Below are 108,328 nucleotides of genomic sequence, written 5' to 3'. Positions count from 1 at the left end.
ATATTGCATAACTTGCGTATCATGCATGATTTAATTGGGGAAGCGCCTTGATTACACAAGACGGTCACAAGCTAACACACGTGTCTGAGCAAGGCTATGTGAGCTGACAGGAAAGGCTGCCAGTGAAACAATGCTGCAAAGGCTGCCACGAGACAATGCTTGAATAATTCACAGCAGTAGACCTTCGAACAGTTCCAAGAAGCTGTATCAGTTTGCCTCGTTTATATTCTAAAATGTGTTGCATTAATTTTCCATAAGCATCATATTCAAAGCCCAAACGGAAGCCTCACGGTTCTGCTGGAGGAAACCTTGAAACAAGGCCGCATCCACAGCACCGTGACACAAGAGATGATGTCAGATAGACTGGACAGATAAAGGGAAAAGCGTTAAGGTGCCTGCTTACACTAAATGAGATGCTATCGTGTGGTTCTGGAGTATACAGGTGACCAACATGAGCCTTAACCAAGATTGTGCCTACATGTGAGTTTACAAGCTTAGGCCTAAACAGAACCACACAAAGAAGGATATATACAATAATTTGGTTGAAAAAGCCCCACACAGACCGCATGTCTTGAATGTGTCCTTGAAACCAGGTCTTGAGCAGAAGAGGACTTTAAAGGAGCCGTACTTGGCATTGCCAGAAGCAAGCCACCAACAGCCTCTACACAGTGACTCAGCAACCGCCTGCCATGATGCTGCTCTTTGTAGTGTACAGAAGCTCTGTAGGATCACACACACTTGAAAATAACCACAGAATCAGCTGAGGGAGAGGGCTATTTTTATCACTGGGAGCACAGAACAGATCACTTATAAAAAGCATCAACAAAAAAGAATATACCTCTGGAATGTCATCTTCGATTTACTGCATCACTTCATGTTTCTGAAGTACACAGCCTTTGGCTTTGCCCAAGAGAAAACTCCCAACTTAATTATAACCTACACTGGTACCTTAATTGAGTCAACATGCTATTACAACTGAGCCTCTTGGAAAGGACTTGGAAAGGAAAAGCCAAGAGTTGTTTCTTCTTCTCTGTAGGCTAGTCTGCACTGCACACTCGCCAAACTGCCACACAGCTCCTAGTGTGCTGTGCCAAGTGTCTGAACCCTCAGTGATGCAGTGAACAGCTGGGCAGCACACACACACACACACACACACACACAAAGATACACACACACACATGCAGCTGGGCAACCAACACTCTTACCCATTAATAGGAGGAAAATTTAAATACAGGGACTGGCAGCATTTAGTTGCCTGAACTGAAAGAAGGGGCAGGACAGGGCGATACAGGCTGTGCATTGATGGCCTAATTCCTACGTTCTGTGAGGAAAATACAAGTACCAGCAAGAAGAGCGCATGGGAAGAACAGCCCATAGTACAGTATTTGGTGCTCGATGCTCTGTTAAGTCTTCTACTGTTAATCATGAGGTAGATTCTGTATCAGCATGGTTTTAAGATCGGATCTCAGAACAGTATGGGATGAATGCTCAGTGGGGAATGTTTGTGTATGTGTGAGTGTGTGTGCGTGTGTGTGTGCGTGGTGCTCCGCTCACTGTATAATGCACTATACCAATCAACTCTGCACGCATTTGGCTGTAAACAACCATACATGTACACACATAGGTGCATAGGTTACAGGTTACAGATAAATAAATGAATACAGAAACAAACCAAAAAATAAACCGACAAGCTTCGTAGGTGACTGTATTTGTCTGAAGAACATGCTGCTGTTTGAGGTCAGACTGTTGTACCATGACCCCAAAATGTCACCTCATCTCAGCACGGACCCATGGTGAGGAACTAATTCATTTACTGTCACAATTAGGGCAATTAAACACGCATGGATAGTTGACAAAGCAGCCAGCTAATTGAGACAAACACAGTTATTGGCAGGTGGTTTGAGGTGGTTGGTGTTTGAAAAACACAGTGATCTTGGTCTTTTGTCTGCTGAAGAGACCAAAGCGCATGTTTTTATAGCTAAATAAACAGATTTCTATTTTTCTACTACAAGAGAGCGTTGCACCTTTCTCTCTCAGCATGCTATTTTGAATTTAAGGTTGGGCATGGATTTGAACAGTGAAAATCACATTGAGCCACAGATCAATCGCTAGAATGATGATGATCATGAGAATGAGTATAATGCTGCCAACAATAATAGTGAAGTGGTGATTAGGGGAAGAAATGAATATTAAATTACTAAAGCTTTGGCCTTAGCTTAGGTGAAAAGCAAAAAGGACAAGGAAAGAGAAACAAAAGAGAGACAGAGAGATAGAGAGAGAAGGAGAGAGAGACAGACAGATAGAGATGTCATGGTAGAATCAGTAAAGGTTGGCGAAACAGAGAGCTAATGGGTACTGAAACACTACTGGAGATGTTGGTGGAACGGGAGAGAGAGACAAGCCCCTCCAGGGTATTTAAAGCCACTGGTAATAGCCTTCAATGGACAGACAGACACAGTACATCTCATCTATGACCCCACCCTTCTCTCTCTGTCTCACCATGAAGCACATTGCACTGAACCCTTTGTGTGGCTTGACGTCGGCTTCATGAGGTTTAATGGATAGCGTGATCATCCCCGCGGTTCCATTTACAACAATAAGCAGCGTTAATAGAAACACAGCAAATGAAACAAAATTAGGGCTCAGCTAAGGCCAGATCATGACTCTGAAAAGACCTGGCTGCTTATTTTCAATAATTAAGCAGGCGTGGTCTTAATAGTTCAAGGCTAATCTTAGGTAATGACAAGCAGAGCTCAGTGCGACAGACAGCAGCCGGGCAGGGAGAGAGAGAGAGAGAGAGAGAGAGAGAGAGAGAGAGAGAGAGAGAGAGAGAGAAAGAGAGAGAGAGAGAGATGACTTGGGGCTGACATTACAGTAGGCAACAATTGACAAAGGGCTTGAAGACTGAGCAGCGCTGCCACCTGTCCCCAGAAACACGAGTGTGTCACACTCGGCTGGCCGCTCATTGTTGGGCCTGTCGGTGTAACTAAGCACTGACACCCCCCGCGGAGGGACACCTTCAAATATCAGGTCACAACTGCGTAAATGTCAAGTGCTTAGCCCACCTAAATGAGAGTGCCCCAGGACAGTGTTCCCTCCCTAATCTCACTTTCCCAGTCACTCGCCTCACTCTTTCTGGAGTGGGTGACTCATTCTCATAATAAAGCCTAATCTCATTGCCAATAAAAACTGATTACAGAAACAGGGTCTGGATGTTTAAGACATTTGCGGTCATTAAAAGAGATGAATACACTATGTGTCTAGCTGATAAGAGACATGCAAGTAGATTGGGTGACTTGCCTAAATATAGTCATGTACTCTTGATGAATAATTAGCTTAAATAAAGAATGTATGAATCATTATCCCGTTTCCTCACACACAAAAAAAAAGTTACATTACCCGCTGCCATCTCCCATGAAATATATGACTGTAAAAAAAAAAAGGCACGGTTTCATTACAGTCTGACAACATTCAAGAATTAATGCAGTGGGAAGTTCATTTATTCATTACATGAAAAATCCCAGCCTAATGAGATTCTATTTCCGCTCATCAGGCCTTGATGTGTCTTTTTAGCCTACACTGGGTCTAATGAATAGCTGCCTTGTACATGCACTAAGCTAAATTTGCATTTGGCCAAATTGAGAAGTTAACAAATCCTACAAGTCTGTAGTCATAGGATAAATAGAGGGAGTGATATTATGTTCTTATTACCTCTCATTAATCAGTCAAACAATATGGCTGGGAGGATGAAGTGGTTGTTTGTGTTTTTTAATACCCTCCCTGTTCTCTAAGAGCTGATCTGGTGGTGCATGTCCCTGCTGTAACCTTGTTCATGGATTTCCATCTATAACATTAGACTCAGTGGGAATCCACATGGCCATGTTTTAGTAGATGATGCACCAGAAAGGGTCGCCTGTCTTGTGGCTTGCTTTGTTTGTCCTGTCTCGGTTTCTCCATCCATTTTCAGGCTTGGACCACCGCCAGCAATCATGTAAAAAGGATTGTGACAAGAGAGGGATTATGACTGCTGATTGCCGATCTGATGCTCCTTCATAAAATCAAACTAAGGTCTCTTTCATCCCTATAATCGTATAAAAAGAGATGGAACAAGGTAGAGAGACTGTGCAGAAGACAGACAAAACTAAAGAAATAGGAGTAACCCATTTAGTCAGGCTGGATGTTGGTAAAATCTTCTAAGAGACCAAATACAAATGAGATCACCACAGCTCTACTTTAGTATGTTTTTGGTCATAAGCTCTGCAGGCCAATCTCTATCTACACACAGACGGCCCAGTGTATCTAAAGAGACTTGGTTACAACACCTGCAGAATAAGATGGCAGAAGATACATCTTTATTTTTTTTTATTTGAGGCTGTTGTTCTCCAGTTCAGTAGCACATTTTTGTTTTACTTGCTTACTTTTTAACTTTTGCTTACAGTTCCTCCCTTAAGGGCAGCCGCAGTAGGGGGATTTTATAGTGGCCCCTCCTGCCATTTTTCAAATGATGCAATATACAATTAAGTTGGGTCAGGTTTTGATACATTACACAGAGGACAAGACTTGTGTTTTGCATTTGTCTGTTGCATTTACTGCAGCACTTTCCCTTCTATATCCCTGTCAAACTAGCCAAACCACACCGCCATGGGGCCGATGACATCAGCATGACATAAATATCAGTGCTTGAATATGGCAAATTTTAAGAAGTCTCATTTTATGCACATTACGACAAAGATGATATAATCGTGTGCTCATAATTGATACATTTTTCATATATTTCAGTTTTTAAAGTTTGAAATTTTTATTCTAAAATCGAGTGTTTCTGTGATTTCTGTGATTCTGAGGTTTAGAGAAAATTGAGAATCTGCTGCCAAATTGATTGCAAGCAACCTAGTTACATAATAGTTTACATTAGATAAAATTGGTGTGGGATACAGACTTCAACATGTGTGACAGTGCACTAGGCTACACTATAAACTACAGTAGATTAAGTTATGTTCTTTAAAAAAAAAACAGCTCAGACACAATGAGCCCAACCATTTTATCGCATTTATATACTTTATGATGAGCTAAATAAAGCCTGCTACAATGAATTCAAATACATATAAATCCCGCAAATAAGATAAAATGTGATTTAGCCTTAGCTCCTTTCCCATGACTACTGATCCCAGGGCTGAAACAGAGTTAACCTGATAATGCCTGTCTGCAGACAGCACTTTGCTGATGTCTGGGATTGAATCATAGCAAATACCATTCTCTGGTCTAGTTTACTCACCCAGACCCAGGGCTCTCATATATAGAGAAAGCAAACAGGCAAAAACCCTGAACTGAAACAGTGTCCCTTAGCATAGTGAAATATTTGGGCATTTGCAGGCTGACAGACATTACAATCTTGTTAGCAGCAGCGTTTGCAGCATATGAATAAGGACAAAAAGGGTGTTTCTGTCTCCATCCACAGTTACAGTGTCTAGATGAAGCCAAAATATGACAGAATGATTTGCCTGGTGTGAGCAAGAGTATCCTCATTTTCCAAGTGGAAGAGACAGCGCTTCTGAGCTAAAGGCAAGCTGTCTGGGTCTCAGTGTAGCACTGCAGAGATGACAAAACAAATTAAACATGCGCACAGAAACACACACACACACACACACACACACACACACATGCACACTGCATGGATATGAACTGAAATCCCACTGAACTGTTCAATACCGACATATGGAGCATTTTATAAGAACCGCCCCACCTTTCATTTCATCAGAATCAGGTTACTAGAGCAAGCATAGGCTAGGTTTCAGCCAAACAGCTGTGAAACACACAAACGCACACAAATACACACATAGACACACACACACACGCACATACACACATACATTATACACACAAACACACATGCAGTCCTAAGTGTGTGGAGAAACCTGAGATACCAATTACAGAACCCTCTAATGATATCATTTCCTATATTTGCCAGACTCCTTATTGCAAAAAAAGTCATTTAATGGTTGTGTAGTTTGGGGGAAAAAAGGGGGAGAGAAGAAAGGGTCTTTTGGTAATAATGCTAGCTAACTACAACCCAACACATGGTTCTGTTTTCAGCTGAGCCCCTTGCGTGACTGGCTCTTTTCAGTTGGCAGGGGCTGCGTACGCTGAGTGCAGTCGAACAATCAAGACACGACTGTGTTGACATTTGGTTTATCGGGGAAGCTTTTAAGATGGGAAAGATTCCATTGTTTTTATCAGTTGAGTTCAATTAGAACAAGTTGTCTGAGAGCAAAAAGGCAAGCAGCCCCCCCACAGAGCAGGACTAGATTGGTTTTATGGGAGCCCATTTATCATAAACCTACATCAGTTGATTTCCGATGCACTCACTGGTCACATTTACATCAAGCACTGACACTAAGGTCAGAGAATAAATTAAATCAATGATAAAGTGTAGGATATAAATAGAAATCAAGTTTGCACACAACTCCCAATCTGTCCCATTACCTAATAGGTCAACAACAGTCAAGAACACCACAAAGCTTTAGAGAGTTGGCCTTCAGTGTGGCCTAGAATGAGCATGAGAATGGAGACCTGACTGGGACAGGGGGAGAGCAAGAAAGAGAGGGGAGCAGGATAAGGAGGAGGGGGAGGGAGCAGTAAGTGAAAGGCCGATTGGGAAAGAGGAAGAGAGATAACGGAGGAAGAAAGAGGGAATCTGAGTAAAGGGTATAGTTAGCTACAACTCAAAACCTACTAAAGAAACCTTTATTTTCAAAGCATCTTCAGAGATTCCCACTATTGCAGTCTGGAGAAGTATAACTGAGTTGAGGAGACTCAAGTTCATAAAAGCACCCCCAACACACACACACACACACACACACACACACACACACACACACACACTCCTTCACTCTCCACAGCCCTGATTTTCTTCGAAAGACAGGAAGGCAAAAGCTTGTAACCAGAGAGGCCCAGAGGACTGTGTCACTCGGCACCCTCCTCTGCTCTGCCTCAGTCCTCCCAGCACAGGCCAGTCTCATGCTTACAGTCCTAGGAGAACAAACACTGTTCACTGATTTAGGTTAGGCCCACTTGGGGGGAGGGGGGAGGGCTGTTTTCTAATAGGCCTAAAAGTCAATATGGGAGAAGAAAAAAGGGAATTATCTGTGCAAGGCCAAGTCTGGGATGAACTTATTGTTAGGTTTCTTAGTGGTGCGCCAGGACTTGAAAGGTCCAACAGGATGATTTAGCCTGGAGTAGCTCAAAAGAGGTCGGGCTGAACTGCACCATCTGCTCTGATAAATATATAAATAATCAGCAGCAGTTCATTGGAGCAAACAGTGATTTGTGCTCAGCACAATATGGCCTCAGTGTTGCCTTCTGCCAAATCGTGAACTTTACGTTGCACATTTCAAGTTCACAACACTGATAGGCTGTCTTCACAACTCACTCTAAGTGCACATAAAGCAATTTCTTTGTGATGAAAGAAACTTAGATCAATAAGTTGCACTGTTTAAAAGGCTGAGGCTTGAGTCCCAGCAAGATCTCCCAACCCCACAAGTACAAGTCGGATCACACTAAGCCCGTAGCAAAGAGATAATTGAGTTCTCAGTTATCCAGGTTTGATTACAGACACACACACAATGATTTTTTCAAGAGTAGTTTACATTTAGTGATACTCTTATAACAACACACAGAGATCAGAAGCTCTCGCAAATAACTGACGGCAGGTCAAGTCTACTAGCTTACACAAATTTCTGCTAAGCAAATTGAACAACACCCAAATTAATTCACCAAGGCAAAGCTATACCTGAACTATTGGAGATTTTATAAACTGAGGACAAATGTGAGAATGGATGTGGAGCAAGAACAAACTTGATGCTAGCCCAAATCAAACAGGCTACCTCTCTTATATCCTTCAAACACTCTAAGCAATGGATCATACAATCCTGACAAGCAAATAGGCCTAAATACCTACTGGCTAAAAATTATTATAAAAGCCCAATAATTGTAGGCAAAGAAACAGTGTGGTTAATTGATTGATGTATTATTAAATCATAATAGGGTTACTAGTGATAATGTTTGGCAAAAGACCACCAGTGAGCTGCTGCAGTCCTTGATTAATCAGGATCACTGTCGTTCACTTTTTAAGCCCAACAACAATATTTATGGTAAATTTGGACACTTGCAGGACGCTGAAGCTGCAGTGGAAAATTGCCTTGGTAAAAACTAGAAAAAAAGGGCACACAAAATCACTAACAGATGTGCATTCACAGGCCCACACTGTGGCACCTTCACATTACAACCTACTAGTATGATGCAGGTAATAGCAGACAAATGGAAAACATTAGGTATATGAGGCTAAACCAATCCATAGAGTTTCAGACTATACCAGCCTTAACTTTCATATGTCAACATGATATCGGAAAAGATTATGATGGACACTGATCATCAAGTGCAAGAATAAAGACAAAGTTAAAAAGCTGTTTTCAAAATCGGTGCCCACTATCATTGACCTACCCTTGACCAGCAGACCAGCTTCCACTGTACTCAACAGAGCCAAATAATGCTGGCTTGAAAGGGACAGGCCAGTAGGCAGCCTATATAGACAGGGTCAGCCACCGGCTGCTCTCCAATAGATCTTTTTGGTCATGCTGCAGGCCTGGCGAGTGCAGCAGCACCCGGTGTTTGGCTTTTGATAGGTTCTGCCCATTGATCTGCAACTGGCCCCTAGCTCTAATGAATAATGAATGGCCATATTGTCATCCCACACAGATCACATTTCACATGGCAACGGACTGGACTGGTAATTAGCCAGGACTTCGCTGGCCTACGGCTTGCTGAGTGGCCTTGCCAGCCGCTGTGATGCAGAGACTGAGAGCTGGGCTTTCACTGAGATAAAAATTGCAAGGGCACTTTATATCAAGTATAAAGTTTAAAAATGTATACTATATATTTTCAAAGGATCTTTCACTCTCTTAAGGGTATAGATGTGGAACTTAAAAAAAAAATGGGGGAATGTAAGAAAGAAGGAAATTATATTGTTGGATCTGGAGGAACGATTATACCTGGGTCACCATGCTCTATTTGACCTACAAAACTATAAAGTGTTCCTTTCTGAGTCTGGAGGAGCAAAGGCTGTGGGGCTGGTGACTCCACTGCAGAAACAGAGCATGGAAACAGAGCTGTCATCACGCTCATGAAATGCAGTGAACTGTGTAGCGATGGGTAAGAATGAGGAGCACCTCCTGTCATATATGATAACTAAGGCTAACCGAACAAATTCCCAGGTCAGGGCAAGCAGAATATCATTTATTAGGCTTGTCTAGGATAACTTGGCTTTACCAACTAATTACATCTTTAGCTATTAGGTACTACAGTTATTGAAATTGTAGTCTTGTGCAGCAAGCAGGGGCAATTGCATCCAGGATAAGCCATATTTGGCAGGTTTAGGGGAATAAAACAGTGACTATCTTACAGACTAGTCTAAGGCTCAGTGTATTTAATAACAATGTAAACAATCTAAAGAATTGGTCCCACTCTTTGCTGATATTTTATTTCACATTGTAGGATGATGAATGGATCTTTTTATAGCCTTTAGATCTTTAGCTAATAGGATCTGGGATTTACATTGTGTAGTCATGGGTAAGCTCATTTCTTTGATACATCAGTCTATAACTAGATTTCTTCAAAAAGAAGAAAAGTAACTTTGTGTCTAATACATATGATTTTCTGACTCGTTAAAAGTGCAGCCAGTAGTCTTAAGGGTTTAGGAGATGTTTCGGTATGATTTCATCATCAGCGCTTTTTAAGGGATAGGCCAAATTAAAGCTACAGTGCTGATGATTCGACCCCTGAATGTTTCAGCAGGAAGGACTGAAAATGGCCCGATGAATCTGACAAGAGCAGCTGTCAGCTAATGAGACAAAGGGCAACTTCCACTCAGCCCAGCTTGTTACTAACACTCCTGGCTGTGACTAAGGAATATACTGTAATCCCTTTGTGAATGTTACTGTCAATGTTAATGTCTTGTCACTGCTCCTCAAGGCACAAGCACACAGCCAAGTGTGACCTATTCAACTGGAAAACATTCAGCATAATAAGAGATACACATTTATACAACAATCTGCTGTCACAATAACGGGGTAGAAGTGAATGAGCATGCATGTTTTGTTTTCTTTCATTCAGTAAGGAAGAAACATAAGCCTAGGCAAACCACCAGGCTGCACTCAAAGGATTCAGCAACAAGCTGTTGACATGGACATGGACGCATTCTAAAATGCATCTAACTTTGTAAAAGGCCTGATTGTCCCTTAGGGCAGGATAATAAGATATCCTGTAAGAAACACAAGGCTCATCCCTACTCTATCACTTTTCAGGGTCAGGCAGCAAAAAATGTTTAGCCCAAATTTAGAGCACTAGAGACAAAATAGGCTAATTCAGACCAGCATGGAGCTGTCTGAAGTCAGTCCAAGCCATGGCTGATAGATTTATGCTCAAGAGATGCAGTGGTGTGCAGTCTGCCACAGGGGAACTGTCTAAGAAACGCTCAGCTAAGTGTTACATTTGAGCTTACTGCGACCATCAAAAGCGTGAGGACATATCCCCAACATTCATATTCCTGCAATAGATGTGACCATGTTTACAAAACCAGCGTCTCAACCATGGCTGAAGCTTGTTTCCGGCAAGAGATAAAAGAACTCTGATAAATCCCTTGTGCAAATCCACAAAAGCAATTGAAGTATCCCTATCAAATAAAGAAAGTTTCAGACTAGCACAGTGGTGAGCGATATACCGGTAGAAGCAATACACCGGTAGAAATCTGCCCATATCGTCTCTACCGGATGAGCCAGAAAGGCTGCAGGCGAAGAATCTTTGGCTGAACATTAGCCAAGCGGACGTATTTATGTTCTACAGACTTAACGTCAAGAGGTTTGTCATTAGCTTCAAAGTGTCTGAAAACACGTGGGTATTATGAGTGAAAGTAAAAGTGAAACGAGCGCAAGTGAAAGAAAGATGAAGAGACTGTCTAAGACAAGGGGGCATCCTACATCGTGAGTTTGGTAAAAGAAAACTATCATGTGCAAGCTTTGTCGCTCCACTGTCATTGCCGTGTAAGTATTAAGTATTCCAAATTTTGTAAGTATTCCAAATTAAAAAAAAAAAAATCATTATGATACCTGCCCTTAAATTAACAAAATGTTAAAGTAACTTTACTGCAGGCAACACAGGCAAAAAAAGGCATTCCGACAGGGTTCTCGTATGTAACATTTTTCAAATGGCATTATCATTAAAACTATTATACCGTGATATACAGTATACTGTCACCATTCAAAAAACTCAGGGCATATCGCCCACCACTAGGCTATCGCATCCTAGGTTTAAGCTCATCATCTTGGGGGACTCCTTAAATGCAATCCGGTTAGCAAACACAAGGCTAGTCAATCATGACGGGCATCCACAGACACATCTGGAGAAACAACGCATCTGGAGAAAAATCCCAAGTGCAGCGCAGGAGGGCATGTTCCCCATGGGGCTCCCTGGATGTCTAGCAAGTTAAACGAGCAATACAGTAGTTAAAGCACAACTCGACTGACACAGAGAGATTGGCAACTTCTGGAAGCTTAACAATTTCAAGCAGTCGACGTGAGGCATTTGGGATTGCCAATTTTTGGTGTGAGCAAACAAATGGTTAATCTTTTCATGCTTAATCTCCATTCAAATAGTGTGTTCAGTGATGCAATAAGCAAAGGCTGAACGGATTTATAGTTTCACTGAAAAGGCAACAACATAAGTCTTGCCCTAAAGAGCATAGCTGACAGAGTGAGGAATGTGGATGATGCCTGTCTCTAGACTCTGGGGAATGAGATAAGAAGACTCCGCAAACTAATGGACACGACTGATGTGTCAAATGTAAAAGAACAGCCTGATGGGATGAGTTGTCTAATAAAGGTCTCCGTCAGTGCAAAGACTTGGTTTCTCTTTCTTGTGACTAAAATGTTAGTGCCTCACAAATGCAGGATGGGTAAACTGAAGAAAGTCAGTAGCCCACTTGAGTGACTAATCTGTCAATAGGCATTACCAATGCTCAGGCAGATCATTGGTCATCAAATGAAAGAAGCGAGGTGTGACCATGCGAGTTAAAGATGAACTAATTCCTGATTTCCTGCGGCAAGGCTTTCACCCTGGCATTTGGTGCATAATCCTATTACCCTGTAATATCATGAGTTTTTGGCCGCTCTTAAAACGGGTTCTTTTCACTGGACAATGTGTAGGGGGAGGGGTGTTGATGGGATCATGTCATTATCTGTGAAAGTAAGCCTGGGGAAAACACCCATTAAATGGATGGACTTCGATCTTTTCTCTCTCTCTCATTGCAGGAAATTGGTTTAACTCGGGAGTCAACACAGAAATACAGCCACTTCACTTCTTTATGTGAAGATCCAGAATCAAACATTCTCTCTGTCAGGTGTCCATATTATGAATACCACAGATCTGTTCACATACAAATCAGGACATTAGGCCTAAGTCATTTATGGAATGGTGAAATACTGGGAAAAGACTAGGAATAGGCCTTTTTCATGCCAAATTACGCATTAAACTATAGGCTAATCAAAACAAACATGTTCAGGTTACACTATTACGCTAGGCCTATACACCATCTATCATGTCTTTTCTTCTAATCCGGCAATGACAAGCTTTAAGTGAAGATTTTTTGGTAACTGGTTCTAGGCTTCAGTCACTCTGATTTCTCTCTGTTCACAGGAATCCTAAAATATGATCGGTGGGCTGATCATAAAAAAATCATTCTTTTTTGACAGCACACGAAAAACTAATCCATCAAGTCTAGGACCTTGATTTGGCCCAGCATGGATCTTGGATGACGCAATACACACGACCACACACACCACAGAAAATACGTTCACATAGCATTCATGTTCACATTCAATGCTGTTAAATTATTCTTATTATTACTAGTATTATTATTAATTAATAACTACCATAAAAATGCAGTAACTGCATAATTGAGTTGTGTAATGTGGGCCTTTCCTTTATAGGCATATTCAATACTTTCATAGTACATACAATGCAATACATTCCACAGCATTAGAGACCTGTTGATTTACCACCTGTTATCACATACTGTATTGTGGACTACTGAAATGAAATAATAGATATATTCATGGGTAGTTTTTCCATCAAATTGATCCCCTCAAGTATTGTTGAGTTGAGTTTATCACCTCAAAAGTGTAACTTGAAGTGGAGAGTGTATTGCTTGTCTATGCTCCTCAAAACCAATTGAATGGTAACAGACACAGACATTGATCTGTGTCTGTCGCGTAACAGAAAGTACAAATTGGTAGAACACGTTGTTGTGAGTCCGTGACAGGTGTTCTCTTACCTGCAACAGGTGAGCCGGCTGCGATCACTGTTACCAACACCGTCATCCCCAGAAACACCACACACGGGCCACGAGCGTGCAACAGAGCCCTGGGCATCACCACCGAACCCACAGATGAGACTAAACCTGCCATCGTATGGGTGGGGGGGGGGTCAAGGCATTTTATCCACTTATGAAGAAAAGATTCATTCCGATGGGGAAAATAAAAGCTTGGGGTATCTGGGTGGGTTTCTTGCTTGTGATCTCCTTTAGTCTATGGTCCCTTCTTCCACATCATGTGCTGTCGGTGAGGGAGGACTGCTGAAAACAAAAGAGCAATGGTGTTGATATGACGACATGTGACGCTCAGAACAAAGCTGTCTGAGTCTACTGTTCATCATGAGGACTGCTCCATTCACAGGATATAAACTGGAAACAATCAGAATCAGAATCAGAATCAGCTTTATTGGCCAAGTATGTACACATACAAGGAATTTGACTCCGCACTCAAGCACTGTTAATCAAACTCAGGCACATGTATGCATTTGCACGCACTCTTTATTCAAATTAATTCAAAGAGCTTTGATGACAATAACAACAGTGATGATAATAGAAAGCTCATCTAAATAATAAGTCAATCTGAACAAGATATGTTTGATTATATTGATAATGAATAGTTCAAAGGAAATCAGGCTATTTCTATTTTCCATTGTGTTGTCAGGCCATGAAATGAGGTCACAAACTACAATTTTCTTAATGCACATGGCATTTCAAAATAGATTTTTGGTGCATTTATTTTGGATTCTAACATTCCATATATTTGGTTTGATTTGGGAGAATATATTTTACTGTGCTGATATGTCTGACTCTCTCTGTGCCTTTCACATCCACTGTCTCTCTCTTACTCACACACACACACACACACACACACACACACACACACACACACACACACACGCACGCACACACTAGATATACCAAACCGCAAAAGTCGTAGGATATTTCTAAGGGAAAAACTTTCCATTCCATGTAAACCTTAGAAATAACATGACTCGGGGTTGCAGACAGGTCTGTCTCTATTTAACTACGAAAGACACCTGAATTATGAAAGGCATGCACATGTCCAAACAGGTCAGTGTAAAGTGACGTTAATAACATTAGGCAAATGCAATGCAAATCAGGGATTATTAGCCCAGCGAGTAAATTGCAACAAACAATTTAAACTGCATAGGTGGATAAACGTATAACGTGGCAGGACCGCACAAAAGACCCAGCACAGACCTCCGTCCCCGGCTGAATGGCTAGCTAGCTTAGTCGCTCAGATAACGGGTCTCATCATCATACAGTAGTCTCTTGTCCTACATCCCGTCCCGTTACTTGCAAGCTTAACGGTCATGTGGCTTTAAATGTTGCTTGATAAAGCAGGTTGCATCCCTCTTTTGAGTGTCGCAGCAATATCTTAAAAATGGGTTAGCTAATGTACTTTGAAAATGTTTCCCACAGCTAGTTTTTGAGTGCAGAGATAACACAGATTTTTGTTTTTTTTCCCCCAGCCATCCCAGTCAGTCAGTTCATAGCTGCGTATTCAGACTTACCAAAAAAGGGAGCTCCACGCTCTATGAATTCCTTTGTCTGGGTCACAAGAAATGTCCTTGGATATCACAAAATACTGTCTGAGGCGTCGGCATAAACCTGAAAACACCCACCTGCCTACGTCTAATGTTATTTCAATGTAAATTCATTTTGCACTAGCTGGTAACTGGCTTTCATCTGACACTCTTCTGGTAATAGTTACCTTCTCTCTGTGACCACTCGTCCTGGGGATTGGGTTAGGCCCGCCCCTTAGCTGATCTGATTGGTTCTTAGTTTGCTGAACCCCGCTCTCGTTGGCTCCGGGTCTTTTCTGTCAAGATATGGGTTGAAATTAGGTTGGTCCGCCTCGACTGGCGTCTGCGGCTTCCACGGCAACGTTGCCTCATATGCGATGCACTACAACCAGGGATGGAGGTAAACCCTAAACCCAGTATATCCACCTATTACTAGAGGAACAGAGTTGACCTACTTTTTTAGGCTGACATAAACCTTTATGTTACGAAATTCTTAGTATATAACATAGTAAGTAGTATCAAACTGATGTAAGTTAAATGAGGATAGGATATTTTAAGGGGAAAAGCAAATGCATAAATCAATAGGCCTAATTGATTTTTGTTTATATTGATGGTTGTATGCCTGCTAATGATCATCGAGTGGAGCTCATGGTATACCTTTTTATTTTCCACTACATCACCGATTTGACAAGTCTGTTTAGCCGGAGTGTTCAGACTTTCTGACGAGACAGTTGCAGTTTACAATGATGCACACACAACTGTAAGAAACTATGTCGTTTTCTCTCAACGTCTGATTCTATTGTAATGCATTATATTTGAAGTCAGAAAAACTACATACTATTATATCATGCATAGGAAGATATTGCAGTTGAAAATAGATGGAGGTGAGCAGCATGACCTAGTCACGTCGATGTTAGTGTGTGTACACCAGAATTTTGGTGCACACCTCCACCTAGTGGTAGTACACTACTAACTGAACTGATGCTGGATCGGGCTGGCCTGGATGGAACTCTTAACAGGGTCATTTCATGTGCCATGAAGATATGGAAAAGGGCATCATGACCAGGGGTGGAAAAAGAACCTACCTCAAGTACAACCATTGTTACTTTGCTGAAATGTTTCGTAAGTAGAGCTAAAATTACTGGTATAAAAATCTTTTTAAGTAAAAGTAAAAAAGTTACTAAGTAAAAGTTACCAAATTACTTTTAATAAAGGAGAACATTGTTAGATGTGATCTTTTCAATGCAATTCTAAAAAGCTGAGAGGACAGAGTTTAACTGAAAAAAAAAAAAAAAAAATACAAAACAAAGTATATTACTCTTTTCTTCTTGGCTGAGTTCACTGTGAATGGCTCCACATTTGGCCAGTGTACGACTTTCTAATGAAATGCTCATGGAGAGCCTGCAAAATTTGTACTGTGTAATAGATGTGATTAAAAATGTAGCAAAGTACAAAACCTCAGTCAAAACAAGCTTAAGTAAAGGCAACATTACTGACCATTACTGACAAATACTCAAAAAAGTATAATTACACTAAACAGCTACTCAATTACAGTAACAACAGTAATTATAATTAGTTACTTTGACCCTTGATCATATATCTATTTTCAAAACCCTACTTAATAGTCTCAAATTGATGTATTGATCCCCATAGAAAGATTCTCTTTTGGCTTGCCCCCCTCCACAGGGAGGTCAGAGGTCAGGCTCTGCTACAGAGCAGCAGCCTGCAGCTGGTAGGGATTCAGTGGGTACATTCCATTTGGCCAAAATGCGTCCTCTCCTCCGTCCTCGCGGCCTCGTCTCCTCGCTGACTCGGCATCCAAAAATCCATCATGAAGGACGTTCCAATTGGTCAAAAAACGCATGAAGGATCCTTCATGTCTCCTCGGGTGCATTGCCTTGTGTCTCCTCCTCCGTCCGCGCGACCTCGTCTCCTCGCTGACCCGGCATCCAAAAATGAGCCGCCATCATTAAGGATGTTCCAATTGGTTAAAAGACGCATGAAGGATCCTTCAAGTCTCCTCGCCTCCGTCCTCCAATAAGGCATGGTCGGAGGATACTCAGGTGTATCCTCATGCGGAAATAATGAGTGAAGTCAATTAACCATTGGCACGTGCGGATATAAGCCCACCTCCATACCATCAGAAAACGTGCGGACATTGGCAGAAAAAAAAATCCACAGGTGTAAGTAGCCCCAACTTGTTATATATTCTTCAAACAGAAATAGCATAGGTTTTAAATGTTAGTCGAACATTTGTTAATGAAGGGTTATACGTTAAATGTTCATATACTGACAGATCTGTTGTAGTTGTAGGATGTCAAACTTTTCCCAAATAGGCATCAGTAAATGATCTTAAGGCTTGAATGTGATTATAGGGACAGAGGAGACGCGCCAGCTGATCCTCCAGCGCATAGAGAGGGTGAGTGGGGGGCAAGTAACGTGAATGTTATATGGAGTTATTTTATTGGATTTATCATTAATATGAATGACATTCCATGATCTAATAAGCCTGAATGAAATCCGTTCATTAGGACATAGACATAGCCTATAAATGCACACATGCGACTCTTTTACCATGCGCGTCTCTTTCTAATAGGACCCCAAGTCACCAGCGCCGGGCACTGGGACTGAGGATGGGGAGCAAACGGCTGCGGCCTGGCGCCGGTTCTCCCTCATGGATGAGACTACCGGCGGGAGGCCATCGGCGCTCCCTCCCGCTTTAATAGACTCATGTGTGGAGGACCAGCAGCCGGAGTCAGCCGCTGTGCGCTCCCCATCCAGCCCCGATCCCAGTCCCCCTGATGAGCAACCGGGGCATCACATACTGCTGTCCGCTCCCATGTGTGACCTCCGCGGCTTCCTCGGGTCCCCCGGCAGCCAAGAGGCGAAGAGGAGAGGGAGCGCTGCTGGGGTTTCTCCGGGAAGAGGCGGCCGAGGACGCACGGGCTGAGCAGCAGACGGAGCGATTTTCAACTATATTAGAGACAATTTTATTATTATTATTATCATTTTTTTAAATAAAAAATAAATAAAATGCAAATTTCTCTGCCTTTTAGGCGTAGCCTACCTCTGTTTCCATTCTCACCATATTCATAACCTTGGTCACGGTGCGTAATGACCGTTGCCATGACAGGACATATTTTCATCATAAAGGCCGGTATGTTTGTCTTTTGCTGGAATCACTTTTGTGTCTTCTCTGGATCACCAGTTGGTTTGCTGCGTTTGTTTGATGTGTTTGTCATTCAGTATTCATCATGCTTGTGAATTGTGTTTGTGTGTGTTGCCATGGAATTTCTCTTCAGGAGAATAAATTCTTACTAAACCTCATTAACAGCATTTCATTGTTGTAAATCGCACATTTTGCTCTTACAGCTAGATCTATGGTTATTTGGGAATTTATTTATTTATTTAGGAATAAAAAGAAAGCACTTTGGTTCATTGCCAGTGAGATGTCAAACAGCCCACATGATCGTTGTCTAATCCAAGTCGCATAAAGGATAAAAGTTGGACAATTTGTATAGCACCTTTCTTATCAGTGCTACAAAGTGCTTCACAAAATTAAAATGTAGCATACAGCAAACAGAATAACAAAAAAAAAAAAACCTGAAAAAAACAGAAATCAGGAAACGGGATTTTTTTTTTAAGTGTTCTACCTTCATGAGGTAGACAAGGCTCATTAGAGGCTGGCATAATTTAGATGAATTAAACATGAATCTGAACTTTGTTAAACGTTTTTATGTGGATAAAACATGAGCCTTAGAATAATTTAGACAGCTGTCATCCTGCGCGGGAGGAACCTCAACGCAACGCTTCACACGTCAGTTCAACATGGCGCGTGAGGACGTTCCAATTGACAAGCCGGGTTCACTCGCCTCCTCGCATCTCCTCGTTTCCTCCGTGACCTTTGACCGAGGAGTCGAGGAAGAGACGCGAGGCGAGGAGACGAGGAGAAATCGTTACCAAATGGAATGCACCCAGTGTCTTGTTCAAACACACTTCAGCAGAGTGGATGCTTGCCGACATTGGGCTTCAGTTGAAGGATGGTTATGATATCTATAGAATCTATAGAATGAGAGGATTTCTACCATCGCTATAGTTAGATGAAATAAATCCCATTTGGTCCAGAAGTACATTCTACTGTACACTGGAGCAGAAGTTTCTTGAGTGCTCTTTCATGGGGCCAAAGTTGGTTTGACATTCTTGTGTAATAGTGTGTAAATAGTGGGTAGTATCTTTGTTGTGTATTGTATATTTCTATATTCTCTCTGATGTGTTACAAGAGATATAAAACTCTGCTCAGACACACACAATTAACCGCAAACACACACATATACCACAGTAGAAGACAGGAGACTGGTGCCGTGACTTAACAGTTTAATGTAAATCCAAGACAAAGTGTGATTACATTTCTACACATATACAATATGCATATGTGAGCATACAAATTCTCATTAATAACTCGATTCACCTCGGAGACCGAAAAAATGATCAAAAGTAACAGTGAATAACAAGCTATAACATAGTTCACCACAACGCGAGCCCCTTCTCACCCTACAGTTAGTAAAGAGGACAATTAAAATAACTATATTCTTCTATTTGACGAAGTTGTTTGTCTGTTAAAATCCTCCTGTAAATTTACAATGCTATCATTAGTTTTTTCGAAGCCTAATATAAATTCACTCCATTTTTCTACAACGAAAATGATTAAGAGAAGCACACAACATCATAATGGTAACACAAGCGCTTAGTAGCAAGTACTCAACTTGTTAGGAGGTTTAATTAATCATTCTTCTTATTGTCATTATTATATTTATTTAAACATTCTATAAAGCCAGTAAAATATCCATTCTCATAACATACTTAATAATATTAGGCTAAGGAATAGGGTATACATAGAACGCTACATCAACAGATTGAAATAATGAGACATCACACCCCAATAAACAAAAGTAAATGAGAAGGACAATTAACAGAGAAGTATACTAGGAAATACTGCAGCACACATTAGCTTTATCGACAAAGAATGAGATTTTACACCATTGAGAAACCATACAGCAATGGACACAAAAGGGGGTCAGGGTTTGATGCACTCTTAGGTCTTGAGACAATGTAAATAAACTGTTAATTCACTTAAATGTTGCTGTGCAAGTACCTAAAAAGAAACTCGAGTACATACAAGCCACAGTAGTTTACTGTTGTCATTTTGAGATGTACCAAAAGGGCTTATGTAATTTACGTAATTAATCCAAAACATATCCTCAAATGGGGCTCTATTCACTGGTACAGAATGTGGCTTTTCAAATCTGGCTTTGACATGTGCTCTAGCTTTAGAAAAATATTTTTTTGCAGTGTAAACAGGCAAAATCTGGCTTTGAATGGAGCTTTGGTCTACCACCTCCAGATTCCATCTAGGAACACTACAGAAATATCTTTCTTTGGCTAGAGCTCTCTGAAAAAGCTACGTTTTCATTGACGTAAATAGGACCAAAGACAAATTGGGAAAATCAGCTGGTGGTACTCCAGCCATATTGCATGGCCTGGTTTAATACAGATTTTTAAAAAAGGAAGGGGGTGGGAAAACAATCACATTTGAATCAATTTTGGTTCTGAAATTCATATGCTGTATTTTAACATCTGACGCCCTCGATCAGTGACGGCATCAAACCTTGACCACCTCACCCTGAATTCCCCCAAGGAATAGCCAGCAAAGGAGCAGATCTCCTTAACAAAAAGGTTCAAATAAAAACAAAACATACACTCTCATCCAAAAGGGCTTTAAGAATGCTTGTGTGACTAGATGATGAATTCTCGGTGAAAGAAAGTACATCAGCACATGATTAATCCACCTAACACCTGCTCCTAACCCCCCTTTTTTTTGAGTTTGGGAGGAAGCCCACTGATTGCAAAATTACATGGCAGCGGGTGGGTTGATGTTGTGGGTCGTCTGATTCTCCTTATTCACTTCCCGCTAAGCTTCAAGTCACTTCAGAGGAGTTTGTTTGGCCGAAGAAGACTAATGTAGCACTGTGTGCCGCGCCTTCAGGAATGTTTCTCAATGTTTCCAAAGTTCCAGGAGGAGTTCGTATTCACAATCGCGCTGTGGGGAAAAAAACACACTTGGAAGTTTGACATGTCTCGTGTAGTTTGAGTATATTTAAAAGGATAACAAAGCTGTAAAAACTCGCCAGGCTTCGGAGAGAGCGAGAGACTTGCCTTTCGTAGCTTTCTCTAATTAAAACCACACCTTAAAGCTCTGAAGGTCTTGTTGGTTATTTGGAAGGCAGGACTCTAACAGTGAAATTGCTGGCTGGGGAGGCTATGCTCAACTCAACAACACAAAACACCTTCACACTCTACTTAAGCACATTTTGGTAATTGTAAGGTCACTCGATCTACATTAATGCTCACATTTCTGATTCCTCTTTTTTCATAAAACACAAAACATTGGTTATGTGAAACAGGGCGATAGACAAAAGGTATCATACACATCCAAAGTTATTTTCCATTGAAAAAAAAATGCTGAGTGTATAGGGCTTCTCTTAATTTGTTGTTTGATTTGAGAAAATAGTGAATTTTTTTTTTTAGAACCCCCAAATCAGGATAGTGATACTTTTTCATTAGTTCTCTTGTATTATATGTGAATGCTGGAGATCATTTGTATAATTATTGCGTCATGCATGGCCACAAATGATCTAGAAATCAAATTCATGTTCCAACTAAATGGTCACCCACTGAGAAAGATCTAAAGCATTTCAGATGTTGCAGGTCACATATTACATTCATTTTGTGCAGGTGACCACGATTTTTAAAGGTATTGTTGGTATATTTTTGATTAATTTACTTTACAGGTCATTCCATTCCATGGCACACTAACTTAAAACATACTTTTTTGTACAAATCCATTTTCTTACAACATTGATAAAGCTACAACATCAACAACGTAAAAAACAACTTACATATAAAACAATTTGGAGAGAAGTTAGGTATTTAGTGAACAAATAAAATGATCGCTCGATCTATTTAGGGGCAAAGTGTGACGAATAATGCGAGTAAAACACAAAAACAAAGGAGGCTTGAAAAAAGACTGCAGCTGTTCTTATAGCTTGAATGTCCAGGAACACCGTGGCAACTCTAAAGAAATGGATGACTGCGTTGTGTGCGTTGTGTATGGTAAACCCTCCCTGTACCTGCACATCATATGCACACATGCATTTGCTGGGGGCGGGGGGGGGGGGGGGGTAAAATAACAGCCTTTAAAGCACTTGTAAAGCACTTTAAAGAGGAGATTTTTAAACCGGAACTTATTGCCTGCTTGTCTGCTTTAGCAACACCATGGAGGATTGCTTGTACTGGACTGTGCTGTGTGCTGTACACCGTCAATTTGCTGAATTCTTTGGTGGGAGGAGAGAAAAGTCTTGAGTATGACAACGCCGTCCCCCGCGGTGACAGAGAGAGGGGGGGGGGGGGGACGGGGGACGGGACGGGACAGCAGTGTAGGATGGACAACGCCAGATTCCCTCAAACAGTGGAATGTTTCAGTAGTCTGCCTCATAACAGAGGAGCCAAAAAGTTTCAATGGAAAAAAAGCATCTCCCTTATCTGTGTGTGCTTAGGCCCCACTGACCTCAAGGAAATAAAGCAAAAAAAACAAAAAAAAAACAACAATATACAAAGACAGAACAGAGAAGAATGATGTAACCAGCAACGTACTATGTAATATCACATCTTTGACTGCCAGGACCCCAAGGTTTGCATGCTGGAGCTGATGGGAGTGTAGAGTATTGGTGAAGCGAGTACCAGGATAGAGAAACCACACTGGGGCCCATCAGGAGTCTTCTTTAAGGTTAGGGGATTATTGTTGGGTCTTCAAACCTGGGTGTGGCACACTCAAGCCTATAAACTATAAGGGCCCCATTGGATTATCATCAACTCAACACTGTTACTATCATCGACAGTGTTGCAACACTTTACACAGGTGCACCCACCCCCGAGGAATACTAAATATTACTGTACATCAACCCCCAGGTTACAAATCAAAACAGAAATGAGCCTGACATATAATAATAAAAACACACACACTGATAAAACATCCACAAGAATTATTGCAACAATCTCTAAAAAGAAACACAACATGTACTACAGCCATGTCAAAAGTTCAATATAATGTAAAGGAAAAAAAAAAATAATAATAATAATAAATCACTTCAAATGCAAGTACTATGGCATTACCATGAAGGGGGAAGGGAAGGCTTTCACTAAACCACCAGCAGTTCTGATGTGCCCAAAAAATAAACAAGAGGAGATTATTCGTATCGTTGGCTACAGGAAAATTATGTCTGTTAAATCAAGCAGCAAACACACAAAGCGACAGCCCTATCGGTTCTCTACGTGTTTTTCAGGTATATATCCCTTTCAGCTGGCGTGGCGGTGTCTGCGGTCTAACCTGCTTCGAAGACAAATGGACAGTGGCGACAAAACCGAGCCCGTTTTTTTGTTTTTTTTTCCAGAAGATGCCCTTCCAGGTGTATGCTGTAGCGTTTCCCTTCTGTCCTGCTCTTGCTCACCTCGGCTCCGAGACGCTGGCCAGGCCTCAAAGGAGCGCCGTACAAGACAAATAACTTCCATTTATCTTTGCCGGGGAAAACAACGACGACGACGACGACGACAGTGACAACAACAACAAAAGGACTCGTGTCAGAGTTATAGGTGTGCGTTCATGCAGTGCCCCTGCGGCTCCTATACCAAACCACCCGGGCTCATTGTTACTATCAACCTGCTCAGTGCCAACATGCTACTCTTTTAGTCCCATTTAAGATAAGGAATTTCACCCTGCCCTCCGCAATCCCTACCTGAACCAACCCTATGCTTTCTACCAGCCCCTCTCTCGTGCCTACACAGTATCTCTCTCCAACAGCCCTCTCTACTCTCTACTCTTCGCAGCAACCAGGCTCTCTCTCTCTCTCTCTCTCTCTCTCTCTCTCTCTGGCCTCGCGGGATCGCCGTCATGGCAACAACCGCTTTCCGGCAGGCCCCTTCTCTCGGCCTAGCTTTGAACCTTAAAGTCGACTTCTATTGTGTCTTGAACGATATACTGTAACTCATCCCCTGTACATTTTAAACTGATCGCAGTCACTTGATTTTACGCTATTTTGTATTTTTCCAGTTGCCAAAAAACAAACCACATCCTTGCTCTGTAATCACTGCGCATGAATTCCCTTGTGTGATTTAACATAAAAAACAGTTATATTCCAAACTAAAGCCACATTATGGGTACCACTGTGACAGAGGCTTACAGCTATACTGTACATTTTTATATTTACATTAATATCCAGAGCAAATGTAACAAGAATTTTATCTAATGACTTTGGTAAGTACCCCAGGCAAGTTATCTCATGCACACATAATAAAATAGCTCAGTTTGATATCAACTCTGACATTAATCATCATCATCATCATCATCTATAGTTTGCTGTCATTAAGGACAAGAAACAGCAAGGGCTGAGCCTACACCTGGAAGAGAGCTACAACTGCCCCGACTAGGATGTCAAACCAGGGAACCACCTCTTCTCTAAGTATAGCTATAGTCTCTTGTGGCTCTCAGGATCCAAGCCAAGTAAACTGTGTCGTTAAATCTGTAAGGCACTACGAGGGAACAATGGTCAAAACCTAAAGACTGCAGAGGGTTTTGAGGAGGTGGACTACACACACATGGCTGACAGTAGCACACACAGACAATCACGTTGTACATGCCTATGTTATTATAACCACTTTGTGCAATCACATTGAAAAAAGAGGAACAAATAAATCTATTGGTATCAGAAAAAAAAAAATGTTTTCTTCATAAAACAAACAGGTGCAGACTGCTACATTCTAAGAACGGGGGCCCAGCTAAGACACCTAGCTAAAACTGAAGTATCGTCATAAAGGTGAAACGTAAAGGAAAAAGAAAAATATCTATAAATACACTAGAAAGTTTGTTGTCTTCTGTTGGTTATATTTCCAGAAGCCTCCTCAGGTGGAGAAGGTGGGGTGGGGGGAGTTGCCTCTCTTTCTCCCCGCACCGTGAATGATTTGGAAATATTAAGACAGTTCAAGGCCATCAATATATTTTTTTTCTTTGAAGAGCAGCAGGTTTCCGTATTTCACCTTCTCCCAATTCTCTTGGGAATCCAAACTTCCAGAGAGTAACCCCTGTTCAACAGTCACTTCCCAATTTAAGAGGGGAAAAATAAAAGAAAGCAAAAGATCCGTTTCAAACCAGAGAACCTCCTCTGTCCCAAAAGGCCTGTTTCAGAGACTTCATTGTAAAACTAATGAGACATTACTTTCCTCAGAAAGTAAAGCCAAAAAAAAAATTGAGAAATGAAAGCAAAAAAAGAAAAACTGGCCCTTTCAGGAAAAAGAAAAAAAAAATTCAAAAGAAAACCCCTTGAATTGTACCCCTCTGAAATTCCACCCCTCCTTTTCCCTTCTAGAGAGGCTGTGAATCTTTTTTTTTTTTCTTTTTCTCTCTGTCGTTATAATCTTCAAGTTATACGTGACAGTTTCGTGAGGATTGCATGTTTCCTCTGTCTCTGTTTGTGTTTGAGGTCGGGGAGAGGATGTTTAGGGATGTCGACGGAGGGGGAGGGGGGTGTCGGGGGTAGGATCGGGGGAGCAGCAGCAGCGCTGGGTCAGGCTCTCCAGTGTCAGTCAGTGTCTTCTTCTCTAGAGGTAAGGGTACTGGTTGACCTTGGTGGGGCTCAGCGGGTATCCAGTGTAGACGGTGGAGGCGGGCGAGGCGCTGATGTAGGCCTGGTGGGCGAACTGGGCCTGGTACTGGCTGTGGTGCAGCGTGGGCGAGGGCAGCACGCGGTGGCCCATGCTCACCGGCACCTGGTGGACGATGCCGGGCGGGTAGCTGGCGTGCTGCACCGCGTGGCGCGCCGAGCCCTGCGACGCCACCAGGTGGGCCACGGTGCCGGTGGAGCCCAGGGCGGCGGGGGTCGTGTAGGTGTACAGGTGCGGCTGGCTGGGCAGGTGCGTGGCGGCCAGGTGCGGGTGGACGTTGCCCGTGTGGGAGGGGCTGTTGTGATGGAAGGAGTACGGGGCCTGAGTGGCGATGGTGGGCGTGATGTAGGCCTGCTGGCGCCGGTGGCCTCCGTTGCGCTCGGCTACCATGTGCTGCTGGGCCTGGAAGTGGATGTCAGTTTTATATATTATGTATTCTAATGCAGGAGATATCACATATCGCTGTTGTTTTGTTGGGTGAAAACCTTGTAACTCCAATTTTGGGGATTTTCATGTTTTCACTTCAAATGAAGGATTACATGCTCCTCTATGGGTGGAGAAAATTCTCTGACCTCTTGGGCTGATGAAAACCTTTAAAACCCGTTGGATAATGTCAAAAATGCATTGTCATCAAGCTAAAAAACAAGACTGTTTTTCTTAGTTCCTGAGAAGTTGGAGATACAAGATTTTCACCCAACAGTGACAATATTCTCTATTTCCATTTCCACCTTATCTCTCCTTCTCTCTCCTTCTCTCTCTCTCTCTCTCATACACACATACTCATGCCGCCATAGGTTCCTTGAGAGAGGCTTTACTTTTATGTATGTCTCTCCATACCTGGCTGAGATTGAGAGGCTGCTGCTGGAAGGGGTGTGGCCCTGAGCGCTGCTGTCGGTAGGCTCCGCCTCCAGTCATGCCCCCTGGCAGGTGATTATTGCCAGACACCACGCCGTTGGAGGATTTGAACTTATAGGCTGAATTCTGATGGTTCATTGCATCTGGACAGGAGGGGATACAAGTTCGGTCAACTGGGAAGCGCCAACTTTGCACAACAACTTTATCGTTCTACTCTAATACCTAAGTCTAATTAATAATTTAGATAGGAGAGAATACCCTGCAATATTCATAAATCACAATATCCCGGCTTTCTCTTCCCTTACCTGGCATCAGGCGCTCACACTCATTCAGGACCTCGCTGGTCTGGGTTTTGAGAGGGGGGATGATGATGGTGCGGGGGTTCCCGTTGTTGTAGTTGTCCAGTATGGTGGTCTTGGTGTCGTAGCTGTTGTTGTTGGGGGGTCTAGACTCCACAGTGTAGGGGCTGTTGTTGCTGGAGCAGTCGGAGTCGGGAGAGTCGTGGACCGTCACACAGCTGATGACGTTCTTCCTCTGCTTGGAAGACGAGCTGGAGGGGAACAGAGGGGGACCAGAGAGAGGAAAGTCATTGAGAACTCCGAATCACTCAGCTCTACAGACCCATGTCTATCCTCAAAGCCCACAGGACTGACCTGTTGTTGCTCTGCTTGTGGTCGTCCTCCTCGTCCGTGTCGCTGCTGATGGTGATGATGCTGACGGCGGGGCTGGGCGTGTCGGGGATGATGATGGTCTGTCGGGGGACGTGGTGCTGGTGCTGATGATCGCGGGTGGTGCTGGAAGCCTGCTCCGCCTCGCCGCCGCCCCACCCTCCGCCGCCGCAGCCCTGCGGGGGCGGGCAGTTGGCGGCGGAGCCGTTTTGCAGCACGGCGCACCGCGGCGGCGTGTTCTCCTTCACCCGCTTGGAGCGCTGCGGGGAGAGCACCGCCTGAGAGGACGACACCTCGTAGGCGGACACGTTCCTGACAGGTAAAGATAGAGATGAGGGTCAGTGTCACAGAGGGCAGCAGACATTTTCACTGCATAGGCCAGATTCTGCAGATCAAAGACCACGAAATAGAAATTTATGACCAGATATAATAGGAAGATATAATGAGGCTTTAGTTGCCAGTTCGGTGGAAAGGCAGCACTGATGAGTCACCCAGTGTTCACAGTACCTGGCAGACATCTGGTGCTGCTTGTTCTTTTTGGAAGAGGAGTTGTTATTGGTTGAGGGCTGCCTCATGACGTGCGCCACGCCCACATTGAGCGTCTGGTTGGATGGGAGCGTGACGTGGCCAGCCAACAAGGCCGGCTGCTGCATGATGGGATTGTAATGGCTGCCATGAGGGTGGGAATTCCTGCAACATAACATAGATTTGTGTCACCCACAACTTTAAGAACGCCGTCTGAACCTTGCGAAGCGAAAGGACGGCGCACGCAGCCATGTGAGACACAGCGACGATACAGCAGGATGGTACATCACAACATATGCAAAGGAATAAGATGAGTATTTCCCACATAGGCCAGTGGGTGGCAGCAGCTACCTTTTGTGAGCGAAGAGGAAAGGAGGAGAGGGAACAAGTGAGGGAGTGAGAGAGAGAGCAAAGAGGGAGGGCAGAGGAGCTGACACCAGCAGCTGTGGAGCGATAGCTCTGCAGAGGAAGTGCGACACTTTCCCAATCGTCTCTCTGAGGACAATAGAGCTGCCATTGGACAGGGAGGGAGGGAGGGAGGGATGGCGAGAGAGAGAGAGAGGGAGAGAGAGAGAGAGAGAAGAGAGGAGAAGAGGGTGTCTGGCCAAAAGATGGACAGCTCCAAATGAATCTGAGCACACGTGTCCCCCAGCACCACTACCCCCCCCAATACACACATACACACACACACACACACACACACACACACATTATATACCTGCATCCTGCTTATCTCTCTGCAGATTACCTTCTCCCATCTATCCATCCATTTATCAAGTCATCCCAGTGACAGGCTATACTCGACATGATGTCCCTACATGTACATATATCCCATCTCCCTGAGGTAAATCTGCTCTTATAAAAGCACCGGCGTTCACTTAGGGACTGTGATTCATAGAAGATATAGAGGACGAGCTGTCAGGGAGGCACAGGCTCCTCTGTCAATCAGCGGGACGCCACACCTCTATCCTACAGCACATCTTTATCTATAATACCTCAATATGCTTGCCTATGCTTATTGTAAGGAGCCCGCTGCTGGTCTTTGAAATCAGTTTATCTACTCTACACAGACGCTGACCTGAACCGCAGTCTTACCTTGTTACTGCAAAGTGTAAAAACTTGATACTACAAAGTGCTTCTTTTTTGATATCTTAAAATTGACATATCTCAGCGGATTGTTTTGTAACAGCTAAAATATTTATCGCCACTGCTAGAAGCCCTGTGTGAAGGGTGGAATGAAGGCTGCAATACACAGACTTCAATAAATGTTCTCCAAAATCACAGAAGGTTAAGGCCGTTAAAAAAGTGCGGCGGCGGCGTTGCTCACCTCCAGTTGGCGAGAGGCTGAGTGCTGCTCATGGAGTCGGGGATGACAGTGGCGTGCTGGACCGAGGTGTGGGTGAGCTGCTGCCAGGCCGGAGGCAGCAGGATCTGCTGGGTGCCGCTGGGCCAGGCCTGCTGAGGGGGGGGGGGGGGGGGGGTCACAGAGTGGGGGATAAACAAGGACGAGGACGTGGGGATCGAAGAGGGAGGGACAGACAGAAAAGGGGCAGAGGAATAAGAATAGGGGAGAGAGAGAGACACAGAGAAAGTGTCAGCTGCCATTTAATAATGCTCGCAAATACAGTGAATTTGTTTTTATGAGGATTGCAGAATCACCCACGATGAGCAGTTTCCTTCCTGCTTTTTGATTTAAATAATCATAACGGTGTGATGAGGAGAACTGAATTGATTCGTTCCAGGATGCTGTGACAAATTATATTTTCAAAAGTGCATAAAAATGTGCAGCTGGTTTAAACTGGCTACTGGGCATGCAAAATGAACTCCCTTCGCTTTCAGGATACATTCATCTACAAAAGAGATAAGACCAAGACTTAATAAAGATGTACAGCAACTCCTTTCTGTGTGTGTGTGTGTGTGTGTGTGTGCGTGTGTGTGTGTGTGTGTGTGTGTGTGCGTGTGTGTGTGTGTGTGTGTGTGTGTGTGTGCGTGTGTGCGTGTTTGGCACAAGTAAAATCAACTCATGTTCTAATTAAATTCATAGGCCTATTCAAACTGCTGTGAAAGAGGCTACTTTGTATTTCTGATGCAGAACGAGAGGAGTGGCAGGCATAATATGCCCCAAGATGTGCCTGTGCCTGCGTGTGTGTGTGTGTGTGTGTATGAGCGTGCGTGCATGCATGCATGTGCATCTGTGTGTGTGTTAGTGTGTGTCTGTGTGTGTAACCCTAATAGTTTAATGCAGTTCTATTGATTAGCACTTTAATGTCAGGGCTAATGAATTGTTCCTTTAATACCATTTGCACATCTATTTACAACTGCATCAGTATGTGTTGCAGCACACACACGCACACAAATGGAGGGAGAGAAAGAGAGGGAGACAGCGAGAGAGAGAGAGAGAGAGCATACAAAATACAAGGCAGCTAGTCTGTGTAATGTATTTGGGTGCAACATTTGGGATAAACGCAAGCACTTTCTCCTTTATATTTAGATATGTTTCTTTGCCTTGTCTGTTTCCATTATATTCTGACACAAAATAACCATTCTGTTCTCTAACAGAGTCTGACTGCAGGCCTGTGGGAGTGGAATTGTTTTGTCTGAGGCAGGTTGCAAAAATGATTATGTCCATGCAGCCAGCCTGTGGTTGAAGTGCTGCAGGGGGCATCTGCAGGCCAGCACAGCTGCCTCGTCTGTGCACTGATGGCTGACATCTCTAATGGAACATTCTGGAACTGGAGATGGTCTTTACATCTAAGACCACATCCAAGGCCTTTTATCAACATGTCATTAAGAGACTCTAATACATCCATCCATCTCACGCTCCTCCTCCGCCTGCTCACTCTATATCTCCCCACTCCTGGCACTCTGCATACCTCTCTCGCTAGGCGTCTGCGTTGTGTAACCGGCCTGTCTGCCCTGAAATGGTAACCCAGTTAAGAGGCCGTTTTCTTTCTTCTCAGAGCCTACCATCACCATCGGCGGCCCTCCCCGCCTCGCCGCCTCCCACCTCGACCCTCGCTCCCCGGGTGAAAACCCTTTGTCACCTCAGGGCTCTGAAAGCCTCAGCTCTCACTCCCCAATTGTTTCCACATTTTCTGCATTCCTGCTCCAGATAAAGGTCCTGCTGGCTTCCCCCTGCCTCCCTGCCTCCCCGCCTGCCCGCCTGCCTGCCTGCCTGCCTGGAGCCTCCTTCGCTCTGCACACCCAGGGAGCTCAGAGCCAAGCCCGCGTGGGTCCAGGGTGGGCAGACAGCGGCCCGGCAAAGGGGGCAACGGTGAGCTGTGGGTGGCTAAAGGCAAAGGTGGGGAGAATGCTACCAAGAGGCAAACAACTACCCAGCCAAGCCTGTGAGACCTCCCACAGTAAAGGGATAAACACACAGACACACACACACTGCACACCCAGTTATTAGGTGCGCTGCTCACTGGCCTATATAAACCATCTGCGTATGTTAACTATAGCCTGCCTTTGTTTAACATGTGTGCAGGCGGAGGTTATAGTGAATACCTGCAGAGCACCCCAGTTTTATGGGATCTAGATATCATACATCAATTTATGTAACTTACATTTGTCCTCCATAAGACGTAGCTGTAACATTAATAATGATTTTGCCTTTGATTGATCTATTATATCTGTACCAATCTGGTGATGTTATGAATTCCCTGGTCATTCTGAGCTCCATCCAATCTTCCCCTGACCTCCCAGGATCCTCTGAGGCCTGTAATTTGGAGCGCCTGACTTGGAAGCAGCCCTGGAGCTAATCACCATTTGGTATCTGAACAGATTAACCCTCCATAGAAACACAGACACAGACACAAACACACACAGACACACACACACACACAGCTTTGCTGCCTGCCTGCCTGCCTACTGCATGATTAACTGGAGATAAGGGAGTGCTTCAAACTCCCCGGATTCTCAGGGATATTTAAAGCCTTCATGGAAATTTCCATAGGGAAAGAGGTGGTGGCGATGGCAGTGGTCTACAGTGTGTGCAGAGAGAGAGAGAGAGAGAGAGAGAGAGAGAGAGAGATGCACAGTCACTCTCTGTTACTTCCAACAACTGTATATTAGCAGCTAAAGCTCCAGCTCCAGTGAGCAGGCTCAAGTGAAGGCCCTCTCTATGTGAAAGGCTCCTGCCTTTGTGTGCATCAGACCGTGGCAGCCTCAGCCTCCAGGAGAGCAGGACAGCAGAGAGAGCGAAGGGAGAGGGAGAGGGAGAAAGTAAGAGAAGGAGAGAGAGAGAGGGGGAGAGCGAGAGAGAGAGAGGGAGTAATGCACAGGAGAGCTTGGTCTGAATGCACTCAGGCAAAACAGCTGCCAGCAGGGGCAGGGTCACGAATTCCCATCCTCCATCAATGGATAGTATGCTAAATGTAGGCTTAAGAAACTAGGGATGCAGAGAGCTTTTTTTTTTTTTTTTTAAATGCAAGTGGTTCAGAGTTTAGAAATGTATCTGATAGGCACTGTGGTTATAAGATACCAAAATTGAAACTGAGAGTTTCTTCTCAGTGACACTGGAGTCTCTTCCTACCTGTGTAAGGAGGCCAGGTTGGATCTGCAGGGGCTGAGCACCGGGGGCCTGTGTCACTATGGGAACAGCATTTTCCATCCGCACAGAGTAACTGGTGTGCTTGGAAGGGGACGCCTGCAGCCCTGCACGCAAATAAAGCACATGCACAGAGGATGTCAACAAAACCACAGCACAATACCCTCCATAACTGTCACTTAAAAACTATCACGCTACCCGCAAAAATGAATAGCGAGAGATCAGACAATGTGTTATGTATGCACATAGGCGCCTAATATACATATTGATTTATCTGTATTCAACACATGTCCAAACCCTGTTGCTATGTGCAAATATACTCATCCTACTTGGAAAAACAAAAACAGTAGCCATGGCAATGGTATAAATTCAAACACAGTTTCTAATAATGGAAATGTTTATCAGCCATTCCACAGAAAGAATAAATAAACAAATAAAAGAATGCCTTGGAGCTCCTCTGCCCTCCCAGTGCAAACATAGAGGAGACAAAAGCATCAAAGCAAAGATATTAAATTCCTTTCAAATGTTTAATTGCCTCATCAACTTATCGCTGGATCGCTGTTGTATGTCAAGACTGACATTGCCTGTGGGGCGCGAGGCTAAGCTGCAAAACAAAAAGCCAAAAAGACAGAAAAAAAGCAGAGGACTGCCTGTACACAGAGACAGACCCAAAACTGACTACAGCATGTACAGTATGGTACCAGCTAAAAGCCAATTGATGGCTTGGGAGTTCAGCAACTAAACAACTAAACAATACAAAGCTTATTTTTAAGTTTTATTTCTCATCAGATAAGACATCTTATCTTGTTTTTACATAGATGACCACAGATGCGACACTGATGATCTCACTGGTGATCTGTCCATGCTAGTGCATGCTGACCAGCTGGACTTCCTTACCTTGGAAGCCGGGTGGGCAGACGATGAGCGCCTGCTGGAAGGGGTCGGGCCGGGCGGCGCAGAGCTGAGGAGCCCCCGGCTGCAGGGGCATGCTCCTCTGGGCCACGGCTGCCATGGAGGCAGCGGAGGGCTGGTAGAGTGCAGATTGGTAGTTTAGTATGGAGACATCGGGATTGGCAAGGGAAAGAGTGGCATTGGTGGTGGAGGAGGGAGCCAGGTTGGTGGCCTAAAGGAATGATGGGACCAAAATAAAAATCATGAGAGTGGAGGTGCGGATGGGTGCGAGGGGGGAGGCGGAGCGGCCCAAGGTGGGATGGTTGAATAGCAACATGGTTAAAACAGAAAAAAATACATAACATTCAAATGTAAACAACTCAACACACGCATACAGGAAAACAACAATTGGATCAAGAGGACATGGATGGCAGAGCATCCATCATCGATGAAAGCCGATAACACAAATGAGGAAATTGATGCTGATGTTTCTTAGGTGGATTGTAGATTTGATTAATTAGAGAGAGAGAAAGAAAGAGGGGGCGGGACGCAATCAATGCTACAATTCCTGGAATAATCAGCCATCAATGTTGTAGCAAAATGCCACCGGGGCACATTTAGATTGAGATGTGATTACGTTCCATCTACAACGTCCTTTACTTTTTCATGCTAGAGTAATGTGCTGCCAGAGAGAGGAAATGTATACTATTACATGTGATGAGATTTTCTTTGAGCCCACGCAGCTACGTGACCGGGTTGCCTGTTGTGTGTCATGACAATATATTGTACATGTATCGGATGAACGGAGGTGCGTCTGGTTCATATTAACTTTATAAAACACTGTAAATGTGAGGCACTTTGCAAATAAAAGTCACTAAAATTGATTCAAACAGCATTACCGCAGCGAACGCTGGAGGAGAGAAAAAGAAGAGAAGAAGAGAGATACTGTAGCATGTTTTGTGCCTCTCACTATTCCTTCCAGCAACAATAAACCACACATATACCTCGGCAAACATAAACGCACCCCTGCCAGTTATTATCCCTCTTGAATGGAGGGTGCTGGATCCCAAAGTATATTATATTAAGTCTGTTTAGATTAAAACGTTACAGAATCATAATGAGCAGATATAACGAGCTGCAGCGGAGTTTGACATTTCATGCCACAGCTTCACTATCTGGCCTCCAAATCAATATGCCTGACAGGAGCAATATTTCACAGCCAACAGTCATACTATAATTATGTAAGCTTAGGTAACTCCAGCATGTGTATGGACCATTAATGAGACATGTGCAACACGCAGACAGCCCGGGAGCATCCTGGATACAAACAAATGCTTTTAAGAGACACCAGTTTGCTCAGCTTGTACTCGCGTAGTATTTGCTTCACGCGACGCGGTCTAATTTTAGCCCTTTCATTAAGCTTACGTAGGGGCGGAGGGAAACACAGAGACAGCACTTTCATTTTTCATTTGCTCTCTTTAGCGTGTTCGATGAGCGCCAGGGGAGGGAACATAATCAATATGGCACTGTGGCATTCATCATAAACAAGCACGGAACCTGCAAAATACAAGTCAAAGATGCATTCCGGCCCCGCAAACGAATGCAACTAAATAAATCACGAACTTAACTCTGCCTATATGCCCTCAGAGCAAAGCGCAGGAAAGACAAGCTGAGGGAATGTTAATCCATTTAAATCACAGCAAGATTGGGTTTTTGTCGCATGCTGCACAGTGTGAGCTGGCTCGATATAGTTGGTGATAAAGAACTCTGTTTACTAAAGAGAGAGGGAGAGAAAAAAGAGCTGGATTTGTAACCAAGCACAATCTGGAAAACCTTGCACGGCGACGCTCGGTGATTCCGGCAGAAGCCCGAAAGTCAGCAGTTTCGATTCACAGACTGTACGGGGACGAAGTGGTAAAGCACCACGGGCTAAACCCAGGGAGATGGGAGGAGAGGGAGAGAAGGAGGAGAGGAGAGAGAGAGGAGGGGGAAAAAGAGAGGAAGCCTGGTAAAGGGATTCTTAAGGCCTGAAAGCCCCAGAATGCAAGGCAAGCAGGAAGTGGGGCTTGTCATGTGTGTAATCAGCACTTTGTGACAATCCCACAGGACCTGAGGCACAGACAGCAATGCGGGCAGACAGATAGATATGCAGGGAGGCAGAGAGACAGGCCCGCGAGCGCAGAGACGCGCAGGCAGACGGGCAAAAGAGCAGATAGAAAACAAAAACAAATAGAAGGAAGAGAATAACAGATAAACAGACAGACAAACGGAGCCTCGCAGGCTGCTAAGCCACTCAAACTACTGACAGGAGAATCTTAGCGGTGGCCGATGTGATGGCGGATGGATAAAACGCAGCTATTTGAATAAGACAGCATTAGATTGGCTGTATGAATACATTGCATACTGAATATTTTTTCTAGAGCTTTGGCTTGGCCGTGAACCTTCCATTGTGTTTCATATGCACATATACATATATTTTCCTTGTATGCAGGGCAGCTGATTATATTATCTGTGCCTTATTGTGAATGTATTCATATTATAGCTCACATATACTTAATTTGGTTGTTCCTAATTATGTTGTTTACGATGCATTTTTCTGTTCTTTCAACCTATGTGTTTCTGAGAGCCCTCCTGCATGATTTCTGTCCTTACGTGCCATTATGTAAATCATAGTTTTATCGCAACATCATGCGCAAACACACAAAACTAAATCAAAGCGACGCTAATTTACATACTTGTCATTGACAGCATAGAAGCATTCAACAGGGCTTGCTGAATAGCATGCTGATGAATGAAGACATTTATTTTTCACAATGGCTCTTTGACAGCGGCGGCGGCGGCGCGGCCGTACCTGGCTGTGCACAGTGTTAAGCTGGTTGTTGAAGGTCATGGTGAGGTTGGTGGAGGTGCTGGGGGCCACATGGGTGATAAAGGGCGTCTTGCTCTGGTTGACCGTGTCGTACATGTTCACACGGCGCTTACAGATCTCCATGTTTTGGAAGCACGACTTCACACTGCACAGAGAGAGAGAGAGAGAGGGAGAGAGATAAATAAGACAGAAGAGAAATGAGTGCTATGTCTTATGAGAGAGTCAGATGTTATTTCACAGTTTGTAATCATATAAACAAGAAAAGGGACAACTGTGAAGCCGTACTGTGTGCTGTGGGGGAAATCGAGGAGATGTGACATAGTGACAAAGGGGTGGTTGAGGGTTTCGATAGGGGTGATCCTCTTGTCCGCGTCGATGGTCAGCATCTTGGTCAACAAGTCGATGAACTCTCTCCTGTCGGCCTTCTCCGCTAGCATGTCGCTCCCCTCCAGATCCGAAGTCATATTCACCTGCAGACACACAATCGCACACCGGCGTTACCGTTTCAATCCTAAATGGCTGATTGAGTATTCAAGGTCTCTGTTCCTGCAGGCTGACAGAGAAAAATCTCTCCGGCAGTTTATTCCCACAGAGAGGCCTATTAATACTCTCAAGGCCTCATCAGTTAGGGTGTCAGTCTGCGTGTCACAGAGCCCAGTGATAACCTTGCACCTTAGTGACATTATAAACATTTGCACTAGTATTCATAGCACCACTTGAAATATCTCCTGGCGCCTTTGCTGAGATTTTTATCTATTCCCGAGAAGTGAAAACAAACAAAAAAATTGAACTCAATAAATGCTGCCATTGGTTACTCGTTAAAAACCCTTTCACAAAGGACACCATTTTGTGGGTGCCCCCCCCCCCCCCCCCCCGAAAAAAGCTGACACGAGACAACTTAACCTAAATACTCTCTGAGGCACTTCTGGGAAGCTGCCTCGGAACATCTTGTTGCTTCATCTGTATTAAACATTGCGGCTGAGGTTGTGGATAAATACTGGGCACAGCAGCGGATTTCTGCTCAAATGGAAAGCTGCATAGCTAGCAGGGATTGATTTGCGAGGCAGGGGGCTGATGCTTTTCGGGGTTGTGACCGAGGACATCGGGGACTGAGACAAGGTCACGGTGGAGGTCTGGTCTTCAGTGAGCAGGCAGAATGTCTGAGACCGGCAGCGCTAGGACAGAGACGGGGACAGCGGCAACAGACAGGCAGCCTTGTTTATTGTGATTGCCATGCAGGGATAGCAGGCCTGTTTCTCATAAAGACGCAGCGCTTATCTGTAGGCCTGCTCCAGGGGCTATCAGATGTGCTGCCAGTCAACACCACAAATCTGATTCAATTCTCTTCCCCTATGCAGGTTATTCAGGCTCTGTAACCATTCCTCTCTGCTTGCCATCTCCGCTGGCCGTGATAAAGGAATAATCTGCAGAATGAGGTGAGAAATAATCACATTGTCCTCTGCTAGTGGAAGAGATGACTTTGGGAAATGTACACGGTTTGCTTGCAAATGTGTGGCAGGCGGCTGAGGTGCGCTGCAGCAATCAAACTGTGCGAGCTGCAAGCATCGCAGCAAATAAAAAAACATTGCTAACAAATAAAAAATATTACTATCACAATCCATTAACTACAGGTATTTGACATTACTAGAAGGAAAGGATATTTTCATAGATTTCAGTAGCATTCAACAGTAGATAGCTGACATTTACTGATCTTTAAATGAAAATGAGTCACAAAAGAAAAAAGGTAAAGAAAAGGAGCTTCGACTAATACGGCCGGCCTTGCGTGTCCCGCATGTCGATGGCTGTTTGCGGAGCCACATCTGTGTCGTGAGGAGCGGTGACATGCCACTCCGGAGTGAGGGCAGAGATGGCAGATGTCGAGCGGTGGGACAGATCGGGCTACGCCTCGGGAGATGTGGAGCCAGGCATGCGGGCCTGTCTTCTGCACAGCGCGGCCTCCGACTTCCCCCGCTTATGCGACACGAGGCTTAATGTAGGACAAGCGCAGATTTACAAATAAACTCGGGTTTCAGCGGGAGGAATCGCGGACGACGGGACGGGCGAATTTAGAAAGGGGCATGGAGGATGAGGCGAACACCGCGTTGAGCACCGTTCTAATTCACTTCGCCTCTCTCCTGCTGTCTCCTCCTGCCACGGCTTCGTCACTCCTTCACTCAACAACTGCCACAGAGATATCGAGGGTTTTGCGGATCAAAGTGGATCCATTTTCAAGTAGTTCCGGCCCACCCTCCATCCACAGCAGGCCTCTAGCGGGGTCTTGCATTCGCAGTAAGTTGGTCTCTGATTTACTCAAATTAGATATACTCGCGACTAAAGCCTCCCCACATTTCCCACGACCGAGAGGGAGGTTCATTATCTGTTCCTGGCACCGAGCCCCTCTGTCTTTCAGAGCCTTCAGCTATATCATCCATTATACACGCGGAAACAGATGTCCACAATGCTGACTTGTTTATACGGTCTCGATTCCGAGATGGGGCAAAATAGGCGGTTTTCTCCCACATTAAGCCCGGGCAGCTCTGCTCTATCTCCTCCTGTGTTTTGATAGTAAGCTGACTCTAGCTGCAACACTGAGAAGAATACGGGACATACAGCTTGAAGCGTAGGAGATGGAAATGACCCAGGGGATATTATACCAGTGCAGGTTGGTTTCATTAAACCCTGCACTCTGTGTGTGTGTGTGTGTGTGTGTGTGTGTGTGTGTGTGTGTGTGTGTGTGTGTGTGTAAACTGTAAATTCAATGAGCCCAGGCAGAGATACTAGCCAAGCCGACAGCATTGTTATGCCAGACAGGCCCGACAGCGGCCCTGGGCACTGCTGGACAACCCTAATTGTCTCCATCACTAAAGTAACGACGTGTTGCTTGTCCACATGGACGATTTCAAGAGGCTGCCGGTTGTGCACCAAGATTACCATATTCCAACAGACATAATTCACCTGCTTAACTCCCGTCTCATCTCTCGGCCGGTCGTTATCGGAGGCAGGATCGAGGAACGCGATGACAAGAGAGGAGGACTGCGGGAGATTCTAAGGGCCTGGGAAAAAGATTGTAATTTTCCATCCCTACTGGCATGCCAGCCAGCAGAACCAGTATTTTGGCCAAGTGAGGGCGAACAAAACATAGACTCGCTATCATCTCACTGTCAGGCATGTGCTATCAAAATGTCATGGCTGAATGTGAACTTTCCCACCGTGGTTAGAGCTGAATGCAGACTGAGTAACAGGGGAACGTGACATCAGACGTAGTCCTGTTTAGTGGCAGTGCTTTTCCACATCGGGGCCTGGTGTATAAGTCGCTTCCTAGGGGTTACGTAACATGTCCTAAACAAAAAAAGATTCCCACAGGTGTTCTCTAATGTGGAAATCTAGGGCTGCAGGGAGAGCGAGGCTAACCAGCTGAGTCATGCAGACACAACATAGTGTGTGTCCCGCTGAGCAAGCCCGCCTGACTGGATGGAACCTTCTGGAATGTGTGTGCGTGTGTGTGTGTGTGTGTGTGTGTGTGTGTGTGTGTGTCAGGGAGAGATAGAGCGAGAGTACACTATTTTGTTTTCATGCCCTATACATACATACATACATGTACTGCAGAGACGTGCAAAGTGAGGACACGGCCACAACACACACTCACGCTTAAATAAGAAAGCAAACTGTACACATCAAACACGCTAAACGAGCTGACCACATGTTCAGCTCCAGCGTCTGTCTGTAAGTTATTAGATGGCGGTTAAACAAAATGAAGAGCAGAAGCAGGAGTTGAGGAAGGGTTTTTTTTTTCGGCGAACAGCTGCTTTCATTTCTCGCAGTAGAACTCTATACGGCGGAGGAGCTACGCGGCATCTGGGGATCAGGCCTCGGCGGGATATATATTTGAAAAGGTTTCAAGTATTTGAACGATAATTGTCGGGGCGTGATTGATCGAACTTGTCGGGGACTTGGAATGGCCTCATCAGTGGAAGCCTCAAATGAAAGACAGGCAGAAGTGTCCGCATCGAAAAAGATAGACCATAAGGAAATGATAGGCTTATTGGGAGAGCTGTGCTTTGTAATACTGTTAACGGCATACCTGCGCCATATCATCCAGGCAGTTGAAGATGTACTTGCGGGCCTCCTTGGACTTGATCCCCGTCTCGCCCTCGTGGTCCTCCGGAGTCTGCGGGAGACAAAAAGCAGATGTTCCTCTCAGATCCCATCACACTTCCCCTCTGGAAACACACTATTTACATTTGGCTCATTACAGCCTCTTGTTGTTGATGTGCAGCAGGACTCGGCTTGCCCTCTGAGCAACCCTGGGGTAGCACACAAACACTCATCTAGCAGCCAGGGAAGACGGGGGAGAGCGCCTGTGGAGGCACACACTCTGTATGAGACAATATACAGAACGTACATCCTGCACTGCACACACACAGCTCAGGTTTTACACAAATGCACATATACTTGATAAATGCACACACACACACACACACAGACACACACACTCAATCTTACAAAAAGTACACACACATACACAAAACTAATCTGTATCAGCTTAGGAATCCTCCTGACCAAACACATGCAATGATATTTTTAATTACAATCAGAAAAGCAACACAGCTGCTGTTACATGGAAACACATGGCAAGGTCAAATTAAAGCTGAGCAATTACTCTTACAGACTGAGTGTGTCTGTGCACACACACTCATAACCTGTGTCTCTCAGAATGGAAAAAAAAAACGTGGTTAGGATGCCTGGACGTTTGATTTTTCCACATGCCAAAGACAGTATTGTATCTTTCTATTTTTTCCACAATGCTGCCGTCAGGTGAATCTGAATTCGTATCGCCAAAAATGTCAATGTCAAAAATGGAATTCATTAAACCCCCCCTTTTGAAAATCACAAAATGTTAACACAATGATATATTATGAGTGATTAATGAGTTTTGACAGGGTTTCATAAGCCCAAGGGTCATAACATTTTCCCAAGCCACTGTGCGATCCTCAAATTCAAGTGAAAACATGAAAATCATCAAACTTGGAGATGCACTTTTTTTTTTTTTTACCTGACAACCACTATAAGCCCATGGGCAGCTGTCTGACTCCACAGCATGTACTGTACAGTCTGCTTTCTCCATTTGAAGTGCAAAGGATGCGAGGAACATCAATTGCTGTCAGTGTGGTATGTTGCTGTGATTCGGTCGGCGCGGATAAGAAAGAAATACGTTGTGAAGAGAGAGCGAGAGATCAATGCGCAGGCACTGGGGGAGCGGACAGGGCATAAACATAGTCATACCCCACAGAGATGGATCAGTATTCGCGGGACGCGTTCGATACAGTCGAGAACTACGTGTGCGGATTCGCCGCGTGGCGCGCCAAAGTTCAACCCCAAAGTTAATGAGGGGGAAAACAGAAGGGAAGCGGGCCTCCTTATTGAGTGGCCTACATAGAGGGACAGTGGGAGGGGAGGGGGGGGGGGTTTGAGCAGACACCTCCTGAGCTGGATTCATCAGGCTGCGCTTCCATTTGCCAAATCCTCTCACACAGATCCATTTTGCTCTCATTACCCTCTCACTTTGTTTGGAGCCAGCGACCGGGCTGTCGATGCCTCACGCGGCGTAGCGAGGGGTTTCTGGGATATATCGACGCCAAAGCTAGGGTCGGCGCGGCTTTCGCTCTCCTTGACATATCGCCCCGGTCTTTTGATGTTCCTGGCACCGTAGATAGAGAGAGTGCGTGCATCCAGCGTCGGCATACGCTCCTACCTTAAGTCTCCAGAGGGGGTAGGTGGAGTCCGGGTCTCTGTTGAAGAACCTGGTGGTCTTTGTCCCTGCGCTCAACAGATACTCGGCCGGCAGACCCTGCGTCTGCGAGATGTACCGGATCTGCAGGACAGGGGATGAAAAAAATGCATATGAAGCTGACATTAACGACCACAACACTGATATGCAGGAGTGAAGCATAAGCCGCATTTAATTGGGCACTATGAATCTTTCCTGTTGAGGACAAAGACGCCAACTTTGTCCTTTTGGCAAATCTCGGCTGACATTAACGCCCCGAGCTGCTCAGACTGAAATGTGCACATCACCCAAACATGACCTCCGCTCAAGAGTCAAAGACGCAAAGATTGATTTGAGACTTGTAAATGAGACACTTTGCTAAGTTTCGGGGCTTGTGAAAAATCAGGCGCGCTTGTTCTGCGACGGAGCGCAACTTGCTCAAGGCTTTCCCACTGAGCCTCGTCTGACTGATAGAGAGAGGGGGGGAACACAGCGATGTCTTGCTCTGGAGCACAGGGGCTGCGCTAATTGGACAAGTGGCTCCGTGGCATCTGTTCAGATAAACAGGGAGGCTGCACAAGAATCATCAGTGGCTGTCAGGAGGATTGGAGAACCCCCCCCATACACACACACACACACACACTGCTTACACACAAACATAAATGCACACGCACACACAGACGCACACCCACGCACAAGGGAGCATGCACGCACAAATGCACCCAAACAAACACGCGCATACGGTATAGGGGTGTGCTAGCACCCGCAAACACACGATTAGCCCCTGTATCTCCAAAATGTCAGGAGCTGAGAAAAACAGCCTTGTTTTAGCTTGATCACAATGCATTTTTGACTTTTCTTTTGGTTTCATAAGCCCAAGAGGTCGGAGAATTTTCCCAACCCTCTGAGGAGCATGTAATCCTTCAACTGAAGTGAAAATCACCAAAATTGGAGTTAGATGGTTTTCACGGGACGACAGAGTCACAGTCAGAGCATAAACGGCAGACAGACGGGCCCGGGCAAGCGTACGGTCATCATGTTCTGTTTTTACGTCACCCTGGGTCTTACCTGGTCGTACTCTGAGGCCCCGGGGTAGAGGGGCCATCCCAGGAAGAGCTCAGCTATCACACAGCCCAGGGACCACATGTCTATGGCCTCACAGAACGGCAGGCCCAGGATGATCTCCGGAGCCCTGCGGACAGAGAAACACACAGCGTGGTTAAATAACAGACAACCAAAAGACCGACAAGTAGGCTTCTGACCCTTGTTTCTTTATGTTAAATGCACCAAACCAGACTGAGCTGGACTGAGCTTGCGTCTTCGCCGAGCTGCGGGAAACCCACGAGTACGTTTTACAGCAAAGCGAATGTAAGCGCTGTAACTGGGAATCTGCTGTGACCGACGTAGACGCTGCCAGTCGAGACTTCACAGAGACTTGGCTACATCTTCGACTTCAATACAAGGTCATGTGTGGGAAAGGCGGGTGAGGGAGCCGCATTCATTTTCTTTTCACACCTCGTCTGGAGCCGGTGGAGAGCGGCCCAGTGTAGTACGCCGGGTCAGGGGAGGAAATGGGAGTATGTGTGCAGCGTGTGTAGGAGTGAGTCGCAGACCCTCTGCAGATTTTAACGACATTCCCAAAGCCAACAAGATTTAATTAGACAACACGCACACACACACACACACACACACACACACACACACATAGTGCCACACTGTTCCACACGATCAATCTGTTACATCTGAGGGCTAATGTGTTATCTTGACATTGATCTCTGCATGCGGCCTTGAAAAAAGAACCTGAGATTTATTTTCATTAAAGTGGAAGTGAACACCTTGTTTCTTTTTTATTCCCCTTCACATGTCACTTATTTTGGCGAGCTCCAAAGTGGCGACTTCAAACTGCTTGATAAGCCATAGGAGCGCCACCAATCACCGAGCCCCATCTCTGGGAGTCAGACATGGGAGACTGGCCGATGTTTAGGGAACTCAGCTAAATTATCATGGACCACAGCCACTCTGCCACAAAGCAATGTGGAAACGATTATGCCATGAAAAATAAAACCAACATAAATATCCTCAAGAGCATGCAATAGGCTTCGTCCGGGCTTTTAGTACATTTGAGTTAATAATGCCAATGCCTAATTCCCAGACGCCGATCTTTCCCAGGCGCACACACACACACACACAGATATGCTGATACACAGAGAGACTATTTCAGGCAGACGAGAGATAAATATCTACTGTATGATTTGATGAAAAAGAAAAATATTGTTTCAGTTATTTGAGTACCACAACGGACCCAAACGATTCCCAAATTTCATTGGAACTGCCTCAACACACTTTATGTCCTGTCAGAACGGCTCTAATATAGTTCTTATGAGCTAACGTCTCTGATGGGGCTCTAAATAACCAAACACGCAGAATGACTCTGCACTCTAAAACCCAAAGCAGCAAAAAAAAAAGACTGTGATCATCATAGGGGGAACCTTTTTTGGTATTAAACTGAATCCTATGAGGAACATTTAGCACCAAAAAATCCCCCCAAAAAGTTTGAAACAGCAAAAAGTCTCCATTGTGTGAGTACAGTATCAAGTCCTGTCCTGTCTAAGACTTCAATCTGGACTGAAGTAGAGAAACCGAACATCCTCTCCGTCACAAAAATGCACCAGCAGCTAACATGTGCTAACGGCATGACGCACAGACCGCCGAAGCTTTAGGGCTGATCTCGTCTCTGCCTCAGTCTCTTGCCTGCCTCTTGCGCCCCCCTCGCCGAGTTCCCAACGCTGCCTGCCGTCGCCATGGCAACCGGGCTAGCGCTTCCCGCTAAGCCGAGGCGGGCTCTGGCAGCGTTCGGGACGGGGAGAGAGAGAGAGAGAGAGAGAGAGAAACGAGGGGGCCTGGCCTCGGGCCCGCTGGAACCGCGGGCACCGGGGAAACAGAGAATGTGGAAAACAGCATGGTTGGGGGGAGGACGGGGGACTATATAGGACTTTATAGGCCTGTAGGGGGGTGATGGGTGAACGGTGTGAGGGCAGCTGGAGCATTCGGAGGAGAATGAATGAGCATACTTAACATACTTAAAAGCAAATTTCCAACTGTAGCCCCTGCCCCTTATTCACTGCTCTCTGACACTAGAGGGAGCAACAAGAGGGCACAGGCAATTGAGATACAGCTAATATACAGTATATATATATAGCTAATCCCCTGTGAATTATATGGGACCTACGATCAGAAGAGATAGAAGAGTCCAAAAGGATAGGCAAAGAGAAAATGATAGGAACAAGAGGGAAGGAGAGAGACAGAGAGAGACAGAGAGAGAGAGACAGAGAGAGAGAGAGAGAGAGAGAGAGATGGAGAAAGAGAGCGACCCAGAGAGACACAGATAAAGCAAATGAGGAGGGCCAGTGCCTGGCGCAGTGAAGAGCTCCTGTCACAGAGGGTGGTTATTGGGGTCTCGGGGCCAGCGGTGGAACAGACACCAAGACAACACTCTAGCAACAGTATCTTAGGGCTCCATTACACACCAATACAAAGACACCTTCACACACAATGAGCCGGGACGTCTATCAAGGGGCTGCCAAAGAGGCATAAAGGAGCCTGCTAGGAGGAGATAGCAGTGGGCAGAGCATGGTCTGCTGAAGGTAGAGAAGAGCATGAAGGGAGGGAGGAACGAAAGAAGAAAAAAAAAAAAAACAGCGAGATGGACAGCGGGACCGTGGGTCAGCGCAATCCTCCTCCCGACAGACTGTTAGACTGCCTGGGGTTTCACTCTGGACATGAGGGAGAGGGAACACATAATGGCCGCGCACACACAGGCACAGGCACACACAGCTACACACACACACACACACACACACACACTGCAAAGGAATATGAATAGGAAAGGGAAAAATGTGAAGGATGTCATTGGTCTGTCAGGTTGCTTGTCCCTTTTCCCTCCAGCAGGAGATGCACTCCATCAAACTTGATCGAGAATCCATAATACACACAGACACACACACACACACACACGCACACACACAATATTATGGCCCAGTTTAGAATGTTCCAAAAATATTGTTAAATCACTTGAACACATCTTTTTTTAAAGCAATAACTCATTTTAGACCACTACACTCACATTTTAACATATTTGTACTACACATTATACATAATGCTGTCTGTGAAGAAGTTAATAATCATTGCAGAAATGGACAGCACTCCATCCACATTGTTTACCTCAAGACATAATTAAATGGATATACTGCCCCGCCCCCACCAGTTCATGAGTATGAGCTCTCCCAAAAAAGCCCACTTGACTCTGCGAGACAGAAGATATGCATGATCCATTGCAGCCTGCGAAGGGATAGGCTGTTCTCACAATATCAAGTTGTTTTTCAGCGAGCTGCGAGGAAATTCTCCCCATCAGAATGCACTGTGGAGATGAAAGCCGGGGGAAACTCTTTCATCAGACGGACTCCCGGTTTCACGGAGACTCCGGTCGACACATGCGCGCTCAGACCACGGGGCCTTCCACTTTCCCCTCTTCACCAATACCATCCCCACCTCTGGAATATCATCATCATCATCATCATCATCATCATCATAGCACGAAATTCATGCAAGCTCACAAACAAGCGAGACTGTCGGCTGTGCAGAGGGCAATGTTGTTTTCCGCGGTTGACGCGGTGCCACGTTTGATGTCATGGAAGTGTGGCTTTTATAACAGGCAACTTCAACCACCCTATTTAAATTAGGGTGCAATTAGTGCTAGGTCTTTAGCCGCGGTGCAGTGTGTGTCTGTGCGACTCTGTGTGTGTGTGAGCGCGCGTTATGACCACATGGTCCTTGCCCTTGCGGGTGACGGAGCGATCTGTTAGTGCTGATGTTATGCTTGGATCCATTTCAGCCTGAACCTTCCTGGGTTATAAACTCTACTCTCTCGGGCCGTTCTCATGGTTTCCCTGCCCTCACAGAGCGCCCCTCCAGTTCAGAGAAAGAGAGAGGAAGAGAGAGAGAAAAGGAAGGGAGGAAGGAAGAGAGAGGGAGTAACATTTCTGCTCATGATATAAAACCACAAATGCAAATCTGCCCCTACGAACGCACCACTGCCATCGCATGCAAAACACCCCACAGCTGCTGCTGATGCAGGCCTTTCACTGGCAGTGATAAACAGCACACACATCTGCGCTGCTCGCAAACCTCATTCCTTTCCTGTCCTCCTTTCCTCACCTTAGTACTAGCACAGAAGTGATTGACAAATCACGCAGATATGACCGTCTCTAATCGTTGAAGCTGGACAGTAGTCCAGCGTCCATTAGTAGTAGTATTATCGACAGGAATATGATCAGTGTTTCCTTGGTTTTGCAGGTAAAAACAGACACCAGAACACGCGCCAGCCAGCTGTTGAGTCACCACATCCTGGTGTTTGACTCACTGGTAAACAAAGATCTGTGGTATTGCAAGGCGCTCACACACAGAAGAGGAATGTCTTACTCTATGCCCGTATAAAATCACTGTTTTGTCTGTCGGTGTCACTATCCTCGTTGGCCAAAGACAGAATAAGTAAGCTCTTGTCACCTGGAAAGTTCCAGAAACCGTTGGAGGCGTTTGGATATACCATCTGGGTACGCCAGATTCAGCTGGCGCTGCCAATTTATCACCCTTTAAGCTGTACCCCACCCAGCCCATCTCCAGCTGGCATGGCTACCACAGACAGTGCCTTTCAGAGGGGAGGTGCTGAGCGTCTCAGCACAGACCATACATGTGGCATACAGTACAGACGGTGTGCAAACCACCGGCCAGCCAGTTGCTTTCTCTGTGTTTCAATGGCGCCCAGTCGAATGAGAGGCCTCAGTGTTCGGGCTAGCGGCTCTGACGGCACTGGCCCTTGACAAAAGAAAGAGGGAGGGTGGGAGAAGAGAGAGAGGGAGAGAGAGAGAGAGAGAGAAGAGAGAGAGAGAGAGAGAGAGAGAGAGAGAGAGAGAGAGAGCATGTCTGCGCGCTGACATCCTCCCAGCTGGCCTGGTCATTGATGAGCCCCAGTCCCCCTGGGAGCCAGAGATGGCACGACTCATGAATGGAGCCTTTCTTCTGCCACCCCTCAGCCCACCCCTACACCTCACCCCCTTCACCACCACCACCAACCCTACCTCCCCCCAACCCCCACACCTCACCGCCCCCACCCCCCCCCTTCACCGCCCCCCTCTGCCAGCCAAAACCCCTTCAAACCCCTTCAAACTAGGCCACCGAGGCCAGGCTACAGCTTCCCTCCCCGCTCGCCTGTCCGCCCTCTGCTCTGTTGAACCGTGCCTGGGCTGGCCTGCCAGCCCACACACACACACACACACACACACAGCTGCTATTCCCGGCCGTGACATCACAGGCTGTGTGCATGTCAGGATATATCCATCAGGCTGACCTTCCCTTAGCTTGGCTCCAGACGGGGAGACTGACGGATCCCTGGAACCCCGCAGCACTTACAAACACACGCACGCATAGGTCAGATCTTTTTAGTTTTCATTTAAAAGGCTTTATCATTGGCCCTTATGTAAGTAAGTCACAGTCAAGAGCCAGGGAGGTTGAGCAGCGTTTATAGCGGAGATATAGGAGTAAATAAGATTTTATGCTGGGTGTGTTGAGAACACTGTGTTTTGCTGTGGGGCTAAAGAGAGAGAAAACTCTCCGGTAACAGGAAAAAGCACTTCATGAGAAAAGAGGCTGCCATTTATGGGGCTTTTCTCCCCTCTATCTTCTACTCTCTTTCCCTCTCATCCCTTCCCTTCCCCTCTTCCCCTCTTCTCCATCGCGCGCTTTGCCCTTGTCTAATGTAAAAGGCTCGGGTCGGTGCTGTGAATGAACCCCCCCTCCACCCCACCCCCCACTCCCCCCACCCGCGTCCTTCCATCCCCTCAGGAGATTCATCTCCATATTCATGCCCTCGAAGGTTCCTGCACAGCCTCTTTGAAGACGCACCATAGAAAAAACAGTTTTCTAGATATTATTGCATGGTGGTCGCTGACTGTGAAATCAATGTGCAGGGTTACATTCCCTGCCGTGCACCTGTGGCTTGCAGGAACCCACCCCGACACAACACACACACACACACACACACACACCGTACACACACGCTACCTCCCCAACCACCCACCGCTCTCAATACACCAGACACTGCTGCACAGTATGAGCCAGGCATAGGTTTTAGTGATCAAGTAAAAGCTCATTTAGGCAGGCAGATAGATGACATTTAAATGCAGTCACTGGGCCTCCCTGGGGGTGTGGGGGGTGCGGGGGTGCGTGTGTGTGTGTGTGTGTGTGTGTGTGTGTGTGTGGGGGGGGGGGGGGGGGGGGGGGGGGGGGGGGGGGGCAGTTGGACAAGGCAAACTTTTTTACAGAGACCTTGGGAAATGTTTTCTCACTCGGCGAGATGGGGAGACGTTCCTTGCGTTCAAGGTCCTGAAAACAGGCCTCCCTCTCTCTCTCTTTTTCTTCCTCCCCCTCTCTCTCTCTCTCAGAAAAAGGCACAGTGAAAGCGCTGACGAGGCTGTCACTGTTTTACCTGTTAAAGTATTCGCATTCCCTGTAGGTCTAGCAGTGCATTACCAGAGCTAAAGCATATAGGAGGGAAAGGGGGGAGGGAGGATGTTTAAAGGGGGGTTCACAGAAGTATGGAACGCGATCTAACATACAGAGGGAATGACAGTCACTAAAAAGAACGGGGTTGTAATGACATTGCAAAAAGCTCTGACAAGGTTATTTGTGATGGCGCCAGAAATAGGAAGAGACTTGCAGACTAATATAAACAACTCAACTGTTTAACGAAAATTATAATTACAGTAACTCGGATGCATCAGCGGAGATTGCTGTAAAGTGTGTGTGACAGCCGCATTCAGGCTTGTGCTTGTTTAGGTGCTGATTCAACATTACCTGGGGTACAGTTCAGCCTCAGAGAGAGCAGGCTGTAATACAGAGCTGTTCAGGCAGTGTAGGCAGCACTTGTACACTCAAAGGTCGTCTCTCTTCCCTTCCTCAGTCTCTCCATCTCACTCTTGTCCTCCCCCCTCGCTCTCTCTCTTTGAGGCACTTTATATAATGAAATATTCATTGGGCAGAGTGCCACCCTAGTCACTGATGGCACACATGGCACAGGCTGCCCCATCGGCACAGCGTGGCACGGTCAATATTAGCACACAGGATATGTCACATTCTCTCACACGGCATCGCCCGATGTCACTAAACACCGGTTGTTTTTCAGAAATGACTCTGTTCATAGCAGCGTTAGATAACATATCAGATGCATTGTTGAAGTATAACACAGAGAACATCAAACACATATTGTATTGCCCCGCCGATACATTCGCCCCCCCCCCCCCCAGGACAAGCAGTGTAGTACCCTTTCCTCCCGCCCCTCCCTCTCTCCCTCTCTCTTCTCCCTCTGCTCTCTAAAGGCTCCATTAGCAACGCTAACATCTACACTAACCAAACAATGAGTGCAGCTACGGAGCTGCTCAGTCGTTCGTCTAGATGGCCAGGCAGCGCTCCATCGTTCCCGGTTGGTAATTACCTCTTTCCTGTGGTTATTATTATTCTCCAGCATGCGGCTGATCCTATCAGTAATACATCTCATTTCCACCTGCAACCGACAGGCTCCCTGCAGCACCCCCCCCCGCACCCCCAACCCCCCACCACCACTACCCTCCAACCCCCACCGCCTGACGCCTGGTGCAGGGGTCACAGGGACAGAGCTCATTCGATGGGGGGGTGGGGGGGGTGGAGGGTGGAGGGTGGAGGGGTGGGGGGCAGGGAGGAAGGAGTTCGGAGGAGACGAAGGGGGAGGGGAAGGGAGGTGAGAGAGAGAGAGAGAGAGAGAGGAAGGGGTGCGGTGGGCACAACAATGGAAGATGGATGCCCTTTCTCGATCACCACACACACACACACACACACACACACATACAGCATACTCTCTTGCCTGTCAGAGGGAACAGTGCCGGGAAGGGTTTTTAGACAAGATTGGTAAATGAAGGGTGTCTGTCAAACAATGCTGCTGTCTGCACGGACAGCCTGGAGAGACGATGCAGGGGACGCCGAGAGGGAGCCTCCAGTCTCTCCAAGCCCTATTAGGGTAGTGGACTGACAGTCAGACAGTATTAGGCCGGTCCACCAGTCACTGTCCAGACACTGACCCAACCCTCAGGCATGTACAGCCCTGCTCTGTCACACTTGTGTCTCCATGGAAATGTAGGCTAAATCAGGCTTCACTGGAATCCATTAATGATAACAGCCGCATGAAAATAGGAAATTGATAAGACACACTGTGCAAAAAAAAGGTATATCTCATAAGAGAGAACAAGGACAGTTTCTTGGACAGTATGAACCACCCGCTGCTGACCTCTCGGTATGACGGCCATGGCACCCTCCGACTCCGTTAGTCACCGCTCTCCGCTGTCAACAAGCCCACAGGAAATATGTGGGTCACACAGAGAGCTGGCTAGGATATGGAGAAGTCAAACCAAAAAAGCAGAAATACAAACCCACTATTATACATCCTAAGACGTAGTCACTCCGTCAACCAGCTTAACCAGCAAGCCAGTCTGTCAGCGGGCTGGCCAGACAGTCACCAAAACAGAAAGAGGAAAAAAAAAAATGCAAGAGAGGGAGTCAGACAGACAGACAGACAGACAGGGAGGCAGCATGACAGGCAGCGAGACAGCGAGCCGCACTGTGCGGACAGACAGCTACGCAGACGGTCAGTCAGGCAGATGAGATTGTGTCTGGCCATGGCAGAGGGGCGCTTAAACCCAAGCCTTGATCACTCCAGCAAATTAGAGCGTACGAGGGATTCAATCAGCTCGACTTAAAGCTTTCGCTCAGCTCCATCTGAGGCCGACATACAATCAAAAGAAAAGCCAGACAGGCCGGCCAGCACAGTGCAGGGCAGGGCAGCCCACAGTCCGAACATACAGCACATCATATCACAGCTTAATATGCTATCACAGCATAGTCTTCAGCATACAGTAGAAAAAACTCAGTATGACAGTAATGGTAAACGGCCGGCCAAACCAAACACAATCTCATCTGCTTGCTCGACTGACTGACTGACTGTCTGTCTGCACAGCATGTCTCGCTGTCTCACTGTATGCCTCCCTGTCTATCTCGCAGTTCATCTGTATATTGTGCTGTCTGGTTGATCTGTGTACTGTCTTGGTTGCTTGCCGGCAAACGCAGCACTCGACAGCGCACAGCCGATGTAACATAACCTGCCCAACACGGCTCAAAAGAACAATAAAATTCAGTCCGGGGCAAAGGCATGGTCTGATTACATCAATAGCTCCCATTCGGTAGATTTAGGGTGACTAAGACAGAGGTCATGAGAGAGAGAGAGAGAGAGAGAAAGAGGAGGGATAGTGCGATGCAGCCAGCCAACGGAGCCATACATATTGGATATGTGGTAAAATAGCAGACGCCAAAAAGCCATTTGAAATGCGACGCCTGTGAACATAGCTTGGAGCCACGGGGACGCCGTCCTCCCATCATAATGGCACACGTCTCCCTGCCATTCAATAGTCCCTGCTTTGTACACATGCGCGCACACACACACACACACACACACACACACACACACACACGCAAACTTTCAATCATAAACATTGCTCTGGTTGACTAGTTCCTTATTTCTGGGGAAAGGGAAAGAGCACATGGGGGAGACATTTGCAACACAGACTGATAAATCCCCACTCCACCTTACCCCACCCCAACACACACACACACACATACATGCACTACATTTCTCTACCTCCACCCATCCCCCCCTCACCCCCCACCCCGCTTCATCCCTCCCTCTCTCCATCACTATCCCTTGTTTCACTACCCTCTTCCTTCCTCCCACCCAGTCGGGGCAGTAATACCGTCTCCTGCCTAATCAAATTCTGCTGTGTGTGACATGAATTCTCGGTGCCCAAGGCTGCGCTACCTCACAACAAGCTACAGGACCGCAGAGAGCTGTAACTAAACCTCACACAGGTCCTATGGAACAGCTCCCTCGCTCTCTAAAAATTTAACACAGGGATAGGGCTCCTGTATACGATTCCCCAGGCTTGCTCTTTCTCTCTATCTGCATACCTCTCTGCCTGTCTCCGTGTCTGTCTGTCTGTGCTACAGTGCTGCTCTTGCTTCCTCTTTGTGTGTGTGTGTGTGTGTGTGTGTGTGTTTCGGGGAGTCCCTGGAGTGCAGCAGGCTGCTGGTTAATTAGAGAGCGGATAGGAGAGGCTGAGAGAGGCTGATCCAGATTGTCACCCAGATGTGGTCAGATCTTAATCCAGCACAATGACTGACCCCCCCCACCCCCCCCTCCCCTACCCTCCGTTACAATTAACAGCCATAAACACGTAGACATATGACAGCTATCACGCAACCACATAAGCATACAGATCCCTACACACACACACACACACACGTCCTCCAGAGTGTCCTTTAGAAAAGGTGAAGTCTCTCTGCATCTTCCCTCCTCAGACTCCTGTCCCTCTGTCTATCCCAGCATGCCGCCTGCCTGCTGCGCCATCAGACACTCTAACGCCGTTCGTCACGCTGCATTCTTCCCTGACAAGAATTAGAAATGTCATCACGTAGAGAAACAACAGCAGGATTATTAAGGCTTTATGGAGGAATTTGGACAAATGAGCCGTTCCCTCATAGCCTGATCACAAGCCAGCCATCATGCTAAGATAAATGGCAGGGAGAGAGATAATGCGCGGTGTGTTTTGGGGTTTTGTAAATGAGAGGGACAGATTTGTCACGTCCAGATCAGTGTTGAGAGGAACACAGCCGCTTATCACGCCGTTAAAAAAAAGCAACAGAGAGGAAAAGAGATGTATTCTGTGTCGAGAGGACAGGTGTTTTCGTGTCCTCTTGTCTCAAAGACTCAGCCATGCAAGTACACATGGCCAGTGCAAACTACAAACGGCTAATTAAATGTGAAAGAGGGGTCAGATGCAGTTTCTCATGCTCATTTAATACACGCCACACTCCTCTCTCTCTCTCTCTCTCTCTCTCCATCAGGCAACAACAAATACGCTTCATTTTTGTTTCCTTTAAATGAACACAGAAAATCTCTATCAGAGACGGCGAGCCACGTATGAATCAGGAACAGACAGGCGCACAGAAATTAATTTAGCTTTTAATCATTGCTATTTGTGTTTGTGCTGCCACGGCATGGTGAAATACAGTGTGAACTGTTTTCTTAGAGCAGGCATGAATAGTGAGAGATTTCTTCAATAACAATCAGTCACAATGACAGGTAATTAATTTGGCCAAGCAGCGGTGCTCTGCAGTCATTTGTAAGTATAGTCCCAGTTAATCACCTCTCAATGACAATACCCCTGTATTGTTTTTCTTCCCGCCATCATATAGAGAGTGATCATTTTCTCCCTTCCCCTATAGAGTGTACCATGACCAACAATAAAGCCACGCTCAGCATTTAATATGCAATCCATTGTCTTTCCAGGGAAAAACAATTACTCTACGCTAACAATCAATATAGTATGATCCCTTTCATGTTGCAATTCTTGAAGATTCAATTATAATGGACAAAATGACGTTGTCCTCTCTGCCGCTGCAGCCTCGTGCAGAGTGAAAGCAGACAGCTTGGGTACCATGTAAATAGTAATTTGAAAGCAACTCAAACAGATTACACTATCCATTCTGGCTGTTTCAATGCAACGTCCGCCCTAAGCACTGTGGAGGGGATAATTCAGCAGAGGAAGCTTAACTGTATTCATGGGTCAGATAAAGGAGGGAGGGAGAGAAATTTATAATCTTGATTAGGCCTTTACTTTGTCTTGTATCACTGGAGTCTACATAACAAGCAGGGGGAATCAATGTAACATGCTGCTTGTTTGGGTTTGTACAGGAGAGAGAGAGGGTGAGGAAGGCTGATTATTTGGAGGGGAACATCCAGCAAGATCCACGCTTCACCTCTGATCAAGAGGTTGGAGGATGCTGTCGCCGTTGCCATACAGTGTGGGAAATGGAGGTATGAGGCCAGGACTCGGCTGGCCGAGAGTATATTCAAAAAAGGTTTCAAATATTCAAAGTACTGGATGGCTTCTTGCTCTAACTTCCCAGCCACTTATCCAGCCTAATAAGTGGGAACGCTACCTGTGAAAGATAATGAATGGAGTGCTCCTCAGGTGTTTTTTTTCTGCAGGCTAGCCTAGTCGGATTGCCATTAAATGTGATCCTCTCCGGCTCTCCCTTTCCCCCCTCACGTCTAGAACCTATAAACAGAGATACAGCCAGGGGGAAAGGTCATGTTTACAAGCCAAATGACAAAGTATAAAAAGAACTGATAGCGCCACCTGAGATTGGAGAGCGCTGCCCTTGGGATTCTAATGACAGACAAGATTGTTTGGCTCTTTCATGGATGCGGACAGATATTTCACACACAGGCATGCCAGGGAACGGATGACACATACGCTTTCATCACGGTCTGTGCGTGATAAAAACATTCCACACAGATATGCATGCCCTATGACAGCCCTATAACTGATGGTTGCCTTCCTAAACCAGGTGTTTTCCTGTCTGAGCTTACCTTGCCCAGAGGGAAGACCGTCCCCTCTCACTGAACACACACACAACAAAGACATTCTGGCTCAGAACATTTCCTTTTGTTGCCGAGTCTGAGGCAACAGACAGTTTTACAGTACAGGCACAAGCTGTGGAGCGGCAATAGGCACTGGAGGTGCCTGCCGGAGTCAATGTGAATTTTAAACCAGTGCTAAACATGACACATTTACGATTTCTCAGGCAAGAAATCATATCGTACTGAAGGCTGTGTACAGAAGAGTTTGCTCTTTCTCGTCTATTTATTTGCCTCTCTCTCTCTCTCTCTCTCCCTCTCTTTCTTTCCCTTTCTCGACTTTCCTCTGCTCCTCGGTTTTGAGCGCACTGAGGGTGCTGCTGGAGGGAGTCCAAAAGGACACAGTGTGAAATGAACACAGCTCTGACCTCGCAGACACCCCCGACACAGCCAATCAGATCACTTCTCTCCGACACACAGGGCACTATAATTGGCTGGCGGGTGGGAAATATGACCAGTGGGGATTCAAGTGGCGGGAATAAGGGAGGGAGCAAGAAAGAAGAGGGAGAGAGAGGGGGAGCCAGGGAGTGGCGATACGGCTCCTCTGTGCACTTTAGCCGACCCCTTTTGCCCAGGACAGGGCAGGAAATCTCCAGAACAAAAGCGAGCTGTCATCTCCTCCTGACAGACTCGCTCCGAACAAAGCTGCGCTCAGCTGACAGGCGGACCGGCCGATCCTTAAGGGAGGCGGCTTGTTGTAATCAGGGTCTGTCTCACATTCCAGAAGCCTCCGGTGAGGACGGGGTACAGCCCGAGCGCCGGCGAAAGAGCGTGCCCCGAACCCTCCGACAGGAAATGAATCAGAATGGCGGTTCGTTCCTGCCGCCCTTGGATCGGGCGGCAGCTGTGGCCAATAGACAGACACAAACACACAAACATAAACACGCTCACACGCTGACATACGCACATATACACGGACAAAAACACATAAACACGCACATACGAGCGAGCCACAAACGATCTCTCTGTTTCTTCTCTCCTCCTGCGTTTCCCATATACATGCATATGCACATGCACACGCCGCTCTCCCAGAGATCACCGCTCACAGCTGCGTGCCTCGGGCCCTTGTTGTCTCCAGCCCAAACCCAGACTCAGATCAGCCACATTCCACAGCCCCTCAGGCCCCAGGGGCAGCTTCACAGCTGGGCACCGGGCTGGGCCGCCGCCTGCCTCGCCGGCTCCCTCACCCAATCCATCTCCGACTCCCTCCTCAGCTCATAATCTCGGAAACCCCAAGAGAGAGCGAAATCTCCTCCTCTCACTCGTACATCGCCGTTTCAAGCTGTCCAGGAGGAGAAATTGTTCCGCTCTTGCCTCAGCGCCCGTCAACTCGTTCACCGTTTAGGCTGCATGATGAGGTTAGACAGAAATGGCGGAGGCCAAAACAGATGACAAGAGCTGCTGGAATGTTAATGAGCTCTTTTCAAACTGTTATTGAATACTGTTTTATTCTCTTTGCAGCAGTGGTTTCTTTAAAGGTGTGTCATGTTGACGGGGAAAAAGGCATGTCAGCAAACACACAACATAATCTAATCACTTTAACTGTGACTGTGAGACTATCTCGTTGCCTGCAAAAGGCAACGGCAGTCGATATATGAAACCGACCTCACAATGCAGTAAATATATGTATGAGACAAGTTGCAAAGCCACACAGAAACAGGAGCCTGGTGAGACCTTGAGAGGGGATCATCAAAACTTCACTTCAGGGTTTCCGACGCTTCTCTCCCTCCCGGCTCCGTCCATCCCTCCCTTTTCCCACCAGCTCAGCTCTCACATTCAGACGGTGGGCGCTATCGCTCGCCTAACTATCAATCAGAGGTGAGTATCTGGTGTATGAGATGATGAGTGATAGCTGAGTCCGGTCCGATTAAATATCAGCGTCTCGATGCCTTCTTATTCTGAAAGCTCCCCCGGCAACACCACCCAGACCACACACACACACACACACACACACTTTAAACTATGCACACGCACCGGCATGTGCATCATCAGAAATCCACATGCAAAGCTGCAGGACATGGAGATGCACACATACAACAGACACACTTCACACCCCTCTAACCCCCATGGAATGTGCAGAACTGCATGTGGTAGAAAGGAACTCCAGAAGAAGCCTCAGCAGCACATGTTGTTCCTGTCCATGAGGTTCTCACTGGCCCCTAAAACACTGTGACATACAGCATGCTCACTGGACAGAACGGCTGAGCATCCCCCCCCCCCCCCCCCCACCATGCACTGTGAAATACACCCTACTGGCAATACATTTGTATGTGTGTGTGTGGTGGTGTGTTAGCGTCCGTGCGGCTGCGTCTTTGACAATGCGTGTGTGTGTAACTAGTTAAGGCCAGGCTCCGCTTCATCATTTCAGTAAATGCCACGCAGTATATCAGTGGAACTGCATGCGTCTCGGGCCATTTCCATATCTGTAATAGAGAAAGCCCATCTCCTAGCATAGCTGCTCCTCCGCTGCACTCAGAGAGCCCTAATAACACACGTGTGTGCGCAAATGTGCACACACACCACATCTCTGATGAGCTGACACAGAAAACTAGATTTATTAAGGGGAGGGAGAGAAGGAGAGATAAGGAATGTGTGTGTGTGTGTGTATGGGGGGGGGGTGTAATTTCAAACATGGACACAGGCTGTTATAGACAAAAATACACACACGCACACACACACACACACCACCACAATCACTACCACCACCCTTTGAGTGTAAAGTGCATCACTCTCCTCTAAGAGACCCGTTTATTTCAGACCTGTGACACAAAAGCCATAGCGGCAGGCTTATGTCTCCACATCCCTTGAAACGCAGCGCAGCCCCCAAAGAGCTCCCCGGCGCTCCACATGCCACTTTCAATTAGTTCCACAAAGAGAGTCTTCCGCTACCAAGAGGAAGATGGGAGCTCATTACTGAATTCCTCTCTACTCTGGCTTTGAAATATAGATCAGGAGGCTATGTCTGTCTGCCGGGGCCCCGGCTGCGCCGCTCTCAGACCGGGGCCCGCACCGGTCCGGAGCAGTCCGGAGCAGACGAGCACAGAGTGTCGTCTCGTGGATTAGCCACTCCTCAGGTTGAGCAGCCCCAACAGCTTATCCTCGATCTCACCATTAGCTCGCTGCCTATCCCGCCTTCTCTCATTTGCTTGCTCCCCACTCCCTCCGTCTTTCTCTCCCCCCACTAAACAGACTCCCCGAAGCCACAGCTCTCAGCACTAAAACCCACAGATGGGAACATACTAATAATTTGATGAGAGCGAAAGAGAGAGGGAGCGGACGGAGTGCGGATATCATATCGCACAGTGGTACTATTATAGTGAGCGTAGACAGTGAGGCAGGTGCTGATAAGGCAATGTGAATTCATTCAGTTATTCTAATGAGGCTAAAGCTTAGCACAGGTGGGATGGGGGGATTTAAAGTATGGAAATTATCCACTATATAGACATGGGAGATGGTTAAGGTTAAGTTTAACAGATTAAACTCCAGACTGTCTAAGAGATTCAAAGGTACTGAGTGATATCAAATATGACATGCAAGATACTAAAGAAATGAATTTTAATCATCGCCAATTTTTAATGGTGATGTAGCCTACAGTAATGGTGCTGCCATAAAAACATGGCAGCTGTGTTCAGTTAATGGTTTCCCCGCAGGACCGAGCACAACATGATCACAAGGATCTAGCTGTTGACTTTTTAACTGATGCTATAATTTACTACACAGACGTGCTGCAGTGCCACACTCAAAGAACCGCATGCATGTGTGTGCATGCATGTCCAGTATATGCGTGAGTGCATGTAGCTGCCTGCCTCTGCACGTGTGGTCAGACATCTTCATCCGCAGCATGTTTATACCTTCAATTAGCAACTTCCATTAGCACCGTCCTCAGTGGAATGCCACCAGCTAGGTTACGAACAGCCAGTTAATTAGAAGCTATTGGCTGCGACTGGAGAATGACCATCGGGGATCGCGCGGTGAAGAGACGCGTGACCGGCCGACACTCCCATCTTCCACTCGTCCCTCTGAGAGAAAAAAAATCAAATAAAACCCATTCTATCTTGCTCTGCAGTTAGTCACTTCCTCACCTCTCCTCTGTCAGTCAGCCAGAAACATGGAGAGGTATCACACACACCGGGGTTGAAGTTTCTGTTGCTAGGCCACTGATGGAGATGGTGGTTCAGTGAAGCAAAGGGGAAAGAGGGAGGGGAAGGGGGAGAGGGAGGAAGGGAAGGAGGCAGGGAGGGAGGAGTGGGTGGTGGTAATGGCAGCGAGAGAAGAAGAGGGGTATAGGGTCTTGATTCTCGCTCTGATTCGCTCTCTATGCAAATCACAACAATCACAGGAAATGCCTGGGCCTTGGCTCCGGCTAATTGCCATGGCAATAACAAAGGAGGGCTTCCTTTGAGCGGAGAGGCAAATTAAACATTAGTTTAGAGTTTTCTTGGAGACCGAGGGATGTTATAATTACCCAGAAACCAACACATCAGCACTTTGCACGCCACGCGTCCCACTCTCACAGCCTGGCGGAGGAAAACAAATGTATCTCATATTCTGGGAGAGAGGCGTTTGGGGGGGGGTGGGGTTGGGGGGGGGGGAATGTAGATGGGGGAAATGCAGGAGCGAAGATAGAGAAGAGGATAGAAAGGGATGAGAGCAGTGAGCGGAGGATGGGGGGAGGACAGAGATGGAGAGAGACGGAGGGATAATGAGGGGAGAGACGGAGGAGAGTGATAGCCGGTCTCTCCAAACCACTCCATGCTGGTAGCGAGGCATCAAAATGTACACCCCCCCATTAGCATATTGACCCCACCCCTCTCTTCTGGCCCTTTTCCCCCTCATTACCATCAGGCATGCTGCATGGGACATGGGAAACACAAACCCAGCTCATTTCCCATAACATGTTAGCCTAAATGTCACGCCGGCGATGGAATGAGAACGCAGAACAAATGGCGAGCCCGTGTGCTAGTTTGGCCGTCTAGCTGGCCACCTAAGGGTTAAGTCTGCGAGCGCTTCATTAATGTGGGTCGGTGCATCGGAGCATGTTGCAGGCGCAACAAACAAGGCTGGATCTAGCTGAGATATGCAACCATGGAAACTTCAGGAGACGTCCTTGGATCTCCTCCCCTCTGGGGGAGCGGGGCAGCGTCCCTGCCCCAGTCAGGAGGGCTGACATCGGGCCTTGAGCTACGAGAGGTTCCCCGGATGGCTGGTTCTCTGTTTGATCTATGTCTAGGTGCAGAGGCAAAGCCTGACACATTCACCCAGTCTGTCTAACCTAAATGTTCATTCAAAGGGCCCGTCTCCCCCTGCAGCCAGACCCTGCCCCCTATCTGTCTGCCTATCTGTAGGTCTATCTATCACTATCTGACACCAATCTGCTAGTCAGTCTGTCTGTATGTCTGTCTATCTCTCTCTCTGTCTATCTTTCTTTGTTCAGGTCTGCCTGCTTATGCGCTGCTTGCCTCTCTGTCTATATGTCTGTCTGCTTGTTTGTAGGTCAGGCTTGCCTTCCCTCATACTGTATGGATGCATGAACTCATACGAGTCACTGACCAACCGTGCCCTGAAAATCTAATCATCCGGCACAGCTGGGTGTTTGTTTGTGTTTGTCACACACAGATGTGCATACAGGAGTGCAAACAGCCAGCCGTGTACTCAAACAAAAGGAGTCCCACCCAGCTATGGAAGAAATAGTCCCTGTAAAGCAGAGAACACGGCCCTCGCTGCGATGTGCTCTTATTAGTATTTGAGCTCAAAAAGCACAGGTTGTGTGATGTATTAGTCACACAAGGCTAACCCCTCCCTCATTCCCTACACCCGCTTGTGCAAACACACACACACACACAAAATCCCTCTACGTCAGCAAGCCAAACTCATAAAACACTCAGTCTCTAATTGGCATGTAGTAATTGCTAGCTCCTATAAGAAAAGAGACTTTTTTTACCCCAATTACTTCTCCATGTTTATGTAATGGGGCTTGTTATTTTCAGACTTTTAATGTTCCCCTCGTATAACTGTAAGCTATGTGAATAACAGCCTTAATAGACCACAGGTCCTACAGGATTTTGTTACTTTTAGGGGAATTGGGGCTACAGTGCTACAGTGTTTGCAAGCAATCCAACACAGTGACATCACTAATTACATAAATTGGAGCGGTATCAGGCCAGGCATGAGAGAGATTATGACACAAGGGCAGACTGAACGGCTAACTGGACACAACCCAGTGTTTCTGACACCGGCGTTCAGGGAAGGAATTACATCACCGTGTTTTAGGGTTATGTAAAAAAAAACTAGACCTGCTGTACAAAACCCCCTCTGAGAAAAACCTTTAGGAGGAAATAACTCCTTAACGGAGATAGAGCGGAGAGTTCGAGTGAGAGATGGCCCATTTAGTTTACCCAGAGTTTCTCTGCCTGTGTACAGGCCAACTCCGAATGTCAAGAAGTGAGAAAAGCTGCGAGTGTGTGAATGTTTGCATCACTCTGTATCTCTGCATGTGAATGAAGAAAGCATGTCTCAGCACTGTGTAAAAGCTGTGAACAATGCACAGCAACTTCCAAGAAACCTATCGCAAAAAAAATATACCGTGTGGTAAAATAGAGAGACCTGCTAGTGAGCAGGCACTAGAGGGGGTGTGAGATCTCCACCTCCTCATCAGTACCCCTAATGACTATCCCATAGACATGTTGAAACCCAGAGGGAAGATCAAAGCCTGTGTGATCCAGTGGCTGTTATATCACCCCCGGCCTGCTCTCCCACCGCGGGGCCTCCTGTTACAGAGCAGCCAGCAGGGAAGAGAGGGAACGCAAAACACTGACCTGGTCCCACAAATGCATGCAGCAACCTATGATCTTTAGAGAGAATTTATTTTTTTCCCCCTATATAGATATTATTAGACCAACACACAGACCCCATTCATTTGCCCACACTTGCATGCACACACAGGCGACATGAATATAGTCATATAGGCCTGCTGCACATGCACTCTAAGAAAGAAAAAAGGTACTATTTTAAGAAAAAAGCCCCAGGAACAGTGATGGGATGAGTCTTGTACCTTTTTTTCTCTTCTGAGAATGTCGCCACTTTAGGCAAAAACCTTTCAGCCATTCCTGCAGATTCAATTTTTCATTTGTGTGTTAACATTTATTTTCACCAGGCATGTCAATTAGGCACAACTAAAACGAAGACCTGGCATATGCGCTTTCCAGCAGCCGAACAGATAAGAGCCGCCAAAACCCTGCCTTCCCCACTCCATCCCACATCTCGTTCCAAACTCTGATTTAAAATCAGCAACCTCCCCCCCCGACCCCGACCTTCCCTCCCTATGTGCTTTGGGAGATGAAGCGAGGAGAGAGAGGCGCGGAGGAATGGAGGAATGGAGGGGCTAAGCTGTTTGCGATTGGACCCTGTTTTCTCCTTGCCTCACTGGAAAGGCATCTCAACAGGCCTGCTATTGACCACAGCCGCCAGGGGAGGGAGCGGGTCAATGTAACAGAGAGCAGGGGACCATTTTGGACCACTTAACTATAATCAGTAAATGCACCCCGGTCGCAATTAGCGCAGGGCCACCCTGAGAGTGTCCATTCTGCTCACAGCTCCGTCTGCGTTTCATTCTGCTCCACAGGAACCTTCTAATGCAAATAGCAGCCCTCACACCCCGCTTAACAAGGGGAAAGGGGGGCGGGGGGTGGGGGATGGAGGGGGGGGGGGGGGGGGGGGTGTTGGGGGGTGAGCCGCTCTCCTTCCTCGCTGTTTGTTTTAAGAGCCGTCGACCTACACACTCGCTTTCCTGTGTTTCGGGGCAGAAACGAACTATAAATCCTTATTGTGGCACTAGGTCGTTCTGGTCCGGCCATGCTTGCTGTAAAATAAACCTTTCAACGCTGTGCTTCATGTGGCGAGAGCGAGCTTAACGGTCGCCATCCGATGTACACAGTTGCAACGTTTGTGACGGATGACTTGCTCCGGTCCGGTGTCGGCAATGTTTCCGTCGTTTCCGCTGCGCTGTCCTTTTCCTTTTATTTCTCATTTCCACAGGCACAGTCTGCGGTATATCCAAAAAGGCCTGGTGTGCAGGCCGATGACTGACTTGTCGTCAGATGCTTCATCCGTCAGCACCGAGCTTTATGCAATTAGCCCCACAAAATGGCTTCTTTTCATAAATCAAGGAGGGAGAGTGGGAAGGAGAGAGAGAGAGAGAAAGAAAGAGAGAGAGAGAGAGAGAGAGAGAGAGAGGCTTTTCTCGGCTGAAAACAAAGGTAACGTGACAGGTAGCTAGTGCTATCACACTGAGCCTCTGCAATGCACTGACACACTCCTAGACTCATTTACGATTCACCGCACTTAGTCATCCATCCCCGCTCCCTTTCCTTCCTCCCGCGAAGAAAAGGCAAACAAAACAAACAGACAGACAAACAAACAAGCAGAGGGTCTTTTTAACCGACGCTGGCATTTCTGTAGAACAGGTGCTGAAGTTATGATTGATTTGTGCTGCAGTGTGCACAGAGGATTCAAAGGGGGAGAGGAAGGCTCCAGCACAAAGATGTGCACACGAGTTAAAGGAGTCCGTTAAACTCGCTCCACTTGTGGTAACGCTTTCCTTTATCTGACTCGAGAGCAGACTTTTGAATTAGCTCAGCATGGGTGTCTATCATGCTTGCGGGTTCAGCTATTAGTCTTTCCTATGACACCTGTAGCACACACACACACACACACACACACACACACACCCGCACATAGGCGAGGAAAAGCACAATATCTGGCCTCCTTCCGTTCAATGTACGTTTCTAACACATACATGTGAAGATATGAATAGGTTTCAGTCCTTGAGATCCAGGGCATCCACAACTCCACATGCTCTCTCTGGAGATTCAAGGGAGAAACACACTAATATGGATGCAGGCACACGCACGCACACACACACACACACACACAGACACACAACTCCTGCTCAACCACCCACCGACTTTATGCAGAAATGCCGTCACATATATCAAAGCTCTGCCCATATGGCCAGCTGGGAGGGATGAGGCTCCGTGATCCTATGGCTTCTGCATCCGATGATTGAAACGCACAGCAGATTTGCATGTGGGACAGAGGTTAGGATACAGGAAATAGAGAGGGAGGGGGGGGGATGGACAGAGGCAGGAAGAGAGGAACTTTGCAGGGAGAGAGGGATGGGGCGATGGTAGGGTGAGAGAGAGAGAGAGAGAGAGAGAGAGAGAGGGCAGAAAGGAGGGCAAAGGAGAATGAAGGATGGAAAGACGGGAAAAGGAGCAAAGAAGGGAAAAGGGGACGAGGGAGGGAAAGAGAGGGAGGGAGAGGGCAGGGAACGCTAATAAAAGTTCCCTGCTGTTCTCAGCTGTTCTTCTTGGTGCCCAGAGCAGCGCCGTATACAGGGCCAGAAACTCTGGGTGAGTTAAATGGGCCATCTCTCTCTCTCTTTCTTTCTCTCTCTCTCTCTGTTTCTCTCCCCCTCTCTCTCTCTCTCTCTCTCTCTCTCCCTCTGACTCTCTCGCTCACTCGCACGCCATGCCCCTCTAAAAAACCACGTCTTTGTATCCGAGTTGAAGCATTTGTGTCGCCATGGTGACATTGTGAACAACAGGGGTGGTTTGGGACTTTGGGCCGTTGAGGAGGAGGTTGTGCTTCCCCTCGCCTCCTCCTCCGGTACCTACGTTATGTCAAGAGCTTGGCACAAATATTGACCCGGGGTGGAAGTGGAGAGGGGTGGGAAGCCTCTTTTTGCATGTAAAGACTGAAAACCTAAAGATGCATGGCAACACATTCATTTGTGCAGCGAACAGCAAAGTCCCAAGAACCCGCTCCGGTAAAAGCTTAGAAGAAAAGCAAGCGTCTCTGCAGGCAAAAGGAAAGCGACGGCTCGCAAAGCCACAATAACGCTGTCATGGGTAAAATCTATACTTATTCTGCCCTGAGAGGGAGCACATAGGCACAATGTACACAGCTGGTAACAGGCTGGAGATAAAAGCCAATTTGGGCGTCTTTGTGTAACCGAGAGCTTCAGTTGAACCACAGGTCCCTGTGGAACAAAGACAGAGAGAAGCGAGGGAGAAGGAGGAAGAAGAGATAGAGAGAGAGAAAAAAAGGGGAGAGGGAGAGAGATAGACAGCGAGTGAAATGGAGAGAGAAAGAGGGAGGGGGGGGGTGAGAGAGGGGGAAAGACAGGGCGTCCTGGCCCACCTGGGCAAACAATAGCAGTGAGATGAGAGTGTGGCTCAAGGGCCCTCCCTGTCCCTAAAGTACACAGCTGTCGGTGGGGCAGGCAGGCAGATCAAAACAGCTCCAGTCTAGTTCAGGTGTTGCGCCTTCAGAGGCGGCGGACAATTTTTGGAACAAGAGCCTTGGTTGCCATGGCGACGGCCGCAACAGAGAGACTCTTTTAGAAACTCACTTGTGAAATGATGCGTGTTAACGTTCTTCATTCATTTAGACAAAAACACGAGATCAAAACAAAACAGGAGATTGGAATAGTTTCAAAAGGAGCAAGGGCGTTGTATTTTTCCATCCTTATCACTGCTTGTTAAATGCATTTTCCGCTTTAATGACATTATTATGCTGCAGTTTGTTTGTGTGTTAAAGCTGGCTCATGTACAGGATGGCTGCTCCATGGATCTATGTGATGATTCTATGCTGAGCGCACTGAGCCTTGATTTCTGTTTCGGGTGCCCAAGCCTTCCACTGAATACATACTAAGAAAAAACCTTCAAATTTCACTCCCTCCCTCTCTATCCACTTTCATCTAAGCTTCAGTTGCTCTTGATTAGGGTGAGAAGTGAAAGTGTGGAGTTTGTGAACGGCCTAGGAAATTACAGAGTCTGCTTCAAGGATGGTATGCAATTGATGGCAGATAAAGACGGCTCGAACATGGAAATGCCATGATAAAAAGAACCGCAGAGGAGGAAAAGAAAATGCATGTAATTCCCCTTAGCTGGGTACAAGGACAACAACACTGTCTTTGTTTAAAAGAGAAGCCATCTGTTTGATGATATATAGATGCTGGCTGTAATGAAAGACTGTGTGGCAGTGTTGCCTGTGCTTTGATGCCTCCCGAACATCCCTGCTGTGCTTACAGGGGTGATGTGAATTATGTCCAGTTCATGCTGATAACACACACGGAGACGCCATGTTCTCTTTGCTCATTGATAGCCAGTCGTGGCACACCTGGTGCTGGCTTGCATGTGTTTATGCATGTGTGTGTGTGTGTGTGTGTGGGTTCGGTGAGACTCTGTGTTTGTGTGTGTGTGCTAGAGCTTTGATAGGCTACGTGTGTTGTGTGTGTATTATGAGGAAGGGAACATTGAACAGGCTGTGGAGTATTGTCATTACCTGTAAATAAGGCTCACACACACACACACACACCTTCCCCCATTACATCACCTAGTTAGTCACAAATACACACACACATACGCAAACACACACTACCCAAATTGCATAGTATGGATGGCAAGCTACTGTTCACATTTAAAGTGATTAATTGGCCTTCGTCTTTCTTTTGAAACTCTTTTGTTTTTTTCTCCCGTTTCCCTTACTTTGTTTTCTTGTGCTTCCACTGCCACTTCTTTTTTCTTGTCTATAATCTCACCCAAAAGTGCTCCTTTTCCCCTCTGTGGGCTGATATATAGCGACTCGATGCTCTTTGGTGCCTCCCAGCTTGTGCACTCAATAACCAGCTGAACCCAACAGACAAACCGACGCTCTTCGCTCATAAAACACTGGGATTAGTCTTCAAAGCTCAGTGGCCTAGAAGTTTCTATGGCGTCATAGAGAAAATTCATTATCCCAATTTACTGTCTGAGCCTCCATCTCTCTCTCTCTCTCTCTCTCTCTCTCTTTCTTCGTCAAATTTAGCAATACAATTGTTTGAATTTGGCAATAAAAATACGGCTTCATCACACTTATGAAGCAGTTTTTTTTTTCTCTTTGTGGCAGCCTGTCTGCAGCAATGATGTCTAAAGGCATTGGGTTTGCACTCTTCAAGCAGACTAAAACACCCTTGGATGCAGCCCCATTCCTAATGCTAACCCTGTTAATATTTAACCAGGATCCAATACAGGAGTAATTATTTTTCCAAACAAATTACGCCTCAGGCCGAAACCACCGCAATCTGATACACCACAGCGATACATTCTCTGTCACAAGGCACTATTAGTCATTTTAAATTATTTATCAACCTTGGGTGAAATAGGATTTGCTTCAGACCCGTTTCTTGACTAGCCTATAGCTTCAAGAGCATCTTGAGCGGCCTTAATATATTCTAAAAAAGCAATATTTATGAAAAGCTCCTTGGGCTCATCTCCAAAACCCCCTTGAGACATCCATATGTGTAGAAGTTCACCGAGACACAGGCTCAATAAAAGGCTGATGAGCAGCCTTTCCTTTTGACATCCAAGCAAGGTTTCCATGTAAAGATTCACCCTGGATTACTGCATAATCAGACAGTTGCATCAGATCCTGCGTATTGGTAATTGTCATGCCATAAACTTCCTTTGAACTTCCTTTTGTTTACCCAGCAATTGCTTCAGCAGTTAAGAAAAAAACACTTTATCTGTGTCATAAGTCAATGCACATACTCACATGGTGAGTTTATCATTAATTTGCATGAAAGCATATCTATAATAAGTGATATTTTGCTGTTGCCATGCCCCACATTGCCATTAAGAAACACTGTAAGCCCCATTTTATCTATATTTCCCTAGAATAACATAGCTAGTACCATCAAAAGATTCTAATTTTACCTAAAATTGAATGCCATAGATGTGAGCAAAGTCACGCAGCAATATAGCTTTATTACTGCATGTGTGTGGTGCTGAAAATAGCCCGTGTGGTAAGAACAGAGCCTCATTTAACTTTGCCATCTGTAATGAAAAATAGCAACATTTTTATAGACGGAACAGCAAGAGCGAGAACTGTCACCATGAATATGAGCTATGTTTAACTGGGCTGTCGAACGTCTTCTGTCAAACTCAGTAAAAGCATTTAAAGGGATTGAGAGGTGGGACATAAAAGCAGTAGATAAATTTGTTAAAATGGTCGGCAGACGGGGGAAAAACAAGTTGTTGTGCGGAGTCAGGGATGATGCTAAATGGAGAGAGAGAGACAGAGGGGGGGGGGGGCAGGGGAGAGACAGAGAGAGAGAGAGGGAGAGAGAGAGAGAGAAAGGGAGAGCCATCAAAGCCTCCTTTTCTCTCTTCACAGGGGCCCCAGCTGGCTGGCTGAGCGATGGAGAGCTCTGCCCGCTTGCCTGCCGCAAATTAGCCAAACTATTTACCCTCATATATGCACATTAGCAAATTCTTCCAATTGAGAAAACAAATGCATCTGTTTTGTTCTGTTGAAAACTTCATGGGAGACTGCATGGGCCTCTGCACACCAGGCATTCTCCATCACAGTGGCAGTCAGTCAGAGCACACACAGCCAGCATGGAGCCAATTGCAGGTCCCTGCCCAGCCTCCCCCAATCCCCCCCAATCCTCTTCCCAGCTGGACAGCTATGGCTTGGATCAGTCTCTCTCTCTCTCTCTCTCTCTCTCTCTCACTCTCTCTCTCTCTCTCTCCCTCTCTCTGTTCCTGTCTCACCCGCTCTCTCCGTCTCTGGCCTCTGTCCCTCTCTCTGTCTGTCTGACTGACTGGCGTTGACTGTCTATGTCTGTCTGTGTCTGTCTTTCAAACAGTCTCTCTCTCTCTCTCTCTCTCTCGCTCTCTCTCTCTCTCTCTCTCTCTCCCTCTGTGACTGTTCTGACCTACCGTCAGCTCTCCCATGACTCGCCTCAAATACGGAAATTCAGGGGCCCAAATTGAACTTTTTTTTTCTTTCTTTCTTTCTTTCTTTCTTTCCTTCTTTCTTTAGCAAGCCAACGGTGCCCTTGCCGCATATTTCCCATCCTGGTGTTAGCTTTTAAATATTCATGCGAGTGGATGGAAGAGGTGAGGGGGGTTGAAGGGGAGGTGAGGGGGGGAGGTGGGAAAGAAGAGAAAGGAAAGGAAAGGAAAGGAGGGCGGGAAGGAGCGGAGGCGGTGAGCGGATGGATGTGTGTGCGTGTGTGTGTGTGTGTGGTGGGGGGTGGGATTCTGAAGCTCCCTGCAGAGGAGGGGTGGCGGGCATACGAGGGGGTTGGGGGTGGAGCAGGGGGGAGGAGGGGTACCAGATCTGCAGGAGGCCTCATGATTTATTTAGACGCGGGGGCACCTGTGCCAGTCAGCCGTCACCCTGCCAACCCACCGGTGCTTGAACCCAGAACAGAAAGACGAGTCAGCCGGCGTGCACAAACATTAACATACGGCTACCGCTCAGTGAGAAATTTCACCTGTCCGGTTAATGATTTTCAGACTTAAGTGGGGGGAAAATGCCACTGTGCGGCGGTCGTAACCCCACGTTCGAGTCTGTCCATATTTATGACTCGCCTTTTCCTTTTTCTTCTGATGTCAGCCAGCGGTGTCACGCAGCAAACTGTGCAAACACCTGTAAGGCCTGAGCGAGTCGCTACCTGCGTGCTGCCGACGCTTCCTAGCCACCTCAGAAGCTTAAGAGAGAGAGCAGCGCTGTGTTTCAAATAAGCCAATCAATATAGAGCAGAGAGATTGCAGCCTTAGTGAGCCTGAGTGGGCGGCTCGCTGCGTTTTATCAAGGCAGCTTAATTTCCGCCAGCTTAATATCCTGGGAAATGTATGGAAATTGAACTGCGAGGGAGAACAAAGAGAAGTAGCCGGGATGAAACGATGTGGTGGAACTCGGGAAAGCTCGATCTATTGTGTGAACACATAGACACTCACTACACACACGCACGCACACACACACGTCTAGGTAGCCTGTCAGAGTGTATCCATAGCATCAGCTAGGTGTGGGATGGCAAAGTTCACACCTTTTCTTAACATATCCGAGAGTGAAATGATTCTCTTTCATTATCTGCCACAATGGCTGTGAGAGTCTGACTGTATATGTTCCGATGCATATGCTCGACTACCGGTGGTTAATTAGCTTAGCTGCTACGTGTCTCCTGCTCGCTGCCTGCTCTGTGGAGACACTTGGAAGAGTTGCCCAGAGGCAAATTATAAATGAGAAACAGGTTATTAGGATTCTGTCATGCATACTAAGGTCTTATGACTGTCATAAAAAGCACAGTAGTGAATACAGGGAGGAGTAATTATCATTTTGGGGGGCCTTTCGTTTATATCCCAGTTCCCGGTGATAGCCGGCGATTTCAGGATCCGCAGTGAACAATAAGAGGACGGCCTTGGCCCTGGATGGTCACAAGCTGAAAACAAAATGAAATAAAAAAACAAAACAAAAATAAAAATAAATAAATTACAATGTGCCATAGCAGCCACCCAGCCAGGCTGAACCAAATGAAAGCTCATCTGCATTAGTAATGATCTGCCACTGCTTGGGGGGAAAGGAAATGCTTCTCCAGGTAGTGGCAAGGAATGCAAAACAACGACCTTCCACACCCCCCCCCCCCCCCCCCCCCCTCCTCATCCCCCATTCTCCTTTCCCCTTCAAGATACTTCCTTGTGAATCTTCTTCACATAAACAACACCTGCACAATGAACAGTGCCGCTGCCACTAACCAAATCTGCCTTTCCTGTCCTATTCTAATTCATCTTCCCCCCGGAGCAACCCAATCCCTGCGTTTTACCCACCTCTCTCTCTCTCTCTCTCTCTCTCTCTCTCCCTCTCTAACACACACACTTTAACGCACGCTTCACAGAACAGTAACTAATGGCAACCTCATTCATTAAAACACTCCTTGATGTTTCGCACGGAGGCAGGGTAAATGTGCTGGAACGCCTGCCCTGTCTGTCTGGCTGTGCGCGTCGCTAACAACAGATAGAGAGACAGATAGACAGGTGGGGGAGCGGCTCGTCTTACACTCAGTCTGAGCCGGCGACTGAACCACCTCTGATGGAGACAGATACATATTTCATCAGTTATTAAGGCGAAGACATAAGCCTGAGGGTGTCAGAGATCCTACAGTAGTATTAGCTGCACCCATCTTTACTGCCAGCATGAATAAAGATATCCGCTCTAAAAGTAGAACGGGAGAATGCACCGAGTCCCATAATATGAGCTTGTTGTGAAGTTTCCATCTGGATGCATTACGATCTCCGCCGCCTTTCGCTTCTTCTTCCGCACACACACACACTGATAATAACACAGAGAGCTGAGAGCGCACAGACACTAGCCACTTCACATCACTGGTGACACGAGCGAGCCCGCTTCTCTCACTGGGACACTGTTCACGTCACTCATTAGGGCTGCTCTATTTTTTTTTTTTCTTTTTCCATTTCACCCACAATGTCTAAAGCAGGCTAATTCCCCAGGCTTTACTATATTTGGCCGTTGATGTGCTATATGTGTTGTGCATGCATGCATGTGCGTGTGTCTGAGGTCTGTGATGCGTGCATGGGTCAGCCGCAGGTACATGTGTGTAGAAGTTGGTAGACGTGTGTGTAGCATGTACAGTACGATTCAGGGGTTGGTGGGTTATTGATTGGGTATTGACAAACTCATGGTCACAGGGTTGCTTGCGATGTGATGTGACCAGGCTGTGAGTCACTGCGAAGGATCTGGACGGTTCTTAGGGGGAGGGAGGGAGACAGAGAGAGAGAGAGAGAGAGAGAGGGAGAGAGAGACAGCCAGATAGATAGACAGACACACACAGAGAGAGACAAAGAGAGAAAAGGGACGAGAGATGGAAATAGAGCAAGCCTTTGGAGACACTGAAATCCCATCCTGAGATGATGATGACTTTAGACAGTCAGGCAGACAGTCAGTTAGGGTCAGAGAGTGTGTTGTGCGCCTCATACCCCTGCCTCTCCGCGTTACACCTCCCATCCAATAACAACAGCCACCACAAGGCTAGCTCGCGCCAGCTGCACTGCCTCGGGGAACTTTACATAAACCACCAAACTTAAATAATGTCTTGCTGCATTCCGCACATCTCATGGCCTTTACCCAATGAGATAAATAGGACAAACATGCCCAACTGGGACAAGACAATAATCCCTTTATCTGGCCCAGGGTAAGCTTCACTAGCCAGCTTACCTGTTACATCATTAGCTATAGGCAAGAGGAGGGAGAGGAGAAGCAGGGGAGGGGAGAGGAGAGGAGAGGAGAGGAGAGGAGAGGAGAGGAGAGGAGAGGAGAGGAGAGGAGGGGAGAGGAGAGGAGAGGAGAGGAGGGGAGAGGAGAGGAGAGGAGAGGAGAGGAGAGGAGAGGATGACAGGAGTGCGTGGGTAGGAAAAGAGAAGAAGGAAGAGGAAGGGGGAGAGGGAGAGGGGGACCGGGGGTTAGGTCACAAGGTGATGTAACCAGGATGAAAACACTAAGGCCACATTAAGGACAGAACAGACAGGCACTGCAGCAGACTACTGAGAGCTTAAGGTGATTATGTATCACATTTTAATACATGTAGCGAGACTGCCTTATTCAGCCACCACAGCACCAATTCTAGCGATGCAATAGACAGGCCTGTATGACAAGGACGGATGAGCTCAGCTACACGAGCCTGTATTCGCTAGTCACTGGAGCGAGCAAAGTTGAAACTCTAAGCACCCCTAAAGCTGTTCTTGCAAATGGCACGTCTCTTGTTTACCTTGAATACTGGTGTTTTATTTGCATGAGCCAACCTTGTGGAAAATCCATAACTCATTTGCAAGGCTCTTACAGCACATACAACCTCAACAGCATACACTATCTATGGCATGCCTAATGCAAATAGCCGTGTACCGGTGTATCAAATTCCCACCGAATAGACAAACTAAAAGCGAGTAATGATAGCTGCGTATATATGATGTCTGCGACGGGCTGCAAACTGCTCTGCCTTCAGTTTTGTCTGTACGAACAGACAGAGGGAAAACAATCACAAAAGAAGCAGACAACATGGAACACCTCACTCTCGTTTTTCCTCCTCATCTCTCACGTCAATCTCATATCATTTCACCTCGTCAATCAAAGCTAGGGCCTTCAAAGAATGACTAAAATGCTGTTAGAGAAAGAAAGAGAGAGAATTTGCTTAAAGACGAATAAAGAAAGAGACTGGGTGAGTCTTTTGTTGTTAGCTGATGAGGAGGTCGAGTGGAGTGCAACATGGAGGCAGCCAGCGACAGCCAGCAAAACACGCCTGGATGTAACCTCTCCCCTGAAAATCTATCATCTGCAACAGAAAATATCTAGTTATCCACTCATCTGAAATCATCAAAGATGATTTGATGTTATCATCTAAGCTTTTGAACTCATCATGAACCTGACCCGCAGCCAAACTTTCTTTGTTGCTGAAATTGCATGCCATGTTAAGAAAGACACCCATACTACTTAGCTCTTATGAGCTCATTCTTTGAATGGATTGTAAAAGGCTCCTCGGTGCCTCTCTCCTTACTATCAGTCTTCATAGAGGAGAGCCGCAGCTTGTGACAGCATGACAGCCCGCACACTCACGCTCGCACACAAAAACGCACATGCACCAATAAAGCAAATGTTGACACACATATGCTTGTATGCAAGTATGCACGCAAGGCATTCAACAGCTTTCAAACAGGAAGCACCCAGACAAACACGCCCACACGTGCACACACACACACATGTGCACACACACACGCACGCGCCACGACTCCCACAGCTCAGACCGGGGACACCAAGTCCCAACTCCCTGGTCTAATTCCTGGTGGCTGATGGGTAATTCTCTGGTCAATGTCAGCCTTTTTTTCCCCTCCTCCTCTGCCAAGAGGAAATGAAGGGATGATCTCTCTCCTCTCCTCCACCCTTCACTCCCCCAGAAAACAAACAGGAACATTTTATGGCCTGCTTGTTGACCTACAGCCCAGGAGCAACAACAACACCGGCTACTCGTGGTGTTTACTTCAGGATGAGCTACTTAAACTGATAGGACAGAACAGCACTGCCAGTACTGTACAGTCCAATTCCCATACAGGGATCTTTATACTGTATAGGGTTAGGAGGAGGATGGGGAGAAGTGTTTTTAAAGTGCATTTAAATAAACACTGAAGTACAAACAAAGTAATATCTCTTTCAGATTTTATGATAGATGATGATTATTATTCCTAAGCTTAAAATTGTCTATGCTCTCATCAGTTACAATCAATTTACTTAAATTGTTTCCTCAAATTCTTGCCACCTACAGGTTTATAGGATCTTCCATGAAGCATGTTTAAAAAAAAAACAATGATAAACTGTAAAAACAACGGAGCAAAACCACAATCCTCTATCAACAGAATCTGCAACTACGCAAGGCTACAGAGCCATCGCCTGGCACGTGTGTATGTATGTGTGTGTGTGTGTGTGAGTGTGTGTGAGGGTGAGTGTGTATATGTGTGCACATGTGTGGTTCCATGCCTCACACACCTGTTCTTCCCCCAGCCCCAGCCCCAGCACCAGGCCCGAGCCCCAAACAAAGCGTCTCTCTGTGTGTATGTGAACACTGTTTGATTCCTCACACAGTTCCCCAACACTGAAACCTAAACACACTGTTTGCTGTGGGCGAAAAAGACTGTTTAAGAAGTACCGGGAGAAGAAAGGCCTTCCCAGAGAGTCATCTGGTTCTAATGCAGGGCCCGCTGGTGTGGATTACAGGGACATATTACAGGAGAACTCAGGCTGACCCCTCATCTCCATCCCGGGGGAAATGGGAGCCAGCCATGGCAATGGGGGGCTGGGGGTCCGGGGCCCTGGGGAGCTGGGGGGGGGGGGTGCACGGATAGAGGCCTACGGGCAGACTGCCGCCCCATGTGATTAGTGCCCTTCTTCAATGAGGGAGTTTCTCTGAGTTGTTTTCTAAAACCCTATATTGAAAAATAGAAAAAGAAAAAGAAAAACCTTCCTTCCCCTGAACCTCCCAGCGACACTAAAAAATGTCACTGTTGCAAATATTTCCCAGGTGCTGTCATGTCGTTACTGCAGCTTTAGCAGGTTGTGAGGCAACTAACCAGGCCTTCTTTAATCTTCAAAGCAACACCACAACATGCTTGTTTTATCATATTAAACACAATAAGCAGCTGGCTTCTCAGCAAGCCTTTGAGTTTTACTGCCCTATCCCACACTGGAAGGGGGTTAACTAAGGGGATACAAGCAAAAAGAAAAGACAGACTGGGAGTGGAAAGAGAGCGAGGACTTTAGCAGCTCATAAGACTGGCAGCAAATTTGAGCCTTTGGCCAAATAATCAGCTCAACTATGAAAACATTCCTATAAAAGCAGGGATAAATCAAACAAGATGCGGAAAGCACTATGATCATTCAAACAGTATGAGCAAGAACAAATTGAAGGAGAAAATAACTACCCTTCCTGACACATCTCTTTTTTTTGTGCCCTTTCATCGCTGTGGCTGCCATGTTACATTTCTAACACAAATGAGTATGTCAAAATTGTTGTGTATTCTATTCATTTAAAATAATAAAACAATTATTCTTTCAAATGGTTTCTCTTACCTGTAGTATCTGGACTGTAGATAAGTGGAGCAGACTGCCTTGGAGACATGGCTGGCTGAGCCAAAGTCAATGACTTTGACCCTGTAGGGCTGTCTGGACGGGTCCACCAGCATGATGTTCTCTGGCTTCAGGTCAGCATGGATCAGCCCCAGGCTCTTCAGCTTCATTAGGGCTGTGGCCACCTGCTGTAGCACGGGTCTGATGTATTTGAGGGGCAGAGGGCTGAACTTGTTCTGCTTGAGGAAGTCGTACAGGTTCTGCTCCAGCATCTCAAATACCAGGCACGTGTGGTTCTTGTGCTGGAAGCACTCGTAGGCCCTCACAAAGTTGTAGTCATCTGCACTCTCCGTGCTGAGACGCGCCAGGATGCTGACCTCGATCTGACCCTGCCGCGCGTACGACGGATGGTTTTTTAGGATCTTGATGGCCACAATCTCGTTGGTGCCCCGCTTCCAGCACTTCACCACCTGTCCAAAGGTTCCTCGCCCCAAGAACTCCAGCACTTCGTAGGTGTTGGTCATGGAGCAGAGTACCTCATGCTGCACCAGCTGGTAGTCCCCCTCGTTGTTGGAGCCGCTGTTCTTGGAAGTTGCCGTGGAGGTGGCGGTGGCCACCGTAGCCACCGTGGCCCCGCTGGCTGCTCCGTTCTGGATCATTGGCGGGCCGTGCTCCTCAATGATCTGCACGCTGCTGTTGTTGTCGAGCTCCTCACTCTTGCGCTTAAGCCCGCATCGCTGGTAGGTGTCTAGGAGACTGACCGTACTGCGGCGCGTCAGGTTGTGAACGCCAACCCCACCACCCACGCCGCCGCCGCCACCACCACCGCTGCCGTTGCTGCTGCTGCCTCCACCCCCGCTGCCCAGCAGAGACCCCACGGCCCCCGAAGTGCTGCTGGCTGAGGCAACCACAATGTGGCCCGCGCTGGCTGGGAAGATGAGCGCCTGCTCGTAGGGCAGGGTGGAGCTGGCTACCTGCAGGGAGCCGTTGATGCCCAGGGGCCCACTGGCGGCCGACACGTTCTTGCTGCTGTTGTGGCTGTAGACTTTGCTGTGCGTGCCGTACCCTGTCATATCCCAGTTACAACTCTGCTCCACCTTCAGTTTCTTCACGCTAAAGAAGGCACTTGACTGGAGAGTGTGAGGGGAAAACACTTGCACTTGCGAGGCCATACCTGTGACAAGAGGGGAACAGAGGGGAGGAGCAAAGAGGACAGGAGGGGAGAGAAAGTGAGAGGTTAGGAATTTGAGACAGTGTCTGAAACACGAGTGGTAGCCAGAAGCTTTAAATAAAGACAGCTTGGGTCAAGGCAGGTCATTCAAACACATAGGGTCTATGCTGATGCATCAGCGTCTTAACCTCTTCAACACTGTAACATAATAGGAAAGGAATAAGCATTAACTGACTGTCAAACCAGCATCTAGCATTGCTTTAGAGTTAGAGGGCAATTATTTTTGCCAGTAGTACTATAAGTTTTGTGTGCTTTTTTGTGTAAAGAAACTTCAGTTACTACAGCAGTAAAACTGCATTAATGGGTAATTTGAGAAAAATGGATTGGTTGTTTTGTAATTACAAAGTAATGAGGTTGATATATTGTTATATAACAAAGATGAAAGCCAGAATGTTTAGCAGAAAGATAAGCAGGTTTAGATTGAGTGCTTATGTGGACCACTGATGCATGCAGAGGAAATGCCATTTCCCGACTGTTCCCATCTGCAGCAATGTAAACAGGCTGACTGAATACTAAAAGAATACCCTTTCATGGGACGCTCCACAGAGACGTTAGAGCAATACAACACTGTACACAAAAATGGGCCCACAAAAAGTTGTGTGAGTCTCAAGGAATGATCGCAATTTCCTTCCCAACTAGACAACCCAGCCCCAGCACTTATTGGTGCACAATACTGACTTTAAGGAAGGATGTGGAAGAAATTTCATTCAACTAACTATGGAAACAACAGAGGGGCATTGAACTCCCTCTCAACCTCAGATCCTGAAGACAACAAAACAAAAGCAAAACTGCAGCAAGGCTGTGCTCTGAACTCCTGGGAACAAGTTGCCTCAGAATAAGCAAAGCTTCTCCAAGCAAACAACTGCCCAAAAATAGTCCCTTTCTTTATCTCTCTCTCAAACAGGCTTGTTTGTAGCACTGAAATTATTATTACAGCACAAGGCAGATTACATGAGACTTGCAGTAATGCTATGTTTAAACAGTTTCCAGTAAGCCCAAAATTAGTTTACTACTAACAAACTAAGAGCTTCCACCTGGCCATGCCAACACCCACACACACAATTAGGCCTGACTGTTGATCAACTGTTGCTCGATTCAAAGACTCCTGCAGTCCCTGTAAACACACAGACACTAACAAAACCCATGCATGCAAACAAGCCTTAAACTCAGACATTGTTTGCTGCTAGAAAAATTGCTGCTTTTGTGTGTTTAATGGACAACCTGAGAGCCGGTGTTTTGAGTTTTGATCCGTTCTAAGATAATGAGAGGACCGTTTTCCCCCTGGGCTGGAGGACTTCTATAAATGCGGGGTCTATTCTGCAGACAGAAAGCAGAGAGGAGGGGACATGCCTGGTCACTTTGTCATTATTAGCCCTTTGAGTGGTGATGATGATTAATTCAGTAGGAAGCTGGCAGCCCTCCACTGTACTTCGCTTCGCTTATTTTTTAACTCTCTTCTCACCTCTATCTCTCTCTCTCTTTTCTTTTTTCTTTCTCTCTGTCTCTCTCTTCCCTCCTGCCGGATGCCTCCCTCCTGGCCTTGCTTGGACTTACTAGTCATCTCCATGGTCATCTGGTCTTAGCCCTAATGCTGCAGGATTGGAGCTGTACTGCACATTAGAGGGCTGGCCATAAGCCTGGTGGCCGTTGAGGCTGCTTTAGCATAGCAATTCAGTGCTTCCCTTAGTGCTTAGATAAGCCTCAAGCATGATATTGGTAAACATACAGTATGTCCTCTGGATGGCCATTAAGATGTAGTAAATGTCTTGCCTTATACACCTGCCTGGTCAGTTCATGTCCAGTCTAGGTATGGCTGGTCCGGGGAGGTAATGAAGAACGTCCGCTGGGCTATTAGGGGCAAGGCTCTCTGCTAATCACATAAGCCCTGAAGGCCAGATGTCACTCCTTGGATTACCAATTCCTGTGCCTGGACTTTACGCTAAAAATAATTTGAATGATGGGTTGCGTCACGGGGCAGCGTCAACAGTGTATGACTGAGAGCCTGACAGGATAATCACAGGCACAGACTGATGGACAGAAAGATGGATGGATGGACACAGAGCTGGCCTGTTCCTCTTATGGAACATTCCAGCGTTACATATCTGGCAGCGTGATTATGGATAGCTCTGGTTTTTACAAGGCCAGAGCCTAAGCTAACTGCTCTTTCCATTAGCCATCATGCAAAATTCCTCCTCAACCCCGATGTTAGTCAGTCATTGACTCCTTGTCAGCTCTAACATTGTGGTCATGGAGTTCACTTGACCTAGCCTACATGGTGCAATGAACTGAAGGCCACAGGCTGTTCCCCTAAATTGGGAAAGACTGAGTACTGAAATAAAGCGCCTGAAAAAAAAAATGTTGTTTAGAAATGCATAGGAAACTCTTAGGAATTCATCCATGACTCGGTTAGGAAATTCTGTACAGCTGGTTTTGCCACACAGCTAAAGGCTGTAGAAAGAGCAACAGAGTTTTAAACCCTGTGGGGAACAAAGATAAGTAATTAAATGAACCAACAGTAAGAGGTCAAATGGTTGGAATGTTATCTCATGACAACATACACAGGCAACAATGTGACCAATTATACTTCATTGGAAAGCGACTCCAGTGCTCATGAATCATTCTTCACCCGAGCTGAAGTTCAAAAGTATTTATGATCTAGAGCCTGAACAACCAAACTCTCTATACTGTTGTCGGAAACAACACAGTGCAAAGGCATTCCCTTGAAAATGCCCTCTTGAAGTTTATTTGGATTTCTGAACTCCATGCCAGGCATAAAACTGTAAAGGTCCATTGTTTTACATTTACAATGTTGGAATGCCTTCAGTAGCCAAGGCTTTCCATTTAGCATACCTTAAGGAACACAGTGAGTCCCACACTCTGCAATTAAGCATACCAGAGAGGCATTTTCCACTGTTTGGAGGCAGCATGTTGAAATGGTAATAGTCAATGTTTTCAGAGAGATTACTTCTCTGTCAGGGGTTTGTTAATCTTCTTTTTGGGAGGATCAGACCCGTTCTGCATGCCACGCACGGGTGGGAGAGGGTCTGAAAGGGAGGGAGGGAAAAAACAAGGTGGAGAGAGGGGCAGCGAGTGGCCCTCACATTCTAGCCTGTGACCTGCTTCTGTTTGCTCTCTTTTATTAAACTCGTCATTTATTCTCCACGGACAACACGACAGAGTATTGATGAGGAACCCTTTAGATTCCACCAAACTTTCCAAATGGTCCTTGGTAATTACAAGTGATACTGGTCAAACCTCTTTTAATGCAAAATTTGGGTATTAGTGAAATCATCTGTGCCTGTCCCTGAAATGCTGAGCTTTACACCACGCACAATTTAAACATGCTTGTAACTTAAGGCTGAGATAAACAGAAATTTGATCTTCTTTCACTTTATATCCGTCTAATACTGTGAACTGAGTACTGCCTGTACATAAAATCAGCCCATGTGGTTAAATATATCCCATCAATCAATATCCAGAGTGTGACTGGTCCATGCTTTGCAGCATAATGGCTGAGCGGATAGACACCGAGCCCCCAGCTGTCACCTAGGAAACTATCCAGAGACAGTGGTCAGGTCTGTCTGGTGGCTGTCCCCCTGGCCTGCATGGATGTAACTCAACTGTTTCCTGTGGCATAATGGCTGCCAACACCGATGAAGCCGCTCCTGTCCGGAGACCCGAACACACTCACAGGAGGTCCGTCTGATGGCCCTCTCCCAAAACTGGGTCTGTTTGACTGGAGGGTGCGGGGGGGTGGGACAAATCGGCTAATGAAGTGACTTCTGACTGTCTAGACGAAGCATTATCTCACCCTCTGTTGCTGTGTGTGTGTGTGTGTGTGTGTAAGGCATTCCTTCCCATGCCTCCACCCTTTTCTAAACACTCCTCCACACCTCCACTCATTTATGCCAATATTATGATGTGTGCAAGGGCCTCATGAGCAACAGGCCCGCTGGTGGCAAAGCTGCAGCGGGGGCAGTGACAGACAGTCGGGGGTTGAACGCAGGAACGAACGCACCACTGAGGAGGAACATGCTGTCCCTACAGAGCAGGCACCCATGTCATTTAGTCCAGCCTTGTGTTCCTGCCTGCTTGCCTTCAGTGGGGGAGCTGGCCCTGTCTCTCTCTCTCTCTCTCTCTCTCTCTCTCTCACATCACCCGCGGCCACTATTGACCACCCTGTCCGCTTTTTTAGCTCTCTCATCTCTGCTTATTTATAGAATAATGCATCAAGCAGGGAGATACTGTCTCTCCGCCTCGCACACAAACGTGCAGGCTGCTGCTCTATCAGCCTTTATGCCCATCCCGACCACACTATTTGACCAGTTGCAATTGCCTCGCCATGTCTCTCAGCTCTCCTGCGAACACAAAAGAGGACAAACACCCATCCAGCATATGGACGGCCTATAAGGCAAATATGAATGCTGTTTGACAGGGCTTCTCAGCCCATAAATCAGCACCATGCCTGCTGCAAATGCGACACTCCCTACTCTCTGCCCTTCCTGGAAGCAAACTGCCTCAGATACAACATGCTGTGAGATAACATGTTCGGTCAGCACGTTCCAGAGCATGTGCATATACACAAGCACGCATACACACACACAGACACAAACACACAAGCAAGCACACGCATGTCCACATGTGGGTGCACATAGGAGCGCTGACACACATATGTAAACACACCTACACACATTCACACCAACTCATGTGAAACAAAGTTCAGAATCTCTTAACAACCTTAGTTTGTGCCTGAGCCATCACGACTTACTTACTTAACACACAGTTAAAGTTAAAGTTACAACACAAGCATTTCCAATCTAAACTAAAGCTGCAAACCCTAGCTCCCTGGGGCAACTGTGGCTAGATAAGCAGTCTGCTATTCACATGTTAAGTGTGGCCATAAAACGGCTGGTGTGAGAAAAACATTTGGCTTGTTTATACTGCCAGGTCAGCCTAACCAGGCGCTGAAGCAAGGCACAGGGTGGAGGAGAGGAGCGGGAGATGAGGAGGAGCAGGAGGAGGGGGAGGAAGAGGAGGGGTGGCAGAGTGACTCTGCTTGAGCTGGATTTCTTATTAATCAAATCACGAGTGGAGCGGGTGTACAAAGCACAGCACCCTACTTCCTCCCCACAGAGAGAGAGCAAGGGAAAGAAAGAAAGAAAGAAAGAAAGAAAGAAAGAAAGAAAGAAAGAAAGAACGAGGCCTGGTAATAAATGTCCCCGCTGCAACAGAAATAAAAGGTTGAATGTGGAACAAAAAGAAAGAAACTATTTGTTCTGTGAAGTCTTATGTGAGGCAATGCAGAACGAGGAGGGAGGGAGACAGAAAGGTGCCCACCACCCAGAAGCCAATGGCACCTGTTGCTCAAGGCTTGACCTCACTACCATTGAGATCTCTACTGTATCAAGCCGTGCTGCTTTGACTACAGTTGAAAGTTTCCATGTTGCACACACAGCGCAGGGCCATGCAGGGACACACACCTGATAAGCAGCCACTCTCCACAGCGCTTATCGTTCACACACAGTAAGAAACTAACAGCCCACTACACAGCACTTCCTCTCTGTCATTAGGATCAACAATGACAGCTGGACACTATATTATGAGGGGGTAAACATATGCAGGCGGGCCACAGAAACCCAACAAGGAAAACAATAGGGAAGGGGACTGCAATGTGGAAGAAAACACTGTAACACAATGACAAATTGATTTGACAGTGGATAATATGGTATGGATTTTGCTGTGGGCTTTACAGTGTGATACAGATTGGCCAATAGGAGCCATGAATAGCTATGAGGTTTTAGTGTGAATGTGAATGGCAGCCTTGTGCTGCAAGTTGAGCTTTTGAAAGGGCGATGCTTCGTGCTTCAGGAGTGAATGACAGAAGCCAATGATATGTAAACACACACACAAATACATGAATGCATTCACATAGAGACACAAAAGCATGCCACATACACACACACACACACACACAACACGCCAGGAAGCGGGTTCCCATCAGCTATCTATCAATAGTTCAGCCATTATTCACTCTAATGTTCAGTCAACAATGGGCCTAGAGCAGAATGAGTTTTGCAAAGGAACCTTTTGCAGATGGAGCCCTTAATTTTATTTCCAAGGGATCCAACATCTTCCTGGCCACGCAAATAAAATTATATTCCCAGACAAAAACAATCAACCGACAAATAGGAGAGACAGAACAAAACAAATGGATTAATTGAAAAAAAAAAATGAAAAAACAACAAAAAAACAAAAACAAATAGAAAACAAATAGATCCACCTTTCCATTATGTGTGACCCCTTCTTATTATATCTGGGTTGTCTGTGAGCAGACGAGCCAATAAAGTAAGATATTCCAAACAGGTATACAATTTCTGAGGTTCAGAATTCTATTAACCCCAGCTAATGTGATTATCATGTCCAAAGTGTTTAATGAGTTTAATTCTTATAGCATGAGCGCTATATAAAATTGATTCTGGAGCAGGCTATAGAGATGATACTCGTGTAAAGAGAGAGCGAGAGACAAAAAGAGGCAGAAAAAGAACTGAAGGCAAAGACTAGTAACGTCTTTTGAAGAGATGGCATCATCGCCCCTCCCTGCCACCCTGCCCTGTCCCATGGAACAGACTAAGCACTGGTTTTGGGTGTGCTCTCGAACTCGGGGATCCACACTGCTGCGTTAATATCAAACATACTGCTGGAACAAGGCTTGGCCTGGTCTGCACGCTCACCACCACCAAGGCTGCACACAACACTGGACTGGCAACTGTCTGACTGTCTGCATGTGCGTCTGCATCTGTATGCACGTGTTGGGTTGTAACTGTATACACACAGACATGCATCCATGCATTTTTCAGCTCTATGGCGAATTTGTGCATTCACAACTGTGCGTCATATGACTATTTGTGCTTCTTGTGACTCCCTTAACTACTTGTCAAAGCCGTAACATATTAGCTATGTGGAGACAATATGCATGAAACACCCCACTACCACCCCAACACACACACACACACGCACGCCCAGAGGGACCAATCAGATGCCCCACCCCTTCGCGGCCCGCTGGTGAACCCCGACCACAGAGGAACCAGTCCAACCTGACCAGGCACCCGGGGACCAATCACAGACGGGCAGGGCCACCACTTTCTGTGTTTTCAAAACACAGTTGTATTTCAACAGCAAACTGATAGCTTGGAACAGGGGGAAGAGAGGGATGAGTTTACAGGAATTTATATAAGCAGACGTGGACATAATGAAAAGATTTCACCGATTTCTTGCTCGTTTGTTTGCTTGTGCACAGTGGGCTCAAAAGACTGGCATTGTCATTACTAGACATTACGAGCTCTTGATGGGAGTTGCTTTCCAAGTTGTCAGCTTGAAACGGGGCTGGCACAGGGTGGGTTTGAATGATACGTTGAGACATATAGGGCGGTCAATGTGTTTGGTAATGATAAGTACTGGTGCTAGTGCGTGTAGCTTGAAGGAGAGAGAGAGAGAGAGAGAGAGAGAGAGAGAGAGAGACAGAGACACAGCAGCGGACTGGGGCCTTGGCTAGCATGCAGCTCCTATCCACCTCACATCAACAGCACATACACTTTATATCCCTCACATGTGGCCGGCCTCCTGCTCCCCTGTCTCCCCACTGCCCCACCTCCCTCTGCTCTTAGCTATCAAATACAAGTTAGGGACGGCCCATGCCTCCCCGGGCAACAGGAGAGTGTGATATTTCAGCGGGGTGTGTGAAGCTGCTGCTCAGGGCCTGTGAAGGCCACGGATCAGACTCATTTAGACTATAGACACCTTCTCTCCCTCTCAAATGCCTCAACATGTACGCCTGCCTTCATAGCACAGGTGACTCACTCATATGCACACCTATTAAATTATTTTAATCTCGTAATCTCTTTTTCTTCTCTCACTCCCGCGCTCCTTTTCTAGCACTATAGAGTCTCTCTCTCTCCTTCTGTTCTTTCACAAAGTAAGGAGGCCTGCCACACTATATGGTCAAAGAGCTTTTAGAAGATTATAGCACACGCACACACACACCCCACACACACACACACACACACACACACACACATGTGCTCAACATACCAATTTAGCAAGGCATATGTGTCCTTAATCCAACTGACAGTGTGTCGTAAACATAGCTGTTGAGTCCTTCTGGCCACAGAGCTGAGGTAATAAATATGGCCAGCCAACTCAGCCCTCTCTGTCTGATTCAGCGTGAACATCATGGCTTTAGCCGATTATATTTACAGTGTCCTCACAGTCACAAATAACAGCCAAAACCAGGCAGGGAATGGCTACTCTGACCATCAGTGTTTAACACCCACACTGCGAGTGGCTGTGTATAGGAAGTGCCTTTCGCCACGCTTGAATGGGCTCGCATGACACGTAAACACCCTCAGAAGGAGAATAAGAAGAGTTATGTGTTGTGAAATTATATATAACAAACTTACAGTATGCTTTGTAAAGCATATGAAAGCAGAAAAAAGCATTGCACACTAAATCCATATGCATAGTGTGAGTGTTTTGGTGGAAGTGGAAAAGATAGGGAAGAGGAAGCTAGAAAATAATAATTCTTACTGTAAGGTTGTTTATGAATGGATGAATGAAGCAGGGAAATGTGCCTACTAGCCTGGCAGAGGTTTTGATTTTTGTTTTTTGGTTGTTTTTTTTGTCCAGGCTAATAAAAAGTTACGAGGAATTTAATGAGGTTAAATGGTGAAGGTATTGAGATGGATGCCAATAACGCCGCCATGCTTGCGCCTAAAGTCCCTCAGTTTCATGTTTATGAATGCAGAACCCAGACTCGCACGCCGCCTCCATCTCTCAGAGATCTAATGAGGTAAAAACAACTGGCCCGGCCCGGACGGCTCCGGAGCGGCGGAGGAAGGAGGACAGGTCCTCATAGCTAAAGGTCAGCTTTTGGCCTTTTTCTGGGCCAGCTTCTCTGAAAGTGAAGGAAGGGTGGGAACGTGTTTATATGTGTGTGTGTGTGTGTGTGTGCGCGTGTGTGTGTGTGTGTGTGCAGCTGCTGGGCTCCGTCAGGGGAGCAGAGGAGAGCGGCGCCTGGCTGGAGCGCACTGATCCTAGATGTAAGAAGGAGACAGGTTGGAGGAGACGAGGGGCGAGATCTACAACCCCCAACGCCCCGCTACCCTCACCACTACCACCTAAATCCCTCTTAGACCAATGGCTCCCCTCCCCACCCGCCACCAAACCCCCACCCACCCCCCTGACCTCTGGCAGTGCCCCTGAGGCCCATGGGCCCCCAGCTCTTCTGGGGAAGAGGGTATTCATCTATCCAACCCCGCTCCCCTCCCTCGATCTCTCCCTTTCTTTTTCTCTCTCTGTCACTCCCTATCTCTCTCTGCCATTCTCCCTCTCGCTCCCTGTCTCTCAGGCTGAATGGAAGGGTCAGTTCAAAAGGCTGCCAGGCAGAGCTGCTGGTTAGCCATGATGTGCCTGAGGCTTTGAAGTGAGGAGTGGTTGTAAAGGGCGCAAGGCCTGTTTTCTATGTAGCAACACAGAGCACAGGGGCCCAGAAATATGAATAGTCAACTGCTATTGCCATCCAAATCCTCATTTCCATTACAGCAGAGCGTATGGAACTAGTAGCAAATGGAAGACACCAACATCTACGGGATCTTAGCATGACCTTCACGTTTCTTGCTGAATGTTGTGTGGTTACGTTTTCCCATGACTGAAAGGTCGCACGTTTAATCTTTATTAGAATAAGTCATGTTTTAATGGAGAGTGTTGGAGCAACCTTTCCTGCTGGAATTTTTAAAGTTTCCGGCTGTTTGAGCACAAAAGCGCTTGTGATTACAATTAACTTGCTCTGAATCTTTCAGGAAAAAAGAATGGGAATAAAACCATTTCTGGAACCTTAATGTTACATTATTTTTTTAATATGAAAGCTCACATGGAGATGAAATAACAAGCAAATTCATTTGCTTATGTTGCAACTGAAAGTTACTAAACAGAGATGTTCATGCAGCAGCCGTGGGGAAATGTTTCTGTCTGTTAGGACATTCAGTCTCAGGGTTTTCTCATGTCAGGAATGGAGAGGAATTGGAGCCACGGGATTGTCTCGTTGAATCGATGACTTCTTATCATCCTTCCCTCTCTACAGTATCCCTAAAAGCTCATAAAAGCTAATAACTGTTCAGTTTTCAGCAGTGAGGGTGGGCGCAAGTATAAACAGCACTGGGGAGATGGAGCCGGAACATAGACCACTTCCCAAGTCAGGGAATCAGGCGAAGAGTGGTCTGATCCGTAAACTGCAGAGTAAAGATAAAATGTGCAGGATTTTCTCTACATGTGTGAATATCAAATAGCTGCAGAGAGACTATTTTACTGCATCTCATAGCTCTAAATCTTATACCGCCTGTGATCTGCTTTCTATCAGCATATTTCGTCACTTCCCCCTCCTGCTGCTTTTGATACGTAACCACCAGCCCACCGTCTACTGAAACTGAATTTACAAGGAATCAAGGACTCCCAAGAGGATCCCCCAACTGAACCAAATTAAAGCACAAAGGATGTCATTCGTTAGGGAGGGGCCACCATTTGTAACAGTGACAGTCGCATTTTATTTTCCTTTTTGGCTAGCATCGGTATGTGTCATCACAACTACTTTCACAGTCGTGTAATAACAAGAAACACGCGGCGCGTTCAAAGCAAGACGACGAGAGATAGAGGGGGGGGAGAAAGAGTGCATGAGAAGCAGAGAAAGGCCGAGCGAGTGTGCGAGCGACAATATGGGAGCAAATATTGCACAAAAAGAGAGCGGAGGGAGAGGAGAAGGGCTAAAGCTGCTCATTTCCATGCCTGTTGACTCTTTTGACTGTCCCGGTCCCTGTCTAATGCTGTCTCCTTTCTCTGCTCTGTGCCTCTCGCCTCCTGGCTCCGGACAGAAATGGGCTTGAGCGCTCGTCTGAGCTTTGAAGTCCTTTGGTTATCAGCCAAGCGTAGCGCTGTACCTGCAGCCATCTGTGAAGGGGCCGCCAGCAGCCGGCCGACGCTCCGCTTCCCTTCCATGACCGAGAGGGGCCGGAGCCAGGACTGGTGATGGGGCTGGCACCGGCCACCGGGTCTGCACCGCCTGGCTGTACAAGGTGAAGCCCATAGCTGTCTGCGCTGATGTATCTGAGAGCGTATATCCCCCGAAACACTCAACCCCTAACCTCAATCCCCTACACTTACAGGGTAATTCAGTCCTTCTCCACTCATTTCAATATCTGTCTGTAAACAGCGGCCCCCCTCAATCTCTCTCTCTCTCTCTCTGTCTCTCTCTCTCGCTCTCTCTGTCTCTCTCTCCCTCTTATTCCCGCTCTCTCCCGCCTGCTCTTTCCCTCGGAAGACGCAGAAAAATGTGGAGGATATGAAAGGCTTGATTAAAAACTGCAAACCATTTTTCACTCTGAAAGGCTTCATAGAATATGAAGAGATGGTTAGGATGTTTTTTTTCTTTTCTTTTTCTTTTTTTTTTATGAACCAGCTGCGAGTGAACTATCTGGGGTAGTTACAGTAACCCTTTCAACTGTAGTACCTTACATCAACTGTTGTCTTTGCAGCACATTAGGGGCTTTGTTCAACTCTTTTAGTAGCTCCATGTTTGTATGCGTAATGTGACATGTCAAGCTGAAAGGCCAAATGAGGCAGTGATAAATACAGGGAGCCAGCGCTGTTGTTCTCTTCCAGAGAGTGCCATGTCAAATGGACTGGTATGGGGGACATTATCGCAAACAATAGGATTAAGGCCATGGACAATGTGCACCAAAAAACAGGCTGCTGGTTTGGTATGGGGGTTAGTGATGGGACAAGGCAATAAGATGGGCTGGGGGGCCGGGGCGGGAGGTAGCGGGGCTTCAGGGTGGGGAGTGGTGGGGGGTGGCTGAGGGGTTTTTGGGTGGGGGTCTTGATTACCAGAACAAAAAAAAAAGCTACAGTGGCCAGACCTCACAGTCCAGCCTCCTCCATTCACCCCCAGCAATTACACGCACACATACATGGGGCTTCCAATCTGGCCATCAGGCTGTCGCAACCGTGTCACATGGGCACCGTGCGTGCCGCTGACCAATGGCCTCTCGGCTTATCAACAACCAGAGGAGGGTGGAGCGACAGATAAGAGATAGATGGAGGGGAGAGAAACGCAGGGTGGTGGTGGTGGTGGTGGGGGGTCATGGGCAGATGATGAGAGACTGCGGAGTGAGCGTGCAATATAAGGCATGTGAGGAAAATGCAGATCAAACCCACGCTGCAGTGTGAAATAGCACTCGCGTATAAAAGATAAATGCATAAAAAGTGCCCTTTATGCTCTAGGAATCCCTGTGTAATTATTGCTTAACAGGTCCAAGTTAACAAAAGCCCTTATTCACTCTGCGCTCTATTAAGGAGCAGTAAAACGCTAACCTTTGTTTGAACCTCTGCTCTCATAGCAGATCCAAGAAATGTATATCTCACATGGTACAGAGTCTCTCTGTATCTTTCCTTTTAATGGACACTACTGACACTCTTCGACTAGAGCTTATTACACTTGGACTTTTAGTTTATTCACATTAAAGAGGGACAGTCATCCAGTAGTTTGCTATTTTTCCTCACATTTTACATAACAAGGAGGATACATTTAAGGTAAAGTGCCACCCCATCAGCCATCATCTAATTGAAAATGCCTTATATCCATTTAAAACAAATATTGTGGATCTTGTCTGTGAAAGTGTTATTATTTTGTAAACCAAGGTCTTAAGTTAATAAATTGTCCTATAAAATGTTGTGCTATCAATCATTTTTTACGAGTAAATGTCAATATCTCATTTTGCAGCAAAATTCCTTCACATTCCTAAACAGGTGTTCTTTTTTATATATCAGCCCAGTAACTAAAGCAACTGTAAGTTGACTATAGCACTATTTTCCTCCCTAACAGGGTTTGGAGTCCATATTTCTGCTAGTCAGAGCCAGAGGCAGCTGTTCCACACAAGCTGACACCAAACACAGTGTGAAACAACAGTGCAGGGAAAAAAAAGGCCTTCACACATGCATGACAACCAACACGGAAATGCCTTGTGTAAGCAGTCAACAGGGTTGAGGCTCCATCCTATCCAGTCTCCCTCTTCCCCTTCGATAAAAACTAACTAATGTCAGCAACTGATGGTGCCTCTCGCTTCAAGGACCTCGGAGTGCTGCTTTCAGAGTTGTTTCTACTGAGAGAGGTCTGAAACATATGGCAGAAGCGCTAAAACAGGAGGCTTACTGACTGAGGAGAAAATGAGAATTGCAAAATCCCCTTGCATCTCAATTGAATTTCTTCCACGCAACAGAGCTAGAAGAATGATGTGCTCAAGTACTGAAGGCAGTTTTACTCAAGAGAAATTTGTTGAAAAGAGTATAAGAAGAGGTGAGCCTGTATAAATAACCAGTACCATTCTGCTCAAATTCAAGGCTGGGCCTCCTGTGTCAGACTGGCCTCTGCTAACCTGTCATTTCAGTTCAGTCTGAAGCTCCCCTCCCTCCCCCCATCTGTTTCCAAAGCCCTCAGATCACACCTGTGAACTATTTCAGCACATCAGAGAGCTCACATATTCCCCTGTCTTCAACAGAGAACTAATGTGTGCACGCACGCACGCACCCGCACACACGTGCGCGCGCACACACACACACACACACACACACACACACCTCATCTCACATAAAGCTCACATTCTGTCTCCCTCCAAAGCCTCAGCTTCTTCTACTAAATGCTTCAACAAATCAATACCACAAAGAATCCCTGAACACTGGATTTCGTTTCCCATTCAGAAAGGAAACTTTGAATAATGCAAAAGTGATGCTTGTAAAGACAGCTTATCCATTTTCATAACCCTTTCCGAGCAAACCACCCTCCAAACAAGTCATAAGGTGATATACCAGGTCAACAAACAGATCAAAATGCCGTAGAGTGAAAGTGAAAGCCAGAGATGAACGTTCACAACAACACATGCAAGGGCCGAGAAGGTGATGACTGTTCTTTCCTACACGCTATTTAACCATCACTCTTACAAGCTATTTAACTATCCTCCCCCCCTCTCTCTATCTCTCCCTCCACTGTGGACAGTGAAGAGCTAAACACACACCACCCTGCTTGTCATAACAGCCAGGAAGAGGAAGCCTCCTTGGTCCCCCCCTGTCTCTGCCATGGGGTGTGGCCCCGCCGCGGCCCCCGAAAGCCCCCGGGGTTCTTCCTGCAATTCTAATCAAAGTTTAAAAAGCGGCGACCTTGGACTCTAAGCCCGGGCCGCGGCCTATAAGGAAGATATCAATCAACCCGCTCCAAACAAGCATGAGGGGAGGAGGGAAAGAGGGCAGTTTCTGAGAAAGTCTCTCTCTCTCTCTCTCTCTCTCTCTCTCTCTCTCTCTCTGTCTTGTTCTGTGTTTTCCTCTGTCCTCATACATTGCAGCCAGGGGAGTAACTTCCCCTCAGCAAGGGCAGGGAGCATTCCCCATGCCCGGCGCTCCCTCTGTAAGAAAACCACAAAGCAATTCAAAGTCACATTAACACATAATGGCTGTGTGGATGGATATAACATCAATCTGCCTTTGCTGCTGCAGTCCCTGTCACCACCATCACCATCATCATCAGCCTCTGAGTCATTCTCTGTCCATTTTTCCAGGCGGGCGCTGAATGAATGCTCTCTGGAATATTGGTTGACCTGTGAGAGACAGATCTGCAAATGAAGTCGCCTGGTGCCCGGCTCTGCGGCTGTCTGATTCTCTCACACGCCCTCCCTCCGAATGGCTGAGGGCACATGTGTACGGATGCATATACAGATATAGTCGTATGCACATGCATGAGCACACAAACACACACTTCCCAGGCAGGCAGGCAGGCAGGCGGGCAGGCAGGCAGGCGGGCAGGCAGGCAGCAGGGTTTGGCTGTGTCTGAATATTAGCTTTTCCACAGCTGGGGGCTGCTGGACCTGCTCCGTTCATCAGACATCCATCAAGGTGTCAGTTTGGGTTATGAGACCGGGCTCCCAGGGTGATCAGACCACTACCCTGCCTGCCAGCAGGCCCGCCTGATGGCCTTCTGTCTGGGCCAAGAAGGACCAAAGGCAAACACACAAAAAAAACACAAGGCATAACCAACAGGAACACGGACACACATTCACACAAGCAGCAGCGTTACCACTAAAAAACCAATAACATCTGCAACCGTTCCCTAAAGGATGCTGGAAATCTCTGTCAAGAACCGCAGAACCCCGTTGACCCAACATTCTAATGAACGATTAGAAATGTCGGATCACAAAACCGAAGCCATGTCTGCTTCAAACTGTTCATCCTCAATAAGCTGCACTCCAAACTAAGGAGGAAGTAGTTAATCATACAGGTTTAAGTTATTAGTTGCCCTGTAGCCAAGAGTGAGCCATCAACATAATAGCCGGTCTCATTCTATGTGAAGGGCCCCCCAAACCTATTTTCCACTGGAGACTTTGGTCATTTCCATGACTGTTCTACATAACAGCCCTCTCCACCACTGAGGAGGACAGGCAAGGTAATTAATTCCCCCTGCCGCCTCTTTCTCTTCCCTTCTCCTCCTCTCCATGGTGAAGGGAAAGGCCAGGGAATGTAATTTACACTAATTACCTTTTGCATAGGCGTCTCATTTCAACTTTCCTTTTCATGTTGAAATGCTGGAGTCTCGGGCTGTGCGTCTATGCCTCACCACCCCTAATGAAAAATCACTATAATATTCCTATAGGAACTTATAGTGCGTCTATGGTACTCAGCATAGGTGCTTGATAAGAGGTTCATGGCAACCTTATCGTACTGTATCTCCAATTCTATCACTATAATATAACCAAAATATTCCTACTGGAGTTTTCCAGTGATATCTTGCATAGTATCCTCCTAAAATGTATCGTGGGATTACTTACAAATAGTTCTTTTTCATAAGGGTAATTTTGGATTTGTTGCAAAAAATTGGGTTCCTTTTCATACCAGCAGAGGGACTATAGAGTAGACAAGGACATATTAAACATGAGGCTGCTCAAAAACAAATACTGGAAACATAAAGGGCAATCAATTGGTTTGTCCCACCTTTCACTTTGCACATTGGTCAGTATGTCAACCCACTGTCTCCTCTATGATTACCGGGAAAGCATACCATTAATACTATAATGGGTTATCCTATTATATGTCAAAAGAGCATCTCTACAGGCTACAGTAGCCTAGTTGTGAAGGATGCAGCTGAATTAAATCAAATTAAAAAACAACATCGCACCGCTGTATTCATTTTTTCCGGAATATCACTGCTTATCACACCATTTAACCTATCTGTATTATTAATTGTATTATAACTGAAGCATCCCAGACACCGATAATACCCGGACTGATGGCCCGCTTGCATTGTTTTAAATCATATACCTTGACCGCCAGTGCAACAACATTGCAATGCAAACATATGGGTTATGTTTGAATTAGTCTCTCGGAGTGCAATGTCTTTATTACGGCAAAGAATTTAGAGAAACACGCTGGGTATCATTCTCACAATTGGATTAGTCACAGCCATAATGCTGCAGCAACAGCGGACAGGCAGCGTGTAAGCTTGCCTTTGGTTTTCGGAATACAAATAAACATTTTGAATAAATACATCCAGGCGGTGAAACGTCTGAAGTCAGTCACTTTCAAAATTGATATTAAATAGTGGGCGATGAAAAAGAGAGAGAGACTGGATACAGGCTAGACTCGGTCGCGATCAGTCTCCCCTTCTTTCATTCCTCCCTCTCATTCTTCAACTAGATCAATTGCTCTTATTTCTACCAGGAACAAACAGCAGGACAAAACATAACATTTCCAGCTGTCTTTACACATGTAGGCTACATTGCACGTAGTCTCTGACTTTATCCATGTGTGTTTGCAGCCTTATATTGCAAACATCAGGGGTATTTTGACGGACGCAGCTCAGACTGACACCACAATTTGACTGAGCATTCACAATTATTCTTTAGTTGTAGCGAACAGCACTAGAATAAAAAGCTGCTGAGGTTTGATAGGAATAGTCTTGTCGAATGCTAAAAAAACTGTAATGTAAATATCTTTTGTATAATTTGACACAAAGGGGAGAGGGTGCAACGCATCTTCCTCTCTCTTCCCTCTGTATCAGCCGCAATTCATTTGTATCACATTGATATAGTAAATGACTGATCCCCGCACATAAAACCCGGCAGGTTTCCAAAACGTCTTACCTTCGTATACAGGGGCCATCGGTGCAAGGATTTCTGTTATTCATGGCAAAAAATAAAGCGAGATTTCTGTTCAAAACTCAATAAAAATCTGCCATCTTGAACCACTGATGAGAGAGTCGCCGCGGTCTCCTGCATTACTGGCCCAGTTCATTAGTGAGAAAAATGATCATAATTCATATCCAGGCTTTTTTAAACTTCGGGTCCGATCCGAGGAAAACGACAGAGGAGAGGCTCTGCAATTAAAATCCCGACTATGGTGAATTGTTTGAGGCTCAGATGATGAGCCAAATTGACAGGTTTACTTCAGCTATTGTGCGACATGTCTGTGGAGTGAGGAGTCTCTGCAAAAGTTGCAGTGGTCAGAGCGCAGCGAGTTTGGTGTACAGTGTGGGAGTCGATTGACGATGGCGTCGATCGCGTTCAATGGGGAGAATGCATCACTCTGAACCCCCCAATAAATAACAATAACAACAACAACAACAATAATAAAATAATAATAGCAATAATAGGAGAAAACAGCTTAAATGTATAGGCTATAAAATGTTTGCATTTTTAATAGTCGACAAACAGATAATAAACTAGTTTAAAATAGCAGAATTGTAACCACCCGAATGGAAAAATCTCTATACCAGGCTGCTCTTAGAATATTCCTATACGGATTTATAGCATGTCTGTGTCGCTCAATAGTCAGTTTATAGTGGCCTTGTCATAGTTCACTATATTTTTTGTTTTATTTAGTGTCACTATAATATTCATATTATGACTTATGGTTTGACGGTGATATGTGTCTAGTAAAAATGTATAATAGGATCAGAATAATTCATCTTCCTGAGGGCGGTTATAGAATTCTTACAGCCTGATCATTAATAATCAAATGGACAAATCAAGTCAGACGGCTCAGTAACGTTGTGGGTCGCCGTATTAGGTCAATACCCTACTCTATTAGGTGGACATGTGACATTTGAGGCACGCTACATTGTCGTCAACCGGCCGTGGACGTGATGATCAAATGTGTGTTTTCTTTTCAGGCAGTGCAAAGTGCATATAGGTTGGATGATTCTGTGTGCGTTTGGTCACGCCTGCATGAAGCGCTCCTACAGTACAGTATGACGACATGAGATTTTCACAGAATGAACTGGAGCGGAATCGGATTACATAGGCTCACACAAATGTGAGTAATCTGTCATTTACCAGCGACCTTAAAATGCACCCGCAGCAATATGTGCTCCAACCACTAAATGAAACATTTCGTTGCACAGAGATGTGGGTGCGTTTTGATTCACTGTTGTATTAGAAGGGAGTAATTTAACAGGCTATAAGAAAAAAGAAAAAGAACAGCACTAATCCTATAATAGCCTATATTTTAGAAGGATACTGTACAAATATCACAGCAAAACTAAAAGTCACTGTAGGAGTGATATGGTCCTACCATAAGTGAAAATACCACAAAGAACCATAAGGTCACTATTATTTCACTATTGAAGTCCCTGTAGGAATACCATATAATGATTTTTCGTTTTGGTGGATTAAAAATAAAGATCATTCAGCTTCTGTTGGCCCAACTGATGCACAGACATTTTCAGTGGACATAGATGCTCTAAGCTATACCAAATAAGCAGGGCTGTAATGAGTAAAACAATTATTTACCCAGTGCAAGAATGTCACAAGGCCTACAGCCTGTAAACAGTATAGCTCCGGACCACTGTCCATCTAAGTAGTCATATAAGCAGGACGGGCGCAAAACTAGATCTTAGAGGCCCACGGGGTCTATAGACCTATTTGTTTAGCATCAAAACATCAGATAAGCCTAATGCAAAATTACCATCAGAGCTAATTAGTTTGTTTGCTTCCCTAACAAAAATCATGTAATCATCTCATGTAATATTCCTATAAGGTCATATATAGTAGGCCTATCCATATAAATATATAGCATCCTGCTGAAATTAATTATATGATTACTACAGGTTTTTTTTTCCATGTGTTTATAGCAACAGCATCAATGTATCAATGTTCTCTAATTGTCCTTGAAATAATTCACTTCAGTCTGAAATTGTTTGATCATGCCATTCACGCATACCAACATCAACCCAGCTACTGAGTTTATTTTATTAAATAAACGAATGAAACGTTGTTCATTTTTTCTCCTAGTTGCATATAGCATTGACCTATCATATCTACAGATATCTACTGTAAATTGCATTAGTGCTATAGAGAATAAAGAATACCAGATTATAGTTGTGACTCGTGGTGGACCTAGAAGTTCCAGTCAGTAATACTGACGCACACATGTAGTCCAGTGCACGGAGAACTACATAACGTAATGAAACAAGACGTAGCAGATTGTCGGTCAAAGCGGTATGAACGGGAGGTTGCCTTCAAAATAAAAGCATAAAACTTGTAATTTGAGGAAAAAATACTAATACATAGCCTATGCACGCCTATTGGGGTCTCTACTGAATAAGGAACAATAAAAATCGCATGAAAAGTACAGATCACTACACATTCATCCTCAAATATATTTGTATTCTCACGTCGGTACTTTCCTTTTCTCAAAAACGGTACAAAAATCGTTTGCAACAAACGTTTGTCAACAAGGGTTATATTTTGAAAAATAAAAACCGGATGTTCTATTTTTACCGCTTATATTGTCTGGCTTGACACTGGTGAACATCACTGTGAGCATCAAGTGACAAGGTAAGGATGTATTGATAGATGGGTGACAGTATAAAAGTGTGTTTTTACTCTGTACCTTGTTACAACCTGCACTTTCCTCTGCCTGACATTGATAACATGAATATGTTTTGTTTTCAGAATACGTGTCTTCCTGGTCACCTGCAACAACAATCTCCCATTTAAGGTTTGTTATCAGTGTTACATGATGCCATATGTTCTGTGGGAATAACCTGCAGCGCACACAGCAGATAAGAGCAATTTTCTGTAATGTAGCCTCATCTCTAACCAAAAATCACAGTAATGTCCCCATAATATTCTTATAGAGACTTGTAGTGTGTTTGTGTGTGAGTGAGTTTATACTGACCTTACCGTACTTCATAGTTTTTCTCCACTCCCATGGCATCACTATAATATTCCTATCAGGACCCTAGTATGTCTGTGGGACTCTGTAGTGAGTTTATTAGACGTAATGTTTTGTTTTGAATTGATGATTGTTGATTTGATTTTTTTTATTTTTTTATCTCCCAATCCCTAGGACTTTGTTTGGTGTAATTTTTTGACTTATTTTAGCTGCATAATATTCAAAAGTTTTGCTGTGATATTTGGATAGTAGCTATCTTTCTAAAATGTATTATAGAATTATTACAGTTATTTTTTGTAAGGGATGTTAGACTGTATTCAAGGATATCTTATGTATGAGCATTGGACACATTATCTTATTGCAAAATTTGCTGTAGGTCTAAAAACAAATGGCCAGAGGTGAAACAATGTAGTTGAATGTAATGAATTTGTATGGGGATTTATTTCAAACGATTATTGAAAACAGCTTATGTAGTAGAAAATGCAGTGATACACAGTATGTGGACTCCAGGTGTTTACAGTGTATAACTGTGGTTGTTTGGCTTGTAATTACAGAGAAAACACTTTTGGTAAAAATCCTCTTTTTTCCCCTAATTAATGGGAAATCTGCTTTTGGTGCTATAGAACTATCCTAACATATATATACAACATAATGTAAAAACCACATGATTCTTAAATCCATACTGAAAAACATCCATCCAGATTGACATTAGAGACTCATCAATATGAGTTCAAGTGTGATTTGAATGTTGGTCATCAGAGGTGAACTTTGTTCCAATGGAAGATTCAACACTTCATCCCATGAAAGAAGTGATGAAACTAAATGTTTGTACAGACAATGAATAAACTAAAGCAAGTATATATTGGTATATATTAGTGAATAATGTTAATGCTATAATGTAAATGGTATAAATGTTGGTGCTATAATTACACAGCAGTTGTCTACTTGCCTCTCATAGCTAACCAGTCTTTCATAATCTCTCATTGCCTGGTTTTACTTCAGGTGAATATTATCTGTTTAGATTGAGTAAATGTCCTTATTTGTCAGTATAAAAACCTCATCCTGCTCCTCCCTTCTTATCTCAGGCATCTCTCATTGTGTTCATTTGGGCTGCATGTACACACTTTGAAGATTATTTGAGGGACGTTAATGACAAACTCTGCCTCTCTTGTCAGTGGAAAACACCCAGTTGTCGCTGTCCCCTAACCTCTTGTATAGTACTGAAATAGCCTGTGTGCTGAATCAGAGGTGTTAGCCTCTCAGGACCAATTACACTTCACAGATTAGAATTAGTGTCTTATTATCTTGGTTCACTGACATGGATCAAACCACAGACTGTTCAATAGAAATTTCCATGGATAAACAGTTTTGCTCCAAGGCAACTGACCCACCCAGTTTAAAATGTGCACAGTATTTACACTGAAAACTTGCCTTAATCAGGGACTACAGCCTAAGGACACTCTGTTTGGTCAACTGCCACTATACCACTAAAGCCAATAACCTGCTCTAAACTAAATTTCTAAAGACATACTTTGTTTAGAAACTCTGTAGAAAACATGGCATTCTAGTTTTAAAAACACTAGGAAAATGCTAGGTTTTAAATATTGTACCCTATCAGCCTTGCTTGTCAGGCTATACATTAAAACAGAAGAACTATATAGTTACATGTAAAAAAAAATATGTTTCAGCTTTAGGAGTACAAGACATGATGATGAATTTGCTTTAGTGGAGGCTAGATGACAATCTAACAGGCAGCCACTTATATGCCAGGGTGTTCAGTAAACCACGCTTCTTTAAGAAGAGGAAACACAGTGAAAACATTTCTATGCTATTTGTTATATGAATCGCAACCATCTTATGCAAAAACAGTTTTTATCTAACTGTTTTATCTACTGCAAAAGCTGTGTTGTGGTTTCTGTTGGTATGTACAAGTGGTGTTTCTTCCTGCCTGAGAGAACTGGTGGTTTACCAGGCGAAGCAGCAGAGTAAACAGATTTTAGACTGATCTGACAATGACTTTTGCATTCATCTGCTTTTTTGGTCGAGCTATGCCATTACATTAACAATGAACACAGCAGAAAAAAACAACCCAAAAGGTGTAAATGAGTATCCATTAAAATGATGATATGCATAAATACATGCAGTTCTGTTTTCAACCAAGCAATGTGTCATGTCTTATAAGATCTAGAGCTCACTGTATCACCTGTTTGTTCAGCAAAATGTTTCTCAAAATGTTCTTTTTGTGTTGCAACATTCTTCCTCATGTCTGTCTGTGAGCCTCACACTGAGCGAGTGCTCCTCATTCTCACTGCTCAGTGTGTGATGGTCTCTGGATGTTCCTGACTGAGGGTTGATCATTGACACAGTGTTACTGAGGACGGGACAGAAAGGCCTCCTGGGTCACAATGCAGGGGATGGGTGAGCGCTCTACAAGGCTTTAGACAAAGCTGCTGCCACTGCTGAAACAAATAATTGACAGGTTGCCTTGGAAACCAACCAACCAACCTGCATGAGACAAATCAGCCTGAGAGCGTGGCCCACGAAGAGATGCTCTGTTACTAACTTAACTTTAAGAAGTAAAGCGCTTTTTTGCCTTTCTTTAGAACACACACACACACACACACCTACACACACACACACACACACACACACACACACACACACACACACACGCCCTCCCTTCTTTCTCTCACCTAGAGGCCATCTGTCTGCAGTTAAAATACCTGCAGTCTTAATCAAGGCGTCATAAACATCATCACATATTCAACAACTTTTACACAGAGCTAATCTTTTTCTTCTTCTCCTCTCTTTATAGGAGCAGGACTGAGAGGTGTTTTGTCCATCATGGAGCCTGTAATTGACTCTCTAAAGGGTTTCCATGTTGAGGCCAGTGGATTGTCCGTGTCACTCAGCCTCTTCTTCATCTTTCTGGCTCTTCTCTACTGGTGAGTCACTGCTTTCTGCCTTGAGCTCAGTAGATTGATTGAGAGCATTCCAATACAACAGATGTACTTTACTTCTTAAAATTTAACATGCTTTACAATTCAGTGGTTATTTTCAGTGGTTGTGATGCTACCAAACATAATGCATATAAAGCTCACCAGTGGTGACATTGTATTTGTTGTTCTCCCATACTTATATTTCAATACACAACATATATTCACAATGCATGCTACTTGTTTAACCCCTGTTTTAATTTGATTTTGCTTTAAATAAAAAAAAAAAGTCATGAGTCTAATCAACTGATCAAAAGCTGCACCACTGCATCTGCATAACACTGAGAAAAAAAGGCCTTTACAGAGTGAACTAATTTCAGACACACATTAGCCAGAATTAGCATGGAAGCCAGCCTCGCAAGATTGATCACACAACTGAGAAACCGGGAGAGAGTGAAGGCAGCCCCTCCTCTTTCTCTTTACTCTCTCTCTCTCTCTCTGTTTTGTGTTGCGAAAAATGTTGTTTGCATGCAGAGCGCCTGCTGTGTATGGTGTACCTTAAAGACACACCGGGTTTCAGCTCCTCTCTTGTGGGATGAACATTACTGCCTCAGATGGAGCACTTTGCTTTAGCTGGCTCAAAGCTGTGTACATTTTAAGTCAAGGCAGCAGCAAAGTGGAGCTTTTTTCATCCGACTTAAACTGTAAAGAAAAGTGCTCTTTTTCTTTCCTTTTTGCAACTATAATTACGTTTGTATACACTTACGCACATCCACACACACACACACACAGAAAAACAGTGTCCAGAGTCTGAACATGTAAATTCCTGTCTGTTTGTGAAGCTGCAGCTGCCATGGAATTGGAAGTCAAAGTTATGTAACTAACATAAATCAAGATTTACATGGTATGGAAGATGGAAGATTTTATTTAGCATGGAACCGATGTGCATGAGAGCAATTGTGGCACCGAAGTTAGAAATGACTAGATTTAGCTAAGTCAACATCCAGAGACAAACAGAGAATGCCCACAGTTTCAGTTAAAGGTTGTGTCCTTGAAACACTGCCTGTCAAATGTTTCTCAAGTGCTGCAGGCCTGTGCAGTATACCATTCCACTCCCGTCTAACATACTGAGCAGCACAAGCTGCGCATACTCTGAGAAATCAAAAAGAAAGAAAGAATGTCTCTCCTCTTCCATTTACTGGAGATGAATGCTCTCAAGCCGCAGCCGTCAAAGAGCGTCAATGATCTTTATCTCAGAATGGCTTAAATGCTCAGCCAAGGCAGTTCAGACATACCCTCACACATGCGCACATACACACACACACACACACACACACACACACACATGCACACATACACAGGGGGCAGGGGTGTTTTCAACAGCAAGGAGAAAACATTTCCTCCCCCTGGGGGCCTTGGGTTCAGCGGTCCAGAGTGTGCCAGGCAGGCTGGGTTTCACACTCCTCTGCTGGGCAGGGTTGAACCTCTGGTGAACTCTCCCTTGGTGAAGGCAGAGCACTGACTGACTGACTGACTAACTGACTGACTTACTGACTTACTGACTGACCCCACCTCTCGCAGCCCCAGACAGTCCCAGGTCTAGTCGGTGGTTGTAGTAGCAGTAGTGTCTGGGTTGGAGACTACAGGTTAGAGTGACACCTGCTGGAGTCTGCAGAAACAGGACTGTGCAGCTTCACAACAGAACAGTTTGTGTGATTTATAACTTGTGAAATCCTCAACCACATGTGCATGTGATACACTGAATAAAAATCTTATTCAGTAGATCACATGCGGAAGGAAAGAGAGATAGAAGAAAGAAGGTTTTTGTTAAAGGAACTAAATTGTGTGTTGCTGTAAGAAAGAAATCTGGGGCAAAGGCTAGATGGCTAGAAACTTGCTAGCTGCCACTTGCTATGAAAACTAAACTTACAACTCCGTATCCTGTATAGGTTTTTCTGGGACAGGCATTTGTTGCTCTGAGAATAGAGAAGGGAGGGAAGCTTTTACAGCTGAGGGCGGTATATAGTTTGGCCGGTATGCCACCCGTGTCCTCCTTAACTGAGTCCTTTTAATAAACTGAGCTGATAGTGTACTGAATGTTGTCTGATATACAACGCCCCCAGGCACAGTGACATACTGTAATCCCCCTTTCCTCTGTTCTGCTCCTCTCCTCTCTTTTCCTCTCCTCTCCTCCTCTCCTCTCCTCTCCTCTCCTCTCCTCTCCTCTAACGTAAGAGGGTTTGTTTTCCTCTATAAAGTATGCTAAATGTAGCGTAGCTAAACGAGCTCTGGAGTATGCAGTGTAACTAAAGCGGGGTCCATTCTCTGCCCAGTGCGAGTGGAACTGATGACATATTCTCAGATGATCTCACAACATGTTTTGCAAATCCAAATGTCTCATCTCGGTCACGGATAGAGTGACTCACAGGTCAGGAAGACGACGATGATGATGCTGATGAAGATTTTTTCAAGGGTGTGGGAAGTTCACCCTCCAGTTACTATATTAGTTACAGTATCATCACAGAGTTATAGCAAAGTGGGTATGAGAGATACAAAAGTATAGCATGAGATAGGATTTGAACCCATGCATATAAAGATATGATGTGTGTTTTGGCCGCACAAACCACCAACATTTCCTTAAACATTGATCATTTTAAATGAGATCTTATAATGACTATTAGACAAATGAGCTATACGTTGTGAGATAAAATCAATAAATCAATGTTCAGTAACACTTCAGATTAGGGAACACATATTAACTATTAACTATGGGTTTTCCCTCAATAGTTTAATAATTTCCCCCACTAATATATGACACTAGCACCTTATAACCCTTATACTGAGCAAAGCATACTAAGAGCCTGATTCATGTGCAACAACTTGCTTACTGACTTTAAGCACTAATTAGGAGGCTATTGAGGGAACCCATAGTTAATGGGCTATACTTATTGTATACAATAGTGCAGAATAAGGTGCTAACAAGTGGTTTGTAATGACTAATAATGAACCAATACACTACTCATATGCATGTTAATAAGCAATTTATTAATAGTTAATCTGTGTTCACTAATCTAAAGTGTTACCCAATGTTCTGACAAACATTCTCCAGCTCTTTGAATGAGACATTACTTAGCTACAAAGCTTACAAAGCTACAAAACATAGGAAAATGAAGCTTCAAAGAAGCAGTGTGCAAGAGGTCTTTTCTTGTTCTTTCAGAGGAGGGCAGATAGGATGTCTACTGCTTATCCCACCAGGAAACAAGTGGTTGGATGCCTCCTCGGTGTACTCGGTCCCTGGTGGTGATAAAACGGTCAATGTTCTGTCCAGATTGTTCAGGAATGCTGGCGTGGAGCTCAGTGATCCATATGTTCTTTTCCACATGGCGCAGCTATCTGGACTCTTCAGATCACATCCAAACCAATGTGTTTCATTAGAGCTGAGTCTACCAGCTGCCTGTGGGGGATTAAATCTATAAATCATGGCTGTGTTACTTATTGAAATCAGCAGTTGGCTTGTGCAAAGATATTCCCTTGCAAATCTGAATCGAATGATTGCTGACGTGAATAGTTTGCACTTTGTATGTACGCTCTCCACCAAGGCTGCAGGAATTGTTTGGTAGTTGGGGTCGGGTCTTTGTTAGAGGGTGTGTGCGTGTGTGTGTGTGCGCATGTGTGAGTTCATTTGTGCATCTGTTTGTTTGCTCCATGAGTGTGCTAAATAGGAGGAGCTGCTAGCCTTTACAGCCCCAGTAATAAACAAGCTTTCACTTCCCCCACTGAGGATGAAGCTACTGACAAGGGAGTCAGCAGCTCCTGCTAAGGTGTCAAAAGACTGTGCATCATAAAGCAACCCACTGCTTCCACCCCGCAGCCTGGGACTGGAGGCAGCCCCACACACACACACACACACACACACACACACTGACACACACAAGCAGATACATTAATCTATATGGACACGCATAGACACATATAGACACATGCTTGGATCACTGTGATAGTGGACACTAGACAGCCCCCTTCACCTTCCACTCTCTGCAGTTTGACTTGTCATTGGCCGGCCTGCCGAGCGCTTATTGTTTAAATGAGGCTCATCAGACGGCTCATCCATCACGCCGTCTAATCATATCACTACGCACGTCTCCTTGGCAATCTGACGTTTCCTCGCTATTTCCTTGATAATGGGCAATTAACATGAGTAAACATGGTCAGTCACTACAGGATCACACTGACCCATTAGAAGAGTACATCCTCTTCCGAATCAACTGAAAGAACATATTGTAGTGTAGTCAAGCTTCAAGTATATCCGTTTATTTTTCTTGGACAGCATACACACTTCCCCTTCCCTCAAACCTGCCTCCTCAACTGCCCCTCAAACCGCAGGGACTGTGCAAGTACAAGGTGAACTTGTTAGCTCTTCATTGTTATCAGTGAAGCTTAGATTAGTTGTCAGCCCTCCTGGTATAGACTGATTATTCATTTCATCAACATTAGTGCCTGATATGGTATAATGAACAATAAGCACCTACGAAGAACAATGAGACCTGATTAAGTGAACAGTCTATTAATATAGCTCTCTCTTCTGTCTCTCTCTATCCCTCCCTGTAACTGCTCCACTTCTTTCAAGACTTGTAACCCACCAAAGATCAGACCCTCAGCAGGAAGAGGGTCTGTCCCCCTCAGAGAGCTCTCGTTAATCTCTAGTCTCCGCTCGGTCTTTACGACCACGCTGACGTCAAAGGCCGGGCCTTTGTTATTGTTTCACGGGGAACGAAGAGCCTCAGATGTGGGATTCACACCAGCGCCTCGCTTCCTGTTGCAATCTAGAATAGCTGTCCTCTCTTAAAGCGGCCCGCGGCGATCATTTGGTCACCTGTGTGTCGAGAGGGCCAGCTTCGTGACAAGAAACCCAGCCTCCCGGGGGGGCCTGGGCTGTAAATATCGCTGTTGTTGTCGAGGTGGATGTTGTACTCTGTGGGAAGGGGATGCACGGTTGTGTGTGTGCGCGTGGGCAGGAGAGGCAGAGGTGGCAGAGGCAGGGGGGATCCATGTGACTCACAGTGAGCGGAAAGGCGATGGATTAAGGGTCACATGCATCTTTTGTGTTGCACTAAGTAAGCAGGTAGGCAGGTAAGTAGGCATGGCGTGTCTTTCTCTTTCCTCAGCGGGACGGGCCAACACGTATTGTCTGGTCACGCACCCGCCTCAGTGGCACATATGACTTATTCATACGCACAACAAATAAAATCATTAGCAATTGCCTCCCCTCACTCCCCTTCTCTCTCATTTTCCCTCATGCCCTTTCCTACTGTCTCTCTCTCTCTCTCTCTCCCGCTCTACTACCTGTCCTGCTTTGTCATTCTTTCTGCTTTCTTTCAGAGGAAAAACATCCCCCCCCCCCACACTTTCTCCTGCCTCAGCGGTTCATTTCTGTCTTGTGTTGTTTGTGGAGGCTCAATGGAGCGTCACTTACTAGCCCCTCGACAGCGCCCAGACTACATACTGCAGCAGGGGCTATAGAATAGATGGGAGAGCTGGCACTGTGTCCCTCCAAATCACCGGCTCTGCTTTCAGTGTTTAAATAATGGTCTTAGCACAGGGTTAATGGCAGTAGTGGGAGGCCAAGTGATGAACACGCTGTTTTTGGTGAAAGTGTTCCAGTTAGTGCAAGCTCCGGATGGCCTGGGTCCCTGGGTTAATAGGGACTAGGGAGTGATATGTTGTCTTAATGGAAATGAAGGCTGCTTGAGGGAGGACATTACTGTGATGCTTCCATGTGTGATGTTTTGAATGAGTGAATGCAACCATTATTTCTTCCCAGTGCTTGCTGTTGTTGCCTCTTTGGGGGATGGGTATTAGAGTGAATGGGTTACAGTCAGCTATTGCCCTTTTGTTATCAACATCAGCTTACATGCAAAAGGACAAAAAGCCGCTCATTGATCAGTGTGTGCATGTATTCTCTCTCTCTCTCTCTCTCTCTCTCTCTCCCCTTCCCTCTGTCCTCCCTCTTTGTAATTGTGCATGTTTGAGAGACAGAGAGAGAGAGAGACAAAGTGCGGACATTTCCGTCGGTGTACATGCCTTTGTGTGTGTTTTTTTTTCCCCTGACTTCCAGGCCTGTGTTGCGGGAAGAGATTGTTTCATTAGGCGAATATTCATGGCTGGGGAGCGCAGGCTCAGTTATTGATGCAGCTCATTGGCTTTTTTGAGGCACAATGGGCTCTCCTGATTGATTGTGCTAGACGACCGATGATGTGACACAGAGGAATGCCAGACATGTAGAGCTATGAGCTATACGTCAGAGATAAACCCCCGCTGAGCGCGCGTGCATGAGCGTGCGCACATGTGTCGCGCACACATACACACACACACACACACGCACATACACATAAGAACATGTCTCTGTAATGAAGACAGCTCATTCACGGTAATGAAGAACATCTAGTCTTTTATGGGGAAGAGATTGGCCCTTGCTCAGACAAAACAATTAATATTCATGCTTGGCTGGCAACTGAATAATAGCTGAGATTCCCGGTCGTCCCCCCAGTAGGTTGAGATGATAAAGGATTGGGAGCAGTGGAGGGTTTTCTGGGTGAGCTGCTTTTTACTTTGCTTTTTCAAACACAGCTTGGCTTCGCACTGACTGGATGGGCCAAGCTGGGCTGGCCTGAGCTGATCTGTCTTGGTTTCCCAAAAGCATATCAGGAGTAAGGCCATCTTTGTTCCATTAACTTACATGAGAAATAAGATGGATGTCGTGTTAAGCTTTTTTTTGTTTGTTTTTTTGGGGAATCGCAGCCTGGAGCTAGCCAGATTGGGTTAGGGCTGGTGCTTTTGGCTTGTGACTGTGCAGTACCATAGCTTATTAATCAGAGGAGTGTTCTGCTCTCTCTGATAAGCCTGTGTTTTGTGTCTGTTGTATTGTGTGTGTGTGTGTGTGTGTGTGTGTGTGTGGGGGGGGGGGGTGGTGAATCTAATGCTGTGTGACCACCAGCCAGGTCCTGGGAACCGGAGCTTCGCTAATACAGACAATGCTCCACGGTGCGTATACGCTGACACACACATATGCGCGCTCACGCACATTCACTCACTTGCGACAAGAATTATGCTACAGCTATCTTTGTATTCCGCAGTCAGCACCAGCCCAGCACCCATCAGCATGGGGGCTCATCCCTCTCTCCTCCCCCCCCCCCACTCACACACACTCCCACCCTCCCCCCCTCGTTCGACCGTCCCTCTCTCCCTCTCCAACCTGCCCATCTGGACACATCCATTTATTCTGCCTTGTGTCTCAGTAGGGCAGCGTGGGGGTTTCAGGCAGGCAGATCAGATGCTGGCATCCTCTTGTCCATGTGACTGCCCCTGCACACTCCTCTCCCTCTCTTTGCTTTGTGTGTGCATGTGTGTGTGTGTGTGTGTGTGTGTGAGGAAGAGAGAGGAGAGGGAGCAAGAGAGTGAGAGTGAGGAGGAGTGTGTGTGTATGCTTGTGCTTGTTCGTGCATGTTCATGTATGTTCACTATCTGGGGAGCTTACCCAGCCGTGCACAAATCAATGGTCACATATCGATGCCGTTTTTATGAGGCACTTAACAATAAAAAAGCAATAAGCTATGACATGGATAATCCGGCGGGGCATCACAGGCATTGCAAAGCAATTATAACATCTCTGCTCCTCTCTGTATGATTTACAGTCACGCCTGCAGTCTCAGAAAGCTCTTTGATACCAACAACATTTCCAGGAAGTGAAAGGATGATTTACAGAACTATTTGCCTCGTTCCTCCCGCGCTACCTTGTATCCATTTTCAGGGTTTGAGAGTTTCAACTGATATTGAGTTGAAGTGATATCATTAGTAAATGGAGTGATTTTGCTTCTCCCCCCCGAGTTTGAAGTGCATAACACTCTGCTGCGTGTGTAGGTGTTTTTAAATTGTCACCTATCACTCCTCACAGTCGATCACAGCAGAAAGCCTATGT

At 45.9% G+C, this 108,328-nt stretch overlaps 2 protein-coding genes across 2 annotated transcripts in view; one reads left to right on the top strand and one right to left on the bottom strand.

Moving 5' to 3' along the window:
* Window positions 1–25,628: 25,628 nt before the first annotated feature.
* Window positions 25,629–94,696, bottom strand: hipk2 (homeodomain interacting protein kinase 2). The gene is made up of 15 exons (XM_071900282.2): window positions 94,384–94,696; window positions 75,931–77,101; window positions 42,927–43,050; window positions 41,844–41,963; window positions 40,173–40,259; window positions 36,377–36,561; window positions 36,074–36,236; window positions 33,229–33,454; window positions 32,317–32,438; window positions 29,110–29,240; window positions 27,765–27,947; window positions 27,243–27,569; window positions 26,895–27,139; window positions 26,572–26,732; window positions 25,629–26,136 (listed from the first exon to the last, which is right to left on the bottom strand). Exons 1-15 carry the CDS (start codon window positions 94,400–94,402, stop codon window positions 25,672–25,674), a joined length of 3,729 nt encoding a protein of 1,242 aa, XP_071756383.1. The 5' UTR covers window positions 94,403–94,696; the 3' UTR covers window positions 25,629–25,671.
* A 5,565-nt stretch (window positions 94,697–100,261) lies between these two features.
* Window positions 100,262–108,328, top strand: part of LOC139912492 (thromboxane-A synthase-like) — a 64,032-nt gene continuing 55,965 nt past the window's right edge. Inside the window, exon 1 of the mRNA XM_071900314.2 lies at window positions 100,262–100,362. Within this exon, the coding sequence (XP_071756415.2) occupies window positions 100,262–100,362 (101 nt within the window). The remainder of the gene's footprint in view (window positions 100,363–108,328) is intronic.

The sequence above is a fragment of the Centroberyx gerrardi genome, chromosome 4 (assembly GCF_048128805.1).
Source record: "Centroberyx gerrardi isolate f3 chromosome 4, fCenGer3.hap1.cur.20231027, whole genome shotgun sequence".
Lineage (NCBI taxonomy): Eukaryota > Metazoa > Chordata > Actinopteri > Beryciformes > Berycidae > Centroberyx > Centroberyx gerrardi.
The sequence above is the reverse complement of the archived record's forward strand: the minus strand, read 5'-3'. Positions and strand labels throughout refer to the sequence as shown.

What these genes read in the sequence shown, in the direction of transcription:
- hipk2 (XM_071900282.2), bottom strand. An exon ending in GATTTCCCCCACAGCACACA is followed by an intron (nt 36,237 to 36,376) that starts GTACGGCTTCAC and finishes CTCTCTGTGCAG; the next exon opens with TGTGAAGTCGTGCTTCCAAA. An exon ending in CACAAGCAGAGCAACAACAG is followed by an intron (nt 27,140 to 27,242) that starts GTCAGTCCTGTG and finishes GTTCCCCTCCAG; the next exon opens with CTCGTCTTCCAAGCAGAGGA.